At 42.6% G+C, this 144,179-nt stretch overlaps 4 protein-coding genes and 1 pseudogene across 5 annotated transcripts; 4 read left to right on the top strand and 1 right to left on the bottom strand.

Moving 5' to 3' along the window:
• LOC149288788 (inositol 1,4,5-trisphosphate receptor-interacting protein pseudogene) overlaps positions 1–953 on the top strand; it is a 1,563-nt pseudogene extending 610 nt beyond the window's left edge.
• A 32,986-nt stretch (positions 954–33,939) lies between these two features.
• On the top strand, positions 33,940–39,428 carry LOC149288787 (homeobox protein NOBOX-like). The gene is made up of 8 exons (XM_089491467.1): positions 33,940–33,997; positions 34,332–34,847; positions 35,005–35,111; positions 35,470–35,687; positions 35,901–35,992; positions 36,181–36,394; positions 36,852–37,132; positions 39,226–39,428. The coding sequence occupies exons 1-8, from the start codon at positions 33,940–33,942 to the stop codon at positions 39,426–39,428; spliced, it is 1,689 nt and encodes a 562-aa protein (XP_089347593.1).
• A 2,608-nt stretch (positions 39,429–42,036) lies between these two features.
• On the top strand, positions 42,037–52,355 carry LOC149288786 (caspase-2-like). Its single transcript, XM_089491466.1, has 10 exons — positions 42,037–42,137; positions 46,371–46,515; positions 47,162–47,332; positions 49,330–49,458; positions 49,713–49,886; positions 50,140–50,268; positions 50,434–50,524; positions 51,233–51,379; positions 51,491–51,600; positions 52,227–52,355. The coding sequence occupies exons 1-10, from the start codon at positions 42,037–42,039 to the stop codon at positions 52,353–52,355; spliced, it is 1,326 nt and encodes a 441-aa protein (XP_089347592.1).
• A 346-nt stretch (positions 52,356–52,701) lies between these two features.
• On the top strand, positions 52,702–100,505 carry LOC149288785 (chloride channel protein 1-like). The gene is made up of 21 exons (XM_089491464.1): positions 52,702–52,758; positions 74,323–74,455; positions 74,680–74,811; positions 75,940–76,068; positions 77,471–77,604; positions 81,155–81,232; positions 85,887–85,965; positions 86,127–86,252; positions 87,038–87,122; positions 87,340–87,441; positions 87,662–87,746; positions 88,555–88,704; positions 89,224–89,293; positions 89,991–90,101; positions 90,393–90,606; positions 94,199–94,332; positions 95,123–95,322; positions 96,802–96,837; positions 97,102–97,206; positions 97,291–97,377; positions 100,218–100,505. Exons 1-21 carry the CDS (start codon positions 52,702–52,704, stop codon positions 100,503–100,505), a joined length of 2,535 nt encoding a protein of 844 aa, XP_089347590.1.
• Positions 100,506–114,137: 13,632 nt separating this feature from the next.
• Positions 114,138–123,656, bottom strand: LOC149288784 (protein FAM131B-like). 2 transcript variants are annotated; one of them, XM_089491555.1, is made up of 7 exons: positions 123,573–123,656; positions 122,862–122,864; positions 118,206–118,238; positions 116,854–116,947; positions 116,573–116,758; positions 115,391–115,522; positions 114,138–114,523 (listed from the first exon to the last, which is right to left on the bottom strand). In XM_089491555.1, exons 4-7 carry the CDS (start codon positions 116,939–116,941, stop codon positions 114,138–114,140), a joined length of 792 nt encoding a protein of 263 aa, XP_089347681.1. In that variant the 5' UTR covers positions 116,942–116,947; positions 118,206–118,238; positions 122,862–122,864; positions 123,573–123,656. The 2 variants fall into 2 exon arrangements, with proteins under 2 accessions (XP_089347681.1, XP_089347682.1); XM_089491556.1 differs by lacking the exons at positions 118,206–118,238; positions 122,862–122,864.
• Positions 123,657–144,179: the final 20,523 nt, after the last annotated feature.

The raw sequence follows: 144,179 nt of genomic DNA, 5'->3' as shown, positions 1-144,179 counted from the left end.
AGTTTGAATGCCAACCTTGGGTCATTGACCAGTCGATTACTCCCCATAAACAAGGCTACGGAACAATCCGAGTTTGCAGACCCAATGACAAAGAAGCAGGCTGTGTCTGTGGAAAGACCAAACTTGGCGAGGATTTGTTATGTCTTGTTCACAGTCAAAACATAAAGAAAAATGACAACGAGGATATGAATTTACTATGTTCCAAAAACTCAAACTACCTTGCTAAGGACCAAGTTATGATGTGGTTCCAGACTTCTCTAACAAAGGCGTGGAGCAAGATCTCCCACAAGTATGAATTTGACCTGAATTTTAGAAATTTGAATATTCCAGGGGCCTTGAGAGTGAAATTCAGATCTGGGAAGGTGATCAGCTTTAATATCACACCCGTGGTACAGTACGAAGACTCTGACCTGTATCTCGTGTCACATTTCCCCAGCGCACCAGAACCTCAGGACAACATTTATTGGGACATCTCCTTCGCCGTTTATGAAAAGAGGTTCCTCAAGGAGGTTGCCAAACATCTCCCAGATAATTCTTGCCACCTCAGCTGCTTGCAGATCATGACCTTCCTTTATTCCAAGCAGTGTTCTATATCCGGACAAACCGGCCTGACCACTTACCACCTTAAAACCGTCCTCCTGCATCTCTTGCTGGTCAGGCCGTCTTCGGAGTGGGACAGGTCTCACTTAGACAGTCGGCTGAAAGACATGCTCAGAAGCCTGGAGAAATGCCTGCTGGAGAAAAAACTCAACCATTTTATGGTGGGGAATCCTGACCTTCCCGAGTCCGTCAAACTTCCAGAAGTCTTTCGTCTCGCGGAACCTTTTAACCTTTTCCGTCCTTTCGTTCTGAACAGAGACCTTTATCAGAACACGCTGGCCACGTTTTATGAGATGCTAAAGAACGTGAACGTTTTGGTCAATGAGTATACGTTGCACACTAGCTTGGAATGATGTTGGCCGGACCCGCGGAAAGTTCGATTAAGCAATAAAAGTAGTTTTTAATTCATGTTCGCATTCAATGGAAAGGCTTCTCGGGATATTGAGTTATTGGCGCACACATTAGACAAGCTCCTTCCAGGATTGTCGGTTGTCCTGTTGGGCCGGGTCCGGGCAAATAATGATAGCAAGAACTGTGCGGTATATAAACGGAAACATGAATATTGAGTCACAGAGTGTGCTGAGTGGTGATAACATATTTGGTGAATAACATATTTAGATGTCACTCTGTATGGGATTCAAGCCTCTTGCCCACTAGGTGTGACGTGTTAATTTATTATGAAGAAAAGGGGTATCTTGAACCGTAGTTATTGGTAAATTTAACAACATTCCACAATTTAAAAAGGGTTTCCAGGATACTTTTCCCCATCCCAATATATTATAGCTTCTCACGATCATGGTAAGCGGGTCTGCAAGTGGGACCCACGCAGAATAAACCTTAATCTGCACCAGACGCAGAGATACCATCACATGGGGAAGAAAGTATAAAGGAGGGATGTACAAATCCCGGAATCAGGTGTGTGCGTGTGGGGGCAACTAAGCCAAGTTCTGTGTATCCTTACCTAAAAACAAGTTATTTATTGAGTCTTTAATTGAGATGCCTGTGTTGAACATGGGATATCCAGTAATTGTGTCCAGTTTGTGGAACCCTGTTGAGTACTAAGATTTTTGAAAGCGCGTATCTCAGTAACGAGATGAAACCAAATACTCCGAGAGGCAGCATTGTTGTTACAGCGTCTTGTGGCTGCAGTACCTACCCCAGCCTTTTACTTGAGAGGTGGCGCTGTTTGCTGTTCTAGTCTACGCTAAGCCGTTATCCTCCATAATGATGGCCTCCCTCTCTCCCTCCCTCTCTCTCCCTCTCCTTAACCTTTAAATGAATAATATTAATATAATAATAGTAAAATCTGGTTAGTGGGCCAGCTATAACTTGACTCTAATAAAATAACTATTTATTTTTACTATTATGTTTAATCTGTACATTAAGAGGCTTCAAAGCTCCACGTCCTGCATACAGTTTCATTCAGCTCTGTTGCCCATTACAATTATACACCATGCCCTCTCTCAGGGGTAACAAAGGCTATGAGAAAAAAATTGCTTACCCTGTAGCATTAAGGGAAATGTGATATCTCAAAAGCAAAGTTCACAACCCTTTCCATGTACTCCCTGTATACCCTGTTTTTAAATAGCTATTAAATGGAAATGATTCACTTAAATACTACAAACAAAAATTCATACAAAAAGGGTGAGAAATTCTAATAATCCACTACTTGAACTTTTTAACGGAATGTATGTTTATCACACTGGGAGTAACAAACAAATGTATTGTTTTTAATGCAAAGGTTTCCTTTTTTTATTTTCCTTGTAAAAATAATGAGTGATTAATCAGGAATTTTCCATCACGTCCGTGAACATCTGCCCTGGGGGGCTTTTACCAAGTGGCATTACACATAACAAAGAGTGTGAAAGGAGGCATACGTTTGCCAATTTCTTTCTTCCTATAATTACCGCTGTGACACATTGTAGAATACGAGAGGTTATATGGGGAGGGCGCGGCGGCTGCTGCTTTGAGTACCACGTTACACTTTATAAAGGCAGAGAGAGAGAGAGAGAGAGAGAGAGAGAGACTGTGAGATTAAGGACCTCGCGTCACGCATTTCTTACTGAATCCAGAGAGTGGGGTAGCCTCAGTCTACATGTCTTATGTCCTATTAGTCCTCCGCAATGTATTATATACAGTGATGTATTCTGATCTAGGGGGGCGGCAGTCCCCCGATATAAACCCCAGGGGGCAGATTCTCCTCTTAGGCAATCCCCCCCCCCCCCGGTATCCCGTTGCACAATGGGCCAGCTACAAGAGAGATCTTTGATCTTCCCTACCGGCTAATTTGGGCAATGGAGGCTGTGCCGGCTCAGCAGAGCCTCCATAGACTTCATTAGAAGGCGCTGCACGACTAAGACACCGCGCGCCCGGATATGGTGTCATATCCTGACATGCCATTTCTTAAAGGTGCGCAACGCCTTTTATTGTATTTGGGACGCCGGCCCCTGTGGGTGTAGGGTGGTCCCACAGGTAGGTCATTCGCTGATTTTAAACCCTCCTGGCACTGAAAGGGTTGACGAGAATTCTTAAGATTTTTTATGTTTATTAAATGTATTAAATCATTGCCCCTCTTTATAGCAGATTTCAGATAATCTAGGCTCATTTCACAAAATTATGGACAGATGTTGGCGATGGGTCATCTTGCTATATAATACAAGTATACCAACATCTCCGAAATACATTTAATAATAATAATAATTATTGATTGGTTTATACAGCGCCATCATATTCTGCAGCCATGATTAAACAGGACAAGCAGAAAGCAGCTGACAATCTAGAAGGAACCATGGAGTTCAGGGAACGGTTTTAGTGCCGTTAAGACATTGCGCTGGGTTTTGGGGGCTCAGGAAGGATGGGATTGCAGGAAGGAAGGGGCAGGAGAAATACCGGTTATGTACACATGCGCTTGACATTTGCGAAAAGGGACTGATTTTCTGAAACACAAACAGCGGGTCACATTCTTTGGGTCGTTGCGCAGGCTTGGGTCTGAGGTTCACATAGGAATCTCCTGCAGCGAAAGATACTGACGTCATTCAGAAACAGAATCGTGCACCCCCCCCACACACTGTATTAGCCACTTCTGCTGGGAGGCTGTTCCACTTATCTACCACCCTCTCAGTAAAGTAAAACTTCCTTACATTACATTAAACTTGGTAGGTGGTCTGTTTGCTCACCTGGTCGGAAATCAGTCCTGCTTATTTGCAAAGGAAAACTGAAACAGTCCTACATTCTACGCATTCACTGTTCAGACCTCACGTCTCTGCTATGAAATGAAGCGCTTTGCCCCTAATTAACATAAAAACATCACCATCTGTCTACTGAAAAATAATAAAGCAGCGCTAATGTTTAGGGATATGTTGGATCGTGCAGATGGTCCAACGGCATAGCCGGGAACTCTCAGGGTTTGACTCCGAGTCTCAGGAGTTTTTCCCCCAATCTCAGGGTGAAGGGGCAGATTCTCCGGGTCGCACAGCCTGGAGTCCTCTGATATCTAAGCCTCTGTATTAGTACGCGTGCCAAACGTTATCAACGCTCTCACAAGGACGAAAGTTGTACTGGAATTTCTATGTATCTATAGTTTTAATGATTGATATTTTGTACCAAAGTCGTCGCTGGAGCCCGTTGAGGTTTTGGAAGCTCTCCTAGGGGTGTGTGATGCTTTGATGAGGATCTGTACTCATTTAAATAGCCAGAGGGGCGCTTTCTGTTTTGGATGGGGGTAGTTAGAAGGGTCATTACAGTATCTATAAGCTTGCCTGTATAAACATGGCAGCCTCCAAAGAAGATCCACAGTGGTTGACGGTGTCCCCGGTCTTCATCTTCTGGAATCACACTTCCATGAGGGATATGTGACTCCTACATTCCCCCGTGTTAACAAAAGGCCAGCAGGAGGGCCGTACCGCCAAAAAAATTGAACCATTGAAGTCTTTAAGTAGAGATGGGGGCCAAAAGGTCAGCTCTTGGCCATCGACGACAAATTGAAATAAATACAAAAATGTGATGGCTAAATAATAAATTACAGCTTTCTATATAACTGAGTGAGGCATCCAGAAGATGAAGAATACATTTTACTTTCAAAATGCTAAAAGCCATTTCCTGCTGGTTCTATACACATTATCGGAACTTTTAGGGCTGTAGAACCCTGCGATCCCCTCATATCCAGCAAACATTCTGAGCGCCTAGAAAAGAGGGGCATCAGGAGAGGAAAGAGGGGCACATAGGAGGAGGAAAGAAGGGCTTTGAGGAAGAAAAGAGGGGCATCTGGGGAGGACTAAAGAAAAGAGGGGCATCAAGGAAGGAAAGAGGGACTGGGTAAACTAAACGGGAACACTTAGGAGGTATGCAGTTTTGAGACGAGTCTCTGCTCCCTGCGCTGGGTGTGTTCACTTTACTTTAAGCCGCTGTGTTCTGTAATGTTTCCCAAACAGCTCTTAACACTCCGACGCCTGTTTACTTCTGAATGCTAACAATAGCCCACATTCTATATGTTCTTTTGTTTGCCAGACACCGTCGTATACGAAGCTCACCCCTCCGTACAGCCGGAGAAGAGTCTTGTAAAACGTGTCGGCAGATAAACTCATAAGAACGATCAGTTTAGGAAGGGACTGTGTGCTTCTTACAGAAAATAGAAATATTTTGACAGACACAGGAAAAAAAAGCACAATAAATGTATACAAAAGTTTAATATTTTATTTGAGTTTATTTTTGGTACCACTTCTAAAATTCTACATTTTCTATACATTAAATATATTAATAAATGTAATTATATATGTACTAGAACCTCACCTTTATCCATATGCAATGGGAGCAGCCATCTTAACTTCCTTCCATGTCAGGATCTACACAATTATTCCTCCCCATCAACTTATGTCAACCCTGCAGTTAAGTTGCTGATTGTTGTCGACTGGTTTGGGGAGTGAAGGTAAAAATGTAAGGACTAAAGGACAGGACATTGATTAGATAATGCTGACTCTGCCACCGATTTCAGCTTCTGTGAAGTGATATTTGTTTGTATGAGTTCTCGATCTGTTATCTGACCCCCAATCTACTAAACACCCCGACTCCTTATAATACTGTTTGTGGGGGGGAAATAGAATGCCTCAGTCTTATTATCCCAGTTGGACTCCCTGACTAATGAAAGTCTATAGAGGAAGGGACTTCATTAGCATTGCCATAAAGCATCAGCTCAGTGTGGTATTTGAGTTGGGAAAGTCACCCAAAATATCACATGACTGACAGCAACGGCGCCTCCAGATCTGCAGATAAAGGGACGTTTATAGGAACAGGTTTTTGTCAATGCCAACCTACATTACTGTATACAGCCCTGGAGGTTATTACTGTATACAGGGCTGGGGGTTATTACTGTATACAGCGCTGGAGGTTATATTACTGTATACAGCGCTGGGGGTTATATTACTGTATACAGCGCTGGGGGTTATATTACTGTATACAGCGCTGGAGGTTATATTACTGTATACAGCGCTGGGGGTTATATTACTGTATACAGCGCTGGAGGTTATTACTGTATACAGCGCTGGGGGTTATATTACTGTATATAGCGCTGGGGGTTATTACTGTATACAGCACTGGGGAGTTATATTACTGTATACAGTGCTGGGGGTTATTACTGTATACAGCGCTGGGGGATTATATTACTGTATACAGTGCTGGGGGATTATATTACTGTATACAGTGCTGGGGGTTATTACTGTATACAGCAATGGGGAGTTATTACTGTATACAGCGCTGGGGGTTATTACTGTATACAGCGCTGTGGGGTTATATTACTGTATACAGTGCTGGGGGTTATTACTGTATACAGCACTGGGTAGTTATTACTGTATACAGCCCTGGGGGTTATATTACTGTATAAAGAGTCGGGTTATGCTCAAAGGGAGATATATTTTCTCCATAGGACTTTTTTTGTTTACTGTTGTAATAAGTGGAACAGCACCTTTAATCCTGAAAGGAGTGCGTTGCGTTCGAAAGAGTTCTGTACTTCGGCACAGAGAGGTTTAAACGCTCTATGGTATATGACTCACTTGTTTCAATTTCACTGGCTGATTATAAATCATTGCCGAAGCGTCAACTCCCTCTGTAATCTCTTCACGACTAAGGAAAGAAAAGGACCTTTTTCTGCACCTGAAATATATATATATCTCACGAAATGTGGCAGGAAGCCAGATCTACTAAGTGACGTCAAACAAGACAGCAGCGTGGCTTCTCCTCCATGAGCCGATGCAGAGGAAAGGCCCCGGGCACTTCTTAAGAAAGTCAAGATTAAATATTGTCCCCGAAGCCCTTTCTGCCTCGAGAATTGAGTAATAAATGGAATATTTTATTAAAGGGACACTCCAGCCATCAAATGCATATAACAGCTGTTTGGTCCCTTTACATTTTCATGTTGTCCCTTTTTGCAAATGCATGGGGGGATTATGTAGAATCCCCCCCATATAGATTTGCCCTTTCCCTCACCCTGAGGCTGTTTAGCTCCCTGTACACCCTTGGTGCCCTGGGTGCAGACCCCTATGCACATGCATGAAAAGCACTTCCATTGATTTCAATGAGAGCGATTTCCTGCCACTGATTGGCTACTTCGAGCAACTAACCAACGGTACCAATAGTGAAACCACAGAGAAGAAGGGAAGCTGCAGCTTCTGTTTCAGTTAGGTGCTTTATTTTATTTTAATTCCTCCTGGTTTTGGAAGAATGGACATTAATGTACTCGCAGAGATAATGTGATACGGACACTTCTGCTAAAAATTGTTGCTTAATCAGAAAAAAACAGATTGCCTCATTACCATGTTAACAAATATCGCAAGATTGGGCTGAGAACTACACAGCTAATATGTTGCTAAAAATATTGCATAATTTATATTACATGAACAAGTGTTGAAATATGCCGACATACCACACCTTAAAGGTGCTGTTCCACCTACTCTGCTGAATTAACACTTCTGTAACTAATTGCAGCATCAGAAACACCACTCGATGCCCAAACACCTCCCAAAAATAATTATTCAACCATGTAAAAGTTTGCCTCATCCATCATTTTTGCTGAGAACACGGAATTGTCACGTGACGCACTCCAAGGCATAGGATAGCTGTGTGATCCCTTTTTTGTAAAAAAAAAAATATTTAAATGGCACATTTAGGTTTTCCCAGTTGTGGCCACAAGGTGGTGCTGTGCTGCGTGCCCTCCTGCCAGCCGACAGCCCGTAGAGTGTGCGAGGGGCACTTTTGTTTTAAGGGGTGCAGTTAGAGGTACGAGTGACTGCGGGGATTAATCAAGATTTTTAATGCCACTTATTAATAACCAATCATGCACATGAGCGAAGCATTTAGAAGAATCCATTCCCTGCTGTTTCTATACATTATCTGGGCTTTTAGGGCTGTAGATACCCTCATACTCAGCAAACATTCTGACCTCCTAGAGAAGAGGGGCATCAGGGGTTGGGAAGACAGGGCATAAGGGGAGGAAAGGGGGGCATCTGGGGTGGAAAATGGGGTATCAAGCATGTGGGGACCATTTGGGGACTGGTGAAAAATCATAGGACTTTATTTCATTTTTTGGCAATATGGAAATTGTGAAGGTGGGAAGATTCTGCTAGTTTCTGAAAGCTCCCGGCAGTCTCTTTGGTGACCTTCGGGGCGTTACTAATTTCCAAAAAGTTCTGGGGTTAAAGCTCACTAGTCACTGGGACTTTGTCCTGGACTGAGCTGACTCTGAGGTTGCTGGTTTTTAGTTAACGACATATATTAACCCTTTAATGTTTTATCTAATGTATAGATGGAGGAATTATTTCATGAAATTACCGAGGGACAGGAGACACTAAATATTAACCTTGTGCTATTAACATGGGTCAGTGATGATCCGGATCAACCTGATGTGTGCCGGGGAGGGCTTGCCAGTGGCCATCTGGGAAATGCGGGGGGCGCATACTTACAGGGGCTAGATTAATAATAACCTTAGCTATTTAGTGCTTAATCTATTAGTTGCGAGCTGGGCAAGATGTACATACGAATACTATATTTAAATGTGACACCTTTTAAATTTGTACATCAGGATTACCCTTTGTAAATCACCCCCATTCTCTATGTTGGTATGATCCACAGATGGAATTATATTTGGAAGCCTGTGTTGTTACATTTTTTCTTGGACTTCGCGACAATGAAACTGATGATCATGTAGTGCGTTAGGGGGTTGGAAGGAGATTCTTGTGCTGAGTTTGAAATGCTGTATTATAACTATAGCAACCAATAGAGTGGCCCAGTCAGATGGTTACTAAGGTGATAAGATCACTATCGGTTGCTACGGTGAAAAGTCAAACTTTGTCCTAGAATAATTTTTCATACCCTCCAAAAAAATTAGAACACCTGTGTTGGGTGTGGCAAGAGATAGAGAGGGTGGAGCCAGACCTGGAAGTGGGCGCGGTCACCCACCTGCTGCACCTTCTGGTGCTCAGCTGCAGATTGTTGCGAGGTGGCCACGTGGGATCTGCGACGGCGCAGACGCCCATTGATTCTATGGCTCCCTGGACCGGTCAAGGGAGATTAGAAGAGCCCCCTACTGGCCCATGATCCCCACTGCCTGCTAAAGCAGGACTTGATTTAGGGGAGGTAGTTATGGTCACAGACTACTGGGGCAGTTCTAGGTCTGTCACTCTATGGAAATCGGTTCATGGTATTTTTTAAGGGTGATGCACCAAATAATTTTCTCGCCCTTTGCCCCAGGGGTGGTTGTAGTGTTAGGTTTGTAACATTTGCTGAAAAATGTGCATGCTTCTACCAATAGCTGCCAACGGTCCTGAATTTGCTAGGTAATAATCAGGGATTTGTTCTGACAAATGTCCGTTTATTGGGACTGGTGGTAGCTCAGCGTACTTAGTGCCGGATCGGAGACCAGCCGATGACTTTAGAAAAGGGGGGACATTGGAGAGAAAAAAAGGATCAAAGGGATTTGGGGCCCAAAGAAGGACTGCCCCTATTAAACAGGGGCACTAGGGATGTACCGATTATGCACTGATTATTATCAAATAACAGCAAATAAAAATATTACAATAAGTGGTACCCTACATGATCTATAATCCACGCAGGTTAATAAAAAGACCAATGGTCACCCTGCTACGAGGTGCTTTGGGGTAACTCAGTGTTACCTCTAAGGTGAGTGCTGAGGACACACAAACCGCAGAATAGTGTAAGAGCTGAATTCCTTAACTTTTTCACTGCTGGTCTGCTCACGGAAAAGGGGAAAGGTTTGGAGGTGTAGGGGAGTTTGTGTGTGATGTGTCAAAGTTTGGTGGTGGAAGGGTTAACCGGCAGTCCAGATCATCCTTGCGGAGACTTGGCTCCATTAAGGGACTTGTTTGTTTCCAGACCAAGAGGAAGCCGGTCCTTCAGAGGAAAGAGCTGAGGCTACTTCCAGTTGGATATTAAATGGCTGCACATCAGACCAGATGGAACAACGAGGAGATTTGCACCGAGACTGTACTGCCTAAAAAGAGGTACCCCCTACACACAGCCCCCAATGCCCCCGCACCCTTTACTTACCCCACACGCTCTAAACAGTCATCGGGGGGGGAGGGTTATAATTATTATTAACCCTGTATCCGGTACAATTGCCCTCTGTTATGCCTCTTTGTACAGGGAAAGGGGTGACCCCAAATAAGCATTAAATATTCCCCTATGTTGGCACCTTTCCGTACAGATGTATTATTAGTATGCAGGAAACGGGGAGGGGACATTAACCCTTTCTGAAGCCGAGAGCGGACAATGCATTTAACAAAACAAAGCATTTCATGTGTCCTGCGCGGAAAGGTTTAAGACGGGCTGGGTCTATTCAGCGCTGTGGAATCGGTCGGCGCTTTATAAATAAATGTAATGTAACGAGAGAGAGTTTTATTTCGGCTCCTTGACTAATACATGTTCCTGGGAACTTTCTAAATGAGTGGACCCTGAGACTGTTGAAATATTAACCCTTTAACACCCTTTCATGAAGATTCTATGTAATGACTTGCCAAACTGTCTACCCAAATGGCTCTAATACCGGCCCTCATGGAAACCTTGACTTGTCATTATTTAAAGATACACTTTATTGAGTCACCTGCATTCAAGCAGGGACATCAACCATAACATACTGGGGGCAAAAGCACCAATTGGGAGTCTTATATATGATCACATCGCGGGGAGAATAGGAAGGAGTCAACTCCAGACTGCGTAACCCAGAGAATCTGCCCCCTCACCCCGAGACTGGGGCAAAAACCCTGAGCGTTCCCAGGTATACCAAAGTGAGCTTCTGTTGCACAACCAGCTTTGCTGGCCCTGTACAGTGTATATGAAAATTAGCTAGATTTCTCAAGTCTCCTTATACATTAATTATACATTAGACAGGGCCAGCCCTGGAGAAATTAGTGATGACGCTTGATAATGAATAGCGACGTGAGAGTTAAAACCACGACTCTCCTTTCAGTGAAGCCTGGAGCGTCTGCGGCTGTGGGGCAGCGGGGCAATTGGTTTGGGTGACAGCAGATCTGCCCAGACCAGTCTCGCCCTCTGCAGGGAGTAGTCAGACACGGAGCTACCCATCCCATGCCAGGAATCTGCCCCGTTTATCCAGCAACACTAGTAGGTGAAAGAGTCATTAAAACTGATTACAATGACAACAATCCACTGTTAACCCCTTCAGTGCCCAACAGCAGGCTTTCCACATTGATGTATAATTGCCCCTGTCTGCGGTGTATAGGACGTGGCGCCAGAACGCAGTGTTTAGATTTTTTTTCACAAAATTTTATTTTTTGTGCGTATTTCGATGTAGTGGAGAAAATAATTTTGTTTTTGTTTCGTTTAATACATTTTTGGAACTATATTTGTAGATAATCGTTACCTGGGCTCTGTCTTCTAAAGATTGCACTTTAGTGATTGTGTCCTCCCCTTATCCCCCACGTCCAGGCGTGTGCCTGTTGTCTTCTCGATCCTGGCAGACTGTCTCGCTACCTGTCCCTGCCTGCCTTTCCAGTGACGTTGGGGCTTCTGGAAGGTGTGTCTTACCTGTTCCCCTCCCCCACCGCGTTTCTTCCTCCCTGCTGGGATCTTGTGTCCCTGACGTACCGTGGTTGTCTCACCTGGACAGATTCAATTAAGGAAATACCTTTATAAGACCACCCTGCTCCCGCCATCTGACCCCAGACCAGGGGGAGAGGAATGTGAGTTTATTTCACCCCCCCTCCGGATCGCTGCTGTGGACAGGTAAACAAAAATCTTTACTTTTCCTCGTCTCCCTGTTTTCTCTTCCCACCTCTGTCTTCATTCTCATGACGCTTCCAGCAAAATAACCTTTACTCTCTATCAACCGCCACGACTCTTCTTAACTCCGTGGGTTCAGAGCTGACACGATCCCCCATGATGGTTTTGCCACCTCTGTTGAAAACTTTATGTAACTGTAGCGTTTTGGGCTTTAGTCCTGTGTCGGAGGTAATGCTCGATTGTAAAATGTGCCCCTGGCCACGCAGCCCTTTAAATTGGCCACTTATGCCACATACATCCAGAATAGCAGTAATGGGTTAAAGTATCTGGTGAAAGGTGAGAAGCTGTCACCATGTCGCTCTGTCCTGTGAAGGGTCGCTTTTGGTCATAACTGACCCAGACTCCACCGGAGGAGATCACGTTTCTGACTTTTTTTGCCTTATTCTGTCCCAAAACAGCCTTTATTTTGGCTTCCGGTTTATATATACGGAGCAAATGGGTAGCTGCACCCAAGAGATATGCAATAATTAACCCCTTCATGGAGGAAGGTGTGTAACCTACTGGGTTACAAGAAGTAAACAAATCCTTGGGCATGGACGGGTTAATTCCTTGGTATTTGCTGTTCTGATATGTAACTCCCATAATGCTCAGTCAGCCTCTAAAGCTACCAGAGCTCTTTGTGTTGGAATGCCCTGCGTTCTGTATGAAGTGCTAAGTCAGCCACGTTACTCCACGTCTCGCAGTTATCAATTCCCGTGTGTGCTGCGTGGTGTGGCCCAGGGCCCAAAATGGGCCTGGAAAAGCCTTTTCATTAGAAACTAAAGGGTTAAATCTGTGTAACTGACTGGGTCAGCACGACTGGGTGATCTTTGAGCGCCCTGCTGTTTATAATATTCCTAAAAAACTGTCCCTCCCGTGCCATTGTGCCGAAGGCATGCAGAGAGAGAGCGAGGGTTGTGATCTCGTTACGGGTTATGCAAGGGTTAACCAAACCTTATACGGTTACAAATTGGAATGTTCCAACTTTGTATCCACTCCTGTTTACAAACAAAGACTCTTTCCTTCCTGAACCACAAATTCCAGCTTTATTATAAAAAAAAATAAAAAATGAAAATATCCAAAAATGTGGATTTATTTATTTATATAGCGCCATCATATTCCGCCACGCTGTACAATGGGGTCATGTGATATGATCAGAGGCTAAAGGAATTATTTGACCTGCTGCCTTCCCAATATTAAAAACGCTGAGTAGCTATTGGTGAATTTTGTAGGCTGACCCTATCTCGCTTTTTTTACGAGAAAATGCGTACGACGTCACAGGGTGAGTTTATTTCTCAATGCGGACTTTAACCCAATTTAAGCATAAATATAAATGCGTTAAAATATATGCGTATATATATATAATTGGTAACAATCAGATGCTGCAGGTAGATTATTCTTGATTTAGAGGCTCTAGTGTGTAGCTGTCAGCCCGGGTTTTGGAAATTTCAGACAAAATTTCCTTTGTGTAATAATTTGCTTAGAAGTTTTATGTTCATGACCGGCTGTTCTGTTCACACCTTAATGAAATTTGAAATCTTCTTCATAACTTCTTCATAAATCCATAAGACAACTTTTTAATGTCATATAGGTCTCGTGGAACAGCCTCCCAGCAGAGGTGGTAGAGGCTAACACAGTGAGGGGATTTAAACATGCATGGGATAGACATACGGCTCCTGAATCTAAGACGAGGCCAACGACTGATTAAGGTTTTAGTCTTTACAGCAGGAGAAACGGGCGACTAAGCGGGGGCCGATTCTGTTTTTCCGTCTCCTAACTTTCTGATATTAACTCAGTTTTTGTCTTTTTTTTTAATCGAAGATGGAGTGAACATGGAAGGCGCAGGAGACAATAAGAAGACGCAGAAGGACCGCGCTCGCCGTCCCAGGGATAAAAAGCATCGGAGGCGGGCAAGAAATGTAAAAGGCCCGGAGGAGACGGCTGGAAGACACGAAGGGAAGGAAAAGTTTATGGTCTCCTTGGATAACTTAATGGATAAGAGACGGCAGAGTCTGGAGGACAGCTTGTTACACGCAGAAACTGGAAAGACTGGAACGGAGGCCAGTATAGTCACAGGCCAAGGATCACATGACCCAACACCACTGAGTGATATTCAGTACGAGTTGCACGGCGACTCGCTAACCAGTGATATCGGGGATGAGTCACATGACCAGTGTACAGCCAGTGACGTAAGAGACGGGTCACTAGATAACGCCATAACAGAGGAGTTTGGCACAAGCACCGGCGAGGAAGACGTACCCGACGACATAAATACGGAAGCTTTTAGCCATGAGGAGGAAGAGGCAGGTGAACCGGAGAAAGAAAATGTTTTTTTGGGGCTGCAAAAGGTTAAGGAGATGGCCAGTGAAGACAGTGAGGATTGGGAGACGGCCAGCGAGGAGAACGCTATGTTTGAAGAAATGATTGAGACCGTGGGTAGAAATACAGAGATGACAGAGACACACAACTTGCCGTTTACAGACAGAGCGCAGTCCAAGCTTAAAGAGACTCAAAGTGAACATTTAGAGAACAAAACTGACAAAAATGTGTGTTCTGAAGAGACAGACACTGACAAAAAGGAGACAGATACCGAGGTGACATGTGGAGAGGCTGAAAGTATCATTACAGAGACAGGCTGCGGTGGTGAAGGAACTAGATATAGTCTCAACTCAAGAGAAGAGGTCAGGGAGGTGGTGGAGAGCGGAGAGGCAGTCAGGGAGGTGGCAGACAGCGAGGTGGCGGTCAGGGAGGTGGCAGACAGCGAGGTGGCGGTCAGGGAGGAGGCGGTCAGGGAGGAGGCGGACAGCGAGGTGGCGGTCAGGGAGGAGGCGGTCAGGGAGGAGGCGGACAGCGAGGTGGCGGTCAGGGAGCAGGCGGACAGCGAGGTGGCGGTCAGGGAGCAGGCGGACAGCGGAGTGGCGGTCAGGGAAGAGGCGGACAGCGGAGTGGCGGTCAGGGAAGAGGCGGACAGCGGAGTGGCGGTCAGGGAGGAGGCGGAAAGCGGAGTGGCGGTCAGGGGGGAGGAGGCGGACAGCGGAGTGGCGGTCAGGGAGGAGGCGGACAGCAGAGTGGCGGTCAGGGAGGAGGCGGACAGCAGAGTGGCGGTCAGGGAGGAGGCGGACAGCAGAGTGGCGGTCAGGGAGGAGGCGGACAGCAGAGTGGCGGTCAGGGAGGAGGCGGACAGCAGAGTGGCGGTCAGGGAGGAAGCGGACAGCAGAGTGGCGGTCAGGGAGGAGGGGGACAGCGGAGTGGCGGACAGCGGAGTGGCGGTCAGGGAGGAGGCGGAGGATGCGGCTAAAGAGAAGGTTAGGGTGGAGGCTGAGGTTGAGGTTAAAGAGACTGTCTTAGAGGAAATTGAGGATGAAGAGATGCTCATGGAGGAGGCTAAAGAGACTGTTAGTGAAAAGGTGGAGGCAGATACAATCAGGGAGGAGACCGAGGCTACAGAGACAGTCTGGGAGGAGATGAAGGCTGGGGTTAAAGAGATGGTCAGGGAGGAAGATGAGGCTGAAAAGACTGTCGGGAAAAAGAGGGAGGCGGAAGCTAATGAGACTGTTAGGGGGGACTTGGAGCCTAAAGAGGTGGTCAGGGATGTGGAGGCTAAAGTGACAGTCAAGGAGGAAGGAGAGACTAAAGATATGATCATGGAGGAAGAAGAGGCTAAAGAGATGGCCAAGGAGGAGGCAGAGACTGAGGTTAAAGAGACAGTTGGGGAGAAGGCTGAATCCAATACTAAAGTGGTGGCAAACAATGATGAAGAGACAGTGTTACAGCAGGAGATCACAATTGCTGGGTACAAAGAAACCTCAATGGAGGACAGTAGAATCTGGACCAATGAAGTGAGTTCAGACTATGAAATAAATCAAAGTGCATATGATAATATAGACAGGGGAGAGACTGTCACCCAGAGCCTGGAAACAGCCAGTGATGGAATAAACAGAACTGATGCCGGTTCTGAGGATGACATAAATGCAAGCGACATCCCCAGCCACATAGAGAAAGTAACAGCAGAGATAGAGGCAGGGAAGAAAATACTTGAGAGAGCAGAGATAGGTGAAAATACCTCCATGAAAGTCTGTGAAGAGGAAGAGACAGCTACTCTGTATAGCAAAAATGACTGTCAATTAGGAGATGGTTGCAGGTGTTTATACAACAGAGATATCACTGGAGATAAAGAGGGAGACTCTGAACACTTAGATCAATTGGCCAAACAGAGCATTTCCCAAGAAGAGAAGGATGACAGAGAGAGAGTTCGAGAGTTCACATTATGGGATATGGCGGCCGAAGTTGTAGGCAAAGGACATGACACTGAGCATGAGGAGGAATTATTGCTGCTTGACAATCAGGTGGGCAACTTAGAAACCACCGGTCTTCATGAAGGAAGGCTTGACCAAGATATAGCAAGTGGAACGAAGGCTGACATACAGACAGATTTAACAGATGGGGAAAGAGAGCATGTTAAGGTTACAGAGATGGAAAGCAAAAGAGAGGACCGACATGAAACACTCCACGGAGAAGGAGCAGAATCTGTCTGTCAAGGAGAGGATATGCCGCCTTTCTGTAGAAAGGATAGTCAAATTGCAAATGAGAAAAAAATGGACACTTATGGAAAGGAAACCCCAAGTAACGTGGAGCAAGTGTCTATGGAGGGCAAAGATCTACTACATTTTGAGGGAGAAAAGGAGGGAATCGACTTAATCTTGCTGAGGCAAAAGGTGCATGAGACAGATTTCCAGAAACAAAAGTCAGCGAATGAGTGGGTACAAGAAGATAATGGCGATAATGACAGAGGACCATCACTAAGTAATGTCTTAACTAGCGCTACCTCTGCATGGACGGGACTGTATGGTCAGATGGTGGAACTTTCAAACGAACTTCAATCCCAGAAACGAGAAGGGGATGTTGTATTAGGTTTATCTGATGAGCATTTGGCCAAATATTCCCAGTTCCCCGACCCACTAAGACCTCTTATAGACCCCTCTTTCTCTAGCTATGAAGGAGAAGTAACAGATCCACAAGCAGTGATGCAAAGAGATACAGAGTCCGCTGGAACAGATCTGAGTGCGACAGATCAACAGGATCCTTCAGAATGTTTGCAGGAGACGGACAGATGCCAAACAGCCTCACAAGAAGATGAAAGAATGTTTTTCCGAGTCAGAACGGGACGTTTCCCAGAAATGACTGTGGACAATATCCAATTAGAGACAGTCGACAGGTTGCAGAAAAAAGATGACTTATCTGAAGATCAGGTCTTGGATGAGGGCAGTGTGGCCCCTAATGCAGAACGGCAGCAGAGTAATGCAGTCCTCGATGATTCACAGGAGTTAAGGAGCAGCCGTTTCCCAGTTGACGGTTATAGTGTTGGATTTATCCAGAATGACAGAATACCAACTACGGAGACTCCGTCTGTTTATGCGCAGCAGTCCCCAAGTCTCTTGAGTGCAGCTCTACAGCCACCTTTACTGGACGCTAAAATTGGGGAACCTGCAGGATCTTCCGCTCTCCAGACAGTTCTTAAAGTTGACGGTGGTGATACCTACAAAGAACCTGATGTCAACACACCTGCTGGGAAGACTGAATCGGAGGGAAAGTTCACATTTTTCCCCACACAGATATTTAACCCCGTTCTACTTCTGAGTCAAAGTCCCGAGGAAAGCGGGTTTTACAGCGAAGGTAAAATCACAGACAGCAGTACAAAAGGAGAAAGCCATTGCTTGCGTCCTGAAGATGGCCTGACAAGAGGCCGGTCAGGCGCTGACATCAGTAAATCTGGCTCGCTCCTCCACTCCAATGAAAACAGGAGCGTAAAGCAACCTAGTGGCCCACCTGCCTCTCCTTTGTGGCTGCCTCCCCGTCCTTCCCGTTATGTTGGTGACACTGGTGCATATTCTAAGGCAACGGACTCTAAGGCCTCTAGGCCGCTAGATAATCATTTGATCAGAAGGGCTACCATAAGACACAAAAAAGGCAGCTACTCGGTTTCCGGCCAAGACAGCAAACGATATGGTTCTACGTTTCCTCCTGCTACGCAAGGTAATTCAAAGGGAATCAGAATAATCGGCACCAAAGCACCCGCATCGAGTTCACCGCAATCCGGAACGTTGACTCGGCAGGAAAAGATTAACGAGGAATCAGAATCGGCGTTTGGACAAACTGGGAATAAACCTTTCCTCGAGCAGCTGCCAGGTAGGGCGAAGGAAATGTTTTTCTGTAAAAAGGGAACGTCTCACATGGGGAGATCTAAATGACTTGAAAAGGTATTATATAGCTCGTCTCTGGAGTCAGTCGTGGTTAATAGCTCTAAATGAAGAGATTATTATTATTCTTCAATCATTATCAGTATTATGCAGTTTATTATTAACATTAACTATTAGTATTAATAATTACTGCATAATACTGTCCATTCTCCAGCAATCAGCTTGACAAAAAATGGTAGACTTTGGCTTATGCTAACCCGAGCCAATGAGCCACCATGTAAACATGGGTAAGAGATTACAAAGTGCTTTGGAACAAGAAAGAGATTATTATTATTAATATATATTTTTTCACTGCAGAGGAAGAGTTGATTGGCAAACAAATGGGTCCAAAGAGCTCAGAATCCATTGTCTTAAGGTAGGCTTTTTGGTTTGGGGTCTAAAAGGTATGTTCTACCATATTTAGTATATCAGAGATTTTTTGGTTAACAGAGGGCTTGGGGGAGTATGTTTCCATTACTTCCTTTATGCTAAACATGTCAGTGGAATGTACTGGAATTTCTCATAGCATCTACTCCATTCCTGGAGATCCCCAAATTTCATACCATTCACGCTCACACAGGCCCCTCTAGGCCACATAAGAAATCCACAAAATCCTTTTGGAGGATGGTTCTGACACGAGCTGCTCCTCATAGTATTTCTAATCTCGGGGGGTGAAACTCAGATTCCTCAAAATGCAAGCTGTAACTTAACAGAAGGGGATCATTTTAACAAAACATGGCTGTCCCCATAATACTTTGGTTTTGTACACGCTAAATAGTAACAGATCGGCCTATTGAAAAGACATGTAACCGTATGTGTTTGTACATTGTATATAATGTTGGATACAAAACGCTCCAATATTACATTCCAACTTTCTGTCTATGATTGTGACACATACATGACTCACCTGCTGGATTTATACACGTATTCTCGCTGCAGGAATGTTTCTTCAGAATAAATTGCCCCTGGAGCTTCCATCGTTCCTAGTCCTCATAAATTCCTTAATAAAGTTCTATTTATATGGTCATATCTTAAAACTGACTTAAACCAATGATAGATTCTCAAAAGCTCAATGGTCGTTTTGGAGAAACCCCCAGTCCCTAATATTACTATGTTTTCTGCTAAATATCTGATAGACAAGAGGATGGACCTATTATCACATGGAATGAAACTCTAAGTTGATCATCCCTGTTCTTTATGTTCTTTGAGCCACAGGAGGTGCATACGCACACTACTGTTTAAAGGTTTGGGGTCACTCAGCTGTTTTCATGGAGCGATAAAGGGCCATTGGAACACAGGAGTGATGGGAGTGATAAAGGGCCATTGGAACACAGGAGTGATGGGAGTGATAAAGGGCCATTGGAACACAGGAGTGATGGGAGTGATAAAGGGCCTCTGTGCACCTATGAAGAGATTCCATTAAGAAATCAGCCATTTCCAGCTACAATAGTCATTTACAACATTAACCCCGTCTGCGCTGGGTTTCTGATCTATTTTGTGCTATTTTAATGGCCAAATTTAGCTTTTCTTTCAAAAACAAGGACATTTCTAAGTGATCCCAAACTTTTGGTACTGTATTTCTAGAAACAAGGTAACCGATTGCTGTTATATTTAAAGCAGATCTGAAACTTTTTCTGATCTTGCACAACAGATTAAAATAATATATGAAGGGTAGATGAATTATTCCCTAATTTTGTATTCAAAAGTCCTAAAACCTGCACCAGCTTCGGGTTGGTTGTGTTGTTTCCAAACCATTAATGGCCTCTTTCGTATAGTTTTTACGCGTGGGTTCAGCTAAGCTCTCGGAGCCTGGATGCCGCTTCTAGGACACGTTAGAAACATCTCGCCGCAGTTACTCAGAGGTTTTGGAAAAGTCCCAAGGACAGACTTTGTATACCTGGAGGCACTTCCCGCACTCATGCTGGCACACGTCGTTGGCACAGTATGTGAGAAGTCCAGCACTGAAGGAGTTAAGAAAGGCTTACCACAATTCTTAAGCACAATACACATATTATTTGTTAATTTCATTGCCGATTCTAAAATTTTTATTGGTTTTCCTTCGGCTAATTTCTCTCGGTTTCCTTCTCAGGGTGAAGCGTCCCGGCGTTCCGCCTTCTGAGTCGGAAGCCCTTCGGAGTATGCACCGCCGACGCTCCAAGTTCATTAATTCCTGTGAGTGACGTAGGGATAAAGATTAAAATTACAAGATTCATTGGGCTAAGACTGTTTGTCGATACAGTCTTTGCGTAGACGTGTGTCCAAAAGTTGCAAGGGGCAAGCATGGCTAATATTTTGATTGTTGATGGTGTACAGAATGGTTTCCAGCAGGGGGTGGTAGATAACTGATATAAATAGATTAAAAAAAAAAAAAAAAAAAAAAAAAAAATATATATATATATATATATATATATATATATATATATATATATAAATGCTGCTGTCCTGTACAAGAAATACCATTTCAGAATGAAGGTTTTGAGTTTTTGCACATGGTGTGGGCAGACCAGATGGACCAGTTGGTATTTATCTGCAGTTATATTCTGTATCTAGGTCACTCCACCCTGGCCGTGGCTTATGTGTCATAACTGTACCTTGTTAGTTCCCTGAAATGATGTTGTGCGTTACATTTGTCTGCTAATTATAGCCATTGCACATGATCGTTGATTAAAAGTCTGTGGTGTGTGATGTTGAATGACTAATCTTGACCAGACCCCGTGTTGGCGTATTATATGCCTTTGAGTCTTTACGTGCCAAGTGCATTATTTTACATTTATCAACATGGAACTGCATCTGCTGCACTCTGGGTAATTTTCCTCATTTAATCCATTATTAGCCATTTGGATGTTTCCACCATGAATATCTACCCTTATGCAGACCTTTTGTATAGTCGGAGAAACAACGCACCTTGCCTTTCCAGAAGTTTTGTAATAATCGCAAAAAAATAATTCTGGTTAGGGCAAGCTTTGAGCATTCAGCAAATGTTAGTTTCAATCTCTGGTTTGCTTGTTTCCTATATGGCTGCATAACGTTCTAATATAGTTCCTTGGCTTGCAGATACCTTCTCATTTTTTGGGCTCAGATATACTAAGAGTGTGATTTTGTTAAATAATAAATTTTTGTTTTGAATCCCCAGCCAGCCTTCTGTACCAGGAATACAGCGACGTTGCTCTTAACCAGGAGATCCAGCGACAGGATTCCCCTTCGGAGGAAAGGGATCCAGGATCACCAAGGCTCCGGCGCCGCGCTCTGTCCTCCCAGGACTCGTACCTGCAGCGTCTGTCTGTCTCTTCGGCTGATTCGCTGTGGCAGGACATCCCGCTGATACGGGGCAGCTCAGTATTTCTGTCGATGACACGAGACGAGCAGAAACTTCAGGAGGTGAGACGCTCTCTCCGAAAAACATAACGTGAAGATGTCTTATTCTGCTTGGACCAGAAAGAATTTCCCGTGCGGTTCATGGGGCGGCTTTTCTATGAAACCTTTTTATTGATAACTTGGAAGGTTAGTGATGACAGGAGTCATCACTTAATGTTGCCTGTAGGTGGCACTCTGGGCACACTACAGAATTCTCGTGCCCATATAATTGTCGATTGACAGTAGTTTGTAAGTGTCCAGACAGCTTTCAAACATTGAGCCTCCATCTCTGTGATACCAAATGACCTCTTCAGCAAATATCGCACAGTGAGTTACGCTTTCACTAACATGTGCAGTTGTAAAAGTATTACTCCCTCTCCGATCTTCTGTATTGTTGCATATTTTTGCCGCTGAATGATTTTAGATCAAAGCAAAACCTGAGTGAAGAAACAAGTAATTTTGTAACTTTATCACGCTCAGCGAATAGCTAATCGCCTCCTCAGATTCTGGTTACTCCACCTTTGACGAGACTGTGATAGAAATTTTTCCCCACTGCTCCATGTGAAGGGGCAAATTTATTTTCATTGTTTAAGATCGGGAACCAGTCCCCATGTTGGTTTATTGCCTCTCCCTTACAGTGTTTCTGATACCCTTTTTTTTTTTTTTTCTTCCACTTTTCCCTTTTTCACCTTTGTTGCTTCTCTCTGCTTTCTGATCTTGGTCTCTCCTCTTCTGTTTTTCAGGCAAAGTTTGAATTGATCATGTCAGAGGTGCTGTACCTGCGCAGCCTAAACATTGCGGTGGATCATTTCTTGCACAGCACAGAGATGCAGGAGGTTCTTGGCACCCAGGAGCGACAATGGCTCTTCTCCCGTCTGTCTGAAGTGAGGGACGCCAGCTCGGAGTGAGTACTGCATGTCCCTGAATAACCCAGTTCTTGGCTCAATTAACATTACCCTCCAAACTCTTCCTTACTGATAAGAGAAGTAGATACAGCAACAGATGGATACGTGGACCCTGTGTGTTATCATGCATCATAGATTTAAGTGGTCTTCATGTTCTCTTCAGCGATCAATTTAGCCTCTGTTTCTTTACTTGCAGTTTCCTATTTGATTTGGAGGAAGAGTTTGAGAACAACATGTACAACTTCCAGGTGTGTAATGTGGTGATCAGTCATGAGCCGAATTTCCGCAGAGTCTACCTGCCGTATGTCACCAACCAGACCTACCAGGAGAGGACCTACCAAAAGCTGATGTAAGAAGCCACAGAGGGACAGAAATGTCTTCTTTGTTTATTGGGAGTAGTACTTTTGTGTTCTAGAATATTGCCTTCAGAATTTGGTTTACAAGCAGAACGTAGAGAATTGAAGAAGTTTTAATGGATGGTTCCTAGTGCTGGGTATGAGGTGTTGATGTTTATTACATTTTATTTATTTTTTGTTCACGTACCAGGACTGACAACCCACGATTTCAGCAAGTTTTGGCGAAGCTGGAAAGTGACCCCGTGTGCCAGAGGCTGAGCTTAAAATCCTTCCTCATCCTCCCCTTCCAAAGAATCACACGACTTCGGCTTCTCCTCCAGGTAGTTATAGGGTAACTGGGGTGTACAATTAGCTAGAGTCTGAATATCCCTGTCTAATCCTGTTGTTATGGGTTTATATAGAATTTGATGATATTAATCTGTTACTTGTGATAATAGATAAAGGACTTTTCCAGAGTTCTTTCCTGGAGGCTCCTTAACCTTATCGGAGTGAAAAACCTTTGGAAAGCCGTTGGGTTTCTTCTTCTTCTCTATTCTGCTATAGCTGCTTCTCTCGTGCTCCTACCTCCCAAAAATCCTCTCGCCTTTGGTTTTAACAGAATATATTAAAGCGCTCTGCCCCTGGGTCTAATGAAGAGCTACAAGCGACAGAGGCCCATAACGCTCTTGAGAAGGTGAGAAAGAAGGACTTGCTGCTACATTTTGAAAGCCATAGGGGTCCAAATGATAACGTGACTTTTTATTGGGGGGTCCACGTGCCTTAGCAGGAGTTAGACCATTCTGAATATATATATTCTGGGGTTCAAGACCACAATCCAGCTGCCCCCCTTTTTATTCTCCAGTGTCTGGGACAGTGTCGTGTACGATGCCCGGACAAGCAGGGGTCCCAGCCTCTATAATGCGGGGTAACTGGGCACTCTCAGCCCGCTACCCGTGTCTGGGTCCTTGCAGGCTCTAGGGCCCAGATGGCTTCTTTCCATGGATTGGTGCCCGGTGGCCCACTTGCGAGCATTAGGGCAGGGCAGTGGGTGGATGATGGTGCAGGGACCTGTCTCGAACATTCCTGATGGCATCCCCGGTTCTAATTATTATTGCCTGTTATTAGAACGTTCCATCAGTTGTTACATGCGACAGTCTAGGACTTTTCTCGGACGCATCAAATACCAAAGATTCTAATTAATTTCTTTCTGCTTCTCCATACATCGCGCTGCTTTTGTGAATGCGTCTGGACTCTCCGCAGCTCATAAGAGATTGCAACGAAAGTGTACAGAGGATGAAAAACACAGAGGACCTGATTCTCCTAAATCAGAAGATCCAGTTTGAATGCAAGGTGAGAATCCGGATCGGCAGACTAAGAGGACGGGGGGCTTCATCTACCTCCCTATCTTAAAAATGACAGATATTCACAATTTATAAGGTGATATCTGTGCTCGTAAAATGTCAGTGTCTTCTGTCCTCAGCTTTCGTACTAAACCCTGATACATTTACAAACATGTCCCTTTATTAGCCGATTCCTGCACCAGTTAGATACATTGGCTGGGCATTTCTAGAGTTTTAAGATGTCTAGAAAAGAAAGTTCTATACCTTTTTAAAAACATTAACACAGAGAAGATGTTTAGTGCTATAATGTTGTTTTCACATAAAAATAAGAAAAATGTTTATTCATGGATTTGTAGTCTTAAACTGCTGCTATGGCAACACCCTGTTAGTGGTCTTTCTTTGTCACATGACAGCAAGGCAGATTAAATGTGAATGAGGCAACATTTGATGTGGAATAAGAATGATTTCTGTTGGCTGTCTGGGTATTCAGGAGTAATGGGAGTGATGCTCCCAATGCTGTATTTAGTCTCCTTACTCGTAACATATTAACACTGTCTGCTGTTCTGTGTTCGCAGATATTTCCCCTGATCTCGCAGTCTCGCCGGCTCGTTAAACACGGAGAGGTTTCATCGCTGGAATTCAACTCTCTCAGTTTCAAGTGGAAGATCACGACTCGGCCTGTTTACTTGCATCTCTTCAATGACTGTCTCCTGCTGTCTCGTTTGAGAGAGTGAGTCTAAACATGTCTTTTGGCAATAGCCCGAGCCGAGACCCGAGGACAAACAATAGGTCTGTCTTTCCTCGGAGGATCTATCGGTGCCTTACAGCGCTCGATTGTCAAGATTTTTCTTTTTTTTTAGAAATGTGATTCTTTAGGTGTGTTAGGTCTTTATCTCCTTAACTGTTGTGAACTACAACTCCCATGATCCCCAGTAATAATGTGCAGAATCAAACATTTCCTAATCATAGGGTTTGAAGGACAAGAGTAGCTGGAGAGCTGCATTTTGGCTACTGCTGGTTTTGTTTTTCACCCCCGGGATTTGTGTTAATGAGATCCAATTCCACGTGATATTTAAGCGGTTAAACATCAAATGCTGTTTTTGTACGCTGCGTCTGCCTCCTCCTCTGGCACTCAAAAGGTTAATACATAATTTCTACACTACTTCCTTATAACTGGATACTTGGATCTTGTATGTTTTTGTTTTTTGGTCAAAGATACCTTTTTTTTTTATTGTGTCAATGTAGGAGTTACGCAGACTTTCAGGAGCTCACAGGTCCCTTCTTCAGATAGAATAGCGCTGACTTTGTATTTCTGCTCCGCAGGGGCGGTCGCTTCGTGGTTTTTGACTATGCCCATGCATCTGACGTGCGCGTAGAAAGGTGTGAGATGAAACTGCACGGGAACCAGAAAAATATTTTCCGTGTCTTCCTACGAGACAGCGCTGCTGGAGCACGGGAGACTTCCGGCGTGGGACGCGAGAGCGCCCAGGAAGGCAGGGAGATCGAATACATGTTTCGTACAGAGACACAGTAAGACCAGCCTTGGATTTTTACTCTGAATTAGACTGCATGGAGTAGATGGTTCTTTATTTCTTTAATAAGGGGGTAATTTATTCATACTGAAGGCCATTTTCAGCACATGCAGAGTTCTGGAGTTGCTGCTAATGCATTAAATATCTGAGTTACCATCTGGGATCTACTCGCTAAATGTTTGGGGGCCCCATTTACCCCCGGGGGGGTAGTGACATGGGTTTATTTGTAAAGTAGAAGTTTGCCGGGAAGCTGAACCTTCAAACCTCTATAGGTAGGGCTGAGCTGGTCATGTTTAGTTAACATGGGCTGATTTCTGGAACGTCATCTCGCTCCTTTAACTTAGTGACATGGCTAATGAGGTTGGTCTTACAGCCATCTCTATCTGAGTTAACTATGCTTTATACAAAATTGTTCACAATGGACAGATCCAATCTGAAACATGAATGCCTTGTTAGTATGACTGTGTTCGTGTGTGTGTTAGCATGAATGTGTGTGTTAATTTGTGTTGGTATGTATGAGTGTGTGTGTAAATATGTGAGATACAGGGAGGGGCAAGGGGCCGATGGGGCCACCTGGCTTTACCTGCCCTCTAGGCCAGAAGTTGCAAGCCCTCCCCTGGTTATAGAGATCTTGGCACGTCACCGGCTTCTGTGCACCAGCTAATATCACATTTATCTGTTTGTGGTTTTGCTAGACAATTTATCCTATTGGGGGTCCCCTGAGTGCTTGGCTGTGTCCTGTGTGTTATACACGGGTAGAACTGAAGCTGTGGGTCTGTTCGGAGGCTCCGGTTACAGTTATCCTGCTATCTGTGCTACATGAGAATCAGTTTCATGTTACCGTTCAGTTACAGCAAGTGAAGATTTATCCCATATCGTGTCCCAAAACTAAATGTGTAAGAATAATGTGACGGTGGAGGAGCCAATAATTTTCTTTATCTTTAGAAAGTACATCTAATTTATTCATAATATGAGTACTTGGCTGCGCATGGCGTCTCGCATTCACTCCCCATTGTAGCGTGCAGGTCCGCCGTGGCTTACACTACCGTCCAAAAGTTTAAGGGTCACTTAAAATAACAAGAAATGGACCTGAAATCCAGTGCAGACGGGGTTAATGTTGTAAATGACTATTGTAGCTGTAAATGGCTGATTTTGAATGGAATCTCTCTTTATCACTCCTGTGTTCCAATGGCCCTTTATCACTCCCATCACTCCTGGGTTCCAATGGCCCTTTATCACTCCCATCACTCCTGATCTAAGTTTAAGTTTAAAAGGCTAATTGATGGTTGGAAACCATTTTGTAATTTATGTTACAGCCAGAAATTTCCTTGTTTGCATAAAAACAGCCGAGTGACCCCAAACCTTTGATTGTTAGTATACTTTGGCATCGATTTAGGGTCCTGCTCAGTAATCTCTCGCCTTTCATGTTATGCTTCACTGTCGCCTTTTAACAGTTTTATGTGTTCCTCTCTTAGGAGCCAGAAGCTCAGGTGGATCCTGGCTCTCTCACCACCCAAGGAGGAGACGGATTTCCTGAAATATCATGGTGAGAGAGGGGGTTCTTTTAGTTTTGCAGGCGTTGATGGGAAGTTCAGCAGTGATGGCGTATAAGGCCATGCAATAAAAAGTCTACATTACGGCATTGCAGTGAATTTCCTAGAAAAATATACAATTCAGGTTCTCCAACTTGGGGTCAAAAAGTAAAGAGTAGATGCAAGCATTAATTGGCTGTTTTTGAATGAGTTGTGTTAAGGCAATGGGTGTTAACGTGGGGGTGAAAAAAAGAAAATTAGGGGAAATTCCAAGAAATATATTCATGCCTATAAAACATTTTTTTAGGCCTGTCTCAGATGCAGTGTTTGAAGTCTTACAAATCACGAGAAAACGACGAGCTGTCACTGGACAAAGCTGATATCATCATGATGACGCAACGCAGCGAGGACGGTGAGTGCTGCGTGTGACTGTCAATCATCACATCTGAAAGTTACACTTTAAACACCGTCTGCTAAATTTAATTGTTCCATTCCTAATTCCGAGGACATGAAAAATTTGGGTGAATGCAATTTGAAAAAAATGGAGAAAATACCCCAATTCCCCGCTGCAGGGGGAAGGGGCTTATCTGCAGATATTTGAAGCAATGCACTACCACAACTTCACCACAAGGCGGTGCTCTTACACTCAGGAAAATGTTTTTACCCCTGTGAGGTTAACTCAGTTTCGTCTTATTAACCAGTGACATTCACCATCACCTCTAAAGACCTATGGGGGGGGCCCTCAAACTTTTGAGGCAAATTCAATGGGTCTCCTTTAACCCTTGGAGAGCAGGGTGAATGATGCATCTTATTACTGGACTATATCTGCCTCCATCCTCTTCGTCGTCTAGTTTTAGTTATTACCCCACCACCCGAGTCTCTTCTCGCCACCGGTTCTGGTAAAGTTCTGGTGTTTGTTTTGTTCAGTGACAAGCCTGGTTCTGATGCGTCTTTTTCCCGCAGGATGGTTTCACGGCGTGCGTCTCTCGGATATGCAGTCAGGGTGGTTTCCGCAGTCTCACGTACAACCCATCAGCCGCATCGCCTGTCTCCGAAACCTGGAGGAAGAGCAGAGGCTGCAGACGGCCAGAGCAAAACTGCAACCGTACAGCGCCAAGTGACAAACGCCACGGGCCCCGGAGTAACGCAACCCTCGGCTGACCCACCTGCCTCCTCTGTGCATTGCTTTCGCCTCTTTTCCCGTCACTTGGGGTCATTTCCAAGGTGACAATAATTGCTAAAGATATTCTGCAGAGTGTCTGATGTAAATTTCTCATCTGTTATGTAATAACCTAATCTTAACTATAAATTTTAAAAAAAAGTTGTATTTATATTTTTAATAAAATGCCCATTGTTCGACAATTGTGTCATCATTAAAGTAGCGCTGTGCACACCGCCAGTCGACGGTTCTCCGTGAAGATGTGACCGTGCGAGACTTCCTTAATTGACAGAAACCTTGCGTTTACTGAGCGCAATGCTCCATTCACAGACTGATAAGCAGCTTTAGAAAAGTTTAACCCCTTAAGGACACACCGGAAAGCTGTCAGATCCCTGCTGTCATGTAGGGGATCGGACATTATGCCACAGCAAGCTGCCCCCCCCCCCCGCAAAAAAATCAATAAAATCAACAACAAAAATTACACGCTTAATAAACATTTTTTTGTTAGAAATGGGCTGATAACTCTCGTGGATAGCAACTCCAATCACCCTCAGCCAGGCTGATAAGGGTGGCGGGAGTTGTGGCCCACAAAAGCAGGTGCACTGGAGAACCGAAAGGCTGTCATTGTTGTGAAAAGTACTGTTTTATCTAAAATGTTTGTGTAAAGTACTGTGTTTTAACCCTTTATTTGCTATATGTCTGCTCTGCCTTATTCTGTGTGCTGTTGCGCAGTGAAGCGAGCGTGTCACGTGGCGTGTTCCATGAAAAGCCCACGCATGCGGAGTATTTCCATAATCCGGAGATGCAGCTCCATATGCCGTGGTGGGTTTCTCTGCAGTTACGTGTAATCTGTGCAAACAACCCTATGAAACGTGGAAAAAAGTGACGGAAATTAACGTCACGGCTGCCTTTGCCAGAGATTGGCGACTGAATGGCTGCACGATAGATGCTTCTGGGTTGTCTTCGCTCCAAAACTATATATTTTTGTGGGGGTATTTTGAGCCTGTGGGTTGCTTAACAGTCCCAAATAGGACATAGGTTTTAGAGAAAAAATCCCATTTTGAAAATAGAAAGGGCATTCTGTGCCCCAAAGAACTTAAAAGAAAAAAAAAATTCATATTGGGTATCAGGACAGTGCTATTTTGGTCAAATATATAAAAAAATTATACTAAATGTTGGACTATATGTCTAAAACACTATCAAAAGAAAGCACTATCTGTCTTTAACTATATAATTTGTGCAGGTGCACAAAAATATTTAAAAGAGAATCACGGTTAAAGAAACAATGTGAAAATGCAAAAAAACCCCCAAAACCCCAGGTTATTAGCCCTCAATGAAGACCCTGCGGTTTTTAACACTTTGGTGGGACTCTTTTCACAGGCACACATTAACAGGAAGTAGCGAGGATGCGAAACGTCTGCGTTTATGCTTTGGTTCCTGTCCGTGCTCATTAAACTCGCTAACTGCGTGGGCCGGCCGAGGGCCAAATCCTGGCCGCCGCATTCCTGGGCTATTTGATCTCATTTTTTTCTGCTCACTGATTAAGAACAATTAAAAGGGCCGAACCGCGCTAAATCCCCGTCTGTCTAACTCTGCGTTGTTTATACTTCTCACTAGCATAAAATGAAACATAAAACAGCTAGAAAAATATAAAAAAGTATAAAAGTAGAGTAGCATCGATTTTATTTTTGACAATTACTGTCTGTTTTATATGTTGGGTTTTTTTAAACCAGTTGTAGTTTTGCCCCATAATATAATGTTTTCAGGCAGCTGTATATCAGCTATTTGTATGATTCTCGCTCAGTTATCTGATACCCGATCTACTAAACCCCCCGACTCCTTACCATACTGCCTGTGGGGAACAATAGAACGGCTCGGTCTTAATAATCCAGCTAAGAAAAGTCTATAGAGGAACGGACTTCATTAACATTCCCATAAAGCATCAGCTCAGTGTGGTGTTTAGGAAAGTCACCTAAAATATCAGATGATAATGTTTACTAAATCACCAGAGGTTTATTCTCTCTGCCTGCTTGGAATTATTACTTCATTAGAGCGACGATCACAATGAGGGGTTATGTAAAAAGTTTTTAAAAAACCCAATGTGAGTTTAAATGTCCTCAATGGAAACAAGAAAATTTCTCGCTGTAACGATGGCAGAAGAGGTCAATTAGCCTTTTATACTTTAAATACAACATGCTATTGGAACACAGGAGTGATGGGAGTGATAAAGGGCCATTGGAACACAGGAGTGATGGGAGTGATAAAGGGCCATCGGAACACAGGAGTGATGGGAGTGATAAAGGGCCATTGGAACACAGGAGTGATGGGAGTGATAAAGGGCCATTGGAACACAGGAGTGATGGGAGTGATAAAGAGCCATTGGAACACAGGAGTGATGGGAGTGATAAAGGGCCATCGGAACACAGGAGTGATAAAGGGCCATTGGAACACAGGAGTGATGGGAGTGATAAAGGGCCATTGGAACACATAAGAAGAGTGATGGGAGTGATAAAGGGCCATCAGAACACAGGAGTGATGGGAGTGATAAAGGGCCATTGAAACACATAAGAAGAGTGATGGGAGTGATAAAGGGCCATTTGAACCCAGGAGTGATGGGAGTGATAAAGGGCCTCTGTACACCTATGAAGAAATTCCATTAAAAATCTGCTGTTTCGAGCTACAATAGTCATTTACAACATTAACCCCATCTGCGCTGGATTTCTGAGCCATTTCATGTTATTTTAATGGAGAAAATCTGCTTTCCTCACTCACTCAAAACTTTTGAATGGCAATATATATATATATATACACACACACACATATACATACATGTACATACATACATACATACATACATAGGCCTAATGAAGGTCCACATTAGGAGAGCGCTGTTGCTTGTTTGCGATGTATGTAATAAAGCGCATGCGAGCGCTGCGTCAGTTACGTTTAACTTTAATGAATGCAGTTTAGAGTATCTTGTAATAAATATCACACGAGTGACGTAGGCAGAGCGCGGGGAACCCCATGCCAGACCCTAAACAAAGTGCAGGGTGACCCCAGGCGATGAAATTACCAACCCCCTCCAAACTGGGGTTAATCATGTCAGCACCAGGATGTAGATGGCCAGGCCAGTATTGAAAGTTTGAATCCACATATTAAATGTTAGAGTGAATGTAACCCTTTCAGAGACACCTATACTTTTGTTTAACTTCTTGTCTGCCAGGTGATGGACCAGAGACACACGTTACCGCAGAATGATGCTCCTGACCTTATTTACTAATGGATAAAATTTAACAAAAGTTTAAAGACTTCACCCCTTTCCCTTTTTTGCAGCACGTCACTGGTTAGCCACAGCTACTGCAGAACCTCCTGTGAGACGAGCAGGTACCCACCAAGTAAAGTAGTACAAAATGCAGAGACTTATCAACAGCCAAGAACATATACATATATACATATATATATATATATATATATATATATATATAATAGTAGACTATTCCTGGCTTTTTTGCTGCTGCATGTGACAGCTCCCATCACACTTAGCCAGCAAACAGCTAAGGGAGCTGCATCCTACATCAGCAAAAAAAAAAATAAAAAAAAAATAAAAAAAATCACTCTCTAAAATAAGAACCCTTCTCAGGAAGACCTCCACCTCGTTTAACACCAGGGAAAAGTATAATATATTAAATATATGAGTCCTGAAACTCATTACCTGCATTCAAGCAGGGGGTTTCACTATAATATGTTGCCAAACTAAATAACCAGTAGGTCAGCTTTTAATTATCTTAATAAGTATATCCCAAATACACCCCAAACCTCCATGCTAAACCCAAAAGGGTGGAGAACCTTCTGTCTCACCTGGTCCTAATGAGAACCCAACTCTTGGACCAAACCAACAACATCTACAAAAGGGGTGACCCTTGGCCCTATCATAACCAATTCTAATAAACCCTCAGCCCTTTCACTATTGGCATAGCCATTCCACAAGACTCTTCATTAATAGCTTCCTTTATTGTATCTCATCTTTCATTAACTTAATGACACTGGAACAATTAACCATTTAATCAACCGCCCCTCCCCCAAGGGGAGAGTGGGAGAGACCCATACACAGGAGTTAAGAAATTGAGCAAAAAAATCCAGAAAGCTGGAGAGAAAAAAAAAAATAGAAAAAGAAAGTTTTGCAAAAAGGGAGGCCAGAAGCTAAGAGATAGAAGCCTCAAGGAATGGATGGAGAAGAAGGCTGTGAGCAGGAAGGAGGCAATCAGCTTGGTAACAAGAAATATATCAAATCCCTAATTATCTATTTATATCATGATTAGCAATGGGGAAAATTAGCCCTGATCGGGATTGTTAATGGAAATGCTAAAGATCATATAATAATAGCCAACCAGGACTGCAATGAGGGAACATGCTAATATATCTAATTACCACCATATTATCCCCAGAGCTGCTCCAATGAATCATGAATATTACCCCAGAGCTTGATCCATCTAGTGCTTCAAATAAGACTGTTAATCAGGGAGTCTGCGGCTTGCATTATTAATAATATAGTTATGGCTCCCAGGTGTCTCTTTTTTTGGCATTTAGTTATTAATAATATTTAAATATTTTTTTTCTGTAAGTTAAGTATATTGAGAAATGAGAGGGGGTATTTGCTTAGACATGGAGAGGGGGCTTTCTTTTGGTAGCCAGTTCTACTTAATGTGGCTCAGGGCAAAAAGAACCCCCAAATGATACATTTTAATACATTTTTTAGGATGGGGTTTTATAGATTCAAGGAACCGGGTTTAGGATGGAGGTTTTTAATTAAAGGCAAAAATGATATTGTAATTAATGCAGCTTTAGTTATTTAAACTGGTTCAGGGATCAGAGACTTGTGAGTTTAATCGGGGTGATTTATTCAGCTGGTATGGGAATATTTTCTTTAACGCAGTGGAGAATAATTTATAATAAAGTACTTAATTACTGTTAATTAGGTTAATATATATATCTATCTATCTATATATATATAAAAACGAACAATAAATTGGGCTAACATACCAAATTAGTCTTTGCTGATGGTGCGGACTGGCTGCTGTCAGGCAGGTGCCTATGGGCTGCTCTGACATATTATTATGTTATATTCTGTAGCACTGTTACAATTGAGGGAAAAAAGACTTAACAAAGACAATTTAAAGTTGACAATAAGTTTGACACACTTTAAGATTTGCTGGTATAGGAGGACACAAGGGTCCCGCTCTTGCAGACGTATGACCTTGCGGTGAGCTGGGGCACTTTAATTTCTCAAAGTCTGGCCCCCATCCGGCAACTGGATCTAATGTTTAATGCAAGACTCTTATTAAAAATGCATACTTTTATCAATGGCTCTGACGTAGTCCAGCACAATGGGATATTTTATTGCGTGTTAACGGTTTGAGTACTGGGGTGGTACTATAGATCCCCGTATCTAATTTATACATGTTGCTGGCCGCTGCCTTTAATGCTACCCTGTGCGATGCATGAACCCACAGTGAATTAATGATTTCATCAAGTTCATACATCCTTGTCGGTTATGGTCCGAAGCATGTAAAAATTAGATGTGTCCAGGGAAAAAAATGGCCGGTACGGTAACTGTAGGCGGCGCGCGCTTTCTGGTAGTACGGTAAATGTCCCTCATCTGCTAAATGAACACAGAGGAGAAATCTGTGAATGATTTAACGGTGCCAGAGCTCATGGTCGGGGGTATCCAGCCATAAGCCACGCACTGCAGCACCCGATCTGCTGCCGGAGCAGTACGGGGGCCACCGATGGCCAACCACTTCATGCCTAACAAAGCCGGTGATAAGCGGTAGCATCAGCTAAAGTCCATCATTTACCAAATAAAGCCCATTGTCTTAAAAATGGATATTAAAGGGGGGTACAAAATAAAAGGGGGGTACAAAGAATTCTAGGGCTTATTGTGAGCGTCCACAGGTGCAGCAGAAGTTTATTCCCTTAACTGTGAGTTTGAAACATTTCAAAGTATCATGCATTTGGGAGGAATGTCATGGAATACGAGGTGTCTTCTCTCTTGTAGGTTCCAACGAGGAGGAGGAGGAGGATGAGGAACCTTCGCTGCTGTGCACGGAGCGGGAGGTAGAAGATGATACCGAAGGATTTAACACGGTTATTATCCAAGGACGGACAGATGACTTGGAGACTTCTGACACCGGGGACTATCAAATAAATGCCCCGGAAACTACAGCTGGCGAGGGTGGTCACTGTCAGCTGAGTCTCCTGACGGTTTGCGGGCCATTGCCCGAGTCTACGGGTGGATGTTACTCTACCTACGGTGGGGAGGTCTCACAAGGTCCAGGATACTTTTCTACCAGGGGCCAGTTCCAGCCCGAAGATTTAAAGGTTGAGAGAAACTTTTCGTCGACGGCTCCTCCTCCACGTCGTTCCGCTCGCTGCGCAGCCACGTATCGCATCCCAACCTTTGTCTATGACACTGGCCCCGTAGGAGAAAGGCAGAGGGGTAAGTGCCCGGCAGACCATGTCGAGGAGACCTCAGCGCCCTGCAGGAAGAAGAGCCGGACTCTCTACAGCATAGGTGAGCAGTGGGATTCTTGCAGAGGACATGGTCTTTGTCTCATTACCATCTATTCTCATGTGACACAAGGTCATTTCTTTGGCTCTCTCTCGTTTTCCTCCAATATGTATCGCCTTTTGAACTTGACGTGCTTTAACCTGCCTGTCTGTCCTTTAAGATCAGCTGCAGGAACTGGAGCGCCTGTTTATGGAAGACCATTATCCAGACAATGAGAAAAGGCGAGAGATCGCAGACATCATCGGTGTCACTCCGCAGAGGATAATGGTAATTCTCCAATTCTAGTTTTTGCCTCTACGATGGAAATTGGTGGCAGCGAGAGTCATTCATTCCCCTTTCCTAGATGAAACCAGGAGAGTATGGAAAGTGATGGAAGGGATGTATGTCCCTATTCAACCATTTCAACACTTAATTAGACTGCTAGTGCCCCCACTGCTCTCTCCCCAACCGCTTTCATCTTCCATTCCATGATCTAGAACCCAAACCTTGGTGGGATTATTTAATTAATAATTCCTGTTGGGGTGCTTGCAAGACGGCAGATACGACGACAATTATGTAGAACTTTTTTGGTTGCCAAAATGTAGTCCTCTGCTAAATGTGTTTTTTTTTTTAATATTTTTTCTAGGTTTGGTTCCAAAACCGTCGAGCCAAATGGCGTAAATTAGAAAAAAACTGTGTCAAGGCTGGAAAGTCATCCATGTCATCGAACGCTGGGGCGCCTCATTCGGAGAGTGCGGCGATCGCAGTCTCCACGGCATCTGCACTTTCGCACCCAGAAGCCGTCGCACTTAATGTCACTTCGTCCCATCCTACATACGCCACCATTCCAGCCATCCGCAAAGGGTGAGAGAAAGAGCAAAGTTAATCGCGAGGGCCACGGAACCAGGGATAACCATTTCTCCCGCATATGCTATATTTATTGCTTTCAATGAAAAACAATGTAACACGACATTTTCCTGATGGTGCTATTCTCGCTTGTTATGGGCATTTGTGAGCGTAGATCATTATGGAATATCCTTCTATTCATCTTTACACATTCATTTTCTTTTTTAACAGGCTTTCTGTCATCCCCGGCTCCTTTCACCCAGCTCCTCAGCCCTGCGACGTTATTTCTCAGCACAACTGTAGCTTAAACAGCACCGGTTCAGGTTTGTGTTTTGTTTTAATATATATATATATATATATATATATGTAGCTCGTCATCTGTTTTCGGGATGAGAAACTAGAAACATAGAATTTGATGGTGGATTTTTTTATTGGGGGTCTGCTGTAGAACACATTGTTATTGGTTGTTTATCTTCATTATTTATGTTTTGGATGCTGTCTTCATCCTCAGGTTTGGGGTCACCAGCAGAAATGTGCCTCCCGCCTTCCCAGGAATATCCCCCTGCTTTCCCCAGCCCCCCGCCTCTGCGCCGTGCCGGCCTGCCAATGTCTTTGGCCTGTAACCCCAGCACCCACATGGTGCCGCTGATGCTGGATACCCCCGAGAGCACGTGCACGCCGCCTTCGTCCGACGGGGACGTGTTCACCTATAACATTCAAGAGTAAGTTATCTGCCCTGTATGGCTGACGAGGCCAAGTTCATGATGTTCCTTACTACAGTTCACATGCTGGAAGATTTCATTGGAATTGGATTTTTTTTTTAATGTTCACTTAGTAATAGACACTGCCCAAAAAAGAAATTCAGCCATAATTATCAAATTAAATGTTCTCAGTCACTCTATCCTAAACTAAGCTTCACGATACAATAGTACGTAATAGACGTGGGGGAGACATCTGTGGCATGACACAAGCCAAGCTGGGACCGGGCTTAATGATGGACTTGGTTTGTCAAGCTGCACATTATTGGAGCCAAACTTAATCAGTACAGTACAAGTCACTGGGTTCTTTCACTCACCCTCCTGTGCTTATTGGATGATAGCCTAAAACCCATATTTCTGGCAAAACATGTTGACAGTTTATACAAATTGGCATAATTAATTTTTTTTGGCCAATATTGTCTTTTGATTCTAGATCCCCGACCATGCAGGAGGCAATTGGGACATCAATGAGGTTTGGCGGCTCGTATTACCAAAATAATCAGCTGGGGCATTTCCAGATCCCACAGTACTCCCAGTATACCCAGTACCAGCGGCTCCCGGTGCACAGTCTTACCCCGACTTCTCCTGAGGACACCCATTTCCTGACTTTGCCTGGAAATAATGGTGGGTTGCTGGCCTATGGGAGTTCTGGGACTTTCCTCCAAGGGCGAGCAGGGGGACACATCCTCCTACAGCCCGGCTCAGGTAACCACTTTCACCTTTATTGGTGTTAATATTACTTTTATTGTATCTTGATATGTTAGATTCTTTGCAAACCAAATAGACTCCCCTACATGTTGTCTTCACATTCTTATTATTTTGACCCCATAAAACATCACTGCTCCTGTTCTATTTCAGGGGGTGAGCCAAACCTCTCTGGACTGGGGGTCAGTTGCCCCTTTTCTTTCCTCCCTGTCGCCAAACCAAAAGTGTGGGTATTAAAATTAAAGTGTCCCCAGAGCAGTGTTTGATCTTTTGGCAGATGGGGAATGGGTATTCCCTTACCCCCTCGCACAGCCAAACCAGCCTCCATAACCGGTTTGTCCTTTTGGTTGCCCCTAATCAGTGGGGTATCAGACTCCCCGGGACCAGTCCTTTGAAGTACCCAGTTATTCATATTACCACCCCAAATTTCCTAACTCATTTCCCATTATATAACCTCTCTTTTTTTTACATTGTGAATGACTGAAAGGTGGTCAAACTCACCAATTCTGTGGCCAGGTAACCAGGGGGTGATAGTTTACTAGTGGTTTAGTTGTTACCCATACATGCTTTGTAAATCCATTAAAAATGGACCTAGTGGACCTAGTGGTCTGGGGCTATAGTGACCCAAATAAATGTTTTGGGTGGCATGGTTGAAGCTTTTGTTTTTTCACTTTGGCTGCACAAATGGTGAATGGTGAAAACGTATCATGTTGACCATGAAGATGAGCAATTTGCATCAAAGTCCTTCAGTGAGTTATTTAAAGTGACGCAATGCAATTAATACCTCCCGAGCAGTTGGTTTTGGGAGACGGGCTTCAGTTGGAAGTCTCACCTCCAGAGAACTTGGGGAAAGTCGAAGCTGCCTTTAGTCCGGGTATTTGTGAGTATGAAGAATTACGGTCTGGTTGAGGGTACAGGAAAGTCTTGTTCCAATGGGAGTAGTGTGTTCTGTGCACAGTATGGCAGGTGATGGAAGACTTGCTAGGCTGAACGTGCTTGATGGTGTGACACAGGGACAGCGCACATTTGTTTTGGGAAATCAGTGGAACCAACCAAGTTTCCATCAATGTCAATGCTTTAGTGACATCAGAGTAGCATATCACCGACACACACTTCACCTAACATGACAGCATGGTGAAAGCCAGGCACCTATTCATGGGAATGTCTCATGCAGCCTGGTTTAGCTATGAACCCGGTATTGGCGTCTTGGGGTTCTAGATTCAGTAAGGGATGGAGGAGGTTAGCAGCCTCGTAGAGAGTCTTTCTGCGTGCTACAGGGAGGCTAGAAAGACCTAAACATTTATTGTATCAATATATTTCTGGGGAAAAATCAAACTCTTCCTTTAAGGATTGTCTTCAGAAATGACAGGCTATGTAAGGCAGCTCTATTGTGCAATATGCTTTAAGATAACTTCATTAAAGCAGGGTTCTAGATAAGCAACGTCCACGGGGAAGGATACAATTTCCCTTTTAAGCATACCTTGTGCTTTTCTCGCTGTTTGCGCAGCTGTAATGTATGACTAATTCTCTGGCTTGCTAACAATGATGTATTGAATGTGTTTCAAGGCTTACCTTGCTCTCTAATTGTCTGCGAGCGCCAGAGGCAAACGGCTCACGCAAACAATCTTTTGTGTGTACAAAAAAAGCCAGGAAGTTACGACAAGAAAATGACGGCATATTTGGGAGAAGAAAATCAACGCATCTTATGAATGCTTGTACTTCAATGGCTTCGGAAAGGGGGAGATTGACATTAACTTCTTATCTTTTATTTTTTTTTTTGACAGCTGCACCTTTTCAAAGACTTTATATTTCAAAGTTTAGATTGTTTTAAATCGCTTCAACATTCACTTTATACTGTATAGCAAAACAAGCATGGTACCATGTCTAGTTTATATATAATAGTAGTTGCTACAGATCCCGTGTCTCGTATATTTACGGGAAACATTCCTACTCCATTAAGCTATTTTATTGTCGCTTGGTCGTCAATACAAAGAAAAATGTGTACTTTGTCTGAATTGCTGATATAATAAAAAATGCTTTCGCTTTTGGTGCGTTAGTAAGATTTGTGTTACGTACTTGTTAAATCTCAGCAGGGGGCCTAGCGTTTCATGCACCTTCGTGGAATGATCTGTATATCCAGAGCGCCGCCTTCCAGTGCCGACCTCAGCTTGGGGCAAGCCGCAGCATCCCGGACCAGATGCATTTTGCTCAAGCGGCGCCGCGTATTCTGCAGCATGCAAGCAACGCGCCTCCTGCACAGGTGACCGGTGAGAGGGAAAACACAGAGGGTGAGTGACACCATTTACCAATTTCTACATTTCTTATGTTCTAATAGGGAGCATTTGAATGGGGGGTATTTAAACTACGACAAATGCTACATTAGGGGAGCGATAACTAAAAGGTGAGAAACAATCATGCATGTCCTGGGAACAGAATATTGACATGTGCGTGTGTGTGTGTGTGTGTGTATATATATATATAATTGATGCCCCTCTTTTCTGGGAGATCAGAATGTTTGCTGGGTATGAGGGGATCACAGGGTTCTACAGCCCTAAAAGCCCCAATAATGTGTATAGAAACCGGAAATGTGTATTTCTTATTAACCACAATCTCAGAAAAAATCCCCCCCCCCCCTTAGTCATTTAAAATGTTGGGCCATCACATCACGTTAATTGCATGGATCCGTTAAATGGTAAATTGTCCCTCTAATGTCACCACACGCGTCTTCTTTCATTTCTCATTCTACCAAGATGACACTCAAGATATCAAGCCGCCACTGTGACATCACAAAGGCAGAGAACGGGTCATTTTCTGCAGAGAACGGGTCATTTTCTCCAGACAAGAAAATCACAAGTGAACGTCGGGAACTGAAGTTCCTGTGAATTGTAACGTTCAGACCTTAATGTTAATTTATTTATGTTGTAACCCCTGTTGGGTGACTGTAATAGGAGTTATTTGTGTTTAAGGGGGGGGCATTTCAGGTGGCATCAGATGATGACATTTATAAGCAACATATTGTTCAATAAAGACATTTTGTTGAGCGATGTCGTTTTGATCATTTATTATAATCTGTGTACTACATTTTTAAGGGTCACTTTCACGATAGAGGGAGGGGGGACAGCGAAAATAAACAATTCCAGAATGGAATTATACAATTAGATAAAAAGATTGAACACTTTAAGACATACAGTAAAGGAAGACGGTCCTTCTGTTGTGAACTTACAGTCTAAGGTTGAAGAAAAAGTATCTGTTGCTTGTGCTTTGTGTACATCTTTGCTTTTTGATCAGTGTCACATTGTATGAGATATTTAGTTTGAATATAGTAGATGGGTTTTATTAAAGCAAAACTATAAAATGTTACTTTCATAACGAAGACGTAACATAAAAGGGACGGGAAATACTTAAATAAGAATTATTCCACCTGTTTAAAACAATGACTGGGCTTGAGAAGCTGCAGCACCAGGTCTGCGACCACCCCTGTGTTTAATGTCACCGTCAGGAAAGCAACACCTCTCCCTTCTGTCAGTCTCGTCGCCGGCTGCCTGCACGCTTCAGGATTCATTTCAAAATCTTGACTCTCTTAAAAACTCTTCCCTCACCTACATCTCATCACTAAACGCTAAATACCCCTACCCGGTCTCTGCTCATCTCTTCATACCCCCCTACCTGGTCTCTGCTCATCTCTAAAAACCCCCCTAGGCAGTCTCTGCTCATCTCTAAATACCCCCCTACCCGGTCTCTCCGCTCATCTCTTAATACCCCCCTACCCAGTCTCTGCTCATCTCTTAATACCCCCCTACCCGGTCTCTCTGCTCATCTCTAAATACCCCCCTACCCGGTCTCTGCTCATCTCTTAATACCCCCCTACCCGGTCTCTGATCATCCAATGATTTGTCTCTCCCTGTCCTCTGGAATGCCCTCCCTGGCCTGTGACTTTCCTCCCGCCTTTGGTCCTTAAAACAAATCCCTCAAGCCCCAATTCTTTAAGGACGCTACGAACTTACGCCTTATCGCCCTTCCTCCCATTTCCTAGTACTTCTCCTGCGATACTTATTCTAGTGTGGCTGGTCCATGCCTAAAAATGACATATCTTAATAATACACCCTAACTCCTTCACGATTGTAAGCTCCTGGGATCAGGGCCCTCCTCATCTATTGTTCCTGAAGTCCATGTTATGTACTATTTGCCCATTGTACAGCGCTACGTTATATGATAGCGCTATATTAAACAATAACCATAAATTCAGAAACGTATGAAGCACAATAATATTAAATACCGTATACTGCCCTCATCTGAACATACAATGTGCATTACAAATGGCGCGCACCCCCCCCCCTTGTGACGCTACACCCCAGCACAGGAAGCGCCCATAGGGCAAACCACTTAACATAGGGAGGAGGGGAGTATCTTCCTGCAAGCTTCCTTGCGTACACCACCAGTCAGCAAAGTCATCGAAAGACATTTAGAGGAGGAAGTGGCAACCGTTTAAGGGGCACTGAAGAGGCTGGGGTCCAGGACAGCTGCCCTTTTTGCCCGGTGGTATGAGCGTTGTGATTACTGGGCTGTGTCTCGTACACTTCCGTTGTGAGGATTTCATACATTTTAATGAACTGAATTATTATTCGAAACACTTTGAGACTTCAAAGCGATTACACCTGTTCCCATTAATCATTTATATTGTTACGGTATAACGTCCTGTTCCTAAGGCTAATTATCGGGATTTATACCGCTTTGTGTCGCTACAACCGGTCACTTTCTTCTGTGGGGTTATCGCGCTGCAGGTAACCAGGCTACTGCCGCAAAACCTACGCAGAACCCACAATTCTGTGCGCCTTCACCTCAGCGAGAGGATGCCAACATGCATTGGCCAATAAGCACAAAGCCCGCGAAACTCTGTCCACGTGATGTCGGTGGGCAGGGACGCCGCTGGCCTCGTGCGCATGCGCCCTCAGTACGGCGAGGCTCCCAGGGAGCGCAAGGTGTTCGTGGCCCCAGGTGTCGGGGTGTGAGGAGGCTGCAGGCTGCTAACCTGGTGCCCCCTGCGACCCAGCCTCCGTTTCAATGTGACCCCCTGCCGGACTGCGCAGGGTTCCAGCCCAGGCTGCTTTGTTTTGTTTTATAGCATCACGTGACTTCGGGGCGTGGTTTCCTCAGGTTTCATTGCCAGCGGCTGGATCGCCAGGTGAGTGACGTGAGGGGGTCTCTGAGGGCTTCTAATTGCATCACACGTGGTCTGCAGGTCTCCCGCATTAAATGTGTTAATGCATGACGTCACGTGAGTGCCAGCCCTTGTACTGGTCATCCCAGGTGACACAGTGTGGATGGATGCTCTATGTGTGTGATGGGATACACCTGTGTGTGATAACACAACAACCTCTGTGAAAATACCACTCCTACCACTGTGTGCCACAAAATCAGGAACTGTGTGCAATGACAGCACAAAACACATTCACCTCTGTGTGACAGCACAGCTTCCTGAATTTGGCGTAGTGACACAGTCCCGTGTGACATCACACTGTCCTGTGTGTAAGAGCTGGTTACCGCTAGCCGGTGTGCAGCTCCACAGCCCCTGGTCCGAACCCCCTTCATGTGTATGTGGTTTGCGTGTGCCGTTCGTGTTCTTGTATGTGTAGTACTACACATGGGGGAGGGGGGTCTGTGATGATTGTGTGCAACCGGACCGTCAGGTTGTGGGGCAGTTGTTGCGTTTTGTTCATAAAAGCGCCCCATGGATTCGCAGCTGCCACTCGTGTTAAAGTGCGTATGACGGCCGGGGTGTCCCTTTAAATGACGCCGACCCTGGTCGCGGCATTAAAATGGTTCCAACGCGTTACTTGTGTTATGTGTACAAAGCGATTTATTTTCATGTTCCCAAACAAATTTAAAATGTAACCAAATTTTGGAAATTTGTACAAATGTCCGAAAAACGAGGAGGGATTCCTTCGACGCAAAGGGGTCCGAATTTTGTTTCCATGTTGTTGCTTTTTCAGTCGCTTTTAATTACGCTCTCAATGCCTGCCTCCTGTCGTTGGCGATCGATTCAGTGTCCATGTCTCCTTTTCTACAGCTCAGATTATTGCATCTTATTGTTCTTCTTTTTTCGTCCGCTTCTCCCCGTGCCTTCTTTCTTCGCCCTCTTCTCCGCGCTTCGATTGGAGGAGCGGGGGAGAGGCTGTCTCCGCGCCCTTCTTGAGGAAGTCCTCCAAGAAGCCAGAATTACGCAGGCGCTCTTGAGCAAGTGAATTGTGACGAATTTTGTTTCTGAATGGAAAAAGCCCCCCCCCCTGAATTTTGCCCCAACCAAGAGGGTAGGAAACAAAATTGATTGTCACCAAACAAATGGACCAAAAGTAAAATGAAAAATTCCTCCGAACCCATGCTCGCATACATGCAAGCACGCACACATACACCCTCCTCCCCATGCCTCTGTACACAGACCGTTAGCAAAGAGGTGACTAATTAACTCTTTCATTGCAAAGCTCCGTCCTCTTCGGGAACTGAAGTTGTCATCAAGTCCCCGTCATCCAGAGAAACAAGAACCTCTTTTGCGTTTAGCGTATTTTGTAAGCACCGGTGCCGCCCCTCCACAGTCGGGTTTTTAGCGTCGGTCAGCGGCAGGGAAGCAATCCCATCAAAATCGAATGGGAGTGGTTTTTTTGCGCATGCACGCGCCAGGGCTCCTCGGCACCTGTGGTACTCCTCTGAAGTGACCAAAATTGTGAGAAAAATTTCGTAAATACAAAAATACCCAAAGCGAGGAAGATCTGTAAGATTAGGCAGAAAGGGGCAAGATATAGATATAAAAATGCGAAAAGGAAAGTAAAACAAACGAAAAAAGGCAGGTGTGTAGAAGAGGATAAAGGTCTCGCCTTTTTCTGTCATTTGTTGCGGGTGGGTTTATCGAGGCGGAGGATCTACTTCAGGGGTCTGAAGACAAATAAGTGAACCCTACCAGGACAGGTTAAAGGATCTTAACCCTTTATAGCCTGGAAAAAATACGTGACAGGGGGGATATGATAGAAGCATTTAAATACTTAAAGGGAATCAACAAGGTAAAGGAAGAGAGTTTATTTAAAAGGAGAAATACTACCACAACAAGAGGACATAGGCATAAACTAGAGGGGCAAAGATTTAATGGTAACATCAGAAAATATTACTTTACGGAAAGGGTAGTGGATGCATGGAATAGCCTTCCAGCAGGAGTGGTAGATGTTAATACAGTAAAGTCATTTAAGCAAGCATGGCATAGGCATAAGGCCAAGCTAAATATAGGATAAGGGCAATTACTAAAGGAAAGTACTCAGAGGTTGGGCACACTGGATGGGCCTACTGGTTCTTATCTGCCGTCACTTTCTATGTTTCTAAGCGGACGAGGCTGATGGGATTCACCCCGAGCTCGGTGGGGTACGAGTAAAACTGCTACCGGATTTATTTAACGAATCATTGGTAACGGGAGTTGGCCCAGAGGATTGGAAATTAGCTGCAGGGAGGAGATGGGCGACTACAGTGGGGTACCTCGGAGGTCTCTACTTGGACTCGTTCTCCTTAATATTTTTATTAGTGATATTGCAGAAGGTCTTGATGGAAAGGGATGTCTTCTTGCTGATGTTGATGTTCCTGGAGGGAGAAGCCAAATGGCAAATGATTTAAGTAAACTGGAAAAATGGTCAGAGCTGCGGCAAGTATAGAAAAAAATAAATATATATATTACACACACACAGCCTGGAAGAAAGATGTGACAGACCGGGATAAGATAGAAACATTTAAATACTGAAAGGGAATCAACAAGATAAAGGAAGAGAGGAACACTACCACGACAAGAGGACACAGTCTAAAGCTAGAGGAGCAAAGGTTTAAAGGTAACATCAGGAAATATTACTTTACCGAAAGGGTGGTGGACACATGGAATAGCCTTCCAGCAGAAGTGGTAGATGTTCATACAGTGAGGACATTTAAGCTAGATATAGGATAAGGCCGGGTACTAAGGAAAGTACTCAGAGGTTGGGCAGACTGGACGGGCCAAAGGCTTCTTATCTGCCATCGCTTTCTATGTTACTGTGAGCGCTGGCAAATGCACTGGGGTGATTCTGCTGAACCCTAAGGGGGAAAAAAATGAAATAGTTAAAGGGGACATGCGGTTGTTGTGTACATTAGAGAGCGCGTGGAAGCTGGAGTGCCCATTAGCGCAGGTACGTCACCACGACGCTTCTGGTTTTGCCGCAGAAGTCCACAAACGGTTAATAATTTTATGGTGCCGGTAGAGAGAGGAAGCATCTGTATAAAGTTATCTGCTTTCACTTGTGTTCTCTCATCTCCCTCCCTCTCATCTCTCTCCCTCCCTCTCTCTCTTCTCTCTCCCTCCCTGCTTTTTATTGTGTTCACCACTTCCTCGTTTACTCGCAGTTGTTATAACACAAACCCCCCCACACACACATTAAACATCTGCTTTTGTTGTTTGGCTGAAACTTTTGATATCCTGTAAAAGAATTTGTTAACCAGATCAACAACAAAAACTATTTCCCCCACTACTATAAATCTAGTGTTTTTGGAGCATAAATACCAGCGTGTGTGTATATGTGTATACTTTATTGATAGGGTGGTAGATGTTAGCACAGTGGAGGAGTTTAAACATGCATGGGATAGGTGTATGAATCCCAAATCCGAGATCAAGGGGTTTGAGTCTTTACAGCAGGAAAAACCGGATGGGGCCGACCTGCCGGCGAATTCTACGTTTGCATTTTTCATCGTAAAAACCATAGATTTATGCTTTTGGATGTTAATGTGCTGGAATGTTTCGTTTGTTGCTACGGAGATTAGACCACGCTTGCCACTTTACACTATAAACACGAGTCCATCGCAGAAACGTATGACTATATATATTATAAAGTGTTAGTGTAAAGATTGTGTTGTTGTTCTTGTGCAAAGTGCTCGCCGCTAAGTGTGTTGTGGCTCGGAAGATGGTTGTGGATGTGCTTGGTGCTCGCCTGGCGGCCGGATGTCTTCTATAGTTCTATGATAAAGGTTTGTAACCGTAAAAAAAAGTTAGTGGCAGCTTGTCGCCTGTCCCTTTAAATGTCACCCCTGTAGCGTCATCCCCTATAGCAGACCCAATTTATGATAATTAAACGTTAATTTTTGGTTACAGCAATATACATTTATTTTTTTTTTACCTTATTTTCCCATTGGTGTAAAATAAAGCCTGCCTACTCGTTTCTAATGATTTGTTCCTCCTCGGCAGGATGGCGGGAGGCATGAAGGATTACCATAGAAAGGCTCTGATAAGGAAGAGGCTCCTTCTGTTAAAAGAAATGGTGCCCAAAGAGCTGCTGCAGCATCTGATGTCAGAAGGGATTTTGACAGAATACATGTACGACAAGATAGCCGTGAGTATGACAGACGCCGGCGACGTAACTCGTACCCCGCGGTGCGGCAGCTGCCTGGGGTTGGTTCCCTTTAGGATTCCCAGCTGAGCGACCCGTCCTGTTATAGGTAGTGTTATATCTTCTTGTCCTACCTAAAGATAGACGGTGCGGACTTAAAAGGACATTTCTGACTGTAACATAATTGCAAAAGGGTTCTCTAACCATCAATTAGACTTTTGAACTTAAACGTGGATCAGCGAACTCAACGTGCCATTGGGACACAGGAGTGATGGGAGTGATAAAGGGCCATTGGGACACAGGAGTGATGGGAGTAATAAAGGGCCATTGGGACACAGGAGTGATGGGAGTGATAAAGGGCCATTGGGACACAGGAGTGATGGGAGTGATAAAGGGCCATTGGAACACAGGAGTGATGGGAGTGATAAAGGGCCATTGGAACACAGGAGTGATGGGAGTGATAAAGGGCCATTGGAACACGGCAGTGATAAAGGGCCGTTGGAACACAGGAGTGATGGGAGTGATAAGGGGCCTCTGTACGCCTATGAAGCGATTTCCATAAAAAATCAACTGTTTCCAGCTACAATAGTCATTTATAATATTAACCCCGTCTACTGCTTTAAACCTGTCATTTTTATGTGTATTCCAGGCTGAGTCGATCCAGTACGATCAGAACATCGCATTACTTGACCTGCTTCCCAAAAGAGGTCCCCAGGCGTTCCAAGTGTTTTGCAAAGCTCTGCGAGATACAGAGCAAGAACACCTAGCCGACCAGTTAGAAGAGCAACTAATGGACGTAGATGTGTTTGCCACACCACAGGTGGGTTTATGTACGCTTTGGACTAGTCGGGTTACAACGGGACCTTATTTACTAACATGCGATAGATTGCAGTTACCCGCCTGTCAATTTCTCACCAAGATGTACATGGCCTTGGTGTTTAACATTTTGGTTCAACTTTGCCTGTAACCTGCTTTATGTCAGGGCTGGCCAAACCATAGGGTAATGCTAATTAAGGTTCCTAAAAGTGTGCCTTTTGTACCTAAAGTTTTGTACTATCTTATATTGATCTCTGGGGAGCCTTTCTGTAGCATAATATAGAGTAAGAATGAAGATGGCTCTGGGACCTACCATTTTCTGCCAATTAGTCTTTAGAGATATTACGGAAAAGCGCAGGAACCTGCACTCATATAAAAATTATTATATTTTTATATTATTGGCTCTTCTTTTTCTAGAAGAAGACATTTCCACCCCCCGTGCAGGAGACCGGCACCAGAAGAATGCTTTGGCCAGGTGAGAGACTTAGCCACCTTATGGTGAAATTCTTTCGATATTCACTGATGTAATTTCAAATATTTCACTTCCGCCAGTCGTTTCGGGCCGAGTTTATCAGCGAGGGGATGCGCCACAGCCTTAACGAAATTCTGATTCTGTTTTACACACACAGAGGTTTTCGCTAATCCGTTGAGATAAGAAATTTGATGCCTAAACTATGAATTATTAATATAAAACTTTGGCGAGGTAGCACCGCACGAAGGGCCGATTTCTCGTACCTTCTAACCGTTAAGTCAATATGAAGGAGGAAGCTGCAGCTTTCTAGGGATTTTTGGGACTCCATCTTGCTTCTGCTATAATAAACCAGCGCTCGCCCCCAGTAAGCATGCCCATCGCTGCCCGTAGTTAAATGCCGTAGTGCAAAATGCGCTGGCTGTAGGAGTCCTGGGGTGAGGGGGGGATAGCGAGAAGGGGCAGAGGGAGGGGAGCGAGAAGGGGCAGAGGGGGGGGTAGCGAGAAGGGGACGCCAGAACACTTAAGGCCGGCTCTGCGCCCGTCACTTTGAATAGGGATCACAAATAAAAAAATAAATAAAAAGGGGTAGAGGGGAGGGGGATAGCGAGAAGGGGTAGAGGGGAGGGGGATAGCGAGAAGGGGTAGAGGGGAGGGGGATAGCGAGAAGGGGTAGAGGGGAGGGGGATAGCGAGAAGGGGTAGAGGGGAGGGGGATAGCGAGAAGGGGTAGAGGGGAGGGGGATAGCGAGAAGGGGTAGAGGGGAGGGGGATAGCGAGAAGGGGTAGAGGGGAGGGGGATAGCGAGAAGGGGTAGAGGGGAGGGGGATAGCGAGAAGGGGTAGAGGGGAGGGGGATAGCGAGAAGGGGTAGAGGGGAGGGGGATAGCGAGAAGGGGTAGAGGGGAGGGGGATAGCGAGAAGGGGTAGAGGGGAGGGGGATAGCGAGAAGGGGTAGAGGGGAGGGGGATAGCGAGAAGGGGTAGAGGGGAGGGGGGTAGCGAGAAGGGGTAGAGGGGAGGGGGGTAGCGAGAAGGGGTAGAGGGGAGGGGGATAGCGAGAAGGGGTAGAGGGGAGGGGGATAGCGAGAAGGGGTAGAGGGGAGGGGGATAGCGAGAAGGAGGGGAGGGGGATAGCGAGAAGGAGGGGAGGGGGATAGCGAGAAGGAGGGGAGGGGGATAGCGAGAAGGAGGGGAGGGGGATAGCGAGAAGGAGGGGAGGGGGATAGCGAGAAGGGGTAGAGGGGAGGGGGATAGCGAGAAGGAGGGGAGGGGGATAGCGAGAAGGGGTAGAGGGGAGGGGGGTAGCGGGGAGGGGTAGGGGTGAAGGGAGGGGGGTAGCGAGAAGGGGACGCCAGAACACTTAAGGCCGGCTCTGCGTCCGTCACTTTGAATAGGGATCACAAATAAAAAAATAAAATAAAAAGTTACCTGTCCCGGTGGGATGCGCTTATTTTATCGTAACCACCGTATATGTGCTCTACGTTTGGGTGATTAACATAGTTTGCCTTTGTCCCCCCCCCCCCCCCCCCCAGAATCCTCGGTGCAGTTGTCTAACAGAGCCGCCCCCCCCCCAATCCTCAGAAGATAGTATTGACGATGGCGATGGCCCAGTCATGGTGCCTTATTGCAGTGTTGAGTTTTACATGTCCCACTACCAAGAGGTAAGTTATTCCATCCCTTTCCAACAACGTTCATGGACGTGAAATGGTTAATGTTCCTTTAGTGATTGCAGACATCTATATACTAATCATTAGGTCTGTGTAATGCACGAAGCAGTGTTAGTATATTGGAATGTCTAGGTATAAAGTATTTTTTTAGTATTGCGTAGTGCATATAATTTGTTGTGTTATTTATTATTAATAATAACGTAATCCCTGTATTTCTATATGTAATGCTACGTTTCCTTACTTTTAAGGCTTACAACCTTACCTCCTGCCCGCGTGGTCTCGCCATTATCATCAATAATGTTGATTTCTACACGCCGGACCTGGATTCTCGTAAAGGGGGTGAAGTGGACACTGCGTCTTTGAAGCAGCTATTTACACTCCTGTGTTATGAAGTCAGTGTCCATCAAAACCTTAAAGCTCAGGTAAACACATTGAAAACCTCACTATATCAGAACACAAACCGCATGAAAGGATTGCCGCAGTAAGAGTCAGTTTGATATCGAAACAGAATAGCACCAGAATCCCCAGAATACGACATTTTCAACGGCAGAGTCTTTCACGTATCTCTATAACAATGTAAAATCCCTAGGTTGTGTTCTGTCTCCTCTTTGTGTGTAGAAGCGGACTCTCTCTATAGTGTTATCTTCTCTAGCTGTACTCTGTATTCCGCTGCAGGAGATGCGCTGCGAGCTGACCAAGTTCTCCAGACGGTCGGAGCATGCCAGACTCGACTCTTGCGTAGTCGCCATTCTCTCTCATGGGGTTGACGGAGCGGTGTACGGTGCTGACGGCCGCCTCGTTCAGGTAAATCAGTCTCTTAAACCTGCTGGGTGCAGGCGCGATATTGTGTTATTGTACGGAGGGTATTAAACCTGGCAGCGGGTATGACCTCCAGGCCTTTTCTTTTTCTTATTTTTTATTTTTTTTTTTGTGAAATTTACTAATTCACTTTATTTCCTTTCCCAATAGCTGAAGGAGGTGTTTTCCATGCTTGACAACGCTCACTGCCCACAATTACAGAACAAGCCTAAAATGTTTTTTATTCAGGCCTGCCGAGGAGGTGAGTCCCGCAAATACGAATACATATTATATATTTATATATATATATATATATATATATATATATATATATATATATATATATATATATATATATATATATATATATATATATATATACTGCTCTGACAGCTGCCGTGCAAGAGGTTTAGTAATAAATCTGTAAAGGAAAATGAGTAGTAAAAACAGCAACTAGGTTTAATATACAGACAAAAGAATTATAATAGACAAAACAACATAGAAAATATATGTATAGGAGCTGCGCACACATCTTTTATATTTTAGTTTAGAAAACAGCTACAGTTACGCACAAATATAACCAACAATGAATTTAGGAAGTTATTTAAACAAAAATATATATTTTTGCGTTTTACTGCATGCAAATTGGTGGAGGCATTCTTAATTACTGGTTTGTAATGGATTCTCTTCAAAGGCGTACAGAGGCTCTATCACTCCTGTGTGCCATTGGCCCTTTATCACTCCCATCACTCCTGTGTTCCGATGGCCCTTTATCACTCCCATCACTCCTGGGTTCCAATGGCACGTTGTGTTCGCTGATCCAAGTTTAAGTCTAATTGATGGTTAGAAAACCCCTTTTACAATTATGTTACAGCTAGAAATGTCCTTGTTTTCCATGAGTGACCCCAAACTTTTGGACAATAGTGTCTGCCATCTGAATGCTTTTTTTTCTTTTTGTTATCTGCTTTAGAGGAGACAGACAGAGGAGTTGATCAGCGTGATGGCAGGGAGCAGTCGTCCTCTCCAGGCTGCGAGGAGATGGATGCTAGGAAGGAGCTCATGAAGGTTAAACTACCGACACAGTCGGACATGATCTGCGCCTACGCCTGTCTCCGAGGTGAGAGAATTTATAGCGGTCCCTGCTGGCTCCATGTAGTCTCTTAATATGTGTTACGTTTCCATCCTGTTTTTTTTTTAAATGTATATTTGCTGTGTCTTTGTAAATCAGGTACAGTTTCCATGCGGAATACGAAACGCGGATCGTGGTTTGTAGAGGCGCTTATGTCCGTCTTCTCTCAGCATGCTAAGGACACCCATGTGGCTGACATGTTGGTGAAGGTAGGCGTATTGGGGATCGTTCTTTAGTAACAATGGATTTTATTTTTCCTCCATCTTTCCTGATGGCTTTTAAAAAGTGTTTATGGGCATTCATTTTATAATTATAGTATTTTATGATTTATTATTCTATTTGGCTATAAAGTAAGTAGTTGGACAATTAATTTAGATTCTTGAAAATTTGTGCCATATGCCGGCTCTGAGACGTTAGCTGACTGGTTTAAAGACCTTTCTTGATGAAAATTTGAGGCAGAGAATAAACACCTGACCTAAGAGTCCAAATATTATTCCTTACTGGGTATTGCGATGTGTATCAATGAGAGAGTTTTATTTAGTGCTAATGGAAAAGATCTCCTTTACGTGGGGACCTGGAGGTTGTCGCTGCCGGCAGCCACGTGATCTTTAGAAACCTTTCTCTGCTAATAAATCCCCTCCCCATTAATAATAATTAAAAAAATAAATGTCTATTTCCAGAATTGCCTCCTAGTGTCTGATTTAGTGTTATGATGTGGCCTTTTGCCTTAAGTTAAATATACCTGAAGTTGCTGCTTTGTAACAATGTCTTTAGGAGGATAATGATTTGCTGCGTCCCTCGTGTTGACTGTCTGTCTGTCTGGTCTGTCCCGTAGGTGAACGCTCTGATTAAGGAACGCGAGGGCCACGCTCCTGGCACCGAATACCATCGCTGTAAAGAGATGTCTGAGTATTGCAGCACGCTCTGTCGCAAGCTCTATCTGTTCCCAGGCCTCCAGCCCTAGGGAAGCACTTAAAACTGCCCAAGCGACGAACCGGCTCTTAAATGCTTTTTGGAAAATGAAGAGTGCTTTATTTTTGTAGACGTCTATTTGTCTTCCACTTGTTTGTCTTATTTCCTCATGTTTTTTTCTACAAACTTGTATAGTATTCTAAGAACTGATCCAAACAGTTCACCATCCCAAAGGGTTGCTCCGTGAGAGGAAGCCTGAGCCCGGCGTGGCTGATGACCGACCTCTGGGGGGGGTTTCGTGGGCCGGGACTGGTTTGTAGGATTGATGAGGGGGGGCAGATACCAATAACTATATGAGCCCAGATCTCCATAGCCTTCATTTGCTATCAACGAGCACGATGAGGGATGGCTGGTGCCGGCAGCTGGGGTTGCTGGTGAAGAGCACGTCCCCCGAAGTGCGGTATCCGTTAGAAAAAAGATAAATGATAGAAAGATGGAGAAGAGGGCAGAAAACAACTTGAAAAACGGGTTATAGAAAGAGGAAAGGACACAGCTTGTTGCACTGAAGGACTAATCAAGAAGCCATGCCCCGTTGGCCCTTTGAAAGGGAGATTGAGTGTCATGGTGGTAAAAAAGGATAGATGGGAGATTAAAAGAAGACTAGTTGAGAGCAAAGAGGGTTAAGACGGCGCTAGCCGGGGTTATAAAGGTGAGGAAGGCTGTTGGAAGATGAGGAGAACGGGACGGAGGAAAGGTTCAGGCAAGTGTCCATCACCACGGATCTCCTTAACGGGACACGTGAGTACCCCATGCTGCCCCGCCAACAAAGAATTTATATGAAATATTTAAAGGGATTTAACATGGGGGTAAAGAGTATTTCAAAGGAGGAGAAATGTTAGAACAAGAGGCCATCATCTAAAATTAGACGGTCAGAAAAGTCAGAGGATATTAATGGTCCAGCAACTTGGTCCGCGGGAGCCCCTATTCCCGGAGGCGTCATCCTGCACAATGAACAATGGATTTTGTCCGGCTGGTAACATTCCTTAACTGTACAGCACTGTGGATTATGTTGCTATTTCCATATATTTTGATACAGAGGTTAGCACAGCATCTACGAGAATTTTATGCTAATTAATGAAGTGTAAAAAAAAACAACATGCTTGTAAGAATAAGTATGTTGTGTTACAATTATTGTATTTTTTTTAAATATGATAATGAGAGTCCGTTAATGAAAAATGCCAAATTCCCGGTGTATTTTCTGTAGTCCCAGAAGCGTGAGACTTTATTTTTTGAATATTTTCTGTCTCGTTTTATCAATTTTGTTTAATTGTCTCAAATCTTTTTCATGTCTCCTTTTGTTCTGAACAATTCTATCAATCTATCTCAGGTGTGTGTGCGTCCCGAGTCACTGCCACGTTCCAACGTTTCCCTGCCAGTCGCTCCGTTATAAAATTGCAAAGTGTATTATATATAAAATGGGCTTCTTTTTATATATATAAATTCAGTAAATAAACATTTTATTGTAAAACCATACGAGATAAAAGCTGTGCGGTTATGTCGGTATGTTACGGTTCCCGCCGAAGCACAAAACATCATTTGGAGTGGAGTTTTTACGTTTTCTGACTTTTTTTGTTCTGTAAACTGGGTTGCAATGATTTAAACAAACACAAAAAATGCCTTCTTCCTAACTTTTTTTAATTTTACAAAAGGTCAACATTTTTAAAAATTGGGGAAAAAAATACATTGCCAAAAACATAGAGTCTGAATCCAGGATGCCCTCATTAGCAAAGTAATTAATTAATGAATGTTTTTCAGAATTACTGCACACGGTTTAACCAATCCCTGGTAGAAGAAAAAAGTTAAATGTTTTAGCTAAACTCATCCTTTAGTTTTACAGGGTCACCTTGGACCTTTTTTCTTAAAGAAACTTTTTCCAAGGATTTCCCTTTAAAATTCATAACAAAGTTGGTTAATTGGAACTGCAACACCAACCAATCACAGTTATTAGTATTATTATTATTATTTTTTAATAGCAATAAGCTTTCTCCATATTAAATAAAAAAATATATATTTATAGGCACCCAAAATAAGGTGTCATAAAATAATTTTTATTTTGTCTGGTGAGAGGCAGACAAAAAAAAAAAAAATTTCAAGAAAACAAAAATGTATATATAAAAAAATCACCAGGTGGAAGTAAATATATTTTTTTTTTTAACGGTTGCTGCTCGTCAACCCAAAATTCCTAAAAAAGTTAAACGAAGAGGACTAGAACATCAAAGACGAGACCAAGGACTGATTAACCTTTTTTTTTTCCCATAACAATAAGCGGGTAGACTAGAGAGAATGGGTCTGACTCTGTTTTTAGATCCAAGCGTATAGAGCGGCGCTCTTCCCCTTGGCTCTTCCTGCTTTCTGTCCGCGTGATTGATTAAAGATTGATTACTTTGTAACAACGTGAGAAAAACCTTTTATTAATTGGCTGTGAATTTGTTTGCCTGCATTTCCATCAGCAATTAATATCATTGTTTTATTTTCCTTGCTCCCGGCAGGGGTCCCTGTAGCCCCGTCCGCTGCCGCTGTCCGGAACGCGTTAAGACAGCAAGCAGCTCATGAAATAATCATGTGTAGGCAGAGCCAAGGATCTGGCAGGGCTTTATTTACTAAGCAGTGTTACCGTTCAAGACTAAATCTAGGATTTAAAAAAAATCTCAACTCTTCGCCTGCCAGAAGAGGGAACAAAGCGGTTTATTCCAAGGTAAATTATATAGTGTCCCTGCACCCCCCCTCCCAAAAAAGTATGTATAAATAAATACAAACAGGGTATTTGTGCTTTTAAGGATATTACATCCATCCCATTTACATTATGGAAAGATTCACAATAGCCTGCAGTTATTACCTCGTGTGTGTGTGTGTATATATATATATATATATATATAATTGTTATATCCTGTACAGCGCTGCGGAATTTGATGGCGCTATAAAAAACAAAAATAATATTAATAATAATATTAAATCTGTTGGGCCACTTGATGACGTCGGTTGAATGTTACCCTTTTGTTAGGCCAGCGTACAAATAGATATAGTTGCGTAAGATTTTTGGAACCCCAGAGAACAAACGCCAGAGGTCCCCAAAAGTTACAGCTTCTGGGATTTATTCACTAAAAGGAGGGTGGTTGTTTTAACTCACTCTTTAATTTAAACCACTTTTCATTTTGAATTGGCGATGCGGGGGGGGAGGTAGTCCTCTAGCGTGAAGGGCTGAGCTGGCCCTGTATAATGTATAATTCAAAATGAAAGAAGAATGAAGAAACCTACAAGGCCGGCCAAGCTCTTCCAGCACCAAAAAGCCCAGCGGGGTTGGCCCTTCGTCATGTATAGAAAATGGAGGAGCTGAAACGACTCGAAGTTTTTCTAAAGACTCCATTTTCAATATGATATAATAGATAATTAGTCATTTTATAAAATCCTCCTGTTATCATTTGTTTTATTCTAATAAAAAAAATAATAATAATAATGACGCCGGGGTCCTATCTGTGAGACAGAAGCGCGTCTAGTAATCCTACGAGGAGGACGCCTGGCACCGCGCGCTTCTTCATATTCGCGATTATTATTGATTTCTCGCTCTTCTCTCGGTTTGATGGACTGACTCGGTGACAGTAATTAGTTCCTGGAATTATCACAGGGTTACAGAATCATTTCATACGTCGCCTCTGTCATCCGGCAGCGTTTACAGGTTTGGGGATAATTAGTTTGAGGCTTAAAAAAAGAGAAGCTATTTAAAGCAGGAGTGAGGAACGTAACGGCCCGGGGGCCAACGCAGCCCTTTACGCAATTTCTTCTTGTGGTCTTTTTAGTGTTATTTGAATTGCATTGTTTGTCATTTAGATGCTGAGATACGATAAGAGCAGCGCGTCCAAATATCCAACAAATATCCAATGCAGAACCTTTAAGTGCTGTATACAGTAATATAACCCCCAGCACTGTATACAGTAATATAACCCCACAGCGCTGTATACAGTAATAATCCCCACAGCGCTGTATACAGTAATATAACCCCCAGCGCTGTATACAGTAATATAACCCCCAGCACTGTATACAGTAATATAACCCCCAGCGCTGTATACAGTAATAACCCCCAGCGCTGTATACAGTAATATAACCCCCAGCACTGTATACAGTAATATAACCCCACAGCGCTGTATACAGTAATATAACCCCCAGCGCTGTATACAGTAATATAACCCCCAGCACTGTATACAGTAATATAACCCCCAGCGCTGTATACAGTAATAACCCCCAGCGCTGTATACAGTAATAACCCCCAGCGCTGTATACAGTAATATATCCCCCAGCGCTGTATACAGTAATAACCCCCAGCGCTGTATACAGTAATATAACCCCCAGCGCTGTATACAGTAATAACCCCCAGTGCTGTATACAGTAATATAACCCTCAGCGCTGTATACAGTAATATAACCCCCAGCGCTGTATACAGTAATATAACCCCCCATATTAATATACTCACAGACTACTTTAATATACATTCTTCTATAGTGGGGGTGTTGAGGGCTGTCCCTCAACACCCTCAAACTGGCCCTTCAAATAAGAGAAACTCCAGACTTTGATACATTTCCACTACCTTCAAAGGTAGATCACTTTGAAAAGAAAACCATTTAAAATAACATGAAATGGATCAGAAATCCAGCACAGATGGGGTTAATGCTATAAATGACTATTGTAGCTGGAAATGGCTGACTTTTAATGGAATCTCTTCATAGGCGTACAGAGGCCCTTTATCACTCCCATCACTCCTGGGTTCCAATGGCCCTTTATCACTCCCATCACTCCTGTGTTCCAATGGCCCTTTATCACTCCCATCACTCCTGTGCCCCAATGGCCCTTTATCACTCCCATCACTCCTGTGTTCCAATGGCCCTTTATCACTCCCATCACTCCTGGGTTCCAATGGCCCTTTATCACTCCCATCACTCCTGTGCTCCAATGGCCCTTTATCACTCCCATCACTCCTGTATTCCAATGGCCCTTTATCACTCCCATCACTCCTGTATTCCAATGGCACGTTGTGTTCGCTGATCCGAGTTTAAGTTTAAAAGTCTAATTGATGTTTAGAAAACTCTGTAATTATGTCCTTGTTTTCCATGAAAACAGCTGAGTGATCCCAAACCTTTGAATGGAAGCATATATGTGTGTATTATGTTTGTATGTGTGTGTGTGTGTGTGTGTATTATGTTTGTATGTATGTGTGTGTGTGTGTATTATGTTTGTATGTATGTGTGTGTGTGTGTGTGTGTGTGTATTATGTTTGTATGTGTGTGTGTGTATTATGTTTGTATGTATGTGTGTGTGTGTGTATTATGTTTGTATGTATGTGTGTGTGTGTGTATTATGTTTGTATGTGTGTGTGTGTGTGTGTATTATGTTTGTATGTATGTGTGTGTGTGTGTATTATGTTTGTATGTATGTGTGTGTGTGTGTGTGTGTATTATGTTTGTATGTGTGTGTATGTATGTGTGTGTGTGTGTGTGTGTATTATGTTTGTATGTATGTGTGTGTGTGTGTATTATGTTTGTATGTATGTGTGTGTGTGTGTGTGTGTATTATGTTTGTATGTGTGTGTGTGTGTGTGTGTATTATGTTTGTATGTATGTGTGTGTGTGTGTATTATGTTTGTATGTATGTGTGTGTGTGTGTGTGTGTATTATGTTTGTATGTGTGTGTATGTATGTGTGTGTGTGTGTGTGTGTATTATGTTTGTATGTATGTGTGTGTGTGTGTGTGTGTATTATGTTTGTATGTGTGTGTGTGTGTGTGTGTGTGTGTGTGTGTATATATATATATATTCTGATCGTTTATTGAGCCATTGCTGATGGGCTTCCCACCTTTATCTAACGCAATGTGTTTTATCTGCTTTCTTGAGGCCGGACAGTAAAATGACAGCCTGTAAATCTCTGGCATCTCTGTTCCCCTTTTTCAGGAGGTCGGTTGGGAGTGATGGGGGCCGGATATTCACTATTATCACAGTCGTTATCTAACTTTCTTAAGAGGATGATTTATTGTGTTAGTTGCTGCGCTTATACAGACAGTAAATCACTTCTATACATTACCGCGTTCCCAGATTGCACCCGACGGGCCGCCACTCCTACAACACAACCAACCACCCACTACCATTCCCGGCTGTTTCTATACACATTATCGGGGCTCTTGGGGCTATAGAACCCTGCGATACCCTCATACCCAGCAAACATTCTGACCTCCTAGAAAAGAGGGGCACCAGGGGAGGGGAGAGGGGCATCAGGGGGAGGGGAGAGGGGCATTGCCCACTGTGGGAACTCCTCGGGATGGAGTTACAAAACTGGGACAGTCCCGTGCAAAGCAGGACAGTTTGAAGGCATGCTGTAGGCATGTGTCACCCCCACATTGTCTGAGGGGGTCCGCTACAGCATCGGAGTTGCTGTCTAACCTGTCTGTATGATAGAACCTCCTCTGGTGCGTCTCTCAGCCCCCCCCCCCCGGCGTGTTTTAGTGTTTTGTTAATGTTTTATCCCAGATTTCTTCCTGCGGAGCTGCTTATTGTGGGAAAAGCATGAGTGATGTCATACGAGACGCATACAAATTCCTCTGTGACATACCTTAACCCTTTTCCCACAACTACGCTCCACTCACTGATACTATTCTGCCTGGAAAATATTAACAGCAGCTCTTCTCACTCTCCCTGGCCACTGACATCATGCTCACGGCTACTGAATGATTACAAATGGGACGTGTGTCACTTTTATCTAGACATCTGAGCTGAGGCTTTGTGAGAGGGTCAGAAGAGAATGTGCTTGATAAATGGAACAGCCTCCCAGCAGAAGTGGTAGAGGGTAATACAGTGAGGGTATTAAACATGCATGGGGCATACGGCTTCTGTTATATATATATATATATATATATATATGCCGGATGCCTCCAAAGAGGGGAAAAGCAGAACATACAGGGGTATAAATAAGAGAATAATCAGTAATATTTTAGAGCTTGATCCGAAGAGAAATCTGATCGATTCTTCGAGTCAAGAAGGATTTTTTGTGGCAAAATCTAAAAAAAAAAATACATTAATTGGGTTTTTTTTTTTGTTTTTTTTCCCTTCTTTTGAATGAAAAGCAGGAAGGATCGGTAGACGGGTTGAACTTGATGGACTTTTTTCCCCAACCTGAATTACTATGTTACTACTACGTTACTGTGTAAAGTGCACGCGATGGCCGGAGGGTCCCTGCAATGGAAGAGCTGACTTTCTTCAGTGGAAAGTGGCTCGCGAAACCACGTTCTGCCTGACAAACTCACAGATCGAGGTGACGTCAGCCAAGGAGCAACCAGGCTCTCAACCCAGACGCTGGCGAATGAGCTCCGTGGATTGTTCCGTGTGTTCCGTTGATTGATGAAACGTTCTCGATGGTGACACTTCATCTTTAGGTGACACGGCGTGCTGGAAACGACTACAACATGTAGCCTAGTCTGCGTTGTTCTCTTCATGTTTTGTTCTGGGACCGGTACATTAATCTTCCCACCAATCACAAACTGGATAAATATTTCAGACCCCTGCGATGAATGCGTTGGCCCTCAGTCATTGCAACGCCCGAGCGTCACTTGTCCGAAACCCCAGACTTTGGTTGACAAATGATTTGTTTACCATGTTCCCTTATTAACAAAAGGCTAACTTGTTCTAACTATTAGTCAAAGCCCCCCCCAATAAACGAAACCTGTTTAATACGACACGCTGATAATTGTGAAAGTAACGCCAAGTCCACCGAAAGCGAGCCAAGGAACTACGATAAAGGCAACGTTGTCACCATGCGTACGGGCAAGAGCCATACCTGATTTATTATAGAACACAAAAGGAGCTACAGTGTACAGCAACGAGTATATTCTTTATATTCTTCGATGGTTTTGAAGGCTTCTCTATCTTTCCGCAAAGCCAAGCCCCGTCCTGGTGATTGTGGTGCCTTAGAGGCTACTGCCTTAATGGCGTGGATAGTATGTGTTCAGATATGAGATGTGATCGCCAATTGAAAATTGTTGAGATACCTGTGTGTTTCGGCCACCGTGGCTCAGCTAACTCTTGGTCCAGTGGAGCTTTTTGATGTTCACCAGCATTCTGTTCCAGTTTGGTGGCAGGGACATCGTTCAAGAGATGGGGTATGATGTCATGTCCTGCTCCTTCCACATTGAGTGGGGCATTGTGATGGAGGATCACCAGAATGAACTGGGTGAATGGTCCTAACCTCTGAGTTGCCCTTTTGGTGTGCATACCATGGCAATGTCATCAAAAAGGTGACATCAGAGTCCTGTCAGAGGATCTCCTGGCTTGGCCACCTAATGTCATGGTTGAAGAGTATTTTTATGATTTGGCCACCTAGTTTAGGACCAAGCCTCATTCAACAATGGCTTTCTCCTTCAACCAAACGGTTCGATAGTAGCTTTGTAGTAGGGTTGTGTTCTTGGGCGAGCTTTCTCCTTCTAGAGAGAGAGAGAGAGAGAGGAGAACCAGTGCAGGGACCTTGCGCAGAGCTATTAGAGCGATTAGAGTCAGCTTAGGGATGCAGGATGCAGCAGATCGAGCCCCAAAAAGCAAACAAGGGCTAAACTAGGGGATCCAGGGTAACTTGATAATCTTATATATCCAGACTTGAAGACGACAGAGGCACCCAAAAGACTCGGGGGGGGGGGGTCAGAGCTAGCTAAGAGGCTCCAGAATGAGCAGGACCAGCAGAACCAGCCTTGAGACTTCAATATAGGACTATAGGGACATCACATATAGTACCCGGTGTCCTGTGAAGTTGTCACATGATTAACTCTCTTGTTCATACCTAAAATTGGTAACAAATGTCTAAAATTGTGCTTTTCTTATCCTTGCCAGGGTATCTTCACTAAAGACGCTGTAGAACATTTTGCGCATGTGGATCCAAAGAGTCCGTCAGGAACAACATTTCATCTGGAGGTTTTAACTATTACATGACTGACCAATGCTGTGACAGGTGTATATATACCGATATATATATATATATTTATATACATACATATATAGGGACTGTTGTTTGTGCACCTACATGCTCTTCGTACTGTAATATAGTTACACACACTAATAACTTGTTACATGACAAAAACACCAGGTTACACAAAATATTGTGACATGCTGCAATAATAAAACACACTGTGAATAATAAAACACGTCAACATAATATTAACACGGTACAGCATGGAAACATAGTATCTGCCGGCAGATCAGCCCTGTCTAGTCGCCCGTTTCTCCTGCTGTAAAGACTCAAACCTTAATCAGTCGTTGGTCTCGTCTTAGATTCAGGAGCCGTATGTCTATCCCACGCATGTTTAAATCTCCTCACTGTATTGGCCTCTACCACTTCTCCTGGGAGGCTGTTCCACTTATGTACCACCCTCTGCAACAACAAAAACACAACATTGTTGAGAGAAACGGAACAAAACCATAGAACCCTTAATAAAGCTCTACGCCACACACTTTATCCCACTGTAACACTGTAAAATACGGTGACACACTCGGTTATTCTTGGAGGTCCATGTGACAAGACGGGTGTCTCAAGTGACGGGTGATGTCTCAAGCAGCAGGTGAAGTCTCGTGTGACAACCGGATGTTTCTGTGCACTGGCTATGTTAGCCTCTGCTGACAGGCACTTAGTGGGAGAGTTGGATGGGGGGTCCGAGCCCTGCTAGAGACAGGCAGGGGACGGAGCTGCCGGGGCCAGTATTACCTCCCTCTGCCTACCTCTGCATTCGGCTTTGCTTTGGTTATGGGTGATGTACAGAGGAAAACTCTCACGTACCATCATACCCTGGTGAGTGCTGTCTAACCCTGGGGGTCCTGCCGGGTTCTGCTAGGTTCCTTCTTACCCTGGGGGGGTCCTGCCTGGTTCTGCTAGGTTCCTTCTTACCCTGGGGGGGTCCTGCCTGGTTCTGCTAGGTTCCTTCTTACCCTGGGGGGTCCTGCCTGGTTCTGCTAGGTTCCTTCTAACCCTGGGGAGTCCAAACTAACACCGAGGAGTCCTACCAGACTCCGGTAAGTCCCACTGGACCACGGTGAGTAAACTTTGGGAGTTCTACTAGATCCTGCGGAGTGCTTTCTGACCCTGGGGGGTTCTATCAGACCTGGCTGATTTTAGCGGGGACAGTATTTCTATATTCTGCTAAACCTGGTTTAACTCTGAGTTCTGTCTAAGTCTGAGGAGTCTTTTCAGACTCTGCTGCTGAGTTCTCTCTGTGACCAACAACTCCTGGAAGTCTCTGCTGAGTCCTATTTTACCAGGGAATATATTTCTATATTCTGCCAAGTCCCGTCTAAGTCTGAGGAGCCCTGCCAGACTCTTTCTGGGACTAACAGCTCCTGGAAGACTCTGCTGAGTTCTGTCTATGTCTGCCGAGTCCTATCTATGTCTGAGGAGTTCTGCTGAACAAAACCTGCCCAAAACCTCACAAGCTGGCGTCCTTTCATAATATCAGGTGTTTTAGTTAGAATCCATTGTTTCCAACGTCAATCGTGATTCCTCAGCAAGCTACTGATGGCTCACTATTCTGGCATTCAGAGGGTTAACTTTGTACAGGGTCTGATTGGGTCTCCTGAGCAGTTTTGGAAATTCTGGTGCAGTCATTATCTTGGTTCTTTAATGTATATTCAGTATCTGCTGCAGCTTAACCCCTAGAAGCTCAGTCCTGCGACACCATCTTATATAGAAGGTAAGTCTTGTTATTTCTTCAGGACATGTGATGGATACATGGGACAGCCTTCCAGCAGAAGCGATAGAGGTTAATGCAATAAGGGGATTTAAGCCTACATGGGATACGCATGAGACAAAGAAGGTCCCCTCTCCATGTATGTATCCTGTTTTTAATGTAAACTATCGTGTTTTGGAAAACGTCACGGTTATATAACACTGTTATATAATGGAGGGGATCAGAGAGATGAGAGAGGGGATCAGAGAGAAGAGAGGGGATCAGAGAGAAGAGAGAGGGGATCGGAGAGAAGAGAGAGAGGATCGGAGAGAAGAGGGGATCAGAGAGAAGAGAGAGGGGATCGGAGAGAAGAGAGAGAGGATCGGAGAGAAGAGGGGATCAGAGAGAAGAGAGAGGGGATCGGAGAGAAGAGAGGGGATCAGAGAGAAGAGAGGGGATCGGAGAGAAGAGAGAGAGGATCGGAGAGAAGAGAGAGGGGATCGGAGAGAAGAGAGAGGGGATCGGAGAGAAGAGAGGGGACCAGAGAGAAGAGAGAGGGGATCGGAGAGAAGAGAGGGGATCGGAGAGAAGAGGGGACCAGAGAGAGGGGATCGGAGAGGAGAGAGGGGATCAGAGAGAAGAGAGAGGGGATCGGAGAGAAGAGAGGGGATCAGAGAGAGGGGATCGGAGAGAAGAGAGGGGATCGGCGAGAAACATTTCAATACATAAAGGGATTTAATAAAGTACCGGACGGAAGTTTATTTCAAAGGAGCAGAAACGAAACAAGAGGCCAGAATCTAACACTAGAGGGTCAGAGGCTTACATAGAACGTAATAAAGTTTTACTTTAGAGAGTAGTTAAAGGGAACAGCCTCCTGGCTGAGGAGGGAGAGGCTAATACTATGACCCAATGGGGGCAATGCGTGGTAGTTTGTGGCTGGTGAATGTGTTGCTTTGTCCCGTTTGTGTTACTTTCCTTGCTTGGTGGTTGTGTTGTGAGATATCGGACGGATGACAAGATGATCGAGTTAATCCACCGATTAAGAGGTGATGACAGAGATACCATTCCTTCTCATCTGTATCCAGCACTCCTTGTCATCCACCGCCCCGTCTCCTGATATCTCCCGCTTCTCCTTCTATCTTCATATCTCTGACCTTTATTTGGGGATTTTATCATTTCGTGTCTGTCTCGCGATGGACGGAGAGATCACAACCCACCGGCTTGCTACTTTTCTGCTGGTAAGATATAGTAAAGTCTTCTAGCCATTGTTCTGTGTCTCTCTCTTAACTATTGTTGCCCCTCTCATATCCATACCTGGAATCTCTCCGGGTTTGACCCAGAGTCTCCAGGTGAAGCAACATTTCCCTGGGTCTCTAGATCAGGCCCCCTCACCCTTTGTCTCTCTCCAAACATCTTCTGGTCTTTCCCAATGATAATTATTTATCCTGTAAATCATGTATGCGTTTGCATCTCTCTCTCTCTCTCTATTTATATAGTAATATATATATATGTGTCTCCTAACTGTCCCAGTTTGCGTGGAACAGTCCTGATTTTGCTGTCCCACCAAGTTCTCGTTCCCGCTTATTGCTTCAGAGAAAGAGCTCTGCAGGGCATTGTGGGATTTGGGACCTCAATCCCACGGTCCTGATTTAATTGTCTGGAGAATGCATACAGGGCATGTGCAGAATTGTGCACATGCACAGTAGCGCTGCAAGTTTGAGTGACATGCTACCTCCTAAGCTCCGCCCCTTGGTGTCCTGATTTGCTGACTATATATATATATATATATATGTAGTATATATATATATATATATTCCAGAGCACTAATGTCTCTTTAATGAGCTGGTAACGTTAACATACATTTTGTATTCCAGAAAGAGTTAATTTAAGAACTCCAGTCTAAACGCCGGTATATTGAATGTCAGGGCTAATCCAGCATGAAATTCCTTATTAATAATATTTTAATTACAGTAGGCTGTTTTCTGGAGCTGCGGTTACACTAGTCCAGATGGGGTAGAATAAGGGAGAATGAGACATGGTGGACAGGTTTCATTGTTTCTAATAAAGAACAATAAGTGTTAATGTGGCTGGGATATAATGTACTGTATATATAGGATGCACAGCATGGGGATTTAAAGGGCTAAGGATTGTTGCTCTTCCATTCTTCTTCATTTCTCTAGATATCCTGGTGTTTCTCTCCATTCACAGCCTGCATTTCTAGCCTCCTCTGATCTCCTAAGGAGGTCTCACCATCTCGTGTCTCTAGAATTTCTCAGGAGTGCCTCTAGAGCTGGCAACTCTCAGCTTTAAGGGGAGAGCCCTCCAGAAAAAAATAAATATAGGGCACTCTTACCACCATGCCCATTACCAGAAACACAAGGAGCACAGGAAGGATCCAGGTGTGATGTAACTGTGGCTTAAACTCCTTGTTCCTCTAGTAGCCATGGTGGCTAAAGGTAGAATTGCAAGTAAAACACACTTAAACTGCCCAACACTCAGACAGAATGTTGGAGGGTCCTAGTTCTCATTATTCTCTACAGTCTCTGCTCACGTCCTTCTATCCAGATTCTCTGACATTATGCCCTTTCTAGAATAAAGACCCTCCCCTTGCCTTTTTTACAACTTCATTCTCTGAGTTTTCTCTGGGTAGATAATAATCATGTATGGAGTTGGCTCTGGGTCCCTCTTGTGAACCAGATTTATGTTATCAGCCTTTTGGAAATATCTATTAGAAGTTTCTCACGTTTGTTTAGCAATTTATCAGCTGAAGCCCTGCTTGTCGGTGGCCAACAGTCCTTGGTTGAAATGGGTGGCTGAGCCAAGTGGTCATGTTATGACGGGGCTGGAGGGGACCCCAGCGATTGGGTCAAGGTGGGCAGGAGATGACATGGTGCGGACGGTGATTCTAGATAATGTCCGGATTAAGTTTATTCCTGGATGATGGGTGTCTAGGCTGAGAGTTTGTTATGTGAGTCAATTCTGACACACGGACAGGACAAACAGCCATGCCGGGGCAGGCAGAGACACAGGGGTGTAAAGGGACAACCGTCATCAACAAGGACACAGGTAGAATAAAGTTATCAATCAAGTAAAGGTCGCACGCTACAATTCCTGGGAGAAAGGGGAACGGTCTCGCCCGGAGAGGGAGCGGTTTCATATCTATAGATGGGGGGGCAGGTGAGGGTAATTTATAAGCTCAGCCGAGACAAACAATGAGAGACATCTTAAGTCGGGGAGTCTACAGGAGAAGAGAGAGGACTTCGCATTAACCAGAACCTGAGCAGAGACTGCAGCTCAAATCTGGAAAAGGGGACCAAAATGTCAAAGTATCTAGAACTCTCGCAGGTCCAAGTAAGGCTCTCTTTTTTTTTTTCTCCACCAAAATGTATTGCCCCGGGAGGCAGGAGACGGGGGTTGGAAGACTCCCCAATAGGGGGGGTTAAATGCATTGAAACATGACGTTTTATAGAAATCTTTGGCGATATATATCAGCATGAATTCTGGTGCCAGGTGATAAGTGGAGAAGTTGCAGGGATTTTCTTTAGTTGCTATGGTGATTGCACTGCTTTCACGACTTTGCACTAGAATAGCTGCCAATGTTTAGAAGAGGTGATTATGTAGAAGAGATTTAGGAGGTTATCTGTTTGCGTGTAAGGCTGGGGTAGGACAGGGCAATTTGAATTTCTCTGGTCCAGGGGTAAGAATGTAAGTAATGATTGTAAGCGATGGGCGTAACTGGGATTGAGGAGGAATAATGGGGTACTGGAGCATCAATAAAAGGATATGGACGGGAACTACGGGGTGATGGAGTCACAGATGAGGGGGAATAAGGGTGAAGGGGAATACAGTGTGACGGACAGATCTGCCATAGAATACAGAAGTGTTACATAATAACTTAGATTTAACCCTTTGGCTGCATAGAATGTAACTATACCCATCCAGATGTAACATAATTGCAAAAGGGTTTTCTAACCATCAATTAGTCTTTTAAACTTAAACCTGGATCAGCGAACACAACGTGCCATTGGAGCACAGGAGTGATGGGAGTAATTAAGGGCCATTGGAGCACAGGAGTGATAAAGGGCCATTGGAGCACAGGAGTGATGGGAGTGATAAAGGTACATTGGAGCACAGGAGTGATGGGAGTGATAAAGGCCCTCTGTGCGCTTAGAAAGATATTCAATTAAAAATCAGCCATTTCCATCTACAGTAGTCATTTACAATATTAACCCCGTCTGTGCTGGCGTTCTGATACATTTCATGTTATTTTAATCAATAAAATAAAAATCAAGGATATTTCTAAGTGACCCCAAACTTTTGAGCCGCAGGGTACGTTTGCTCTCGTCTTCTGCCTTTATGTTTCCAAGTCTCCCAGTTTCGATCCCACCATATAGATGTCTCTCTCTGTGTCTCTTATTCTGTTTTGGCATCAGACGGCATTACTTATCATTGTATTAATACTCATAAAGCAATTAATGCTGCAATAAATACTAAGCTTATTTATAATTCAATTGTCTTCATCGCTATCCACGTTCCTGGTTCCATTCCAACTGCTCTGGTTCTCTAAGTCGCTGCTTCCCAGGGGGAAATATAAGTTACTCTTATTCCGAATTCTCAGTTTTTTTGTTTTTTTTCAATAGTTTTTCATGTTTCTGGGAATTCACAATCAATACTCTTAATTCCTAGAGTCACCTCTCTTCCTCTACATCATTCTTACCTCCTGTATAACATTTCCTCTCTCTGTCATTCTGTATTTCTGCATGTCCTCCTGTCTGTCTCTGTCCTCCTATCTGGCTTACTCGATCAATTGATTAATGCCTGAAGAAGGGACCAAACAACCCGGTCTTGAAAGCTTGCAATCAAACTTGTATAATTTTAACTCTACTTTTCTCCTTTCTATCTACGTCACAACGTGCCTTACTCTGGATCTGAGTCCGTCTTACTCTACCTACCCACACCCCCTCTGTCTCTGACACGTTTGCTCTTTGGCTATCTTACTGATATTTAATATCTCAGGTTTTGCAAGCAGTCATGTGACACTCTATATATATCTAAATATCTGTATACCTGTGCTTGCACCCTTAACCAAGCTCCTTCCCCATGAGGTCCCCAAGGAATAGACAGTTCTAAGGCGCGGGAGAGACTTCCCTGGGCAGAGAGAGAGAGAGAACTTGCAGAAGAACTTGTTATCAAGATAGAGCGAGGTGGCATTTGGAGGGTTAGTGAGTGTACGCGGTGAGACTAACGAGTCGAAGGAGAAAAAGCGAAGAACCTGTCTTGGAGGAAAGTTGGACGTAGCAAGAGACCCAACCCAACGAATGGTTAGATGACCCAAGGAAAATAAAATTGTACTTTGAGATATTTAGAAGGGAGTTTGAATAGGAGACGGAATGTGAAGAACGGGTGAAAGGAGACGGGATGAGCGACAAATACTGGCAGTAAGAAGAACTTTAGTAAAAGATACAGTTGGGAGGTGAGACTCAGCTGGTGGAAGGCGAGGGACAAATGGAGAACCGGTACAAGGAACCCTCGAAAGACTCCAAAAACAATGCCTGTAAATCAGGCTGGTGGGGAGATGATATTCAGTATCAATATATAAAACTCAGAGACTCCTCCAGCTATGGGATCCCCTGCCAGACATCTGGCCCTCAGGAGACTCCAGGAGACCAGGCCCCGGCACAATCAAAGGTAGAGTCAAGGGGTCGGCTCGGGGCAAGACTTGGGGTTTCTATAATGCGTTTACATAGATGTGGAATTAATTGGGGGCTTACGTAACTTACGCAATTCAGCGTTTAACCGCCTGGGGCGTTTACAGATTCATTTGTGGGTAACTGGAGGCAGAATTGGGATTCATTGGCTCAAGTGCGTTTTTTTTTTTCTTTTCGTTTGAATTATTGGAAGACGAGGATAGGGGCCCAAGCCGGCATAAATATTTCTATGTGTACATAGGAGTCTGGGGGTAATCCTGGACTACAGCCTCCATCACACAAGGGATCTCGAAGATGGGGCAAAAAAAACCAGCTGTTATTTTTAGAGACACAGAAAAGAGGAGAAACCATTAAAAAAACATGAAAGTAGGAAATATATGCTAACGGAGCCTTGGGTAAAGCTCAGATAGCTCAGATTGTAAGCTTCTTAGTCCAGGACAACAAAGAAACAATATGTTTGCAGTTTCTTTATTGTAATTAATTGGATTTAATAATAATAATATAATAATATTATTATTATTAAAATGAAGAAACCATGGTCAGACATAATCTTATTTTATTTCTGAGATATTAAAAATTTACAGAGGGGTTCAGGAAGTATTTTGGGGTACAAATAGAAAACGGGTGTAGAAGTCTGAATTAAGGGACTGCCCCCTGGGAACAGGGACATCTGCTCACCTTAGTACATGTGAGTCCTCGCTTCTCCACGCTCATATTTTGATAGCTAGTATCACTTTCCCTCTGGTCCCTGAATTGCCTTTCAATGCTATTATTAGCGCCGTGATTTGAGTGACACTTGATGTCTCAGCCGCTGTAGAAAATGTGCCGAATTTACCAAAACTCAAAACTAAAACTCAAAATTAAGTGCTCTCTGCAACCAATTTTGCGAGCCGGTGAGATGGAGTTAGCAAAAATACTGAGAATGAAAACATTTTTTTTTTTGTTTAAACGCATTGCTCGTAGCAGCGCTTCCATTTTCGATTTAAAAAAGCCCGGGGTGAACCCACTCATTGTGAAGAAAGGTTTAAGGTCACAGGGAAGGTCCCCAGTCTTCTGGAGCTCCATGCCCCACAGTTTGAGGGCAAGGGAGGGCCAGATCTTCCGAGGTTCAAACTGCAGTAATTTTTCGTAAGGGGCTCCCCCAAAAAGGAGACCCACTGAAGTCTTCAAGGAGGGATTTTGGCCAAAATGTTCAACCCATCCCTCTAACCAAAGAGCGTTCAGGGACCCAGCTGCAATGTGACGTTTTCAATCTGACCGTGTTAATAAATCAACACACACATGTATTAATTAAAAAAAAAATGGTATCAAGCCCCAGACCATGGCTGGAATTATAATTTTTTTTTTCAACCACCACCAGCCATAGACCTGGGCAGATTTAAGTGATGGAGACAACAAAAACATAGTGTGGGTTTAGAAGGGTCCAAGTGAATTCTGGTGTCTTTATCGACTCAGATCAGTGCAGTGAAGGTCTGCAAACGCACGTGAGGACCAAACCAGAGGGCCCGAGAAAACATACCCCAGGGTTAGGGCCAGAGGACACCCTCTCAAATGTACTCACTTGAGCCAAAAAGCCGCAGCCAGGGCCGGCCCGACAATGGAGCCAAGTGGGGCAACCGCTCCAGGCGGCACTTTTGAAGGGGCGGCACTTTGCCGCCCCAAGCCCTTTTTTTTAAAAAAAAAAGCGAAAGAGAGAGAAAGGGGCGCCGAGTGGTTTTCGCTTACCAAGCTGTCAGTACCCGCTCGGCGCCCCTCTCTCTCTCCTCTGCGGCGAGTCTCCCTGTTCGGTCTCGGTGCCGGCTTGTAATGCCAGAAGATTTCCTCATAGCCGGCACCGAGACCGAACAGGGAGACTCGCCGCAGGACTGCTGAAAGGTAAGTACAGGGGGGGGGGGCGGAGGGAGAGGAAGGGTAGATAATGGGGGGGGCGGCAGGGACGGAGGGAGAGGAAGGGTAGATAAGGGGGGGGCGGCATTTTAAAATTCGCCCCAGGCGGCATTTTGCCTTGGGCTGGCCCTGGCCGCAGCAGCATCCAATTTTACTGATCTTATAACTTTTTTGGTGTTTCGTTATGATAATTGATGGATATGATTACTGTGAGACACCGTTGGCTTGGATCCTACATCTGGCTCAGCTCGTAAACAAGACAAGCTAGAGCGGGACCAGCTCTAGTCCTTCTTCTCTTTGGGATGAGGGTCCCTGTCAGTGTTCTTACCACTCCCCCCCCCCTGTTTACAACACATCCGTGCCGGCTGGTGGACAGCTTGCCAAACCACGCCGAGCTCAGCGCTGCTCATATCACTCAACAACTGGCCTTCCAATTAATTGTTTAATTGTGTATATTCATATTGCATGTTTTTAAGATATTTCCTGAATGTGCTGCTACGTAGGTAAATATATGTTTACGGATTTAGAATAAAATGTATTCTTTTATGTTTTAAAAAAGTCATTTTTTCACAATGAACTTCAACCATAACTGAGAATAGACGGTGTTTGCCCCCGAATGGGTGAATGGGCAGATTCTCAGGGTCTTCGTGTTCTTCTCTGATTTAACGATTTCTGAGCATCCCAACTGGTGCTTTTTCTACTGCTATATCACGGCTGGAATCCCTGCTTGAATACAGGTGACTTTATTCGGAATATCAATACCTCCTTGACAAGTCATGGTTTTCTTATCACTATTGGGAAGCCACTACGAAATAAACTTTGCGGCTGGGTTATTGAAGAAGAATTCCATGGTCTGGCCATTGACCGGTGTTTTGTCCTACTCTGCTTGGAGTGATGGCATCAGTGGAGGGACTTTATATGTCACGTCAGGCCATATCCACATTTTGGGATGGTGGTAGGACGTTACATTGCACTTCACCAACATTGTATGGAGTCTTTATGAAGCTGTGTTACTCCAGTCCCACTTTACATCCTGATCCTGTCCAAACTGCGCATGGACACGGCTCCACATAATTTTATCTTTAACGCTAAAATTTCTAATGATCTAATAATCTGCACTGTCACTAGAGCCTTTTTACCCATTTTTTTCTGATTTGCGCCGTTTGATTCCGAGGAGCGGCTTGCACCTTATTGATCAGGTTTAAAATAGAAACCCTATCCGTGTTCCGACGTTCTTGAACAGGAGACTGAGATTAAAGTAGACCTGTCACCTGAAACATACAGCAATCAATAGGGCATGAAACATAGACTATCGCTCTGTTCACATACTTAAATATGGTGTGACATTAAACTGTTGCTCACGGTGATAGGAATATTTGGGGCAAACAGCTAAACATTCATCTCTCACCAAACATATATTTCAATAGATATAAGATAAGTAGCCAATCAGGAGGTGGAGTTCAGATACATAATGGGAAATTATGTATTGTAAGAATAGCAGGAAAGCTCTGTCAATGTTCTATATTGAGAACTGTGAGAAGGATAGAGTTCTGTGGAGGGACTGTGAGAAGGATAGAGTTCTGTGGAGGGACTGTGAGAAGGATAGAGTTCTGTGGAGGGACTGTGAGAAGGATAGAGTTCTGTAGATGACCATGAGAACGAAAGAGTTCTAGGATGGATGTAAGAAGCATAGAGTTCTAGGATGGAGTGTGAGAAGGATAGAGTTCTAGGATGGATGTGAGAAGGAAAGAGTTCTAGGGTGGATGTAAGAAGCATAGAGTTCTAGGATGGAGTGTGAGAAGGATAGAGTTCTAGGATGGATGTGAGAAGGAAAGAGTTCTAGGGTGGAGTGTGTGAGAAGGATAGAGTTCTAGGATGGATATAAGAAGGATAGAGTTCTAGGATGGATGTAAGAAGGATAGAGTTCTAGGATGGAGTGTGAGAAGGATAGAGTTCTAGGATGGAGTGTGAGAAGGATAGAGTTCTAGGATGGATGTGAGAGGGATAGAGTTCTAGGGTGGAGTGTGTGAGAAGGATAGAGTTCTAGGGTGGAGTGTGTGAGAAGGATAGAGTTCTAGGATGGAGTGTGAGAAGCAGAGAATTCTAGGATGGAGTGTGATAAGTATAAAGTTCTAGGATGGATGTGAGAAGGATATAGTTCTAGGATGGATGTGAGAAGGATAGAGTTCTAGGATGGATGTGAGAAGGATAGAGTTCTAGGATAGATGTGAGAAGGATAGAGTTCTAGGATAGATGTGAGAAGGATAGAGTTCTAGGATGGATGTGAGAGGGATAGAGTTCTAGGGTGGAGTGTGTGAGAAGGATAGAGTTCTAGGATGGAGTGTGAGAAGGATAGAGTTCTAGGATGGAGTGTGAGAAGGATAGAATTCTAGGATGGATGTGATAAGTATAAAGTTCTAGGATGGATGTGAGAAGGATAGAGTTCTAGGATGGATGTGAGAAGGAAAGGGTTCTGGGAGAAGGATAGGGTTGTGTGGAGGACTATGATCATGACTATGATAATGATTTCTGTGAAGGACTGTGATAAGGACCGGTTTCTGCAGGGGGCTGTCACCATGGTACCCTCTCAACAATCAGAAAAGCGTTGTACCTCCCCAGACTTTAGAAACCATACCGGGGGTTAGCAGGGTAGAGGAAGACCAGGTAAGGGTACAGTCCCAGTTTTTCACAGCAGATATCTGGGTGCTATAGGAGAATATTGTATATATAGTAAAATATCTGTAATGTGATTAAAGTGTAATGCATTCTAGCATTAATATAATCAAAAAATAGTCCATAATTATAGTTATGAGAACATTTTGTGGATATTTAGCACAAAACAAATTATTGACTTTTATTCATACAAAATCTTTAGTAAAGGGTTATGTTTGGTGTCATATCCCCAAATTTATACCTTCTTCACGCCATCCCAAGCGCGTGCCCAAAAACTCGGTAACACTCGGCGACACACTCGGCGATACTCGCGTATTGGGAGTTATCCATGGACAGTGAGTTTGAAAATGGTCACCGTAGCAACCAATGGATTGGAACAAACATTGATAATATCGCATTTGTTGCTATGGTGATATATCATAAAATATAATATATATTATATATAACATATAATATATATATATAAAGTTATTATATATTATATATAACGTTTCATAAAAATATATTGCATATAAAGGTGTTTATATATATATATATATATACCCATTGTACAGCGATACGGAATTTGATGGTGCTATATAAAACAATAAATAATAATAATATATATTGTATATGTATATAATATACCCCTTTAACTCATTCACTGCCTTAATGTTCATCTGTTTAGGATTTTTTTTAATATAAATATTTGTTGAAATATTTTCTTAAAATTTTTAGTGTTTTTTGGTGACTAGGGCTGGTGGTTTTTAATTTTTTGTAGCATTTTGCTAGTTATATTTTGAAAGGATGGGTCTTTAGTAGAAGGTGATGGCTTTTATTGGGTCTATATAACAAAATAAAAAGGGGGATTAGGGGAGGAAAGAGGGGCATCACAGGAGGAAAGAGAGGCATCGCAGGAGGGCCGTCAGGAGAGGAAAGAGGGGCACTTGGAGGTATGGAGTTGGGTTTTGTGTTGTCTCTAGAGGCTCGGCGTTGTGACTCGACACTGGATTTGCCACTTTGTTTCTCTTGCAGACCTATGGCCATTACACCGAGGAACTCTCCAATTTTGCCCGGAAAGAAGCAGCCAAATTATTGCGAGAAAAACCAAGTGCGAGTGTGACCAAACCACCAGACGTTAAAACAGAGTGTTACTCAAAGTGTCAGGGTGAGTAAAGAGCTTGTACATGTGTCATGTTGGGTAACAATTTTTAAGCTTTTACCCTGCGGCTCCGGTGGGAATTCGGTTGGGCCACTTTTTGCCGGATTGTGTGGTCGGGTCTGCCCTGGGGTTTCTCTAGCGCCCCCAACTGCATGCACTTTCCTACCGAGAAACCCAGGCGGTGGCACCTCTGACAAGCTGTCTTTATACACCTCGTTGTTGCGTTGCAGTCTTTTTGCGGGGAGTGAAGCGATACATTATCCGGAAGCTCGGGGAGGACTGGATCTTCTTGGTTCTCCTGGGTCTAGTCATGGCGCTCGTTAGTTGGGGTATGGACTACGCCAGTGCCAAAAGTCTACAAGGTAACACAACGACACTTTCATATTTTCCATCATGGACTGTAATATTTTTTAGTTCAGTAAAGTCAGATTAAATGAAATTATAATTTCGTGAATGAATACTTAACATATTACTGGTGTTTAGATCTTGGTATAAAAGCAAAAACATTTAATCTTTACATTTTTTAACTAGGGAAAGCAGAAGATTAGTTAAAATAGAAGTAAAATATTTCGTAAAAGTATATATATATTTCTTGTATTTATTGCTATTTAATCCCCACGCACATTCACAAGTGAATGACATGAAATGGATCAGAACTCCAGCTCAGACGGGGTTAAGGTTGTAAATGACTACTGTAGCTGGAAACGGCTAATTTTTAATGGAATCTCTTCATAGGCGTAAAGAGACCCTTTATCACTCCCATCACTCCTGTGTTCCAATGGCCCTTTATCACTCCCATCACTCCTGTGTTCCAATGACCCTTTATCACTCCCATCACTCCTGTGTTCCAATGGCCCTTTTATCACTCCCATCACTCCTGTGTTCCAATGGCCCTTTATCACTCCCATCACTCCTGTGTTCCAATGGCCCTTTATCACTCCCATCATTCCTGTGTTCCAATGGCCTTTTATCACTCCCATCACTCCTGTGTTCCAACGGCCCTTTATCACTCCCATCACTCCTGTGCTCTAATGGCCCTTTATCACCCCCATCACTCCTGTGCTCCAATGGCCCTTTATCACCCCCATCACTCCTGTGCTCCAATGGCCCTTTATCACTCCCATCACTCCTGTGTTCCAATGGCACATTGGGTTCTCTGATCCAAGTTTAAAAGGCTGATTGATGGTTAGAAATGTATTTTGTAATAATGTTACCGGCAGAAATTTCCTTGTTTTCCATGAAAACAGCCGAGTGACCCCAAACTTTTGAAGTGTATCTGCCGTTACCTGCTGGTTACGTTAGTGAATACACTGTTTATATTGCTACACTTTTGCAGGTCTTTCTTGTCATGGTTTATCTGCGTGTGTCGGGCTGGATAGAGTTTTATTAGCAGAATTATGACCTTGTAGACCGTATCTTTACAGCGTGAGTGTGTATTATCTGTGTGTAAATCAATCACTCCGCCGCTAATTAGAGGCACATATTTCCAGGGTACAAGTGGATGTATAAGACCCTGGGACCCAACGTCTGGCTCCAGTATCTCGCCTGGGTGTCGTTTCCTGTCATCCTCATAGTGTTTGCTGCTGGTTTCTGCCACCTCGTCTCTCCGCAGGCAATAGGTACAAGAACTGATTTATTATCTGACATAAAAACGATAGAGATTTACTACCAGAGTTAATAACGCCAGCCTTAACTGCACATAATAATGCAAATTGCTCCTGGTGTCTCCTTTCGTTAGTGAGGATCTCTGGTGGAGTTGGTCCTCCCCAACTAGAGATGACCTGTAGATGGGGCCCATATCTCTTTTGGCCCCAGATCTCCCTGTGTCCCTCTTCCCTCCCCTGATGCCCCTCTTCTCTAGGAGCTTGGAATGTTTGCTGGGTATGAGGGTATCGCAGGGTTCTACTGCCCTAAAGGGGTCGGGTTAGTGGCCCCCGGGTGCAGTATTTCTTCACCCTCCCATCTTAACTGAAACACACGCAAACTCGCTCTAACACCCACTCACTCTGATACACACGCTCATTCCAAAACGTCGAAGAGGAGGGCACTTTTGTGTTAGAGGTGTGGTTAGGGGCGGGGCTTTTCACTGCATTGTTGTGGCCCATTGACAGCTGTTAATAGGAATAATGAAGTTTATAGAACACATCTTATTTCGATACACATAATGGTAACATTTAGGGCATAGGAGCACCTAGAAAAGAGGGGTATCAGAGAAGCAAGCGGGGGTTTAGGTCCAAAAGAGGGAATCTGTAATAGATCCTGTATGTGATGAGCCAGACCACAATAGCCCTTCAGATTCACGCATCCCACCTTTGTGTGGATAGCAGAGAATTCCAAAGTAATGAATTATCCACTAATGAAAGAAATGACACCCCGCGCCATCCGTTCCCTATACACAGTATCTCGCCTCCGTATAGCGCACATTGTATATGTTTGATTGTCACGGTCTGTTGTGGATCCTCGTACTCCGAGACTCCTTGACATTAAGCGAGACATTTGATTGAGATTCTATAATTAGAATCAGTGACATGACTAATAAATCTGCTCTGGTACGAGGATATTTTTACCCGCGGCAGGGAAGTCTACGGACTTCTCAGGTCTCTGTACGCCAGCTGGTGGGAAAACACCATCCACGGGGGGCTCCCGTTTATTAACCCAGGTATCCCTAGCCTTTGGGGGGGGGGCGTCCTTCACCACGAGGATCAAGTACCTAATGGTTGGAGTCTACCTTAGGAATGAGTATCCTGCAGACCTAGACTACAATTCCCATTATTACCAACAAGCCAAAACTTGGTAGAGGATGATAGGACTTATAGTCTGCGATTCACCTTCCATAACTCACGCTTTGGCTGTTGGGCTGCACTGGGGGATGGTGGGACATTAAATTTGGCTGGAATGCGGCGGCCATCCCTTTGGTGGATGCCGTAGCCGAAATATAATCCTGAATATGAAAAAATGGAAACAGTCGCTAAAAAAATGTACATTTTCGCTTTCCTCCTACAAAATGCATCGTTTCCTCAGGTTCTGGAATCCCGGAGCTGAAGGTCATTCTCCGGGGAGTGGTGCTGAAGGAATACTTGACTCTGAAAGCTTTTATGGCAAAAGTGATTGGCTTAACCGCATCGTTGGGGAGCGGGATGCCCCTGGGCAAGGAGGTGAGCCGAGGGCCAAAATGATGATAATCTCATTATTATATATGTGGCTGCCCTGCGACGGGGGCTGGACTGGGCAGAGCAGGCCTCCCAACTTCTAGCCTCGGCGAATCGGGACGCTGGGGGCGGAGCTTGGGAGGTAGCATGTCACTCAAACTGCAATTCTGCACATGCTCAGTATGGCTTTTCTGGTCTCCCAGACACCGGGATAGTGGGATTGCGGCCCCCAATGGGACAGTTGGGAGATATGGGATAACTAAAGCCAACCTGGCGCTCTAAAGCCATTGGCTGCCAAACAACGTACATTATTAACCGGCGGCTGCGCGGTGCGTTTTTAAAAACCCCAGCAGTGTGTGGCCGCGTGTTTCCAGTCTGCCACTAGGGGGGCAACATCAGTAATTGGACAACGGCCCAACCAGCATTTACCCGATGTGGTTTCGCTGTTTTTAAGTTTTTTTGTTTCCAAAAAAAAAAAACCCAACAACATTTAGTTCAGGAAAGGTTGTCTATCTGTGCGTAGTAACTGATCCGGCTCCCATTAATCTCATCCGTAACCTGCATCTGTCGGGTCCCTAAATAAACGCACGTTATTGGACCTGGAGGATTTTTCCTTCCCAATCATTTATTTGTCCTCCACCCTCCTCCGCGATGGAAACTGATACGTCCTGGAAGCACCGAGGAGGGAGGTGAGCTCAGGACAGGTCCGCTGGGGTAACATAGTCCCTAACGTCAGGGCAGCTAAAACCGCTACGACTATTGTTTGGAAGAAAAAGATACAAACGCATGATAGACAAATCTAGCAGATCGGCCCCGTTCGGCCCCCGTCTAGTCGGCCGTTTCTCCTGCTGTAAAGTCATTGCATGTTTCAATCCCCTCGCTGTACTGGCCTCTACCACTTCTGCGGGGAGGCTGTTCCATTTATCTACTACCCTCTCAGTAAAAAAATTCCTCGCATTAGGAGATACCTTATGCTGTTTGATCTAAAAAAAATACAATTCCTAGAATTTTTTTTACTGTGAAATATGTGCAGAACGTTAAAGGTTCCGTTTCACCTCCTGTAAAGGATGTAAAACCTAAACGCAGCATCGCCCCCGTTACTAAAAACCCCAAACTTTTTCCCAGAAATAATTCTTCAATCGATAAAACTTTGCCTCGTTCATATTTTCGTCTGAAACACTGTCATGTGACCCAAGAGCGGCTGCCGATAGGTTAATGCCCTAGACACGGGGAAAAAGCTTCTTAAAGGGACACTACAGCCATCATTTGCCCTTTAATAGCTGAGAAGTCCCTTTAAACTTCCGTGGTGTCCCCCTGCAGAACCCCCCCTTTAAGAATCATTGCCTAAGGAGGTGGAGGGGAGCTGCAGGTCTGAAGCTGCAGTTTCTATCGAACATCAATACCTTTTTTTTTGTTTAAGGCATCCACCTCATCTTCTACTTTCATGGGCATCCTTTTCAGAGGCGCCGTTAGGGACGCTATACTGTAGGGTTTTGTCGGGAAGACTTAATTGTCATGTGATATAAGAGTAGGCCACTGATAGGTTAATGCCGTAGAAAAGGCTTCAGAATGTTTTTTCTGCATGTTTTTGTGATTAACCCTTAGGAGGACGGAATAACATTAGAGGTGGATGATTTGCTTAACATACTAGAGAGTCCAATTAACCTCTTGTGGAACAGAACGTTTAGGTATCCAGTCGCCCCGAATCCTTAACGCTGTTTGTTTGATTGACAGTCTATAATTAGCACTTGTTTTTAAGCTCATTCTAGATATTCCCAGATGTTCGCGCGAAAAAAAAACAACCCCATTCGCAGCCCCTGCCAGGGCGTTAGTGATACGACTCTAATCCCAGCCACAAGATCACGAGAAGGGTATCCCAAAATAACACGCACTTGGTGTACCTCGGGAGTCCCCTGGTTATCGATCAGAAACCGGGTGATCCCCGCGTGTCCACGAGAGGCCCGAGGGGTTCAATTAGGGATTTTTCATTGTTTTAACTTAAAAATTCAGCACATAATATCATTTTTCATCCTCTGATGGGTTCACCACGGCCTTATTATTATTATTATTCTTTATTTATAGCACCAACATATTCCGCAGCGATGTACAATTTAAAGCTCGGGTGATTAAGAAATAACATTTACACATACAGATACAACTCTGCCGTGAGCTGCCGCCCGGCACTTTCATACAGAGTTCCTGGTGGGCTTCCGAGGGCCCCGCACATGAGCTTACAATCTAAAAGGAACTGAATGGGTAATTGAGACAAAAAGAGAGGGTGCCACAAAACCAGGGGGCAGATCGCTAATGCTCAACGGGTCTGTTACAGGGGAGAACACACATATATATATATATATATATATATATGGATCGGTATATGTTCGGATGCCGATGAACTGCAAAACGAGACACGACAAGAGTTAATCGCATCGATAATTATTGCTAAAAATAATATATTGCTCGGTAATTTTGTTACTCGATCGGCTGTAAGATTTTTTATTAGATCAACATATAAGGGATTTATTTCCAAAGGGCGCACTCAGTGAAATTCTATTCTCCAATCAGCTAAAAATATATTTTAACTATAATCCCATTTGGCAAAGAGCATATAAATGGGAGCCGGCTTCGAGCTAAGTGCTGTATATCTGTCTCTCTAGCTATACTAGATTGTCATAGCTGCCAACAGTCCCGATTTGGTCTTCCTACAAGCGTCCCAGTTCTCAGGATTGCTGATGACTGTATATGTGCAAAAAAGGGAGGAGACAGGGTGTTCGGTGGGTAAAACGTCTTGTGATGTCTTAGGATGGTGTCGGAAGTGCTATGACATCACAAGCTGCTGGGTGTCCTGATGAAGTCATCCTAGAAGATGACGTGTGTCTCTGTGTGTGTACTAGGCTGTCATGGCTGCCAACAGTCCCAATTGTCCCAGTGTTCGTGATTTCTGATGGCTGTTGGGTGTCCTGATGAAGGCAGCCTAGAACATGACATGTCTCGGTATGTGCTAGACTGTCATGGTTGCCAACAGGGGCCCAACTTGGTCTTGGCTGCCAGCTGTATCTGCCAGTGCCCCAGTTTTCATGACCGCTGATGACTGTAGATGCCCAGTGTCCAAAATGGGAGAAGACAGGGTGTTCACTGTGGGTCAAACATTTTGTGGTGACCCAACGTGGCCTTACCACGGCGTCAGAAATGCGGTGACATCACCCAGCGCTGGGTGAAGAGCACTTTACATTCTGTGTATACATCGTACGTATCTTGTCTGCACTCGCGCATGAAGTCATTATAATTCTGGTAGCACATTTTAAGCTCTCCAGCTGTCCCCATGATGACCAGATTGGCCATTGGTTCTGTAGGCTGGCAGTGCATCATGGGACTTGTAGTCACATAGCAGCTACCTGTTGTTTGCCTGCGTATTCATACTATGTCTATCTTTTTTCTCCTTCTCTATTCTTGTCTGTCTCTTTTTGTGTTTCCCCACTTCTCTCCTTTTCTCTTGACCATTAAGTGCACTATTAAGAAGACATGGCATTTAACTCTTCTCGCTCCCTCTCCGCAGGGCCCGTTCGTACACATTGCCAGCATCTGCGCGGTTGTCCTTAGCAAGTTTATGTCCGTGTTCTGCGGGGTGTACCAGGTAAGGAGCTGTCTTTGGTTGTGTTTTTCGGGGCCCCACCTGCAATGTTTTGCTTCTTGCGATTGGCCCCTGGACGGCTACTTTGGCTACGGTTGTTATTGCGAGATGGCTGCTTGCTCTGTTTGTTCTTTGAGAAGGATCTGATATTATTTATTATGACATCATTTTTCATCTCACTGCCTGCTTTCCTTCTTGTGACGACAATTTTAGGACCTCTAGGGGGTTTATAAATAAAATTACCATAAAATGACCCCGCTTTGGGAAAAAAATAGGGCCAGCAAAAAGTCAGATATCTTTTTAATAAAGAATTCTTTTACAGGCTGGATAACAATGTTGCAAAAAGACCACTTGATTGAACTAGTACCAACCGACCATCTCCCCACCGGTTTCTAAGTCCTGTTGTCGTTTGTTATTTTGGAGGCTATGTATAAAAATGTTCAAGCTAGAATCAGAAACGTAACTAAAAAGAGAAGGAATCTGCGCAGGCTCGGCCATTCGGTGTATTTTTTATTTTATTTTTTTAGGAATTTTTATGTGCATTATGATAAATTTACAGGACTGCCATATTTTAGCCATTTTGTCTGTAAAAGAATTGTAGCAAAGATTTCATGTATTTATTATTATTATTATTATTATTATTATTATTCATCAATAGGTTCTGCAGCACTGAATAATAATAATGATAATAATTATTATTATTTTTAATAATAATTTTTTATAATAATAATTTTTATGATTATTATTATTATTATTATTATTATTATTATTATTATTATGAAGCGCATCAAATTCCTTACCGCTGTACAATAGATTAAAACAAGCAGATGTAGAAATTGTGAGGGTCCTTTCCAACATGGAACTCCCAAAAGTCTAGTAACAAATAGCCTTAAGGTTTGCTACAATTTAGGGACTTGCTTTTTTCCCACCTTTTTGGGCTAAAGAAGGAGCAAAAGGAGGTGAGGAATGAGCAGAAATTTATTAAAAAGTTAATTACTTAGTGCAACCACTAGAGGGCCAACAGTGGAACAATGGAAGTGTTACGTGGAATGTGCGCCTGTGACCCATTCATTCGCTTGCCTCAGTTGAGCCAGACCACAATATCACTCCAAGACCTATGAAAGATAAACTACAGAAGCTCTGCTTCCATAATAATGGCAATAATGCTAATAATTAATAATGATCCGATCTATTGATCACGAGTATTGTTATTTGTACTTATATTACTATTCTTTTTAAAAATGGAATTCAGCCCCAAAAGCCCCAATAATGTGTATAAAAGAAAAGTATAAATGAAATATAATTTGCATATAAAGTAATATACAATTGTTCGGGTTATTTGGAAAGGTAATAATTTGTACCGATTTAAATTCTGCTTTTTAGCCTTTTATATCAGTTAATGAATGACGTCCCCGTCGTCCCCATTACGTGAAGCAAATAAAAAAAAAAAAATACAAAACGTATCGGCCCATCGGCCCTCGGCTGGGGAAAAGTAGGCAAACTGAGTATATATTCCCCAAAATGAATATTCCGGGGCATGCAGAGCTTTTCACATCCATCATGGCATCTCCGCCGACTATCACCCTGTACCCAGCGACAAGAACTACCGCCAGAAGCGTGTAAAGGACGCCAGAACCGGCTTTCTAAGCAAAACTAAATATATCTCGATACGGGGAAGCGCGGGGACTATATTTATCCCTTTATTGCACGATGTAATCCATCTCGCTGGACACAGCTGGGATCTAAGGCTTAACATGATTTACGCGGGAAGGTTTATCAAAATCGGGTAAAAATTGGTTTTCATTCCGTTTCTCACCCCCTACTTACAAAAAAAAGGCTATTAAGCCCAGGTTATAATGAATACTGCGTCACCGGGTGTTAATATAAGTCACTCAGAGCCCGTGGTTATGACATCATCACCTCACACGCTTGTGACCTCAATCTCTCGATCCCTGCGACCCTCCTTCCTCCAGAAATGCTACGAGAGTTAATGATGCCAATAATGATGGTATATAATAATATGATTAGGGGAGGACTAAGACATGACCGGTAGGTGGGGCCCCAAATCCCTGGGCCTTTTTTTTCCTCCCCAGATGTCCCTCTTTTCTAGGAGGTCAGAATGTTTCCTGGGTATGAGGGCATCGCAGGGTTCTACAGCCCTAAAAGCCCCGATAATGTGTATAGAAATAGCAGGGAATTGGCTTAAACATAAAATAATAAACAAAAATAAATCATAATAATAATAAACCAAAAAAAATAAAAGATCTAAAAAATACATTTAAACACATTCTTCTTTTGAATGTCCTTTGGAAATGTGATGTCTATCTAGCACATGTATATAGAGTGTGAATGCGAGTGTATGTGAGTGTACGGGTGTAAGATTGTGTGTGTGAGTGTACGAGTGTGTGTGAGTGTATGAGTGTGTGTGAGTGTATGAGTGTGTGTGTGAGTGTATGAGTGTGTGTGAGTGTACGAGTGTGTGTGGGTGTACGGATGTGTGTGTGTGTGTGAGTGTAAGAGTGTGTGTGAGTGTACGAGTGTGTGAGAGAGTGTGTGTGAGGGTACGAGTGTGTGAGAGAGTGTGTGTGAGTGTAAGAGTGTGTGAGAGAGTGTGTGTGAGGGTACGAGTGTGTGAGAGAGCGTGTGTGAGGGTACGAGTGTGTGAGAGAGCGTGTGTGAGGGTACGAGTGTGTGAGAGAGCGTGTGAGCTGCAATTGAGGTCTGTGCTGCATCAGTCCAGAGCTCCATTGATTTTACAGCCTAGGGATCAGAGGATCTCCCCAACTGGCCCATTGATACCCACTGCTTGTGGGCCAGCCATGGGGAACAGTGTGCAAAAATCGGGACTGCCCCTTGAAAGCTGGGACCGTGGGGAAGTATGAGATAACTTCGCCATGATTTGATATATTGGCCAGCATTTGTGTAATACAGATCCTACAGTACCCAGCCAGGGGAGATAACTTGAAGTAATGGATGCATACATTGTAGCGCTCCAACTCTTGCATACTCCCACAATCCTCAGCCAGGGTTAATACCATATGTTACGGTTATAGACGGGATTAATGCCTGCTTAGGAAGAGCTGGGATTGGTGCTTTCTATGAATGAGCGTCTTATTTGTCAGCCGTTGTTATTGTCCGTTGTGTTTAGCCCTTGTGTCCTCTTGTGTCCTATACGTGTAAATCCATAGTTCATCATATATATATATATATATACTGTATGCTCAGGACCCTCTCCGGAGTCTGGATCTGTTGGCCGCTGCCTGCGCTGTGGGGGTTGGATGCTGCTTTGCTGCACCCCTTGGAGGCAAGTGCTCTGAATGTTAACCCTTTTTGCACCTTTTATTGTGACTCTTCAGCCCTTCACTGACCCTTCGCATTCTGTCCTTCCAGCCAGACGCAGGGTGCTGCCATCCATAATGCCCTCCATACAAGGAGGAGAAAAGGACCCCCCTTTATAAATATGCCATAGGTTCCAAATGGGGAGCCAGAACAATGTCACGGCTAAATGATCAGCTAATGGGGCCATAGGTTGGCTTCCCCGGCTCAGACAACCACACTGAGCTGATGCTTTATGGCAATGCTAATGAAGTCCCTTCCTCAATAAACTTTCATTAGACCAATTCTAACACAGCAAACACTGACGTGTAAAAAGCGGCAATTGCCAGGGACGCTCCGTTCGGTCGCCATGCCGATTGCTCTTTTTTTTTTACACTATTTTATACATAACCCCCAGTATTTGCCGACTGCTTGTCTGTAGATCCGGCAGCAACACAAATAGGAACAGATGGATTAAACAGGATGGATACATCACAGAATCAACCTGCCATTGCATGGTACACAGAGGGTTAATACATGTGCCCCGTGTTCCTGGTAGGATTAAGGCTTCTGAAACGTTGAGGTTAGGAGACGATACAAGATCATAACCTATAGACAGATCACACGTCGCAGCCCTGGCTCTGGCCAGCAGGACCTCTCTTCCTCCCAGTCTAAACCGTTCTCTCCCCCCCAACTTATCTCTTTGCTTTTATATCTTATTTGCTATTATTTCGAGCGTTTTCTGCACTTACCTTTCAGTTTCAGAGATGCTGCTTGTCTCTCCCCTCTATTAACCCTCTCTTTACTTTGGGATACTCTGCTTGGAGTCCTCATTCTTATGCCCATGGACCTCTTCTGTTGCTCGGGACAAGATTCTATCAGGGAAATGCGTTGGAACCTTCAACGCCTGGACTGGTTTCTCTGGGGTTTTTTTGGCTGCTCATCTGTTACCCGTTTCTTTTCTTTCCGATTTACACCCATTCTGGTCTCAATGAGCCATAAATATATATATATATATTTGGGCAAAGTGCCCAAATCTTCCATTGGATTCTACGGTGATCGCCCCACAAGATCTTTATGAATATATGGCCCATTGCTTCACCAGATGGTTCCGCCATCTACTGCTTGACATCTACTTGGTCTTCTCATTTTCATCGCCTCTCTCCTTCCTCGCTGATTTCCTTGACTGTCTCAATGTCTCTCCATCTCAATATTTTTCATTTTCTTCTTCTTCTTTCTTTGGCTGGCTTTATTATCCCTGTGCTATTCGTTGGTGGTCTCCTGGACATTCTGGTGGTCTTACTCTCCCCTGGCTGTTGTGCTCCCCGCGGTCTCTCAGTAGCAGGCGTATTATTACACCGACGTTCTGACAGTGGGATGTGCGGTTGGTGTCGGGTGTTGCTTTGGAACCCCATTAGGAGGCAAGTGTGACAATTCCATTGTGTGTCATGCACTTCACTCCCTGTATTACACAACTAACAAGTAATCACAACTTCCCTTCTTTGACCCAATATGTGTTTTTGAACGCTCCTTCGATATTATTACGCGGTAATGTGTTGTTGTTGTCTTCATTGTTGGACAGGTGTGTTGTTCAGCATTGAGGTCACGTCTTCATATTTTGCCGTGAGGAACTATTGGCGTGGATTCTTTGCAGCAACCTTCAGCGCTTTTATATTTCGAGTCCTTGCTGTATGGAACAAGGATGCAGGTTGGTGGATGTTTGTTCTTTAACCCTTCGTGTTCTCTTTTCCTCATATAATATGCCAACTTACTTTAAAAGGGGGGCAGATCTGGATTGGACCTAGAGAAGAGTACCTTATTGCATGTATTGGTATACTTTCTCCAGCTCTATTTCCAGTTTCATTGTATATTAGAGTCCATCTTGGTGGACCTTTACTGCTTACAAATCAGTGAAGTCATTGAAACCTCTCTCATTAAGCTCCTCCCCCAGCTGCCTCCACTGAAAGCAAGGAGCATACCTGAGTATGCTTCTCGCGCAAGCTCTTTAGAACCCCCAGTTTAGTGAATGGGAGTAGCCTTTGTCATTCACTTATATGATGGCTACTGAGCTTCCAGCTTACACGTCTTGGTTCCAGTAGAGGCGACTTCAATAACTAAAGAAGGCTCCAAAATTGGCCCCAGCATGCATTAATAAAAAAATAACTGTTGGGGCTAGACCCTTCATTTAAATGGCAAAGACTACTTTCATTATCATAAACCAGCCCTGATTGCGGTTTGTCGCGTTTACGTCTTTTTGCTCTGAACCCAACGAAAATATGAAGTCCAACTTTCACCAGCCGGACTTAGGACAGAGACCTCATGCTGCGGGTCTTGAGGACATATTGGGGAGAAGAGCGGAGAGATAATCCTTATGGTTTCTCGACTACTTTGCTTGTGTTCCTCATAGAAGTTTATAAGAATAAACTGCTTAATTTATTTGGTAAAAAGTAAAAAAAAGTCCTCAAAGCTGTATTGGTTTTTTTTTTTTCCCAGTCACCATCACTGCGCTCTTTCGCACCAACTTCCGCATGGAGTTTCCTTTTGACCTCCAGGAGCTGCCTGCATTTGCAGTGATTGGGTATGAATCTACTGAATACATTTATACATTTATTGCAATTGGTGTTCACCACCTTACATTTAGTATAAGTTAACTTATATCATCATCATCATCATCATCATCATCATCAATGATATCATTATGTGTACAATATCATTATAGATGAAATCCGAAATGATATCCGTTACTGATTTGTCAGGCATTAAACTCGTTGTAACTGCATGTAATTTCTATGCAGTATTTGCTGTGGATTTCTTGGAGCTTTTTTCGTCTATCTGAACCGCCAAGTGGTGTTGGGAATCCGGCGGAACAAAACCGTGAGCAATTTTTTGAGCCGTTAGTAAGTAAAACCTACCTTGGGAGTCTTACAAACTGAAAAGAGGCTTAGAATCTCGTGATTTATTACTAATAGAACATGCGCACGAATGTATAATATTACACATAACCTAATTATCGTAGCTTCGTCACCGGAAAAGCCATGATTGTCGATGGCTCTTCATGACTTTATTCTATAAATTTCCTTGTGTCTGATCACTTATCCTTCTGATTTTTTCCAAAAGTCGTCTCATTTACCCAGCGGTTATCACCTTCTGTATTGCGACGCTAACCTTCCCACCAGGATTCGGACAGTTCATGGCAGGAGAGGTAACTGAAAAGTCATAGTTTTGTATGTTAAGCTGGAGAGATCAGAGAGAAAAGTGTGGCAGAGGAAGGATCTCAGATAGGGTGGAGAATGAGGACAGGTGGAATCTCATAGTGGAGAAAGTAGACATGGAGAATCTCAGAAAGAGTGGAGAAAGTGGACGGGGAGGACCTCAGACAGGGTGGAGAATGTAGACACAAAGTATCTCAGGCAAGATGGAGAATGTGGACACAAAGTATCTCAGGCAAGATGGAGAATGTGGACACAAAGTATCTCAGGCAAGATGGAGAATGTGGACACAAAGTATCTCAGGCAAGATGGAGAATGTAGACACAAAGTATCTCAGGCAAGATGGAGAATGTGGACACAAAGTATCTCAGGCAAGATGGAGAATGTGGACACAAAGTATCTCAGGCAAGATGGAGAATGTGGACACAAAGTATCTCGGGCAAGATGGAGAATGTGGACACAAAGTATCTCAGGCAAGATGGAGAATGTGGACACAAAGTATCTCGGGCAAGATGGAGAATGTGGACAGGTGGAATCTCAGAAAGAGTGAAGAAAGGGGATAGGAAGGATCTCAGACAGGGTGAAGGATGTAGAACCTCAAACAAGGTTTAGTCCCGATTACCTGATGATCTGGCTAGCTTTATTTTTGTTTCTGTTTTTGTCTGCTCTGCGTCTTTCCTGTCTGCACGCGTTGCTCGTCGCTTTCTTGGCGTCTCTGGACTGTCTATTGTTTTTGCTCCGTTTGTTTGTCTCTCCTTTTGCCGCACTGTCAGTGAGTGCTACACATGGATGTTTTTCCAGCTTATGCCTCGGGAAAGTATCAGTGTTTTGTTTGATAACCACACGTGGACCAAGCATACGGGGGACACCTCAGTCCTTGGACGTTCCGCTGCCTTCATCCACCCAAACATCAGTGTCTTTGTCACTCTTCCCCTCTTTTTCATCATGAAGGTAAACATTTCTAATGAGGATTTTCTGACATGTTTTCTAAAGCTGGTAGATAAGGAACATCAAACCTTGATATTTTTGTAATATTTTTGTTACGTTATTGGAGGAAATAAACTAACAGTTGTATTAGAAAAGATTCTCAGGACTCTTAACATGTTTTAACATACTTATACATACTATACATTCAGACCCTCTGAAAAATAAGACAACGGCATACAGTGCCAGACAGGCGAAGAAGTTGCCCTACCACTTTAAGGCCACTCGCCGCCTGATGGCATAAGCGTGGCTGACATGTGGATATGCACGGCTGCACACTACATTTTTTTGCTCATGCAGTGCGTGGCTGGGGATATCCAGTCGGCGGCCACACACTACAGCGCCTGATCTTCCGCTGGAGTGTGTGCCGGATGGCCAGTCTAGGTCTGTCTGTACTCACACATTAAGTGTATCGTTGGTTGGCTCATTTGTGTAGAAGCATAGATTATTTAACGGAATACTAAACTGACTTGAAATGTTTTCCAGTTCCTGATGTCTGTGGTCGCTACCACAATGCCGATACCATGTGGAGCCTTCATGCCGGTGTTTGTTCTTGGTGAGTGAATAGGGGAATAATTTTAAGCATACTAAAAAAGTGAAATAAATGGCAGATCCCAAGATCTTCAAGGAAGAGTCTTGCAGTGAGACTGTTGACCTCCTACGCATATCTTAAAGCTCTACTCCAGCCTTATTTCCAATAATACCGTTATTACCGTTCAAAAGTTTGGGGTCACTCAGCTGTTTTCATTGAAAACAAGGACATTTCCGGTTGTAACATAATTGCAAAAGGGTTTCTAACCATCAACTGCTCTTTAAACTTAAACTTGGATCAGCGAACACAACGTGCCATTGGAACACAGGAGTGATGGGAGTGATAAAGGGCCATTGGAACACAGGAGTGATGGGAGTGATAAAGGGCCATTGGAACACAGGAGTGATGGGAGTGATAAAAGTCGCTGTTGCAGACGGTGCAAAAGGCCAGTTGTCCACCTGGGTATAGACGTTAAGAGTTTTCTGAGCCCTTTAGCCTGAGAAAGTTCTTTGACGATATGTAATAAATTTAATGGAGACACTGCTGGCTGGAACGTCCAGTTAATGCACTCATTAGTAATTTCATGATGTCATGTGTAGAGTCGGGTCATGTAACAGAATTGCATCAGAGTAGTAAACAGACTTTCCGTCCGTATAACTGGAGGGTGGTTGGTGATCACTGTTGGGATTTATTATGTTTTTGCTCTTTGTATATTTTCTAGGGGCTGCGTTTGGAAGAATAGTTGGAGAGTTGATGGCGTTTCTGTTCCCCAGCGGGATTGAGTTTGACGAAATTGTCTACAAAATCTTACCTGGCGGCTACGCAGTTATTGGTGAGAGCGCGGAGTTCAGCCCTACCTGTCTTATATATATATGAAGCAATATATAGTGAATTGGTCGGGTTGGTTATATTTGGTTCGTTATATTGTCATAGCTGAAGTGTCCCTTTTGGGGGAAGAGAGACCTCCCTGGGATAACAATAGATGGCAAACTCACCAGCCTTTTCCCCGTGGACCGGCATGCCTTACATTTGTTAATATTGAGTAATTAATGTAATTGTTAAATTCTCTGGCATTGCTGCAGCAGCACCATGGAGTCCGCTAAATATAATTACAATCTTTCAGGGGCCGCTGCCCTCACGGGGGCCGTCACTCACACGGTCTCCACTGCCGTTATCTGCTTCGAGCTGACGGGGCAGATCTCTCATATCCTTCCTATGCTTATTTCCGTCATCATGGCGAACGTCGTTGCCCAGAACCTCCAGCCAAGTTTATACGATTCCATCATTCAGGTTAAAAGACTGCCGTACCTCCCGGATCTGTCTTCATGTCACGTCAGGTGAGACGACCCGAACCGCACGTCTTGGTATATATTTGGTTAATCCAGGTTACAGGTTACAGATAAACTGCTCTTTTTTTACGCCCTCCTTACTATTTGCTATAAGTACTCTTTAAGTAAAACAAAGAGTTTTTGCTCTTTGTTTGACTGTTGAAACCTCATGTACCATTTTCACTTGAGTGTAAGTATGCTTATGAGTGAGTGGCAGAGTGTAAGTGTGCATATGAGTGAGTGGGAGAGTGTGAGTGTTCGTATGAGTGAGTGGCAGAGTGTAAGTGTGCGCATGAGTGAATGGCAGAGTGTAAGTGTGCGTGTGAGTGAGTGGCAGAGTGTAAGTGTGCGCGTGAGTGAGTGGCAGAGTGTAAGTGTGCCCGTGAGTGAGTGGCAGAGTGTAAGTGTGCGCATGAGTGAGTGGCAGAGTGTAAGTGTGCGTATGAGTGAGTGGCAGAGTGTAAGTGTGCGTGTGAGTTAGTGGCAGAGTGTAAGTGTGCGTATGAGTGAGTGGCAGAGTGTAAGTGTGCGTGTGAGTTAGTGGCAGAGTGTAAGTGTGCGTATGAGTGAGTGGCAGAGTGTAAGTGTGCATATGAGTGAGTGGCAGAGTGTAAGTGTGCGTGTGAGTGAGTGGCAGAGTGTAAGTGTGTGTATGAGTGAGTGGCAGAGTGTAAGTGTGCGTGTGAGTGAGTGGCAGAGTGTAAGTGTGCGTGTGAGTGAGTGGCAGAGTGTAAGTGTGCGTATGAGTGAGTGGCAGAGTGTAAGTGTGCGTGTGAGTGAGTGGCAGAGTGTAAGTGTGCGTGTGAGTGAGTGGCAGAGTGTAAGTGTGCGTGTGAGTGAGTGGCAGAGTGTAAGTGCGCGTATAAGTGAGTGGCAGAGTGTAAGTGTGCGTGTGAGTTAGTGGCAGAGTGTAAGTGTGCGTGTGAGTGAGTGGCAGAGTGTAAGTGTGCGTGTGAGTGAGTGGCAGAGTGTAAGTGTGCGTATGAGTGAGTGGCAGAGTGTAAGTGTGCGTGTGAGTGAGTGGCAGAGTGTAAGTGTGCGTGTGAGTGAGTGGCAGAGTGTAAGTGTGCGTGTGAGTGAGTGGCAGAGTGTAAGTGTGCGTATGAGTGAGTGGCAGAGTGTAAGTGTGCGTGTGAGTGAGTGGCAGAGTGTAAGTGTGCGTATGAGTGAGTGGCAGAGTGTAAGTGTGCGTGTGAGTGAGTGGCAGAGTGTAAGTGTGCGTGTGAGTGAGTGGCAGAGTGTAAGTGTGCGTATGAGTGAGTGGCAGAGTGTAAGTGTGCGTGTGAGTGAGTGGCAGAGTGTAAGTGTGCGTGTGAGTGAGTGGCAGAGTGTAAGTGTGATTTTTTTCCAGTAGAGTCGTCTTATATTCATCTTTTTCTTTTTTTTTTCTTTCATTAACATCCAAAGTTTGGATTTTTATAATCCAGCAAATTGGGAAATTTCCTTAATGCTCGCGGGAACCTCTTCCCAAAGAGAGAGATACTCGGGACAGGAGCGACGGGGAGAAAAGGAACCTGGCAGGTGGAACGGGGCAAAGCGTCATATAAACTGCGTTCCTCCGTTTCTGTAACTGGAAGAGATCAGCTTTCTAAGATGCAGCAAAATTATTTCAGTTATGAAAAGGAGGATAAAAAATATCTTTTAGAGCAGATGGTTTCCCGAGAACCGAGGAATTTTTAATTCTCCCTTTTCCTTGTGATTTTATTTATTGGTTTCTTAGACACCAGGTGTGTAAAGTGCCGGCCCGAGATAAATGAATAGTCTGCAGTAACCCAGTTATATGAAATAATCCTGTTTTATAAACATTTCCTGGTCTGAATTGCCGTTTGCTGTCGCGTGCATTTATTAGGAACGCAGAAAATTCGAACATTTTTCTCTTTCCTGTATATTTTGACCGGGTCAATTTACACATTTCAGCCGATGCACCTTCTGAATTCTAGTTGGGATATGCTATGCATTCTAACTGATATATCCTGTGCATTCTATATGGAATAGTATATACATTCTAACTGATGTGCCATGTGCATTCTATATGGAATAGTATATACATTCTAACTGATATATCCTGTGCATTCTATATGGAATAGTATATACATTCTAACTGATATATCCTGTGCATTCTATACGGAATAGTATATACATTCTAACTGATATATCCTGTGCATTCTATACGGAATAGTATATACATTCTAACTGATGTATCCTGTGCATTCTATACGGAATAGTATATGCATTCTAACTGATGTATCCTGTGCATTCTATACGGAATAGTATATACATTCTAACTGATATATCCTGTGCATTCTATACGGAATAGTATATACATTCTAACTGATATATCCTGTGCATTCTATACGGAATAGTATATACATTCTAACTGATGTATCCTGTGCATTCTATACGGAATAGTATATGCATTCTAACTGATGTATCCTGTGCATTCTATACGGAATAGTATATACATTCTAACTGATATATCCTGTGCATTCTATATGGAATAGTATATACATTCTAACTGATATATCCTGTGCATTCTATATGGAATAGTATATACATTCTAACTGATATATCCTGTGCATTCTATATGGAATAGTATAGACATTCTAACTGATGTATCCTGTGCATTCTATACGGAATAGTATATACATTCTAACTGATGTATCCTGTGCATTCTATACGGAATAGTATATGCATTCTAACTGATGTATCCTGTGCATTCTATACGGAATAGTATATACATTCTAACTGATATATCCTGTGCATTCTATATGGAATAGTATATACATTCTAACTGATATATCCTGTGCATTCTATATGGAATAGTATATACATTCTAACTGATATATCCTGTGCATTCTATATGGAATAGTATAGACATTCTAACTGATGTATCCTGTGCATTCTATACGGAATAGTATATACATTCTAACTGATGTATCCTGTGCATTCTATACGGAATAGTATATACATTCTAACTGATGTATCCTGTGCATTCTATACGGAATAGTATATACATTCTAACTGATATATCCTGTGCATTCTATATGGAATAGTATATACATTCTAACTGATATATCCTGTGCATTCTATACGGAATAGTATATACATTCTAACTGATGTATCCTGTGCATTCTATACGGAATAACATATACATTCTAACTGATGTATCCTGTGCATTCTATACGGAATAGTATATACATTCTAACTGATGTATCCTGTGCATTCTATACGGAATAGTATATACATTCTAACTGATGTGCCCTGTGCATTCTATACGGAATAGTATATACATTCTAACTGATATATCCTGTGCATTCTATATGGAATAGTATATACATTCTAACTGATGTATCCTGTGCATTCTATATGGAATAACATATACATTCTAGTACATTCTATCTGGAATATCATATACATTCTGTTATATTCTGTGCATTCTATCTGGAATATCATATACATTCTGTTATATTCTGTGCATTCTATCTGGAATATCATATACATTCTGTTATATTCTGTGCATTCTATCTGGAATATCATATATATTATAACTGATGTATCCTATGCATTGAAATCTGAAAACCCATCTTTTTTTCTTCCGCAGTAAATATAACATTTTTGTAGAAGATATCATGGTGAGAGAGATCCGCTTTGTGTCGTCCCGCTGCACCTACGGAGACCTACTGAGCATCCTGCAGAGCTGTGCGCACAAAACTCTGCCCCTAGTGGAGTCGGCAGGTAACGCTCCTCATTCCCCAGTGATATTCACTCCCAACCACCATCCCATCTCTCTTTAATAATAAATTTCTGTTCAAAAGCCTTTATTTTAAGGCATTTGACCCCAAAGTGTTTTCCCGTCCCCTCCACTTATTCTGCTAATTGATTGCACATTAAGTACAGAGATCCGTGTGCCTGGCAGCAGTGGCTCTGGCACTTTAAGGTCGGAGGCCGTCTAATGTTGTAAGCATGACCGATGGCTGGATATGACAGGCTGCACCTTGCGGTTTGATGCTCATGTAGTGTGCGGCCGGCATACCCGGGAACATCCAGGCCCAGCTACCCGGAACCCTACCTTTTCAGGGTGCAGGTAGGCGGTCCTGCTGATGCAGGTGGGCGGTCCTCTGACATCAGTGGGCGGTCCCTCTGATGCCGACATGTATAAAGCTGGTTCTTATCTGCCGTCAGATTCTATATTTGTAAAGAATTATAGAACGTAGGGTTTCTGAAGTGGCAGATCTGCTGTAAATCACATTTTTGGAGCCGCAGGCACTGAAATACCTTTCCTAATTATTATTATAATTAATAATAATATTGCTATTGTGTCGCCGTTGCTCTACCTCGATAACCCCTGTAATACGTAGACTGACAGATACGTTCATAGATGTGCTTTACACTTTGCACCGCTGCAGGCGTACAGCCCGCCGGGGTCTCATAAAGACCTATTATCCCTCGTTGTCCATCCGCAGACTAACGAATCTATTCTGGATGTCATGTGATCATCGTTAACTAATGAAATCCTCTCCCGCAGAGTGCATGGTGCTGCTGGGGTCCATCGAGAGATCGGAAATAGTTGATCTGCTGGAGAGAATCTTAAGCCGGGAGAGGAGGCTTCGTCTTGCGTCTCCCCCCTACAAAGGTCAGAGGTCAACAGACCCATCGGGCAAGAGGGACTCCTTCCGGTATGTGGATGAAGAAGAGACGGTGATAGAAGAGGAAGTAAAGAAAGAGGTGACAATGATACAAAAGGAGGAATAACGGAGGCTTACGGTCACATTTAAAGGGACAGTTATCCCCATATATGTTTCTAGGCATCAATGAGGCTAAACAGTGTTTGACCCGTAGATCCCTTCAGTTGGGTTACCAGCCACGGCTGCCGGGTTCCTGGCTAGCGGCACAACTATAAATATACAGTGTGTATAATATCACATGCACTAATGTTAAAAGGTTTGGGGTCGCTGTTTTCATGGAAATTTCTGACTGTAACATAATTACAAAAGGGTTTTCTAACCATCAATTAGCCTTTTAAACTTAGATCAGCGAATACAACGTGCCATTGGAACACAGGAGTGATGGGAGTGATAAAGGGCCATTGGAACACAGGAGTGATGGGAGTGATAAAGGGCCATTGGAACACAGGAGTGATGGGAGTGATAAAGGGCCATTGGAACACAGGAGTGATGGGAGTGATAAAGGGCCATTGGAACACAGGAGTGATGGGAGTTTCCAGCTACAATAGTCATTTACATTAACTCCGTCTGTGCTGGATTTCTGATCCATTTCATGTTATTTTAATGGATAAAATGTACTTTTCTTTCAAAAACCAGGACATTTCTAAGTGACCCCAAACTTTTGTGAGGTAGTGTATGTGCGTTTCCTATCTAAGGCTGTCTATCTAATATATATCTAAGAAGTCTTGTTTATCATTATTACACACTGATATACTTCTTATTTTAACAGCTTGTAGAAGAGTGTAATGGATCAATCAACCCAAAGAGTTCGGCTGAGACCACAAACGTCCCCCCAGAGCCAGGTAATGCCCCCACTGCCAGGTAATACCCCCCCACTGCCAGGTAATACCCCCACTGCCAGTAATACCCCCACTGCCAGGTAATACCCCCACTGCCAGTAATACCCCCACTGCCAGGTAATACCCCTCACTGCTCTGCCATTCTGTAACTCTGCTGACATCAGAACCCAACACACTGGTTTGATACAAATGTATGTATCAGATTAAAGTATCAATATCACTTACAGATTACTGGATAAATCCCAGGAGCCCAGAAAAGTTGCTTTTTTAAGAGATTTTGTTTGTAAGCGATGTTACGGTAATCGGTAATTATGTTTCTCTGTTTTATTGGGGGGGTCAGCATACAAATGTTTAAGGTATTAATAAAGTATTGATGTGATTATGATTCCATTCGGCTCCTCCTGAGATGTTTCTATCATTAAACTTTTTTCTTTTTCAGCCAGCTTTTGTATCAGGTTTCGCTCAGCAATTCAGAGGATATTCTGCAGCTCCGAGGAGGCCATTCCAGAAGATCCGCCACAAGTTAGGGGGGAAGGAGGTTGCGTTTGGGTCATTTAGGAGTCTCCATGGGAAGGATTATGTCACTTGTGGGCAATATATCTTAGAGGCTTTGTGGAGAGCACATGGCATGGGGAAGCAGTGCTCCGATATACGATGACTGCCTTCTTATCTCTCCCCAGGAACCTGAACTTGAAGACACCATGACACCAGAGGAGGTGAGGACAGAAGAGCAATAGAAGCCACCTAGAATAGAAGGGTTTGGGAAGATGGAATGGTTACCCAAAGGAAACATGGGCAACCGTGTTTAAACCCTTTAAGAGTCGAATGTTTGGAACTACGTAGCCTCTTTCACTAGACTAGACTCAATGATACAATTTGTAGCTGTAGAAGATCATATAGATACCACCAGACACAGGCTGTGAGGGCAGGGTGAAGACCGGATAAACCTTACCATTGACGGGGAGTTTTAATATTTACAGATAGCCTTGTGGGAGCAGCAGGAACTCGGGAAACCAGCTTCATTTGACAGCTGCCTGATTGACCCATCACCATTCCAGTTGGTGGAGAGGACATCTTTGCATAAGGTGAGGTTAAGACCGCGTAACCCGCCTGTGTTCCTCATAGTTTCTTCACGTTACGAGTCTCACGCTGTCTTTCTCCTCCTGCAGACGCACACTCTCTTCTCGCTGCTTGGCATCAGTCACGCGTACATCACCAGCGGCGGAAAACTCAAAGGTGTCATTGCTCTGAAAGAGGTGAGGGCACATGTAGGGTAATGTGTAGAAGAAGGCAAGTGTGAGATCAGCGAGTAAACTTTACATGACTTGGTGACACCATCTGTGGTGGATCTGAATTACCCCTCTTGGTAGTCTTGCCACAAACCACCTTCTTGTAGTAGCAGATCACAGCTCCACCTCACCTTCTTGGATCACGCTCCATTATCTCCATTTCTGAAACGCTCGTCAATACATTTCACCATAAGGATCGGTAATGGCCGCCGGTAAACCAGTTCTAACTTAGTGAACTCCAGCTAAGCCTCAACGTATGGAATAAAGGAGTTTTATGTACGTATGTTGCCCCTATGGTAACAGGTCTCTGTTTTACGAGCACTAAATCTAAAAGACCATAAAATATTTATCATGAAAGAGCAACGTGTGTTGTTCTGTGCACCTGAGACAATTATGGTACAAGAATAAACTTGCGCAACAAAACTAATAACCCAGATCACAGGAAGTTTGTAATACACAAAATTTACAACCCATCTCATAAATAGAAAAAGAAACCCAGACGCTTCTATTTTCCCAGCAAGAGATGACAGCGTTTCTGTATGATGAGCCTCCGACATGTAGCTTGCTGGTATCTATCTTGCAATAATTAAGAAGCTCTTGAGCGTCTGGAGGAAACGAGAGGTTTAGGATGTTTCTATAAACCCTCAGACGAAAATATGATTCAAAAAAAATTTTCATGGCAGCTCTCAAAATTTCTCCCTCCTTAATCAGAACTAGAATCTGGTTAATTAAAGGTTGGAGGCCTCTGATCTACGCGTGGCTGCCGTATCGAGTATCCACCATATACAACATTCACTAATACCATCCCAAATCTGAAGATAACAATAAAAAAAGTAAGAATAGTCATTTTATTGTATGCTCATAACCTGATGAGTTCTTACTCTGCCTGGAGCGCCTTGAATGTGGCAAATACAAAGTTTGGGGTCACTGAGCTGTTTTCATGGAAAACAAGGAAATTTCTGGCTGTAACATAATTGCAAAAAAAGGGTTTTCTAACCATCAATTAGCCTTTTAAATTTAAACTTGGATCAGCGAACACAACGTGCCATTGGAACACAGGAGTGATGGGAGTGATAAAGAGCAATTGGAACACAGGAGTGATGGGAGTGATAAAGGGCCATTAGAACACAGGAGTGATGGGAGTGATAAAGAGCCATTGGAAACCAGGAGTGATGGGAGTGATAAAGGGCCATTGGAACACAGGGGTAATGGGAGTGATAAAGAGCAATTGGAACACAGGAGTGATGGGAGTGATAAATGGCCATTTGAACACAGGAGTGATGGGAGTGATAAAGGGCCATTGGAACACAGGAGTGATGGGAGTGATAAAGGGCCATTGGAACACAGGAGTGATGGGAGTGATAAAGGACCATTGGAACACAGGAGTGATGGGAGTGATAAAGGGCCATTGGAACCCAGGAGTGATGGGAGTGATAAAGGGCCTCTGTACGCCTATGAAGAGATTCCATTAAAAATCAGCCGTTTCCAGCTACAATAGTCATTTACAACATTAACCCCGTCTGCGCTTCATTTCTGATCCATTTCATGTTATTTTAATGGAGAAATTTTTATTTTCTTTTAAAAGCAAGGATATTTCTAAGTGACCCCAAACCTTTGAACGGTAGCGTACCGTAACAAGCGGTACAGTTTTAATAAGCTGTAATACGGGGTTTAGGTGCAACCAGAGCTTTGGTTCGGATAATACAGCGTGATCTTGATTCATACTGCAGATGGTTTAATTATTTATAATAATGGATTTTTTTTTTAATAATTAGGTAATAAATGTTCTGTATCGTTCTTTTTGACCGCACAAAACGAGTATAAAAATAGCACCGATTGGTCACAAGTCCTAACAGAAGTAAATGTATTCTTTAGTCTGCCTGGGTCAGTCTGTTCTTGTTGTTCTTGTATAAAAAGCGGGTGCTATTTATAAAGTAAAGCACATTAAATATGGCTTTTTTTGCTTGAAACTCTATAATAAACCCGCTGAGAATCTCAATGCAGGTAAATGGGGTGTGAGAGATAATTTTAGGGCTGTTTGTCAAGGAATCGTAATGTTTCTTTGTATCTGTAGAATTTGTTTTAAGGCGATTTCAAAAGAAATTGGTCCTTACATGGGGGGGGGGGCTTCTACAGATGCAAATGACTCCAAGTTGCTAAATAACGTGTGCCTGATCATGTTTAGTGCGGTGAAGACATGGCGGAATGAGAGTTGGGTAGCCAATGGGTCAACAGATGGGTCTAGTCACTAAATGTCAAGTTAGTCTGAGTTGGTTTTGCATAGCGAACTCAAGCAAGTTAGACCGAAATGTCTAACTCATATCCAGGTTCGTCAACTAGAAAAATGTTGAGTTGGCTTTTACTTGAAAAGTTGACGACTGACGAAGTTAAATGACTGCCATCTTAGGAGGACTCATACCTTTATGAAACTCAGTAAGACTAATTGACTTGATGGCTAAGACTCGATGGACAGAATCCCGTGACATTCTCAACCACCGACTCACATGGTCAACTCAACTGACGGACTCAGCTCCACAGCTACAAAGTGAAACCCAACGCGGCACTTGTCTGGTTTAGTTACCACTCCATTGGAAGGTTATTACAGATGGGTTAGTGGGGAAGTGAAGAGATGATGAAAAGGGAAATGAGACAGAAACAAAGGACCCGAATGAATGGTTACATGATGGTGTTCTCCATAGAAACAGCCTCTGCAGATTATGTTCTTATTGAAATGGTGTAATAATAATGACATCTCAGACCCACTCTGTATATTGATGCCCCACTATACTGTTGATCGTCTTTTACAGCTTCAGAAAGCGATAGAAGGCACGGCTCAATCTGGAGTCCGTCTGCGCCCTCCTTTCGCCAGTTTTCGTGATGCCAGCCGTAGTTTATCTCTGAAGAAATCCCAGAGACAACCAGCAAGAGCTCCTCCATCCCCAGACCCCTCCATGCTCCTTGACGACCCCACCACCCTCGCAACACCAGACTCAGAGCTGGACGACCTGTCGGGTCAGGGGTCAGAGAACGTATCACAGATCCTCAAAGACTTCCGAGCGACGTCAGATCAAAGCGACGATGATGTTCCACTGTAACCTGTTGAGCGAGACAGCTGCAGTGCGATAGAATGTGATACCTGGTATCAGTCACAGATGGTCAGGATACATTTTATTTATTGGTACTAGCACTGCTTTGGACACTACTTACTGCACAGATGTCAATAGATGTCAGCGGATGCCACAAGCTTCTACACAGGGTGTTTTTGGCCCATTCATATACTTACATTAAGTACATGCTTACCCTGTATCCTGCTACTCAGAAGCTTGAAGAATCTTGTTACTTTGTATCACTTTCAATATGTCTACCATGAAGACAGAGCACACAGGGCAAGCAACCTACCTAGAAGCTGAGGCTTTACTCACCATTCTCTGGTGCTTTTACATCACCGATGATCTCCAACCATTCATCTGAGCAAAGCACCGACCAGAGACCCCCAAGAATCCCACGTTACATGCTGTGATGACTCTGCGTTAGTCATTTAGCCCCAGGTTCTCGTTGTGTCTAATGATTCAAGACGTGATCTTCATATCAATAATAAGTCCAACCAGTAACCATTCTGGTAATGACGTCCTACAGACGTCACCGTTCTTCCGCGTGTCTTATTTTCGGAGGAAGGCTTAATCAAAGCAGAAATTCCTGGGTCAGGTCAATAATTCAGTATTTTGTATTTATAGAATTGTTCGGTTACCCTGTAGGGTGTAATATAAGGTTTTGTCCATCAGTCAGACCGATAGAGAATAATTCCTGGAAACACTGCCCGGTCTGAAGCAACTGACTTAAAGTGAAGTTCAAAGTACTCCAAAATTACTGTGATACAGATGCCGCCGCTGACACTCCAGAGATACTGAAATCTGTGTTTTCCAAGAAAGTAATTAAAACGGACACGGCATGATGGTCTCAGCGGACATTTGGGGAGCGTAATCACATTACTGGGTAAATTACATAATTCCTCTTATAATTAAGTGGATTAAACACCAATTGTGCTAATTAAAATTTTTTATAAATTATTACTGTCTATACGCCTGAAACAATCTTTTTTTTTCTAAAAGAAAATCCTTCTTCCTTCTTTTCTTAGAACAAGAAGTCTAAACTAGAGGGGTAGTTTACTGAGAGGGTGGTGGATAAGTGGAACATTCTCCCAGCAGAGGTGGTAGAGGGTAATACAGTGAGGGGATTAAACATGCATGGGATAGACATACGGCTCCTGATTCTAAGACGAGACCAACGACTGATTAAGGTCTGAGTCTTTACAGCAGGAGAAACGGTTCACATATATTTTGGTAACCAATAGCAGCGGAGGTATAATAGATTGCAAGCTTTTGGGAATATCTAGATCTCTTCTTCAGTATAGAAGAACACTAGATAGTCTCCAAAGCTTGCAATCTATTATACTTCAGTTAGACGATATAGGTATCATATTTACCAAAATAAGGGTCAACCCTTTTTCCCAGCTTTCTGTACCTAAAAACAGATTTCCAACCCGATGTAGAATAAAAGGTGTTATCTTTATGATAAATACAGTAATTAATTTGTGCTGCTTTTATTAAAACTCGTGTATCACATGGGGCGTAATAATCACGTCATCTTGTTTTCTGCGGCTCGGTTGCTGGCTCCTGTTTTTCTCCCGGCAGTAAATTCACGCGACAGCGTAACAATTTAATATATTTATTCGAAGGTCCCTGACGTCTTCAGTATATTGGAAGAACAACAAGATCTCCAAATAACGGGATCGCTGAACATATACGCAATATAACAAAACAAAAAAAAAACATAACAGAGATCCAAGTAAATTAAATTTTTTGCTGGTTCATATTTGGTGCATAAATATTTGCAGCGGGGAGATTTTATTAAACGGAAAGACAAAAAAAAAAGAAATGTATTTTATTTATAAATTTAAAGCTATGGTCCTGATTGATTTAAATAGATGATCTAAGGAAGGGGGTTCTTGGTATCTTTCTTTTTTTTTTTTAATTTTGGAGATACTGTATATTTAGAATATTTTTTTTAATTGTATTCTATGTTTTGGCAAGGAAGAGGTGTTCAATGCTTTTAATGAGTGGTATAGGGTTTAGAAGTGAATGAATGAGCTGTTCTGTCATCCTATGGATTTCTTATCCTTCCTTACTGTCCCTTTAAATGCTCGGTCACATGGCGCTTCAAGGGTTACAACCATTTCTAGCACTATACAATGTACTTAGGACCATAATTATACTCGCTAAACCCGATTAAACGTCATTAGTCTGCCATCTAAAGAAATTACGGATAGACCATACTCATGATGACATACGCTTTGTTACCGTAATCTGTTTGATAATATTATTAAATGGCCATTAATTTGGGTTTTATTATAGAACTTTCTTATCCATTACCCATAATGATGTAAATAGCCATTTGACCATAGCCGCATTTATATAATTATTATTATTAGCCATTTCTGTTTATGTAACGATGACCTCACTCTTCTACGGACATACATCAGCTTAAAAAAAAAAAATCTTTTAAAATTAATTAAAATAAAAAATAGTTTCCATTATTTTTTTAAAAATTTAAATAAAATCCAGTTTTTAAAACAAATAATATAATTATTTTTGTTTGAAGGACCAGCCGAGCACCAAAAACTTTATTTCAGGCCTCCATTTTTTTATTATTTTCAAACACATATTTTATTAATGTATCCCATGACTTTTTGCAAGAGCGAATTGTGTAATAGCAGCCATGAAAAGCCAAGAATTTCAGCCGGTGCCAGGGTTGCTGGTAAAGAGTAGGAGTAGTTATTGTTTTTTATGAAGTTTTTCACATGCCTGGACTAGGTAATGTACCCTTTAGTCTAGGGCTGCCCCATAATATGTATAAATGATGTATAGACGGCTTTAAAAAAGATTTTTCCTCCCCATTGGCCCTTGATTCGCTGCCACAAACCTGTTAATATTTCAGTTAAAAACAGAATACAGAGAAACATAGAAGCTAATAAATCGTTATATATATATATATATATATATATATATATATGGGTCCAGATTTCTCCTTTACCCTATAGAAATGGATAATACAGTTTAATCAAGCCCCCAGATCAAGGAAAAGTTCCATGGGTGCCATGAGTGGGTGGGAGCTAAGTTAGGTTGAAGGTGGCACCAAGATAAATCCACCACTGTCCACCAAAATTTAGATACATTAACTTAAAATGTACACTATGGGTTGTGTGACATCAAAGTTATTTTAGGGTGATGAGGTCACCTTTTTGGAGATAAAGATGCAATTAAAAAAGGAATCCAAAGTGCTTTAGGTTGCCTTTGCTTGCCTTACTCTTTCGCTTGCCCATCATGTCTAACCCCATCTCACCGTTGATGTCTCTCCCTTTTGTTTTGTATCTAATAACACCATAACCTCAACTGTTAACCCGACCAATAGCTGCAGTTGACGACTCAAGTCAACTCAACGACAACTCACATCGCGGTTATTTGCAAAGCAGAGCAGATGTTCACATTAACGGAAAAATCTGCCCCCCCCCCCCCATGCTTGTATCGTGTCCTTAAATACATAGTATCTTTTGCACAAGTGAACACATTGCAATAAGGCACTGACACCTTGTCTGTCACTTCTCCGGTCTTTATTCCGTGCATCGTCCCGCATGCTGTCTGACTGAGACTCACCCAGTAAATAGTTACTCCTGCGTGCGTGTGTACATATATATATATATATATATATTTATATATGTATATACATACATATCATATATATATATTTATTTATCGGGCATCCAAAGAAGCATGATGCAGAGAAAGAAAAACATAGAATAAAAAACATTTAAAAAGAAATTACAGAAAGAGACATAAAACAGTATACACATTAACCCTGTCTCTGCCAAAGGACCTCGCAGAGCATTGCAGCTAGGAAGACATTTGCAGATTGTTGCGACTACAGAAACAGGGAGGGGGCAGGAAATTCTGCAGAGCGTTGGCAGTTCGTCTCGCAATAGAAAGTATTCGTTGTTGCATCAAATCCCGCAAAGGTAATAACATTGCAACCGGCCACTCATCTGCAGAGCATTGCACATAAACCTCTGATTGAAGAGTATTGAATACGCAAAGTCAAGGGAAGTATCCAGAATAGACTTACTGGTCATCTAACTCTAAAACAATGTGAAACCAGTGAATAAAGGAAAAACTCCAGTGCTTTCAATGGGATTCCTTATCTAAGTGAAATTGGTGTTTTTTTTCACTGGTTTATGCTGTGTTTTGTAGCTAGTGGGCATCGCTAAAGTGACAATTCTGGCCATTCCCAATGCTTTGTGGGATTTTTTAAAAACGCTTTCATAACCGAGGCGACTTTGAATTACAATGTATCGCGTCGTGAAGATTACTCCTTTAAAGTCCAGGACCGGGTAAAAAGGGCCAATAAACTGGGCCGGAAGCTGAAAGACTGGGATTTGGAAAAGCCGACGAAGGATTTTTGTTGATATCAATGTATTTCTAAATAAATGTGTTTTAATGATCACTTATTATAGAATTTTTTTTAAATTAGATTAATCTGAACATTTTAAATTAGGATCTATGATATTTAAACCAAAATGGATGCAGTGGCACCTATGTGCTCTCTATCATTTAAAGCAGTATATGGAGGTCTTAGACTCCATTAAATGGGACAGTTAGGGCGATCGGAGACCCCCCTTGTAACCAGCCCACCGGGGAGCCTGATCTTCCTGGTTTTGTGGCGGGGTGGCTGCCGCCCCGTAGACCCGGCATCCAAGGCTACACTAAATGGAAGCCTTTCAGATTTAAACAAACAATTTCATTGTGTTTAATTATGAAGTCTGCACGCCTTGATGACCTCATAATCTATATACTGCACCGAAGGGCTTCTGTATATGATATAAAAAAAAAAATTAATTTGAGCCTACAAATATGGATAAAATAATTATCGCCAGATAAAAAGATCCAATCGCAGGGCTGCACCAAAATAAATAAAGTTAACCAATTCTCATTAAAGAATTCCAATGCAGATGAAAATTCTGGAATTCTACCCTTTGTGTGGAAAATAAAATCTCCATTCAAGGTCGGTCGGTCATACAGATTTGTGCTTTTTAATCAGTGTGATAGTTATGAAAATATTTGTTGTAAAAGTTAGGGGATAAAGGGGGGGCAAGAAAACCATACCCAGGGCATTGCATTCAAATTTCCCCTCATTTCCCATTATCCTCAGAGCAGATTACATCAGAATCCTAACAGGAAGTTGTACATAAGCCACTTCCTGCATTCTTTTAGTAGCCTTGGCATTAGCATCTAGCGCTAAAGATTGTTTATAGTCACGTAGTTCCCCTGTTAAGATATTATCCTCATTTAAAATGTAATATGGCAGCAAGATGGGCGCTTCCGCATACAGCATGATAAAAAAAAAAAAAAAAAAATGCCCATTTTTACAACAACATTGAAAGACCCAATCTGCCACAGACTCTGCCGATGGTGCTATATACTGAATAGTATATAATGTATGCATATTACACAATAATGATTTTATAAAGTACTATTTAAATACCGCATGGCTAATTCATATAATATACCATAATATATAAACAATATTAAATAGCACTAGCGTTAATACAAACATTTTATTATATTATTAAAGATCATTGGTACTGTATAACACTACTATATATCTATATATATAGATATATATCTATCTATATATATATATATAGATATATATACATATAATAAAAGAACTGTATATACATATATGTATGAATATATATATATATATATATATATGTATGTTTATAAATATATATAGCACTTTTATAACATAGTTATGATATCACGTGGAAATATCATGCATTCATATAGCAGTGATGATAGTATATGGTTAGTATGGTGATATTCCCTTCCGATATTATAAAGTGAGATATATTAATAATATTATACTGTACTTATGCTATACAGTATTTAATATATATACATACATTTCTAGTTAAACGTTGTTCCAGCTGTGGAAAGAAAACAAGATAATTTGGTAAAAGATGAAATCTGAATCTCATTAGACTGTAACCTTTCAAGGTGATTTAGGTCTCTTCTGGAGCATATTAGCAATCTAATGCCATTTAGGTATTATCTTTACCAAATGTACTGACTATTAAGAACTGTGATACAGCGGTGATATACTGTACTCATACAGTAACATACACATATGACACGGCTTGGCACAAAATGCCTCTTCAAAAAATAATTACACTGCATTAAAAATTATACAATTTATATAATAATAATACTCGGCACAGCCATACAGAGCGGATATCACGCAGTGAACAGTGATATTGTGCAGATATTATACAATATATAATATATATATAATAAATTATATTATGTTAGACAGATAACATACAGCACTAACACATAGCGCTGACCATAGCACAGATATTAGACAATAATGATATTATATATCACTGAAATAAATCCCTATCAGATAATTGCCTTTTATGCATTATAAATATAATACAGCACCGATACGGCATTTTAATAATATTTCCCTGTACTGGTTAACGATACTGTATGTATAATGCACAATTCTACACCTCTGATACACCTCGGATACAATATTGAAATCAATAAAGGCTATCATACAGCAGATGTGCTATAAAATAAATAAACTAGAATATGACATGGTACAGCATTGCAGAATATAATAGAGCTATATAAATCAAGAAATAATAATATTATAGTGATATTATAAAGCACTGGAATACAGCAGTGTTTTTATATCGCACTTATATAATACAGTAATACAACAGTGATATAATATGACATTGATGCCAGACTGCACTGCTACGGGTTTCCAATATTATGTACACCCTATGTGATATTACTGATATTATACAAAGTAGTGAGATTACATAGCACTATTATACAGCACTGACATATGCAGTATTGAAAACATATATATAAAGCCGTATTGTTATTACATAGCACTGTTATAAATCGCTTGTACTATAAATCATATAATGCTGAGATAACATAGCACTATTTTAAATCACTGTTATTATACACAAATAATATAGCATAGCACTGTTATATATCGCCAATATGATATAGTAATGATATAAGCTATACGCGTTGCTGATATTATATGCAGCTTGTGTTATTCAGTAAAATTAAATAGCATTCTAATGCATCACAAATGTTATATGCAGATTATATTACATAGTACTATTATATATCATTGATATTACCTATCACTGACATTACAGAGCAGATACTATAGGCACTGACACCTAATGCAATAATGATATAACATAGCACTATTATAAACTACCGATATACAGAACTGATATTATAAAGTAATGATATATATATATATATATATATATCAGTATTATAGAGTATTGATATTATACAGAGCTGATGGTATACAGTTATTTATAGTAGTATTATACATTACTGATACAGAGCTGATAATTTACAGTAATGGTATATTTAGCAGTATTATACATTACTGATATGATACAGTGCTGATATTATACAGTAATGATGTATATAGCAGTATTATACATTACTGATATTATACAGAGCTGATATTATACAGTAATGATATATATATAGTAGTATTATACATTACTGATATTATAGAGAGCTGATATTATACAGTAATGGTATATATAGCAGTTTTATACATTACTGATATTATACAGAGCTGATATTATACAGTAATGATATATATATAGTAGTATTATACATTATTGATATTATACAGAGCTGATATTATACAGTAATGATATATAGATAGTAGTATTATACATTATTAATATTATAGAGAGCTGATATTATACAGTAATGGTATATATAACATTTTTATACATTACTGATATACAGAGCTGATATTATACAGTAATGATATATATATAGTAGTATTATACATTATTGATATTATACAGAGCTGATATTATACAGTAATTATATATTTAGCAGTACTATACATTATTGATATTATACAGAGCTGATATTATCCAATAGTTATATAACACAACACTAATATACATTGATGGTGTTAAAAAGCAATAATGTAACACAATGATGTTACATAGCAGTAATATACATTGCAGATAGTGTACAGTCATTTTTTGACATACTGCTATTATACATTACTGATATTATACAGTGCTGATATTGTACAGTAATTATATACATAAAGCAGTATTATACATTACTGATATTATACAGAGCTGATATTATACAGTAATGATATATATAGTAGTATTATACATTACTGATATTATACAGAGCTGATATTATACAGTAATTATATATATATAGTAGTATTATACATTATTGATATTATAGAGAGCTGATATTATACAGTAATGATATATATAGTAGTATTATACATTACTAATATTATACAGAGCTGATATTATACAGTAATGATATATTTAGCAGTATTATACATTACTGATATTATACATTACTGATATTATACATTACTGATATTATACAGAGCTGATATTATACAGTAATGATATATATATATTTAGTAGTATTATACATTACTGATATTATACAGAGCTGATATTATACAGTAATGATATATTTAGCAGTATTATACATTACTGATATTATACAGAGCTGATATTATACAGTAATGATATATTTAGCAGTATTATACATTACTGATATTATACAGAGCTGGAATCATTCATTTAAATGTTCCACAAATTCTTGCACCTGAACATTTCTGCGGGGATAATGTACTCGGTCATGGGTGTTGTATTTTAGGATTGAAATCCATTATCAGCCTAATTGAAGTGTTGAGTTTAAGTACCAGAACATAGAAGATTTTGGGATCACACACATGAAACATCCTCCTCTGATAATTCACTGATCCATTCTACATGGATAATGTGGGACACACATGAAACAGCACTGGTATACAGAACATGTATGATACAACACTGTCATACAGCACATATATGATATAACACTGGTATACAGCACATGTATGATACAACACTGTCATACAGCACATATATGATATAACACTGGTATACAGCACATGTATGATACAACACTGTCATACAGCACATATATGATATAACACTGGTATACAGCACATGTATGATACAACACTGTCATGCAGCACATATATGACATAACACTGGTATACAGCACATGTATGATACAGCACTGGCGTACAGCACATGTATGATTCATTGCTGGTGTTCAGCACATGTGTGATACAACAGTGGTATACAGAATATGAATTATACAGCACCAGTATACAGAATATGCATGATACAGCATTTGTGTGTGTGATACGTCACTGACATATATTTCATGTATGATCCAGCACTTCTTTCATGCTCTGGTACATATAAATATTCTCCAGCGATGGTAACAACTACATCAAACATTTGTACATAAACACATATAAACAGCTAGTACTATACATTTTTGTACAATATTTACAAGAGTAATGTTACGCAGTTGTACTTAAGATATTCCGTGATTATTATCTTTTCTTTTCTCACAAACCTCATGTTTCCTATATAAAGGGGGGGATTGATTCAGTTCTTACAAGGTTTATTTAGTGAATTAAAGAAGCTGTTACTATGTGAAAAATCCCTAAAATATATTGTGATCCACTGGCTTTTTAGGTATTTACTAATTCAAAAGATACAATATTTAATATATATATATGTAACAGAAAAAAATCAGGGACTGTTCTATAGACAAAAAACTGATTTATTCTATCCAGAAATGGTTTAATAAAATCACAAAAACTGTTATTTTTTTTTCTGCCTTATGGCAATAAAGACTTACAGCCTAACAGTGCCCTTGTTTTGTTTTTTGGGGGCAGGGTTGGGTAGTAAGAAAATGTGCTTGTAATGCTTTATTTTAGCACTAAAAGTCTTACATTTTCCACAATAATACCATAATACAAAAAAATTATCCAATTTATCCAAATTGCCCAAAATCTGTTGACTTTAAACTAGCTGAAAGAATCAAAGGTTCATATGTGTTTGTATCTAGAGGACCTTTAGGATTTTATGGCATCCTAAGCAAAGCTCTGTAATCCAAATTATCATCCTATAGATGGTCCCATAGACTCCTGGGAGGCAGCAGCCAAATCTGCTTTTGTGGTAGCCTGCTCTGGCTGGATCTGTAATTTTCTAAAATTATAAATTAAAGCTTTATTCCTTACCCTAAACATTAGCTCTTCACTTCTCTTTGGGCAGCGCATTTGTTTATAGAAATGTAGATGCACTAGGATTACTCAAATGTTATTATTTTACTAGAATTTTTTATCTATTTATAATGCCAGTGATACCCTAATATTAGAAAGCACAGGGAGAGAATCTTGGATTCAGAATCTGTATTTGTGAATGTATTTTATTTGATGTGAAAAAAATGCGAATCGTGCTTTAAGGAGGGGAGTAGGTGCTGTCTTTTTGTCTGAAACCCCCATTCTCGGCCAAAAAGAGTTTTAAGGTGATGATAACACAGGAGTCAAAAAGAGCTCCTAGGTGAAGATACAACCTTCTTGACTTATATTATGGCCAGGCAGGAGAGGACAGAAGAGGACTAGACCCCTAAACCCAAAAGTCCAACTACTTTGTAGCAAGGTGACCTTGACACACATGGCACACGGACCCCCTCTTGGAAACCGAGCCCCCAGCAGGGTCATGTAACACGTGTAAGAGGACAAAGGAACACGGGCAACATATGTTTCTCTTTATATTTGCATTTAGTTCTTGTCCACAATAGAAAAAAAGGTGAAGGACAAAACGTTATCTTTAAAGTTAATGGAACCCTGCGAAAGTCTCTGGTTATACCCCGAGTGCGCCCACCCCTACGACACCCACCGCAAAAATCTAGGTATCCCTCCACCACAGGATCCTTTCTGTTCCCTCTCTTCATCTCTTTCGTCTTCCCTTTCGCTTAGTCACACCTGTGAAGCGCACAGGCTCTGGGCAGATCAGCAAGTTTCGACTCCAATAAATTGATGTATATAATGGCAGAATTTTTAGCGTTTTTATAGGTAGTCTGCGGAACATTCCTAAAAAAATTTGTTAACTTTTATTTTAGTGCAGCAGATGCAAAAATGTCTTTTTAAGTAGTAACATTTGTATTCATATTTGTATCATTGGTAACGTTATTACCAAAGGGACATTTTGGAAAGAAATTGGTTAATGTGGAGCAAACACCATGGAAACTGGCATGATGTTTCTGCCGGTTGAACCACGATGTAAAGCTGGCACTTTTTTGGTAACTCCCGCGAGTGTGAAGAGGCGCCTGCTGACGTACCTGGTCTAAACTTTAAACGTTTTAAACTTCACTATTAATGGTTAAAGAAATCTGATGAGTGTGTTGGAAGGTTTGATAGCAACCAGCAGATCCCATGTGGACCCAGGCTTACCGCCAACAGATCCCATGTGAATCTAATGGTTCTGAAAGGAATGCTCTGCAGATGGCCGGATAGACAAGTGGTTCTTGCTGAGATGCTCTGTAGCCCTTTGGCAAAAAAAACAGTAAACTGAGATATGCAGCAATGATGTCGAAAAATGGTTATGGGTGCAATTTCCAGGGGTCTTTTCAGGCAGGGGTGTTAATTAATGGTTGCAAGGATCTGAATGCTCTGCGGGAAGCAGCAAATAGAGTGAGGGGGTTGAAGCAATGCCCTTTGGATCTTTTGGCAGGGAGGGGTTAATAAAGTGATGCTTTGTGGGTCTTTGGCAGGAACATAGTCTGGGGTATTGGCAATGGTTTAGGCGGTTTCAGGGAGGTCACTTTAAGGCATGCGAGACCCCCCTAAAAATCAGTCTTTTCACCCATCTCCTTAGGTTGTCTCTTGTGACAGTGCTTACTCCAAGAGAGTGCAAGAGACGTCTTGTTTCTTCATTATTCATCACTGTAGGTTGTGGAAGTTTGACATCTTCTCTCTGGTAGGAGACATACCGGACGTCCAAGGGATAACAAGGCAAGACATCTCTGCGGGTCTGTTAGAGAGACAGACTGTGAGTGTCTCTGACTTGGGAGGTGATGATCCTCTCTGACGCTCACGCTCCGAGCATCATTTATCAAAGTGTCTGAGAGCGGCGAACCAAACATCCCAAGGTGTGCAAAATCCAGGCTGGGTACAAGTTAAGAACACCCTACATTCAAATCCAGGCAACCCCATGTGCCGGGCGCAGTAGCCCATTTGGCGTTAGTACCAATAAATGCTAAACGTGGCAACTGGTAGAAATCAGGCACTGTTGGGCAGACTAGGTGGGCCGTATGGTTCTTATCTGCCGTCACTTTCTACATTTCTATGGTTGCAGATCATATATTACGCAGAAGGTTGGGGCCCCGGATGATATAGACCTGGCGCTCCGAAGAAGAAGAAGAAGATGGTGGCTTCCTTGGGCTCATCAACCAAACACAGAAAGCAAAGCACAAGCACCGCTAACGACAAGGAATCCCGTTGAAAGCAAGTGGAGTTTTTCCTTCAATAAATCTTGGTGCTTCTGCTTTGCTCCATTTTGGTGATGGAAAATCACTCTACTGCATGGGATTGAAGGATCACCGAATAATGAATCCGGGTTTAGTTGGTGTAACATTTACTAAATCTACTGTGCATTTGCTCTAAGGCTTGATATAAGTCATGAGCCCGTGTGGCGGGGGCTCTGTATCAAACATGGGGCAAATAAGGCCAGGGTTGAGGGTAATCTGAAACCTCCACAACGTTATACCCATACGCTGGAACTCTATGGGATAAGTCCCGAGGCGTTGGGAATTCAGGAAGATTTTGGGTTGAGTTCTGGTACCCCTTTTAACAGCTATTGCAAGCTAGCTCCTCCCACACGTTTTATGTACCACCCCCAACACACTCAAACTCCTCCTTCCCCCAAGGGAGACCTCCGGAGATGGAAAGTATGGGTCATATCTCCTTTTTTTTAAAAAACACAAAATGGCACCTAAAAGATATTTGGGGGAAAAGCTGGAATCTTTTAACTGCCCCCCCCAATTCCTGACTGGCAGCTCAGGTAACAGCTTTTTTTTTTTTTTTTAAACTTTGTAATCTTATTTTTAATTGCTGCAGAAAACAGGAAATTAAAGATGAGTGCCACAATGTGGTATATTAAGCAGGGTTAGGGGGCAGAGGGGCAATAACTCCCCCTTTCTGGGCCCAATTCCTATATGGAGGGACAGCCCTGGGCCATTTTACCCCTGGCTGGCCTGCCCTGGCAGGCGGGTGCTGAGCGGGGCTGTTACCGTGGCTTCCGCGAACACCTGCTACTTTATACATAGCTTTGAGCACTGGGCTAAAATTAATAATATCTCATCGTGTCTCTTGTGCTTAGAACATTCCATTTTCCCAAAAGGCACCTGGCCTTCTCTTCCTGATTGGTTATTCATGTGTTATCTTCATAAACATTTATACATTTTTTACAACTGGTGGAGGACTCAAGAGGGAAAGGTTTAGGCACCAGACCCTAAATATCGCTAGCCTTGTAAGTTTCATGGGAAACTGGTTGAAATGAATTGTTTGGAAAAACTGGGAAATGGACACTTATTTCAGTTCCATTCCTTCTGAGTGCACTTTGATAAATGATACGGGGACCTTTATGAGTGGTGCGCAGGCAGTCTCTCGCAGTCCCTGTCTCTCTCTCTCTCCCCCTCCTTTTTTCTTCCCTCGGTGACTCAGTTCTCCATTTCCCGCTCCTCTTCCTCCTCTCCGGATTGGACGCCAGAAGTGGCAACATCTGAGACCTTACGGCTGTGCGGGAGGCTGTCACACTCCTCCCGTGGCGGAGACAGAGACTGCAGGTCGTGACAGAGAGCATCATCCTCTTCTGAAGGGGAGATTTTAGATTGTAGCAACCGAGGGGCAATCTCACAGATATTCTCAAGCTGTCTCTCCTCAAAGGACTCAGGTCCTGGGTTTGATGTTACCGCACCGTTGGGTGCTGGAGATGCTGTAAGAGACTGCTCGCTGCTGGCCCAAGCCTCAGAAGAGCCAAGACAGTACAGTCCCTGTGACACATAGGAGTGAGGCCAGCAGTTGGAGTGTGTCTGGCCAAGGTTATCTGTACCCACAAAAGGGGAGGAAGGAGAATGGCAAAAAGAGGAGACAGGTGCAGGAGAAGGGTAGAGAGAATGGCGAGAAGGGGAGGTAACAGAGGGTGAAGGGGAGAGAGAATGGCGAGAAGGGGAGGTAACAGAGGGTGAAGGGGAGAGAGAATGGCGAGAAGGGGAGGGAGCAGAGGGAGAAGGGGAGAGAGAATGGCAAAAAGGGGAGGGAGCAGAGGGAGAAGGGGAGAGAGAATGGCGAGAAGGGGAGGCAGCAGAGGGAGAAGGGGAGAGAGAATGGCGAGAAGGGGAGGGAGCAGAGGGAGAAGGGGGGGGAGAGAATGGTGAGAAGGTGAAATAGAAAAGGAAGAAGTTTGGACAGAATGGGAATGAGAGGAGGAGGAAGGGGAATGGGTGAGAATGGGGGGGGGAAGGAAAGAGAGGAGGAAAAAGGATTATGAGAAACATAGTGAAAGGGGAGAGAGAAGTAGAAAAAAGGATGAGAAGAGACAGTGTGAGGAGGGACAGAATAAAGAATGGTTGGGTTGAGAAGGTACGAGGATAGGAGAGAAGCATGGGGAAAAAACAATCATAATGTTAAACATAGCCATCATCTATTTTCCACTTCACTCCCCCTTCCCATTGAAAGGTAACTCCTGGCACTACAAAGGTGGTCAATTCTAACTCCTGATACCCTCATGTAGGGAGCGGTGTACTGCAACTGCCCGGCTCACTGCTTATCTAGTTTTTTAATGATGCCTAAAAGCTGAATTCACCGGCTCTTTAAACAGACCTCCACCAAGGCTTGTGTGTTATCTTTACTATGGTTGACCTGCCTATGGTAAGTGCTTCCATGTATCATTACCCCCTCCGCTGGTCCATACCCTGGTTCTCAAGCAGTTCTTGGTAAGTTTCACTTTGTCTTTCTTGGTTCGAGTTGACACTTTCCTCTTCCCCATCCATCGATGACCACGCCATGAGAGTTGCTTCTGAGATGGCAAATTGTTGCATCACACCTAGGAAGACACAAAAAGAGACAATATTGTTGATAATACATTAAACATTGAGGTTTCGGATGACCTGAACCATTGCGATTCATTGAGGCCCATACATGAAAGCTTTAGCTGAGATGACGGGAATGTCCAGTTACTCAGGTGAACTTGATTCAATTGGCAGAATTACTTTAACTAAACATCATGAAGTCAACAGCTTAGGAGGAGTTGAGTTGAACCAGAACTCCATTGAGCTCAAGACAGCCATCCAACTACTCGACTGACTAACATACTTGTATTACCTTGACTCCCAGAGTTTACTCAACAGAAATCAAGTTAATCTCTATGATAACACAACTGGAGGCTCTTTGTCCAAAAAGTTGAGTTGCCGAGTTTACCCAAGGACCCTTGGAGAGACCGGTGGTTTAAGTAACCATTTAATAATTAATCCTTGCATTCAATAGTATAAGTGTGAGTGTGCGTGGGCTAGTGTTCTATCTGGCTGGGCAATGGGTTCCCATGCTAAAGGTCCATGTTCCTTTAAGAAATGTTATCTGAGGACTTTGCTTTCTAAGAATGACGAGCGTTTCCGCTGAGCGCCGCGCAGGGAAGGAGACAGCCATGTGGTGATGGGTGTTAGATTACGCCTGCAAAATACAGTGATTAAACCCTTTACGTGCCAAGCCGCAAGCGATGAGAGCATCTTACCCGAACAACATGACAGAGAAGGTGCTATACACAGATTGGGTTATTATTAAATGTGTGTAACAGTTGAGGAGAAGGGAGTGCTATAAACACACTGGGATATTTTTTTCTTTTAGAATGTGAGAGCTCAGGGTGTACAATAAAAAGAGATGCGATGAAAGTCAATGCTTTACTCAATGACATCAATATCTCATCTAAAGTATTGGGAAGACTCTGCTGGAGCCACCTCTGACCAAAATACATTACACAAACGTATCTTTGAAATGCGCCAGGTACCTCCAGTTATGACGATGCCAGGTCACTTATTGACTTTGAAACAAGGTCCTTTTTTTCATATATTTAACAGAAGAAGAATAAAACCCTCCTCACCTGCCAGGAACCGAGCTTCCTTCTCTCCATCACTCAGGTCGGAATACGCGTCGCTGTCCATCCTGGTGTTTTCGTTGGGCGGTGGCGGCTGTTGAGCCCAGCTCTGCCACTCTATCATGTGAGCAACTCGACCAGAACCTAAAGCTGTTGGTTTAGTGACATGATCCTTCATCGAGCGAGAGATACCTTGGGGGAGAAGATAAAAAATAAAGAAATCTTGACAAATATCGTGGCAGGAGCAACGACTTTGTGATGCCGTTTCAGCGAGGAGCTCACAGTACCTTTGACAGAGGATTTGGCGAGAGCGCCAATTCCATAAGCATTGGAGTGTCTCTTCAATCGAGGAAGGATCGAGGTGGTGTCTTCCATGGACAGCTGACAGACAGATCCAAAGGAAAAAAAAAAGAGAGGAAATAAAAGCTCAGAAAGCAAGATTAAGAGCGTGAGACAGATGAGACAGGCGGTGTGATAACGGCCTACGGATAGAGTGACTGCCAAATGTTAAAGGAAGACTCGATTGAGACTCTAATCTGTTGGGATACGGAGCCTGAAAGTGGTCAATGATGGGCTGGAGACAGCCAGGTGCTTTAGACATCCCCAGTGTGAGGGAAATGATAGAAAGTGAAGGAACGGGAAAAAAAACACCTGTGCAAAAAAAAAATATGGAGACAAATTATTTTTTTTTTACTTGTTCTTCTCCTGAATTTGCAGGAAGAAGAAGACTTCTGAAGAGAAGAGAATTTCTAGAGAAGACGCTCTTCCTGAAATGATGGATCATTGCTGTTAAGTAAATGTATCGACTAATATATTTCTTCACTAGAGTTCAATGACATCGAATGGCAAATTTGATCAAATTTAAGGAGTTCTAGACAGAGAAAGTAATTATTTTTTTTTTATTAGGGACATGACCATTAATGGTAGGTGGTTGGTTTCACCAGAAACGTTAATAAAGTTGGGGTTACCATATGGACATGGAGAAAAAAATTATAATTATGTTTAGATAATAGGCAGAGAGGATGAAATAGATGAAAATAAATATATTATTTTAAATATAAAAGAAACAATAATTTAAAAAAATATATTTTAAGTAAAAATGTGTAATTGATAACAGTAAGAAAAATATATATAATTGAAAATATTCCCCAAATAAATGGAGGAAGGAGAAGGGTTAAAAGAAAGAACTGGAGTCAATTCTAGAAAACAATGAGACAGAAAGTGTAGTTCAGAAGCAATGGATGAGTGAGAGAGTTAAGGTGAGTGAGAGAGTGCAGCCTAGATGAAGAGAGTTTAAGAGACAGGCAGAAAGAAGAGAGAACAACATAGCCAGGATCCCAGAGCGCCTAGGAGGCTACATGAGACATGTCAGTAAGAATGAGAGTCAGAGAGAGTAAGAGAGTGCAAAAGACCGTCATTGGGAAGGAAATAATACAGGTTTGAGCTTGAAAGAGAGTGAATGAGAATCAGGAGGATTTAAAGGATGTAGATTAGATCTTGTGCGAGAGGGCATGAATGAGAGCGTACAGCACAGAGCAACGAGAGTGATAGGGGCGGTTCGACGGTATGGTTTAGATCTTGTGTTAGAGTGCATGAGAGAGGACAAGTGTGTGGGAAGGCAATGAGACTCAGCACTCACATTGATCCCGTCCCAGGAGAAGTCTGTTCGGGTCTGAGAGAGAGGGAGAACGGCAACGCATGAGACACATAGCAGCACAAAGAGACATCACAACAGGAAGAGACAGCGAGACAGAGGAGGAGACCGGCCCTTCTGATCACTAAATCTTTTATGACAATGCAACTCTCATCACACCCAGCCACCATGGCATAGTCTTACTTTCCGACACGTAAACGATAGGACTGCAAGGTTATGGAGGTGTGGATGATAACGTTCTATAGGGTTCATTCATCGTGTTTGTGCGCACGGCTTACATTCACTTACACGCCACGGGGGCCGGAGAGCTGGTGTAACGTGTTCTGGGCACTATGGCAAGGCCCTGTCCTGTGGTTTCAAGCATCTCACCCCTCTGCATGCATTTGCTTTCTAACATAGGAGATAACCTGCCGGCGATGCCAGATCATCGCCCTGCACGCTCTGATGACATCATCACCACCACCATAAAGACTCCATTCTAATGAGGGCCTTACAAAAACATGATGAATTGTGGGATATTTTGAATGAAGTCACCTGTATTCAAGCAGGGATTTTGGCAGTGAGAATAGCATCAACTATGATGCCGAGTCTCTCCTCATTAGGGATTTTTGGTTCATTGGTTGGCGTTGAGAGAAGAGCTAATTACCCAGCATTTGCCACGCGGAGAATGGATATTCATTATGCATGTACCGGGGCTAGTGATTGAGATGCAAGCCGGGACTGACTACCTGGCGCGCAGGGCAGCAACAGAACGACAATGCCCCATAATCACCCCATCTGCCCCTCCAGTGAGCATAAAAACGCCAAGTACGGCCGCGCATATCCAAACATCAGCAGCACTTACATCGCCCGGCGGCTGCTGGCCTTAAAGTGCCACGTCTGCCACGTCATTGGCCAGCCTCTAATTGGACAGCCTTAGACCCGTTCCGCCCCATCTAGTTGCCGTTTCTCCTGCTGTAGAGACTCAAACCTTAATCAGTCGTTGGTCTCGTTCTCCGATTCTGGAGCCGTATGTCTATCCCATGAGTGTTTAATACCCTCACTGTATTACACTCTACCACTTCTGCTGGGAGGCCGTTCCACTTACCTACCACTAATCACATAAATAAAATACAGGAAGACAATCTCTCTGTTTGGTAAATACAGGCGACACCAGAAATATATATAATATAGTATCACGCTGCAGCACTCCGCGTAGGTGGGAGAGCAGAAAGGGCCTGGAAGTGATGCCGTTTACATCTTAATGACACTGCGATGGCCGTCTGCAGGACGTCAGCCTCTGGGCTCAGCGTACGGGGCTGGGATTGTGGACTTGTGCTCTCCTTGGGGGCCATGCTGAAAATCAATCAGGGGAGGAATAAGCTGGTTGTGTTGATCGGATTATATTAGTTAATAAAAAGCCAGTGATACAAGGAACCAGAATAAACACGGACTGGTCTTACATTGAAGAAGAGACCTCTGAGGTCTCGAAAGAAAGCTTAAGTGACTCAATAAAAAGTATTAACTCCTAAGACTCCAATCACATGAATTGGTTAACTCCGCAAATGCGCAGGAAAATGCCTGGAAGCCTCATAAATCAGCTCTTTTACCCTTTTAATTACAAAGTATCTATTGTAGGGTCTCTCTTATGGTGGCAACTGGATGGTTCTGCCAAGTGACATTATGGAAACCATGACATGTTGGGGGGGTATTCTGAATAATGTCACCAGTATTCAAGCAGTGATTCCACCTGTGATATGGCAGGGAGAAAACGACCAATAGTGAGCTCAGATATCATTAAAGTGGAATAGGAAGGAGTCGGCTGCAGACTCATACAGGGGCCTATTGGACAGGCACTGGAAATGTTCATTCTAAAACTCCTATGATAAATCAAGACGCTAGCCGGCTGGGCGTGATGAGAGTTTCAGTTAAACAGACAAGGTATCCTTCCATCGTTAGTGTGTTCTTAGAATCTAATTAATGGACCCCTGTCACTCCAGCAAGAGCACATGGGTGAGAACAGCATAAAAGATAACAGGACTGGCGGGTGTATCTACATGCATGTTGGCACTTTGATTACAAATTCACATTAAAAAACAATATTTCTGGAAAACAAATAACGAGAACATTGATAAAAGCTCCCGCGTGACCGGGACGGCACCCTGAATTTATAACGTGTTCGCTTAAACGCCGCTCATACAAATTTAGAAATGTCGACCTTATGATATAATCGTTGGGGACGTTGAATTCTGAGAATATCTAGAATTTAGTCAAATTTATCACTCCCATCACTCCTGTGTTCCAATGGCCCTTTATCACTCCCATCACTCCTGTGTTCCAATGGCCCTTTATCACTCCCATCACTCCTGTGTTCCAATGGCCCTTTATCACTCCCATCACTCCTGTGTTCCAATGGCCCTTTATCACTCCCACCACTCCTGTGTTCCAGTGGCCCTTTATCACTCCCATCACTCCTGTGTCCCAATGGCCCTTTATCACTCCCATCACTCCTGTGTCCCAATGGCCGTTTATCACTCCCATCACTCCTGTGTTCCAATGGCCCTTTATCGCTCCCATCCCTCCTGTGTTCCAATAGACCTTTATCACTCCCATCACTCCTGTGTTCCAATGGCCCTTTATCACTCCCATCACTCCTGTGTTCCAATGGCACGTTGTGTTCGCTGACCCAAGTTTAAGTGTAAAAGGCTAATTGATGGTTAGAAACCCTTTTTTTAATTATGTTACAGCCAGAAATGTCCTTGTTTTCCAAGCTAAGTGACCCCCTAACCTTTGAATGGTAGCCCGTGTATATACATTATATATTATTTATATTATATATGGAATATTAGGCGCAGGGATTGGGGGATTTAAGCGGTAAGGATGCAGAATACGTGCCGAATGCGCTCTGAATGTATAAACGTTGGATCGTAGGAGTGAGTTTACTCGAGAGGCCTCTTGGCATTTATATACGGCTATCATCTGTGTTACGGTGACTCATTTCACGCGTGTATCAACAGCCCAACACACGCACCGCACAAAGAAACACACAATGCGGTGATGTCACTGGCCGTGGCGATCTCACAGGCACACGGATTCATCGCGCTGTCCGCGGAAATAAATAAAAAAATATCATTTTATGACTCCGTTTCCCTATAATTTGCTCATTTTCAGGTCTGTTATCTACGCGTCACATTCCAGCACCGGGTCTCCGCTCTCCAAATGATGAGCTTTAAATGATGTTCGTTAGCGAGATATGATCCTAATTACAATGGCCCATTGTCCGCCGGTTCAGACGTCAATCTGAGATGAGAAATGGAACATTTAATTATTTCCAAGGACTAAAAGCTTCTGGAGTTATTCTGGGGTTATTTCGGTCTTTAGAGCTACTTTTAAAGGGAAATAATCACCTAAAATAAAAAATAGTAACTTTCAACGATACATTAATTCCTTCTTTGGTATGAAAAAAAATATATATATTTTTTGGTGCAAAAAGTCTATAATCTGTTAATGTCATTGTCAAGCGCTAATCGCCATGGGGTATACAGAGGCGTAAATATACCCCGGGGAAATAATTCTCCCTTGGATGCGCAGTAATTATTGGCTAAATAATTAATCTCCCGCACAAGGCCTATTAATAATTTACAGACGTAAACAAAGATGGCGGCTCACGTCCCGAGTGCCTAGACGCTAACGGGGAGAATATAACAAAAAATCATAATTAGGAAAAAAATAAAGTACAATATGTGATGTTGGCCGGGATTCCCCTGGTAAAATGCAGAGATATTCTAACATGGAAGTCACGTTCCGCGTTGGACTTGCTGCGTTGGACGACCTTCTCCCATCGGGGTGATTGATCGCCTTATTGATTGGAGGTTCCCATAAATTATTTTAGCTCGTTACAGCCGGACGCACCGATATTTAGTACCCGATTGATTTGTCCTGATATTTATGTATATTTATACAAATGTTCTTTGTCGCGAACACACATAACGGTCCTTCAGTTTGAACCTCATGGAAGATGGCAATTAAGTGGCCAGTGGGCCGTTGGCCAACGGCGGCAGATCGGGTGCTGCAGTGTGCGGCCAGCGGGGGAATATACCCAGCCACGCGCTGCGTTTTCAGCTCCCGTACTGATGTCGTCAGGCAGCTGTGGTCAGGGCCACCCCACCATCGCCCGTCCGGGCCCTGCACAACAGCCTTTCCTTTAGGTGGGTCCAATGTCAATTGTCACTCTTTAGTAGAACCAGTTCCAAATCTCTGATGCCCCTCATCCTTCCCCTGGTGTCCCTCTTTCCTCCCCTGTGCCCCTCTTTCCTCCAGTGATGGCCCTCTTTCCTCCAGTGATGGCCCTCTTTCCTCCCCATGATCCCCCCTTTACTCCCCTGTTGCCCTCTTTCCTCCTGTGATGGCCCTCTTTCCTCCCTATGATGCCTCCTTTCCTCCCCTGTGCCCCTCTTTCCTCCCCTGACAGCCTTCTTTCCTCCCCTGTGCCCCTCTTTCCTCCCTTGTTCCTCTCTTTCCTCCCCTGTGCCCCTCTTTCCTCCCTGTGCCCCTCTTTTCTCCCCTGTGTCCCTCTTTCCTCCCCATGATGCCCATCTTATCTAGTAGCTCAGAATGTTTGTTGGGTATGAGGGTATCACAGGGTTCTAGAGGACATTTAACCTGCTTACTCTGCTGACCACGTTATACTATTATTTCTATCATGTCATAGACATAGCAGGGCCTCACCGGCCAACACATTTCTAAGAACTGGGCTTTAACCCTTTCCGCTAAAAAAACCCAGAAAATGCTCCAACTTCTCAAACGGAAGAACTTTCCTGAGCTTTGCTCGCAAGTGATCCATAACTCATAATCTCAGCCACATCGTGCCACAAAACCAGCTGATGGATCCATTGCTTTAATAACCTGCGTCCAACAGAATTCAGGCGGAGGAGCCGGGGGTATACATTGTATCGGGCGGAACGATAGAGAAATGTATCCATAATAATGATTTTTCTCCTTGAGCATAAAACAGAGTAACGCGAGGTTAGAGCCCCAGCTGGGTCTAAATTCAGAATATCTTCTCTGAAGGTGAAACGACAAATTCAAGATGGTCACCTCCCCGCTGTGCTGACTTAACAACAAACACTGGATCAATACCCGGCACAGGAGGATAGGAGGCATCTCCCGGGCCTGCAAAGCCAAAAGCTCCGAATAAACAACATTCAGCAAGACGAGAAGCGATACAATAAACGGCACGCTAGAGCGGGATGGAGAATCTCAGGGGGAGAGACGGGGGAGAGCATCCAATCGTTAGATCCCCTCCTGGGAACCAATTGCCCCTGATTATGGCAGAAGGGGGAGGACCCAGCAGATTCGGGGTGCAGAAAGTACCTCGTTGGATGGTCGGTGGGTGCTGCTTCCATGGACAGAGCTGTTTTCCGTGGTTCCTTGGTCGGCATCCTTTAACCCCTTCCAGTCCAGAGTTGCCCCTTCACCGCCTGCGGATAGACGGGGATTTGGGATTATTCATAGAATTAAAGGTGCTGTTCCACTTATGCTGTTATAACCCAATAAACAGAATACTGGAATAATTGGAATAATAAATGTTGCCTCATTCATCATATTTTTTTTTTTTTTGCCAGGAATGTCATGTGATACAAAAGCAGGCACTGATACATTGTTGCCATAGAAACCGAAAAAGCTTCAGTGTAATTTATATGTGATTAAACTTTCGAAGTAAAGACTAAAATGACAGATCTTCTGAGGGTTATTTCCTCCTTATGTTTAGAGGGTGCAATTTATGTTTCGTCCAAGTGATGCCACCCCTATAGCCCTATATTATTTAGCATAGTCAATACAGTCTCGTCTTAGATTTAGGAGCCATATGTCTATCACATACATGTTTACATGCCCTCACTGTATTAGGCTCTTCCCCTTCTGCTGGGAGGATGTTCCACTTGTCTACTTCCCTCTCAGTAAAGTAAAACTTCCTTACATTACATCTAAGCTTCCGGCCCTCTAGTTTTAGATTACGGCCTCCTTTTCCTCCCTTGAATTTAACTTCATGTTCCTTCTCATGCCCGACCCTTACAAAGCCTTCATCAGTACCATCAGTAATGTAACAATAGGGGAGAAGTAATTTAATAGGGAGAACAAGAAGCTAAAATTGATGGGAGTGATAAAGGGCCATTGGAACACATAGTAAAACATAGGATTTTGGGGGGGGGGAAAACAGATTTGCTTTAAAAGGGGAATATTTGGTTACATTAAATCTCGGAGGTGGCGCTCTCATAATACGGTCGAACTGTTGGGGGGTCCGGAGTCCGTGCATAATCAGGTCACGGCCTTATTTTGTTCCCTGTGGTCTCTGTCTTAACTTGAAGGTAAGGAGGAGGCGGATATATGGAACCGGCACAAAATAATCCATATATAAATGTCATTGTAACATAGCTTTAATGAATTGTTCTGGGAATTTCTGGGCCTTCCTCGGGTGATAACAACATCTGAGGGCTGGATATTTCCTCAATGGATACATTTATATAAAAAAGAGGTTTCTGCTTGTTTTATCTCATTTTCCAATAAACTCCCTTTATCTGCAGACCTGGAGCCGCCGTTGCTGTCAGTCATGTGATATTTTGGGTGACTTTCTCTTCTCAAACACCGCACTGAGCTGATGCTTTATGGCGATGCTAATGAAGTCCGTTCCTCCATAGACTTTCATTAATCAGAGTGTCCGACTGGGTGATTAAGACTGAGCCATTCTACTGTCCCCCACAGGCAGTATTATAAGGAGTCGGGGGTGGTTAGTAGATCGGGGATCAGATAACGGAGCGAGAACTCATGCAAATGGCTGATATAGAGCTTCTTGAAAACATTATATTATGGGGCAAAAACTACAGCTGATTTTAATTTTTGTTCTAATACTAGCAATAAGAAAATTAATTTAAAAAAAATAAAACTGTTAAAATGAGAACGCCTACTTTGTTATCCAATTTTGGATTATTTTACACAAAATGGTATAGAGGATGGAAAACCATATTGTAATCCAATATTATTTCTGAATTTTCAGTTATCTCTTCTCTAAAAGCATGCACTACTAGAAAATGATGTCTTTATACCATTATACTATATAATTAGGTACAACCACAGCTGGCTGAGAATGATGTGAGCTGAATGGAATAAATCTCATTCTATATGCATTGATATTTTACTGGATTGCAATGCATAGAATTAAAGAAATGTATAAAAACCAATATAAAATAATATTCATATAAAATCAATTAAGTCCCAAATTAATAGTGCTATAGACCTCGATTATTCAATATGGATGTCCCATCTATCTCTAAGCCCAAAGACCACTGGTGCCCATCCTCTGTAGGCGGGTTATAGATGCGAAATGTGCAGAACATGGCAAAAACAGGCATTATATGGTAAAAATAGATGGATGGAAGTAATCTTCAACCACGCATCTCACCCACTTAATCTGCCTCCAGGGAGCTGCCAAGAAAAGTAGGATTTTTGTGCTTTATGGGGAATCCACTCGCTGGAAATTTGCAAGGGGGGTATAAAAAATACACCGTCTATGGGAGTGGATATATTTAAATAGGGCAATCATAGCGGATGGGTACACAGCTCCCATCATTCCAAGCCGGCTACACCTTACACTATAATATCTCCGGTTGATGTATTCCCACGAGTGCCACCGGGTGTCGCTCTTATTCCATTGTATTCATCATCCGCCAATGTGAAACATTAATTTGTTGAGAAGATAAATGATGATACATTTCTCATTTACATCCACGAGGAGAGCCCTATCCCCCCCATCATGCACCCAGTGGGCTGAGGCTGGAGAGATATTCTCCCACAGAGACTCGAACCTAGGGTTATCATTCCCTAAAACCTACACATTCTATACACCCATACACGTCACAACATCCACGGTGATAATATATACAGACGCTCACGCAATCATAGATACCGCCGTGCTACAAAACACAGCTAGAAACCTTAATTTACACTCATACTACACACATTATGCTAGGGACTGTATGGGCAAGGCACAAACATCTCAATGAGTGTTTATGGGATGTGGGTCTTAGATTCAGGAGCCCTATGCCTATCCCATGCATGTTTAAATCCCCTCGCTGTATTAACCTCTACCGCTTCTGCTGGCAGGCTGTTCCACTTAACTACCATGCTCTCAATGAAAAGGTAAACATTCCATCTCCTTAACCTCACTATGAAAAGGCCAACCCTACCGAGCTTCTCCTCCAAGAAGGGCTGAGATGACCCAAGTATAAGGTATAGTTAATTCTGTGTCATGACCTTCAAGATATCTTCCCACTTTCACCATGCATTATGCAGGGCTGGCTCACTATACAGTGTCTAATGCAATTATTATATATAAAAATATATATATAGACATATGTTGCCTAGCCTGCAGTGAATGTGAATATATATTCAGGGCATCACTCTATATCTACCAACACCAGGAGCGGCCCTCCATAAGAGATGCACCCCCACATATCATACATTGTATATCAGATGACCACATCAATCATGTCATCCAGAAAAAAAATAATTTTTACATATTGTTGACCAATGTTATGGTTAAAGTGTGTGGGTTGCAAAAGTTGCCCACCTGCCCCCTTTGACAGCCCTCCTCTGAGTTTGTGTAAAATTAAAGCCATCACTTGTTGCAGAATGTCTCCTAAAGCCATGAACAACCTAGAGTTTACAATGTATATATAATAAGTAAATGATAAGTTAACATACAGTGTAAACATATATTGCCATTAGATATATATAATGAGTAATTGTTATACAGATACTCAACATAAATATTATCAGTATGTATATTTATATATACTATATAATGACATTGTGCATAATATAGCCTAAAAAGTGTAAATATAATGATTAAATAGGATAACATACTGTATATGTACGTATATGCCCATGCAGTTTATGTATAATATATAAACAGCAGATCACTATGCATCATGCAATATGTCACTGAGTGGTGTGTATAAATAGTGCATAATATATACTATATTACAGGGCATATACCATACAATATGTAATTACATCACAGGTCATATACCATACAATATGGAATATCCACAAGGCATATATACTGTATATATATATATATATATATATATATATATATATATAAATATATATATAATACCATTATATCAGAGCGTAATACATCACTATGCATACGACTATATGATATGTGTTATTTAACTAGGCGGTATTTACAGTAGATAGACAGAGAGATGCACAGAATATGCAGGTTATCACCATATGTTGTATAGTATATAACAAGTTAGTGTATAAAGCGTATAACAAATGGTTTGTAATATATCACTATGCAATGCATACCATGTATAATCATATGGTATATATTATTTAACTGGGCAGTATATACAGTGCATCACCATATGGTATATAGTATATAGGTGGGCAGTATACACAGCATATAACCATATGCTATATATACAGTATATAACAGGACAGTATTTGCAGGGTCACACGAATTGGTATATATATATATATATATATATATATATATATATATATATATATATATATATATATATATAAAACTAGGCATTATATATTATACAGTATATAACCATATGCTATATAATATATCACTATGCAATACATATAGTATATAACTACTACTGCACAAGATATATATTCTTTTACTAGATGGTATATATTATATACATGGTCTGCAGTATACCACTAAGCTATATGCAGTGTTTAGTCTTATTAATATCAGATATTTTACCATGTAATATATATAACCATAAACTAGGAAACATAACCATGTGTACACTATAGAATCATACAATATATTGTGAGCCACGTGAGGTTGTACACACTGCGTGGGGATTCACTGAGCATACTTCTGGTTGTATCACTGAGAGTTACGGATATATTTACATGGGATTTACACAATTCATGTGAGATATACACAGCATATGATATTAGACACTACACACTATACACTACACTATATAATAATCACATCTACCTATGTAATATGACCTATTATATAGTACACATCGCATGGTGACTCATTGCACAAGGTCTGTACTAAACTACCTGGTACACACTGCATATGCTGTATGAGCTGCTATACCAGCACTGCATGTACACCCACGGGATAAATCCATACATTAGCTTCAGGTGATCCATTATAACACAGCCTGTATTGTGATATATGATCCACGCCACATGCTGTGCATGCATTTGCTGCCCAGATCCACAGTGCATGGTGACACATATAGTATACGAGGCATGTGCTGCTTTGTATGCACTGCTTGTAATCCCATCACATATTTGACCATCGGTAAATATATACCGAATAGTGATAAGTGTGATCATAGAATACGCTGCAGAATGTTGAATTATGCACAAAAGAGCCAATTGATAACACAATATCACAAACAGACAATCAGGTTCCAATACGCAGTGTGTGATGCAGACATACCCAGCAATTCACTATCCAATACAATGTAACAATCCGCGGACACCATGTAACAATCTGCGGATACAATGTATCACTTTCCATAAACATGCTGCGGATACAATGTATCAACCATCAGCCTCTTACCTGCGCTGTGAGATCCGATGCAGCCCATGGCGGGGTAGAGGGGGAGACAGACAGGGGTACCCGGGAATGGGGGTGCAGACTGCCAGAGATGGGGTGCCAGAGCAGTGGGGAGAGGGCAAGAGGGGGGCAGGAGAGTGAGGAGGGGGCAAGGGAAAGGAGAAAGGAAAAAGAAGGGGGAGAGAAGGAAAAAAGAGGGGAGAGGAGGAGAGAGGGGGAGGCACAAGGATGAGGTTCCCCGTCACTGGGGTCTCGGAGATGGGGACCAGAGGATCATGCTGGGGATGTCTCCGGACGTGACGAGCAGACGCAGCCCTCTCTCTCTCTCTCTCCCTCCCTCCCTCCCTCCCTCCTTCTGTCTCTCCCTCCCTTTCCCTCTTCTATCTCTTGTTTTCTCTCTCCCTCCCGTTTTCTCTATTTACCTCTCTCTCTCCTTCTCACTGTCTGTCTGTTTCCTAGTCTGTCTCTCCGTCCTTTTCTCCCCCTACCTGTCTCTCCCCCTTCTGTCTGCCCCCCTCTCCCCCTTCTCTCTCAGGGATGCTCGGGGACCAGCAGGCGGGGAGATAAACAGACGGAGAGAGACTCACAAGGATTGGCTGACGGGGAGGAAGCAGCTGGGAGCAGAGGGAGCTGTCACATCCAGTGAGCTGCACTCTCTCTGTCAGGGAAGCTGTCACATCCAGTGAGCTGCACTCTCTCTGTCGGGGAAGCTGTTACATCCAGTGAGCTGCACTCTCTCTGTCAGGAAAGCTGTCACATCCAGGGAGCTGCACTCTCTCTGTGTGAGGGAAGCTGTCACATCCAGTGAGCTGCACTCTCTGTGTATAAGGGGAGCTGTCACGTCCAATGAGCTGGAGTCTCTTCCCATCTCCCCTATTACTCTATCAATATGACACTCTCCTCCTCTCTCGCTCTCTCTTTCTCCCTCTTTCTAGCTATCTCAATGTGTCCCCAGTCTGACCTTGGTGTCTCTTTTAGTCTCTCTCCCTGATGTTCCCACTGCCAGCCAGTCTCCATATATGCTGTGTCTGTCTCTTGGAAGTGATTCTGTCTGCTTTTCAGCCTGCACGTGTTTCTTTCTTTCCCACACAGATGTCTCTCATTCCCTCCCTCCCTGTCTGACCGTCTCATTAGGATTTCAGGGCATGTTCTCCTTCCTGCAACAACCACTTCTAGGAGCCATAAAAACACAGAGAGAGAAACAGACAGAGCGAGAAAGATATATAGAGAGTGAGAGAGAGAGAGAGAGAGAGAGAGAGAGGAGGAAATAGGGAAAATGAGAGAGAAAGCTCACACTCAGCTTGTCTTGGGTCATTGAGCTGGGATCAGACTGATCGAGACTCCTCTGGGTGTCTCTGCTGGGTACAGACAGGCTCTGATGTAAACAGACTTAACTCTCTCGGGATCACAATCCCTGCACTTGGTGAACAGGGAAGACTGACAACATTCAGACATTCAAACTGAATGGCACAGTCATAAAGCAGCTCAAAATGCATCTGACAGAGAACTGCCCTTTATCCATTCCTGCCCAAAACATATTTACAGGAATAGAAAGTATGGAAAATCCATAAAAGGATCAGATCATCGTGGAAAGGCCACTTAAAGCCCTTCTGGCTGTAGACACCCTGGTGACCATTATGTATGTAAGGGTGAGAGTGTATGTATATGTGAGTGTGTTAGCATGAACGTGTATGTGTAAGTGTGTGAGCTGGGGCCACCTGGCTTTACCTGCTCTCCAGGCCAAACAGTGGCAGCCCTCCCTGCCAGTCCAGGCCTGTATACAGTATATATATATATATATATATATATATATATATATATATATATATATATATATATATATATATTCATTCTTTCCTGGTTTTTGGTTCTCCTGTCTTGTTTGGCCTCCTAATTGCCAAGTTTCTGCCTGGCACTGTTGGGTTCCCTTTCTGCCGGATTCCAAGCTCTTTAAATTTATTTTTCGTGCCTGTGTTTTTTGGATCCATCTTTGCTCTGCCTGGCTATGTTGGCATTAGTTTATATTCTCTCCATGCTCAGCTTGGTACTGCCATGTTCAGCTTCTTGGTCCTCCTGGCACTGTTATGTTTACATTGGCTCCACATTGCATGGCCAGAGCCAGCTCACCTTGGCCCATAAAGCTTTTACAGACCCACAGGCCTCCTCTCCACTCCATAACGTCAATTACATGACATCATTATTAGAATATGTTATAGACCTCTGACACCTCATTACCTCTCCTTGGATGCTGTCATTATATCAAGTATGGGAATCTCATTTGAAGAAGGCTTCCAAGTTCTATAGGTGAATAGGTAACTTCCCCCTGGGCTGCATTTGTTTGTTGATTTTGGGCCACTAATTGAAACCTTTTGCCCTCTTGTGGGTTTTATTTGCAGTTCCAAACACAGCCACTAGGGGGACTAGCGTCAAAGTTTCCAAGCATCATTTACTCCTTCATTTAATATTTTCAGTTCCCCTTCTTATTCTATGCGGATTCTTTCAGGGGCCGTTTTCGCCGTACATCGAATGATGTACACTAAGCGGGTTGTTTACCAGATATATTTTAGGCTAATATACTGGCCCACCGAGCCGGGGTTTTCGCATGAGCTGCACTTAGTCAGTTCTTCCCTGGACAAAAATGTGTATTCACATGTTTGACAAGCAGACCGTGGCAAATTTTCCATTAGGCATACTAGGCAAATCCCTAGGGGCTGTTGAGCTCTGGGGGTGGCATTGCCCTAATCTATAATCACCACCTGCATAGTAGTTGCTGCTCTGTGCATAGTATAACTCAGTGCTCGGGGGGTCACAATATGTGACCCTCAGTTTTAAGTGTGGCAGCATTTATGTGGCTAGGGACCCTGGAGGGTCTTAATCTGGCACTAGATTGAAATTAGGACATGAGAAAAATGAGAGCAAATCTGTTAATCTAAACTTTAGAAGTTATTGGATCGGTCACTTTTCCCCAAACCCCATATTTTCAGGAATAAAATAAGTCTTTCTTGGCTCTAAAGGCGATCACATTTTTCTGTGGATTAACATTACTTTAGCTAAATTAAACGTGAAATTGTTATAACCCCGAATGCCTCGAGATGTCGTGTCTTCTAGATCTGTGTGATTATTCCTCCGTAATTACATTTCTGGTCCCTATTATTAATTATTATTTCAAAAAATTGAATTTGTGAGCAAGTAAAGGATTATTCGGCCCATTTAGTGCTGCTGTAATAACTAAATAAACCTTTTGGTCTCGTCTTAGATTCAGGAGCCATATGGCTACCCAATGCATGCTTAAATTCCCTCACCGTGTTAGCCTCTATCACTTCTACTGGGAGGCTGTTCCATTTATCTACTAGCATAGAAACATAAAAATGTTCCATATGAGCTGACCCTGAGGCGCTTTAACTATTAACCCTTTAATGGCCCATCATGTGGATTTTACATAGTGGCTCATCAGAAGTGTTAACCAAAAATTTGGTTTACCATGGATATACTCTGTCCTCATGTAAAATTTGACTTGTCATTATGTAAAGATACACTTAATTGAGTCACCTGCATTCAAGCAGGGATATCAACTAGAATATACTGGTAAAAAAAGCACTAATGAAGAAGCCAGCTTCAGACTATATGATCCTGAGATTTTGCCCCTTTACCCTGAGATTGGAGTTCCCAGGTACGCTTATGAAGTGTTATGTGCTGTGCTACAATTACATATTCTATGGCCAGAGATCGTTTGACCTCCTAACTTATGAAGACCTATTTATATAATGGGGCTCATGTTCTAATTGTTCAATTATGTGTTCTTTAGAAAATCTTAATAAAAGAATTTATCCTAAATGTAGAGGCCATGGAGGGAACGGCACCCGTTATAGAGATACAACAATCTTTCCCGAGACAGCAGCTGGAGTGACAGAGGTTACCTGTCCCGGATCTGGTTTCGAGGAACAATAGGGATTCCGTCAGATGCCAGATGCTGCCTACTGGATATTTCCACCCATTTAATCTCAAAACTGGTAGTCTAAATATTAGCTGGGTGTGAACAGAGGCTTCTTGAGACTTAGAATGCCCAAGAACCTTTATTGACTGAGTAAACCCTTAAATAATCAGGCAAGACTTTCATGTAATCCGTATCGAGGCAAGTTTAATAAGATAAGAAGTACGTGGCAGGGGACATCGCCAGATGGACTCCTTATAAAATAAAATGTTTAGAACAAAAAGAAATCAGAATTAGTAAGCCGAGCCATTTTAGTGCAATAAAGGAACATATTGTAATTATATATATGCTGTATATATGTATATATATATGTTTTTTTTATATATACATATATATATATATATATATATATATATATATATATATTATAAACCGGCTTCAAAGCGCTCGAATAAGAGACACGGAGGTAGCCAGGAGGGAAGGATCTTCTTAGTCCAGTGTGGAGGACCACTGAGGTCTTCAAGGAGAAATTGGAACTAGAAGATATCATCATCATCTCTCCCATCAAAAAGAACCAAATTCAGCTCCTCTATTTCCAGTGTCAAAATTCTGGGCCTGTTCAAAAACACCACTCAATATATAATATAATACTCAAAAAAATATACAATACAGTACATATTATTTAATACTTCAAAAAAATGTACAATACATATAATAAAATCCTCCAAAAAAATATATCCAATACATATAATAAAATCCTCCAAAAAAATATATCCAATACATATAATAAAATCCTCCAAAAAAATATATCCAATACATATAATAAAACCCTCCAAAAAAATATATCCAATACATATAATAAAATCCTCCAAAAAAATATATCCAATACATATAATAAAATCCTCCAAAAAAATATATCCAATACATATAATAAAATCCTCCAAAAAAATATATCCAATACATATAATAAAATCCTCCAAAAAAATATATCCAATACATATAATAAAATCCTCCAAACAATATAAACAATACAATATAACACTGCAAAAAATATATATACAATACAATATATATAATTCTAAAACAATATATATACAAAATCAACTGAACACAAAGAAAAGGTGCTGTTATAGGCTTATGATAAAATATTTACTTTTCATTTCTTATGATAAGATTAATGCAATCTAGAATTATCTATTAAGATTTCGTGTACTCTCACTTTCATTTATAGTATTGTAAGTATACTGGTAGATATCAGGCAGTCATAACGTACGATGATCAACTGTCTACATTTGAGCTTTGTGCTTTGTTTTTATAAAAACTTAGATATTATGTGTCACGATCTTATAGGTGGGTTTCGTGGTAAACAACTTTGAGTGGCATAGTCAAGGTCATCCCATGGGGCAATGCCAACTTTTGGCTAAGACAAAAGTCTATAAGATAGCGAGATCGCAAGTTTTTGGGGGTGGAGTACGGCGCTTACTGAGAGACCGTATCCCATGGGCATGTTGCAAATGATTATCTTTATTGGCAAGCATTATACTTATGAACTCTGCTTTATAGATAAATTTTTGGATTCACATTAATTATTGTTTTTATTATATATACTAAATAAACAGAGTTTGGTTTACAATTCACAAGTCCCTTTATTTTATTATACCCTCAATTATTCATTACCATTAACCATTTATATCAAATTGTTTCTTTGGTACCTGCATGATAAGCTCTGCTAAATCCTGAGAAATAAGGGAAAATAATAAAAATGGGAATAAAGGTACGGACCGCATTATAATAGTACATTTGTGAAAAAAAATAAAAGTGCCCATAGTAGGCACCAGCCCTTCGGCTGCTATTATAAAAATAATTTCTTCACTCGCCAGCCAGCGGAAGATGGAAAAAAATTATGAATCTGCGAGTATCCGAAGAGTTCTCGTGTGTTTATCAGCAGCATCCGATGGAGCGTAACCCTCGCCCATTCCAAACGTGTGGCAGTCCGTCAGGGCCAGAGGACGGAGCTCTCCCTCTCTCTCAGCCCAAAAGGCAGAGAAGTATTTCTGGTGTAAATGTTGGGCCGACATTCGGACTCCCAATACAGTCTGGGGGAAACGAGGGTAAATTAGCATGAAATGCCCTCGCTGTGCCTTTTGTGGATGTCGGAGCTGAAAAAGATAAACCTGAATAACTTACAAACGGAATCTAAAATGAAGGTAACCACGACATGAGTTATAGACGACTTTCCGAGCTGCTGATATCTCTGGTGAGGCTCGTTCCCAATTCAGTTGTTTGAGACCAGGATTTCTGTAACAATTTTTTTTCTTATCGCTAGTATTATATTAAAAATATAAGTTTTCAAAATGATCGTTCTGTTTTCTTTTTTAAACCAGTTGTAGTTTTTGCCCCGTAATATAAAGTTATCAGCCGTTTGTTCTCGCTGTTATCTGAGCCCCAATCTACTAAAAACCCCGACTCCTTATCATACTGCCTGTGGGAAACAATAGAATGGCTCAATCTCAATCACCCAGCCGAACACTCTGACTAATGAAAGTCTATGGAGGAGCGGACTTCATTAGCATCGCCATAAAGCATCAGCTCAGTGTGGTGTTTGAGCCGGGAAAGTCACCCAAAATATCACATGACTGACAGCAACGGCGGCTCCAGGTCTGCAGATAAAGGGAGTTTATTGGAACAAAATGAGATAAAACCAGGTTTTTGTCACCAACCCTCATTACTGTATACAGCGCTGGGAGTTATATTACTGTATACAGCGCTGGGGGTTATATTACTGTATACAGCGCTGGGGGTTATATTACTGTATACAGTGCTGGGGGTTATATTACTGTATACAGCACTGGGGGTTATTACTGTATACAGCGCTGGGGGTTATATTACTGTATACAGCGCTGGGGGGTTATATTACTGTATACAGCGCTGGGGGTATATTACTGTATACAGCGCTGGGGGTTATTACTGTATACAGCGCTGGGGGTTATATTACTGTATACAGCTCTGGGGGTTATATTACTGTATACAGCGCTGGGGGGGTATATTACTGTATACAGCGCTGGGGGTTATATTACTGTATACAGCGCTGGGGGTTATATTACTGTATACAGCGCTGGGGGTTATATTACTGTATACAGCGCTGGGGGTTATTACTGTATACAGCGCTGGGGGGTATATCACTGTATACAGCGCTGGGGGTTGTTACTGTATACAGCACTGGGGTTATATTACTGTATACAGCGCTGGGGGTTATTACTGTATACAGCGCTGGGGGGGTTATATTACTGTATACAGCGCTGGGGGGGTATATTACTGTATACAGCGCTGGGGGTTATATTACTGTATACAGCGCTGGGGGTTATATTACTGTATACAGCGCTGGGGGTTGTTACTGTATACAGCTCTGGGTGATTATTACTGTATACAGCATTGGTCTGATAATATTAACTCTGGTTAATCCGGGTGGCCTTAGTTACATCAGGTTCATTATGTCGGTATAACTGCCACTTGAGTTTTAGTCCCTTTGTCCTTTTTGGGATGGGATTTTAAGTTTCCAGCATTATGACGACAAATGGCTTAACGTCCCCGGCTGAGTTTCTGAATCGGTGGAACCTGGGGAATTTAATAAAAAGTCGCACGGAATCCCTTCATGGCTTTTTCCTTTACACTATACTGAAAAAAAGTGGAAGGCTGGAAAGTGGGGCAGGGGGGCAATAACCGCCTTCTCTGCTTTAATTTTACATTTTGGGCTACTATTTTTTTCTCTATTTTGCTGCATTTTTCTGCCCATAACCAGCAGGGAGTCATAAAGGATATATTTTTCTGCTCGGTGCCTTTCTGTGAAACGTGTTTTTGACACGACTGGATTATGCAAACCGAGCATATTTTCTGCCAAATATATTCAGGCTTTTTAATTTTTTTTTCTTGGCCACTTGGCTGGACTTGCCCCCCGGGGCCGAATGTTTCCAGTCCTCCAAAGCCTTTAACTTGCATCCAAATAAAAAAATATGAAACCCCAGACTCTATCAAGCGGACCCAAAATGCAAGTTTCTAACAATCTCAGAATCCTTTCAGTAAAGTTGATACATTGTATTGGGCCGATCTAGAAAAGGGTTAAAGTCACATAAGATTTTGGGACCTCAGAGGTCTCTTCCTTGAACCTGTCTGATTACGTCACTTTATATCTTTTTCTAGGTTTGGCCAATAAAATCTATCAATGTTGACTAAAGGGTAAAGACTCCATTTTTTTGTCTCTGCCTGTTTTTCTTATTAACAATCCACTGAATATCTGAATAAAAGGTCATTCAGTGTCCGTCTGCAATATACATTTTCAGAAATATTTGACATCACAATACGGGGACCTTAAAGAATTTTTAGTGTACCCCGAATGTACAGTCGTGGGTTTTTTTTAAACACATTTTCTTGCTGTTTTAATACACATTATCGAGACTTTTAGGGCTGTAGAACCCTGCGATACCCTCATACCCAGCAAACATTCTGACCGCCTAGAAAAGAGGGGGTATCAGGGGAGGAAAGAAGGTCAGAGGGATTTGGGAAACAAAAGGGGGGGGGGCAACAGGAGAGACGATTGCCCCACTTAACAAAACAGCAGCATGCTCTGGTCCGAGGGGTGAAGAGGTAAGGTCCCGAGAAATTCCAGACTTACCTCTTTATTGTGCTATTGTTAGTGTGTGTTAGTGTTGAGTGCTTGGGTGTGTTAGTGTGAGTCTCTGGATGAGTGTGTTAGTGTGAGTCTCTGGATGAGTGTGTTAGTGTGAGTCTCTGGATGAGTTCGTTATGCTGGGTGTTTAGACATGGTAGTGTGTGTGTCTGTGTGCAAGCGTGTTCAGGTGTATGTGTTAATGTGAATGTCTGTGTTAGTGTGTCTTTGTCCAGGTGTGTTAGTGTTTAGTGTCTTGATTTGTTAGTCACTGTCTGTGTAGAGGTGAGTTCATGTGTCTGGTTGTGTTAGTGTGTGTGTTAGTCAGGCTATGGATCCACCCGAGGTGTACACACACACAAACTCACTGCTTATCAATTATGAGAATGTTACACTCCACATGCTGGCATCATATTGATCAATATGAGACACACTCAGACTCGCGCTTGTATAATGTGCATAGTAAACAAAACAACAAACATTGAGTCGGGTTTACTGTTCCCGCTGGAAGGTGACAACGTGTACTCGTTCTACATCATTGATCTTGAAGACGCGTCTGCAATATGGTCTGTAGGGTATAATGCACGAGATTAAATTGGGAAATAAGGGATTTGGGGAGCAGAATTAATAAGCTCCATTTATTTTGAAGAACGGACGTCATTGGTCTGCTCGCGGATTTGGCAAACAGATGTCAGTCTGCTGTTTTTTTGTAGCCCAAAGGATTTTGTATGAAATATCAACAACAACACAAACTGCCAAAAATCTGCTTATTTCTGCGATTCCGTACTCAAAAAAGGGATATTATGTAACAATCCATGTAATGGGATTTTTGCAGAGAACATTTTACTATGTAAGACGAAAAGAATGAACATATACAACAACAAACAAACAAAAAAAAAGACAACTAGATTTTGGTTAAAAAACACTTATTCAAGAAATATTATTGTTTTGTAGTGATCAGGCTAGATCTTGGATTTCTTCCTAGAATGGACATTTAACCCGCGATATATATATATATATACCTTGGGTGCTGCGCCTGGACTGACCCAGGGCAGACCCCCGAGCCACCCCTCCAGATCGGGCTCTTCGGTGTGTAGCCTCTGGGTATAAAAACGAAACGCGGAGCCGCGCATGTCCAACAGGAGGAACGTCATTTACATACAGCTGCGTTTACGTCATTTGACGGAACAGGTGAGCCTTCTGAGTTTCCGTAACCGTGTCTTGTGTTTGTTTGTTTGTTCTCTGTAAATAAACTCTTCTATGTTTCATTGAAAGTCCCTGGAACCGACAACGTCCATGGGAAGCACCTCGCGACATCACGAGACACAGACTCTTTTACACGCGTGAAGGTCCTATGAAGCTCTGTTATTCATTGACGGCATCGGTTACCAACACAGGAGTACTTCGTGCCAACTGGGCACCGGCCAGTCTTTTTAAACAGCCTGAAAGACCGTGAGATCTAAATCAGATTTCCACCTCGATGTGGCCATATAGGCTGCTGATAGGTTGCTAATACTCTGTCCCGTCTAATTGTGCTCCTCCAATTTACCTGCCTTGTGATTTCCATGGTCAGCATTGGAGATATTTGCCCCCTGGTCCATAACAACATTTTGGGAGGCGCTTTAAGCCACCAAACATATGCAGCTACAGGGATGGCCGTGTTGACTTAGAATAAGATGCTGTCAGACCCATAACGGTATGATTCCGTTCTGATGAGGCTCTTTCAATACACCTCTATAGGGTTTCCATCGACACGGTGCCTTGTAGCCATGACCAGGACTGGCCAGTGGGCATTAATATCTTTATGAAGTCTAGGCTCCACACATGATTTCAGACAGAGAGGGTAGTAGATAAGTTGAACAGCGGTAGAGGGTAATACAGTGAGAGTATTAAACATGCATGGGATAGACATACGGCTCCTGAATCTAAGACGAGACCAACGACTGATTAAGGTTTGAGTTTTTACAGCAGGGGAAACGGGCGACTAGATGGGGGCCGAATGGTTCTTATATACTGTCAAGCTTTATGGTTCCGTGTTCCTTAAATTGCACCCTGCGCCTCTTCCTTGCTAAGGAGACACAAGGCTCACCATTACATTTACAGGTTCACTGAAATAGGATTATTATAAAACCATTCGAGTTTCGGTTGAAAGTAACACTGAAATTTAACATCAATGTCGATTACACATTTTAATTAAGGGTTATATTAATCCACCTTGTAATATAATTTTAATGCTGTCACCATGTTATTTCTTTCCCCAATTCACTCCTTAATTATACTTTGGATAATCATCCATTAATAGCACGGGAATGACACAGGTAATGGGGGTTTTCTGTCATGTATCAAGACATGTTTCTAGTATCACGTTTTTAATAGCGCTGAAATGCGGCATGAAGTACCGCTAGTTGTCTCTACCTGCCGATAGGGGTCTTGAAGGTGTAGCCCCTACCCTAGTGATTTTTGATTGGTTGAACATATAGCTCGTTATTTATGAATGTCTACACTTTCTGTAAATGAGGGAGCTGAGCTAAATCTTAATTGACGTTTACACGCTGGCCTGTATTCCAATGCACCAAAGCCCGTGCTTAGCTTTCATATCCAGACATCATGTGGTCCCATCGCAGTTCCTGGATCCACCAGCAGAGTGCAGACCAGTTCAGATTGCGCTTAAAGATAAAATGCACTACATCTCCCATACTCCTCAGCCAGCCCCTTAGCTGAAATAGCATTATGGGAGATGTAGTCCTGCAGCAGCTGGAGGGCCGCAGGTTGGACACCCCTGATTTAGCGGAATGGGCCAATACGTAGTTTCACAGATGGAGATAATGTGAGCCACATATAGGTTACCAAGGGGGCTGTCCTAAGGGGGGCAGGTAAATTGATACTCTATTCCATATATAAACACCAAGGGGATCTGGAATAAAATAGAGCCAAGTTATAAGATATAAATTATGTTTTTGCTAAACTCTTTTTGCGTTCCGAGGTTGTAAAGGTGAACAGCTTGTGTAACGTCTACGTGCAATATTTATTTAAGCACATTAATGTGCACTACTCAACTATAACATTTAAGTTGTCTTATTACATATATGAAAAAAGACCCAAATCCATTAGGACAAAAAGCCCACATTGATGAGATTTCCAATTATGCCTCAAAAAGGGGAAAATTTCCTTTTTCACTCCAAAATGGCCTCTAATTTCTCACTGGATCAGCAAGCTATAAGTGACCTTGTCCTTATAACCCGTTATATTTCTGTATATTCCTAATATTATATATTTATATATTATATACTCTCCGGCCGTATAACGAATCCCGTCCTTATAACCCGTTATATCCTGTATATTCCTCATATTATATATTGTATACTCTCCGGCCGTATAACGAATCCCGTCCTTATAACCCGTTATATCCCTGTATATTCCTCATATTATATATTATATACTCTCCGGCCGTATAACTAATCCCGTCCTTATAACCCGTTATATCCCTGTATATTCCTCATATTATATATTATATACTCTCCGGCCGTATAACTAATCCCGTCCTTATAACCCGTTATATCCCTGTATATTCCTCATATTATATATTATATACTCTCCGGCCGTATAACTAATCCCGTCCTTATAACCCGTTATATCCCTGTATATGCCTCATATTATATATTATATACTCTCCGGCCGTATAACTAATCCCATCCTTATAACCCGTTATATCCCTGTATATTCCTCATATTATATATTATATACTCTCCGGCCGTATAACTAATCCCGTCCTTATAACCCGTTATATCCTGTATATTCCTCATATTATATATTATATACTCTCCGGCCGTATAACTAATCCCGTCCTTATAACCCGTTATATCCTGTATATTCCTCATATTATATATTATATACTCTCCGGCCGTATAACTAATCCCGTCCTTATAACCCGTTATATCCCTGTCTATTCCTCATATTATATATTATATACTCTCCAGCCGTATAACTAATCCCGTCTTTATAACCCGTTATATCCTGTATATTCCTCATATTATATATTATATACTCTCCGGCCGTATAACTAATCCCGTCCTTATAACCCGTTATATCCTGTATATTCCTCATATTATATATTATATACTCTCCGGCCGTATAACTAATCCCGTCCTTATAACCCGTTATATCCTGTATATTCCTCATATTATATATTATATACTCTCCAGCCCATATTTAGAGGCATCTGTTGGATCTGATAGCACAGCCTCTGTGGGGAGCGGATTCCACATCTTTACTGCTCTTACTGTAAAGGACCCTTTATACTGTTTCAGATAAAAATTCACTGGTTCCATGCATTTATTTATCCTCTATATTTGAACCGGAGAACATTGTGTTACATACTATGTCATCAGCTGATCTCACAAACAGAAAAATCAGGACAAATCATTTATTGTTAAGCAACATAAAAAACCTGGCAGAACTTAACAAAATGTTATTTAATGTTCCAAACAATGTGCGGCATGTAGTCAAAAGGTGAGTTATATCACCAAAAATCTTGAAAACAATCCAAGATACATAATTTGGGCTTAGAAAGCCCCATTTTCTGGATAATGTTTCTAAAATCTGCCGAATTTGGTAATATTATCTCCATTTTCATCCTCTCTAACCTCCAACAAACTATTTTCCAAAAAGCAGATTTTCTTATTTTTAGGATTTAGTTTAAAAAATGTTTGAAACAATGCAGAAAACATCACAAAACAACCACATTTTCATCAAAAACCCGTACTCATTAACAAGGTCCTTGTGACTTTTGTGACTTATGGCTAGATTTAGAGTAATATTTTACATCATTTTTTTTATAAAGCCATTACTTACTATTTTTATACACATTATTGGGGCTTTTAGGGCTGTAGAACCCTGCGATCCCCTCATACCCAGCAAACATTCTGACCTCCTAGAAAAGAGGGGCATCAGGGGAGGAGAGAGGGGCATCGGAGTAGGAAAGAGAGGAATGGAGTAGGAAAAAGGGACATCAGAGGAGGAAAGAGGAACAGTGGAATTTATGTCCCAAAGAGGGACTGCTCTTCCTATGCAGGGGTAGCTGGAATGTATGATAAGTAAGTATGCACATTTCCATAAGAAGGATTGTTGTACACAAGGTTCCAAAGTGCCATTGCAGGGGGGTAATTGTTTTTTAAAGTAAAAAGATTGATATCCCTTGTTGTGCAGAGATATAGAATATGAGGAAGTATCTCGGGCAGCGAAATATATCAGGGAGAGCTAACAGGAGAGTGTGAGAAGAGTTTCAGTTCCTTCCATACATTATGAAGGCCCATCCTCAGTGAGATCCTGCTGCATGAAGAGTTGGCCGGCCCTGCATAATGTATAGTTAAGTCAATAAGATTTATACATGGCCGGCCAAGCTCTTCCCACAGCAGAAGCTTATTAGAGATGGACCTCCATAGTGAAGTCAAGAGGGTCCCCTTTACTAAAGAGAGAGTTGACAGGAGGGTTGAAGTTTTAGCTATTAAACTACATCATGAAGGACCAAACGCAGTGAGCAGCTGGGTTCACTCTGGACCAAGAGCTTGGCCAGCCATATGTAATGCCGGGTTCAACAAACCCCAGGCACTGCGGGTAGCCATGACGACAAGAAATCACTTCCTGGCACCTAGGGTTTGGGTTTAACCGTATAAAACTAGAACGCACACCATGTGTACAGTGGGGGCCGCCATGCTGGGGCCGCCATGCTGGCACCGCCAACACCACTGTATGCGATAGTATGTCTATAAGTAAATATGTTACTATGTTTGTGTAAATATAAAATTGTGTGTGTGTGTGTAAGTATCTCACTGTGTGTTAGTATGTGTGTTTAAGTATGTTACTATGTTTGTGTAAATATTGTACTGAGTGTGTGTGTAAGTATCTCACTGTGTGTGTGTGTAAGTATGTTACTAATTTTGTACTATTGTACTGAGTGTATGTGTGTGTGTGTATCTTACTGTGTGTTAGTATGTGTATGAATACTGTGTGTGAGTTAGTATGTGCATGAGTGTGCTACTGAGTGTATGTGTGTTTAAGTATCCTATTGTGTGTTAGTATGTGTGTGTGTTTGTAAATATGTTAGTATGTGTGTTAATTAGTATTGTTGAAAAACTAAACGGCACCCAAATATGTCCACCCCGATATAAAGTTATAGTTAAATCAGCTAGGCTTCTTCCACCTTGAATTATACATTATACAGGGCCAGCTCAGGCCTTCTTGCTGAAGGCACCTGCCAGTGTTGGACCTTTATAATAAATAGGGAAGCAAAGGTGTTAAAAACACAACTGTGTTCCTATTTCATCAGAACCGCATTGGTTTAAACGCATTTTTATTTTTAGAGACTATTTTTGCTTTCGACGGCCATCAGCATCTAAATAAGAAATAAAACAGAAAAAAGAACAGAAAAAAACCCCCAAACCTTAATTTACACGTTTTTTAGCGAGCAGAGACATTATTTCATAAGTGGCAGGAAGAAAATATTGACTGACATTTTCACTTTTATTCTAGAGATTTCACATTAACTTTTTCCAAATCAAAATCTGCCATCTTTTATATTTTATTAAAAAAAACAAAAACAACCCAAAAAGATTTAAAACCGCCACAGACTAATTTAAAACAATAAATCACATCTTCAATAAGCCAAAAAGTACCACGAGGTGCATAATAATGTCCCCTTTACTCTGAAACTGTGCCTATGGGCAAATATCAGTGTATTAACCCATTCACTGCTACAGCGCTGTGGACAGCTATTGT

The sequence above is a fragment of the Sceloporus occidentalis genome, unplaced genomic scaffold (genome assembly GCF_023333645.1).
Source record: "Sceloporus occidentalis isolate IW3139 unplaced genomic scaffold, rSceOcc1.0.p SCAF_50, whole genome shotgun sequence".
NCBI classification, from domain to species: Eukaryota; Metazoa; Chordata; class Lepidosauria; order Squamata; family Phrynosomatidae; genus Sceloporus; species Sceloporus occidentalis.
Note: the sequence above shows the minus strand (reverse complement) of the source record. Positions and strands in the feature narration are given on the sequence as shown.

What these genes read in the sequence shown, in the direction of transcription:
- LOC149288787 (XM_089491467.1), top strand. Translation starts at nt 33,940, where the DNA reads ATGAACACAGAGGAGAAATCTGTGAATGATTTAACGGTGCCAGAGCTC. An exon ending in CCGGACTCTCTACAGCATAG is followed by an intron (nt 34,848 to 35,004) that starts GTGAGCAGTGGG and finishes CTGTCCTTTAAG; the next exon opens with ATCAGCTGCAGGAACTGGAG. An exon ending in ACCTATAACATTCAAGAGTA is followed by an intron (nt 36,395 to 36,851) that starts AGTTATCTGCCC and finishes AATATTGTCTTT; the next exon opens with TGATTCTAGATCCCCGACCA.
- LOC149288786 (XM_089491466.1), top strand. Translation starts at nt 42,037, where the DNA reads ATGTCGGTGGGCAGGGACGCCGCTGGCCTCGTGCGCATGCGCCCTCAG. An exon ending in ACATGTACGACAAGATAGCC is followed by an intron (nt 46,516 to 47,161) that starts GTGAGTATGACA and finishes TGTGTATTCCAG; the next exon opens with GCTGAGTCGATCCAGTACGA. An exon ending in ATCAAAACCTTAAAGCTCAG is followed by an intron (nt 49,887 to 50,139) that starts GTAAACACATTG and finishes ATTCCGCTGCAG; the next exon opens with GAGATGCGCTGCGAGCTGAC.
- LOC149288785 (XM_089491464.1), top strand. Translation starts at nt 52,702, where the DNA reads ATGAGGGATGGCTGGTGCCGGCAGCTGGGGTTGCTGGTGAAGAGCACG. An exon ending in GGATGCCCCTGGGCAAGGAG is followed by an intron (nt 77,605 to 81,154) that starts GTGAGCCGAGGG and finishes CCCTCTCCGCAG; the next exon opens with GGCCCGTTCGTACACATTGC. An exon ending in AGCAATTTTTTGAGCCGTTA is followed by an intron (nt 87,442 to 87,661) that starts GTAAGTAAAACC and finishes TTTTTCCAAAAG; the next exon opens with TCGTCTCATTTACCCAGCGG.
- LOC149288784 (XM_089491555.1), bottom strand. Translation starts at nt 116,941, where the DNA reads ATGGAAGACACCACCTCGATCCTTCCTCGATTGAAGAGACACTCCAAT. An exon ending in CGCCAAATCCTCTGTCAAAG is followed by an intron (nt 116,759 to 116,853) that starts GTACTGTGAGCT and finishes TTCTCCCCCAAG; the next exon opens with GTATCTCTCGCTCGATGAAG. An exon ending in AGAACTGCTTGAGAACCAGG is followed by an intron (nt 114,524 to 115,390) that starts GTATGGACCAGC and finishes TTGTGGGTACAG; the next exon opens with ATAACCTTGGCCAGACACAC.